General features: G+C 33.4%; 8 protein-coding genes and 1 long non-coding RNA gene across 17 annotated transcripts; 4 read left to right on the forward strand and 5 right to left on the reverse strand.

Annotated features, from left to right (window-relative positions):
* The first annotated feature begins 3,528 nt into the window (after positions 1-3,528).
* LOC106054844 (dolichyl-diphosphooligosaccharide--protein glycosyltransferase subunit STT3B-like) lies at positions 3,529-22,019 on the forward strand. Its single transcript, XM_013210909.2, has 18 exons — positions 3,529-3,735; positions 5,281-5,389; positions 5,638-5,747; positions 5,931-6,019; positions 6,749-6,837; positions 8,016-8,081; positions 8,196-8,295; positions 8,587-8,685; positions 10,736-10,882; positions 14,022-14,225; positions 14,313-14,515; positions 15,490-15,674; positions 15,823-15,994; positions 16,954-17,127; positions 17,826-17,939; positions 18,099-18,198; positions 18,349-18,452; positions 19,016-22,019. The coding sequence occupies exons 1-18, from the start codon at positions 3,560-3,562 to the stop codon at positions 19,127-19,129; spliced, it is 2,355 nt and encodes a 784-aa protein (XP_013066363.2). The 5' UTR covers positions 3,529-3,559; the 3' UTR covers positions 19,130-22,019.
* Positions 22,020-24,747: 2,728 nt separating this feature from the next.
* Positions 24,748-30,627, reverse strand: LOC106054837 (V-type proton ATPase subunit F-like). Its single transcript, XM_056004721.1, has 5 exons — positions 30,471-30,627; positions 28,061-28,142; positions 27,303-27,385; positions 26,284-26,406; positions 24,748-25,269 (listed from the first exon to the last, which is right to left on the reverse strand). Exons 1-5 carry the CDS (start codon positions 30,519-30,521, stop codon positions 25,240-25,242), a joined length of 369 nt encoding a protein of 122 aa, XP_055860696.1. The 5' UTR covers positions 30,522-30,627; the 3' UTR covers positions 24,748-25,239.
* Positions 30,628-31,076: 449 nt separating this feature from the next.
* LOC106070659 (uncharacterized) lies at positions 31,077-42,240 on the forward strand. The gene is made up of 5 exons (XM_056004720.1): positions 31,077-31,224; positions 32,700-32,798; positions 35,409-36,398; positions 36,989-37,255; positions 38,007-42,240. The coding sequence occupies exons 3-5, from the start codon at positions 35,488-35,490 to the stop codon at positions 38,170-38,172; spliced, it is 1,344 nt and encodes a 447-aa protein (XP_055860695.1). The 5' UTR covers positions 31,077-31,224; positions 32,700-32,798; positions 35,409-35,487; the 3' UTR covers positions 38,173-42,240.
* An 86-nt stretch (positions 42,241-42,326) lies between these two features.
* Positions 42,327-52,587, reverse strand: LOC106054855 (RING finger protein 32-like). The gene is made up of 8 exons (XM_013210923.2): positions 52,448-52,587; positions 50,680-50,851; positions 50,128-50,205; positions 49,809-49,984; positions 46,208-46,332; positions 45,406-45,514; positions 44,830-44,994; positions 42,327-44,624 (listed from the first exon to the last, which is right to left on the reverse strand). Exons 1-8 carry the CDS (start codon positions 52,475-52,477, stop codon positions 44,151-44,153), a joined length of 1,329 nt encoding a protein of 442 aa, XP_013066377.2. The 5' UTR covers positions 52,478-52,587; the 3' UTR covers positions 42,327-44,150.
* A 5,243-nt stretch (positions 52,588-57,830) lies between these two features.
* Positions 57,831-80,835, reverse strand: LOC106054842 (uncharacterized). Of its 3 annotated transcripts, none has more exons than XM_013210907.2 (4): positions 80,472-80,835; positions 62,354-62,484; positions 59,942-60,393; positions 57,831-58,738 (listed from the first exon to the last, which is right to left on the reverse strand). In XM_013210907.2, exons 1-4 carry the CDS (start codon positions 80,483-80,485, stop codon positions 58,409-58,411), a joined length of 927 nt encoding a protein of 308 aa, XP_013066361.2. In that variant the 5' UTR covers positions 80,486-80,835; the 3' UTR covers positions 57,831-58,408. The 3 variants fall into 3 exon arrangements, with proteins under 3 accessions (XP_013066361.2, XP_013066360.2, XP_013066362.2); XM_013210906.2 differs by having other exon boundaries at positions 62,348-62,484; positions 80,472-80,833; XM_013210908.2 differs by lacking the exon at positions 62,354-62,484 and having other exon boundaries at positions 80,472-80,834.
* On the reverse strand, positions 69,888-74,189 carry LOC129921668 (uncharacterized). Of its 3 annotated transcripts, none has more exons than XR_008773622.1 (4): positions 73,707-74,189; positions 72,081-72,206; positions 71,668-71,736; positions 69,888-71,307 (listed from the first exon to the last, which is right to left on the reverse strand). It is a non-coding gene; the product is annotated as an uncharacterized LOC129921668 (long non-coding RNA). The 3 variants fall into 3 exon arrangements; XR_008773623.1 differs by lacking the exon at positions 73,707-74,189 and adding an exon at positions 73,360-73,657; XR_008773621.1 differs by lacking the exon at positions 73,707-74,189 and having other exon boundaries at positions 72,081-73,350.
* Positions 79,969-93,434, forward strand: LOC106054841 (uncharacterized). 4 transcript variants are annotated; one of them, XM_013210904.2, is made up of 5 exons: positions 84,941-85,057; positions 87,066-87,140; positions 87,904-88,040; positions 89,882-90,333; positions 91,201-93,434. In XM_013210904.2, exons 2-5 carry the CDS (start codon positions 87,130-87,132, stop codon positions 91,540-91,542), a joined length of 942 nt encoding a protein of 313 aa, XP_013066358.1. In that variant the 5' UTR covers positions 84,941-85,057; positions 87,066-87,129; the 3' UTR covers positions 91,543-93,434. The 4 variants fall into 4 exon arrangements, with proteins under 4 accessions (XP_055859902.1, XP_013066358.1, XP_055859901.1 ...); XM_013210903.2 differs by having other exon boundaries at positions 85,001-85,080; XM_056003927.1 differs by lacking the exons at positions 84,941-85,057; positions 87,066-87,140 and adding an exon at positions 79,969-80,110.
* A 7,496-nt stretch (positions 93,435-100,930) lies between these two features.
* Positions 100,931-106,561, forward strand: LOC106054853 (ficolin-2-like). Its single transcript, XM_056004440.1, has 2 exons — positions 100,931-100,977; positions 105,177-106,561. The coding sequence occupies exon 2, from the start codon at positions 105,177-105,179 to the stop codon at positions 106,299-106,301; it is 1,125 nt and encodes a 374-aa protein (XP_055860415.1). The 5' UTR covers positions 100,931-100,977; the 3' UTR covers positions 106,302-106,561.
* Positions 106,562-107,177: 616 nt separating this feature from the next.
* Positions 107,178-120,216, reverse strand: LOC106054852 (uncharacterized). 2 transcript variants are annotated; one of them, XM_056045725.1, is made up of 8 exons: positions 120,029-120,216; positions 116,284-116,441; positions 112,630-112,765; positions 112,023-112,076; positions 111,764-111,894; positions 110,251-110,404; positions 108,587-108,658; positions 107,178-107,300 (listed from the first exon to the last, which is right to left on the reverse strand). In XM_056045725.1, the coding sequence occupies exons 1-8, from the start codon at positions 120,177-120,179 to the stop codon at positions 107,278-107,280; spliced, it is 879 nt and encodes a 292-aa protein (XP_055901700.1). In that variant the 5' UTR covers positions 120,180-120,216; the 3' UTR covers positions 107,178-107,277. The 2 variants fall into 2 exon arrangements, with proteins under 2 accessions (XP_055901700.1, XP_055901701.1); XM_056045726.1 differs by lacking the exon at positions 110,251-110,404 and having other exon boundaries at positions 107,188-107,300.
* Positions 120,217-121,896: the final 1,680 nt, after the last annotated feature.

Genomic DNA, 121,896 nt, shown 5'->3' on the forward strand with positions numbered 1-121,896 from the left:
AGCTGTTACCTTTGGCGACTGGTTAAATGAGTTTCAAGTGAGCTTTATATGCCTATATGTTATGCAGAGTAGACAAAATCCGAAAAATAAATATATTGCGCACGGGCTGATTTGAAGTCAAAATCGGCATTTGCCTAAGCATTTGATCCTGCCCACAAATGGATTGCCATATGATGAACATCTATTCTAGCCTGTCCTCATGAAATGTATCGTTTCCTAATACATTAAACAAGCAAAATAAAAAAAAATACTTTGAAAAAACAACAACAAAGCTTTATATTAATGTGTATCAATCAGTTTGGATCAGCCATGTTATTAAATTTGTAATACATCTAGTAACAATAAAAAATCTGTGTGATTAGAAATATTTTTTTTTATCAATTGTTTTTGTTTAGCGCAATTTCATGCTTTTAGCTTTCTGAATGCGCTATGATCCTATCACTTGTTTGGACCAGTTGGAAAGGGGAAAAGGACGGGGTATCAGGGTGATCGCTTTTTAAATGTTTTTTTTTTATTTTTTTAAGAGAACGACCTCAATTCGAACTTGTGGGCTAAAGCCTTCTCGTGTTTCTCAAGCCAACGTGGTAACCACTCGGCGAAGCCAATGAACAGGGAAAATTGTGTAGTTATCTACTGTTTCTATTTCATGTTGGTGTCCACTAAGCCTCAGACGGCTGCCTAATGTAAAGGAGACTAATTCAGCTTATACCACCATTTCAGTCAAGTACTATTTCTTTGCCTCGTTTGAGATACCAAATAAAGTAATGGCTGCCTGGTCGTGCGGTTTGCGCGCTAGACTGTCGTTTGCATTTATCAATGGTCCCGGGTTCAAACCCTGCCCGCTCCCATCCCCCGTCATCCTGCGGGAGGTTTGGACTAGGAAGCAAACTGTCTTCCACTCTGAAGGAACATCTGAAACATGTAAAACATTTTACAAACAAAACATTTTACAAACATTTGTTTCCAATAGTTAATTAACTAATTGGTTATAATTTTTTAAATTGATTTTGTGTTGTCAGGTAAAAGAAATAATTGTGCATAATTTCAGCTTGATCCCAGATTGTGTGTCAAGAAATAACGTGTACAAACTTTTGGTCAGACAGACACACAGACAGACAGAGTGAGTTAATATAAGTTTTGAAAAAAATAAAAAGAAAGAAAAACATAAAAAATACTTTTTAAAGAAGAAAAACATTAAAAATATATTTTTAAAAAGACAATACCTCCATTATACAAAATAAAATAAAATATATTACATATAGATTAAAAACATGATCTCAAACCGGTTATCGAATTCATGATTTTAACTCCGTGTTTATCTTCTTTTTACACACAAATACATACATTTACGTGTCTATACATAATCAATCTTCATTTTATTCTGATCCTTCATTATTTCTTACGTTTTTTTGTACCCTACTGGAGTTAGTTGAAAGAGGGTTGACACCCCGCCTTTGCCAGCTAGGGGATCTTGGGGAGTGTTGTGAGATCCCACAGCGTCAAACAATATTTCCGGTACTTAAAAATACATATACAGTGCATTATCATGCTACTTTTCTATTTAAAAAATTGTAGGTCAAAAAACAAATCTGCAGTACAGTGCACTTGATTAATTGAGTGCAGCATACTCTCATGAAATTTTATTATTGTAGCTCTGATTTTTCTAGGCTACGTTCGTGGAATTTGGTAACTTTGCATTAATTTTTTTACGGAAAGGGGAGTTTTATCGTCAACAACTAATGGGTTAGAGTTTACACATACGGATCCTCTCAAAAAAAAAAAAAAAAAAAACGGAGGACCTGGCATATTACTAAAAGGCCCAATGAGGAAAAAAAATGAAAGTCAATTGCAACTGGCGATCTCTCAGATAACCATAAAGCAGAAATGCTATCACTGGAACTAGCAGCTACCACACTAATAATTTAATAAACTACCTATGCACACCAAACAGCTTACTTAACGATTCCAAAACAGTCCTTCAAAGCATGAAAAACGCTAATACTTCCTATATAAAGCAGGGCAGTGCTTGTAAACTTTAATATCAACCGCAAGGAAACTGTCCTTCAATAGATTCCAGCACACATTGAATTAGAAGGCAGTGAAAAAGCAGACATAGGCCTACTGGCCAAAGATGGAAGAATGAACAAACAAATGAGAATTCCTCTCTACCCAGAAGAAATAAAGGAAATGATAGGGAGTAGAATAAATGAGAATTGGACCAGATCACACCACAATTAGGCTTACAAGAAAAAGAACGCCTTTATAAGCTATCCCGACACGACTAAGTACAATAATAATTTTTGGACTCAGAACTGGACACAACAGAATGAGATAACATGAGTGCTGGAAGCTAAAAGTCGGGAGTAGCGAAACCTACTCCAGTGGAGCCTCACCAGAAAGTGCTGCCCTCAAAGCTGAATACTTTATCAAGATTAAGACTCTGGACCCGAAACCCTCCTAGAAGATAAACTATATGGAGAACTTTCTAATCTGGAAACCACAGCGCGTTTTTTTTACTGATCTGAACCCTCCAACATGAAAGTGCACTAGATTGGAAACGAATGTTGACATTAGAACAAATACGAGTTCAGCCTAGTCGAGGAATTATAAGGAAGATGTGCTAAAGACAGACTGTTACGATCTATATGTTTGTGATATCCTGTAAATAAAGATCTGTCCTAGTTGAGTTGTATTCCTAAAATTTATAATAATAGAAAGCCTGGATTTTTTCGCGAATTGCGTCGTTCAAGCAGCGAATTTACCAAAAAATGCGTTTTAGCAAGGAAGGCCGCCGCGAGGGTTGTGGTCGCCTGCGTGCTTTAACAAAAATTGACGCAATACAATTACTAATCTTAACAATTTAAAGATGATTTCTACATTTTAAATGCACACTAGTTAGCGGCGCCCCTGTTAGTAGGCCTAGGCTAAGCTTTGTGCCAAATTGAATGCGAATCCGTACGGTAGTTGTCGAGATTTGTTGATATATAAATCTGTCAGTGGTATTTTGCGCTTATAAACTTATAATACAGATCTTATAATTTTTAAAGCCAAAGATCCATTGATGTTTCAACATTAAAATTGTTAGCCTTGTCTTGTTGTATATGTTTTGGTCTGGTAACCCTATTCCTAGATCTATAAGATTCTTTGTAAAGAGAGATAAGAATAAAAAATCTAAACCTAAATACTAGAGTCTATTACTTTTTAAATTAAAGGTCGTGTTGTTTTCTTTTATCTAACATTCCAAGATTGTGTATTTTAATGTTTACATATATTGCCTTTAAAAAAATCTCTTGTTTTTAAATATTTCGGAATTCAGAATTGGATAACATATCCATATTTTAATATTGTTTTTATTTTGTAATGTACTAGACCTTGTCTTTAGATGTCTAGACACATTGTCACATAGAGATCAGAGAAGAGCACTAACTAGGCTCTGTGAGTCTGTATGTATCTAGTCATTAGTACTAGTCTATATATCCGTTTGATGAGTTAACACTTGCTATCGTTTGATTGGTTACATGAACGTGCGTGGCGTTGAAGCGGAAGCATACACATCAACATGGCGGACGCCGACTTGGTAGTCCGAAACGACATTCGTTCGGCAATGTGGAATCCCGGAGGATGGAAAAGTTTGCTATCATTTTTTATTCTAGCCTTAGCATGGCTTGCAGGTTTCAGTGCTCGACTCTTTGCAGTCATTCGATTCGAGAGCATAATTCATGAATTTGACCCATGGTAAGCTAGAGTCTAGCTACTGCTAGGCTAGACATTCACATTGGTCCATGATTGGATTGATTTTGATGATTCAAATTTCAATTGAATATTTGATTGACATGATATGATTAGATATTGATAGTTACTCATGATAGTATCATAGTGATAGTGACATAGTTGCATAGTGATAGTGATATATAATCATACAGACTAGTAAACACTAATATATAATACTAGCCTAGAGACCGAGCAGAATGAATGAGAGTCAGTACCATAACCTCATAATTGAGAGTAACCAATCAAAATAAAAACAAACATAAAAGTCAAATAAAGCCCATGCAAAGTCACAAGTGCAGCTGATTGATAGATCTAGTAACTAGTTGAATAGTTCTGTTCTAGACTCTAGACACTATTCAATGTAAATGAATGTTGACTTGTAGACTGTAGTAGCATTAAAATTGATTTGATACATAGATCTAGTCGACTTACTAGTTACTTGACATAGAATCATAGAATAAGATTGAATCTGATTGATAGATTTATCAATTTAGGATTTAGTATCCTCAAAACTTGCTTTTTTAAATGATTTAATGAAAAAATTAATGTCAATAATCAATAGAACTAGAAGTAATGGTATTAATTATTATTATATATAGATCTAGACAGACTAGCTAGTAGAATCTAGACTCTACTTAACTCTGCTATTTTAGATTAATTACTACTTTTAATAGTTTTAAGATCATCCTGTCACCTGTGTCTGTGTAGTACACACAACACACAGTAACATGCAAACACAATTTTAGGACCTACATCTAGTCTATAATTAATGATGCAATTTAGATTTAGATTTATATTCACACACACTTGTATACAAATATGTATTAATAGTGTATATTATATGCTTTTAAAATATATATATATATATCTAAATCTAATTATTATTTTAGTGTTATTATTATTTTGATGCCCCATATATCCCACTCACAGTGGCACTATTACAGCCCTGGCCTGTTTCAACACATCTTTCCATTCAGAATTCAGATCTATCATGTGCTTTTCATGGCTATGCTTAGCTGTTGTAGATCTGCCTCTGCATCATCAAGTCATCATATTCATGGTCTGCCCCTTGAGGCACCTGCCTTTTGATTTTTGTCAGTATACAATCTTTGCTTCTCTGTTATCTGACATTCACTAATCTGATAAATTGTTTATTTTCATCACTATGGATGTTTCTTTATATAGCTGGTATATATATCTCTTGGTTAATGCACATCTTCCATCCAGTTCCATCTTGTATGGCACCATAAATTTTAATGTCTTGGTCGTATCTTAAGTATAGTAAAGTTGACCCTTTTTTTTTTTTGCTTGTTTTCTTAATCATATATATTTGTATTTTAATAACTTTGTTGACATTTTTTTATGACAGGTAACAATAGAATTAGAAATCATTTTGTATTGCTCGCTACATATTATACAATTACATTTTGAATGTTTACAATTATCTGCCATTCTTTTCATTCTATATATTCTGCATTTGTGATATTCTTATTTTTCTATTCTGTTTAGGTTCAATTACAGAGCCACACACTACATGGTTGAAAATGGATTCTATAACTTCTTAAACTGGTTTGATGACAGAGCATGGTATCCACTAGGAAGAATTGTTGGAGGCACAGTATGTAATGATGTTTTTTATTATTTTTTTTTTTTTGTCTTTGTCTATATGAAAGAGCCAGATTAAAGATCATGGCTGTGGTTAAGGGTAAAGGTTGAAAGAAAGAAAAAAGTAGTATCAAAAATTGAATAGTCTTAATGTTATGCTTAAGGCAGTATTTATTTAATAATACTAGTTTTCTAAACATGTCTTCAAGTACTTGTAGTAAATTTCTTGATAATTATATTTAATTTTTTTTTTTTCTTAAGGTTTACCCTGGCCTGATGGTGACATCTGGATCAATTCACTGGATACTAAATCTACTGCACATACCTATTCACATAAGAGATATATGTGTATTTTTAGCACCTATTTTTAGGTATTTTAAACCACTTTTTGCATAGCAACATTAGAACAATGAAGATAACTTTGATTTTTAAGTCTTTTAAAATGTGTATATATATATATATATATATATATATATATATATATATATATAATAATAATAAATGTGGAAGTTTATATGAAAATAGAATTGAATGTGTCTGGGTATTTATTTCAGTGGTATGACAGCTACATCTGTGTATCTTTTTACTAAAGAAATATGGTCTCCTGGAGCAGGACTGTTTGCAGCTTGTTTTATAGCAATAGGTAAATATTTGTCACATTTATTGCTGTTTTAACTTAAATATAAATAAGTAATTATTGTTAAAGTATTGGTGAAAGAAATGTCTATTGGACACATAACCTATGTTAATTTTTTGACTGGAATTTAAAACTTTGTTCAGACAAAATCATTTTCTGTAAAGTAAGTAAAGTTCCCCTTTCAGACCTTGCAATCTATAGGCCATCTGTTTCTGTGGCCCATGGTTAACGATGGTGTCATGTGGCCAGCACAACCGCCTTTACTTTTTCCCAACTAATGTCAGGTACCCATTACAGCTTTGTCGACTCAGAGATGACTAAAGATCCCGAAATTAAAAATCCCAGTCTTCACCAGGATTAGAACCTGGGACCTCCGGTTCGGAAGCCAAGTGCTTTACAGCTCGGCCACAGCGCCTTTTATTTTCTGTAAAGTCAGACTAAATTACTTGAACTGGTATCCTAATGTTAAAAAGGTGTGAAACTGGACAGGTGAAGGGGGATTTAAAACAGCAGAGGTCTTGGAGCACAGACCACAGCCATCCTTACTTATATGAAGAATTTATTTAAAGCTGAGTGGATTTTGATCCAAACCTCCAGTTTCATTTCAGATCCATTTAGGCTTAAGACCAGAATGAGATCATTACTTTACAAGCTGTTATGTATCACAGCCTTGCCATTTATTTGATTTTTTTTTACTTTGATAAATCCATCTTAGTGTTATGATTTCTCCCACAGTGCCTGGCTACATCAGTCGTTCTGTTGCTGGAAGCTATGATAATGAGGGCATTGCTATATTTGCACTCATGTTTACTTATTACTTGTGGGTGAGTAATTCTCATAAGGAAACAGTTTGCATCAAAATTGTATTTATACAGAAATTTTACTGCAAATACTGATTATATCAGCAAAAAAAGGGCAGCAAAGATTACGATTACTAGAAAAAAGTCATCATTTAATGTTAGTGAAAAGGCCTTGGCTATGTTTTATCACGCTCACATCTGCAATATTTTAAGTTTCAATATCATTGCCTGGTATGGCAATCTGAGCATTAAAAATAAAAATAAACTTAATAGAATCCTAAATGCTGCTGGTAAAATCATTTGCAAAAAAACAAACCCCATTTGGGCAGCTTTTTGAGACAAACATCTATAAAAAAAAGCTAACAAGATCCTCGAAATAAAGAATCACCCTTTGTGTCAGGATTTTGTGATTTTACCATCACAAAAGAGATACAAGACACAGCAAAGAAAAACAGACACAAACACTTTTGTTCCCCTGGTAATCAAATCATTAAATAGGAACAATCTGATATAAACTTTATCATGTAAATTATGAGTGGGTCTGGAGCGAATGTACATTTAGGTTTCTTACAGTTATAATGTTTTTTGTTTGGTGTAATGCACAAATTGTAAGACAAATTTCCATACAGATAATAAAGATTATTATTATTATTTATAGGTTGGCTCTTTAAAGTAAGTTAGAAACAAAAAAACACATATGTAAACAATCTTCTATAGTCATAAGCACCTCACTAGCAAAGTGGTTAGTTTGTCAGATTGAGCCATGAGTTCGAATTCAGGCCTTTTCCCCCACCCCTCTTTTCTTCTTTCATTTTTGTAAATGCTTTTAAAAACCAATTACGTTAAAATCCACCCAGATATCCTCTTTCCCCCCTCTAGTCCAGATAAAGGATAGTATGAAATATGGTGCTAAACAAAAAAACTATTGGTAAAAATATTTCTAGTCGCACTGATTTATTGTTGTTATATGACTGACCCAAACTAATTGATACATGTACACTTCATATATATTTTTTTTGTAAAAAAAAAAGTATTGAATGTTTTTCTTGTTTGTTTCATTTGAAACCTTTTGAAATGACTAAGGACAAACCCACACAGGCACACACAAATGATTTTATTATTATTATATAAAATTAAAAACTCATTTAGAAAAATTTTGTAATAAATAAAACATTTAAGGTTTTTGATTTTTTTTTTTTCAGATAAAAGCAGTTAAAACAGGTCAAGTGTTTTGGTCCATTTGTGCTGCACTGTCCTACTTTTACATGGTAGTGTCTAGATTACATGAACTTGAGATTTAGGATACACTAATTTTACATTCACAAAGAATTTTACATATTCTATTTCCAAAACAAACATTCTTGTTGTTTATATTTGTGTAGGTTTCTGCATGGGGAGGTTATGTATTCATCATCAACTTAATTCCATTACATGTCTTTGTGTTGCTTATAATGGGCAGATATTCTCAACGTATTTATACAGGTAATGCTTTTAAAAATGAAAATCTCATGAATTTATGATTTTTTAAACAAATGTTTCACTTGGTAATTTGTGCTGCGTACTTAAATGAAAATGAATAAATTAAAAAAAAATAAAATTTAAATAAATATTGTTGTTTTTTTTTTAAGTTGAGATATATGAAACACATATATGTTAAAGAATTGACTTTAGAAACTCTTATTTGAATATCATTTAAGCAGTCTCAATGGTTTGTCACTATACAGGGTTTAGTTCTTTTTAGAAATTATCTTTTTTTTTTGTTATAATCCTCAGCATATTCATGTTTTTATATTGTTGGGTTGATACTGTCCATGCAAATTCCCTTTGTTGGGTTCCAGCCAATTAGAACAAGTGAACATATGGCTGCTGCGGGTGAGAAGTTAGATATTTTAGCATTAAATTAAGCCAGATATTTATACTATTAATTACAAGTGTCTTTCTTATCTTATTTTTACTATATAAAAAAAAATATGTTGATAGATTAAAAGGATCTTAATTTTGTTTTACAATTAAAAGTTTTTGTGTCTATTTTCCACACCTTATAATAAACTTAAGCTAACCACTTTCAAGTGAAAGCAAATTTAGGTTATAAATTTACTTGTCAAACTTTTTAAATATCATAATGCTATGAGAATAATTTGAGCAAATTTGTGATTTCTTAAGTCACCTTGTACTTTTTTTTTAACTGTAAAGGAAATATCTACATAAATTAATTTGACCCATCTCAGTTCATAGCTTAACTCTTTGGCTCCGCACCAACGCACAGGGCGTTGATTTTAAAAAAGGGGTAAAAAGTCGGACCAACGCTGGGGGCATCGGCTATTTCAAATTTATTTTTTTCGTTTCCATTTCTCCAATTCTTGTTTTTTATTGCTTAATTGTTTATCTAGAATAGTTTCCCTTTGCTAAACATCCGGAATTTCCTTCATTTAACGTGTTTTTATTTTGTACGAAGTTTGTAAAGAGATGACATTTATTTTTTCTGTGTGCGTGTTTTTTTAAGATGGAGCTTCAACCAAGGCCATATAAACTTTGTAGATCTAAATATTTCTTTGATAAAGAAGTATAAGAATTCAGATGACAGTGGTTTTGTTTTATCTGATGGTGATATTGATAAATCTAATTATATAGATCTAGATCTAGTAAATTAATTTATAGGTCTAGACCTAGGCCTAGTAATGATGAAGTTTATCAGCTGATGAAGCAGCTCCACCCCCAGCTAATGTTCAATGTAGATCTAGAACTAGTTTAGCTGTCTCTACATTATCCAGATCTAAATCTAATCAGATAGATGTAGATCTCTAGATCTATCATCTAGGCACTGAAACAGAACAATTTCAGATTTATTCCACCAAGAAATTGGGTTGTCAACCTAGACTTAGTCAGCACTGCATCTATTGAGATGGAATGTTTTTTTTCATTGACAATCACATTGTTGATAGTCTTGTTAGCAAAATAAATAGCTATGCTGACCATAGGATTAAATGGAACACCCCTGCTAGAATAAGATCCATTTTCAGAGAATGGAGACCTATAACTATAAAGAAAGACAGAGTATGTAAACACTTTGGGTAAGGGAGAACGGTTTATGTTTGCGCTGGATGGGAGTTGAACCCACACATTCATATTGACTGCTTCCATGAATATCACAACTAGAAGGAATATTTATACACTAAGTACATGAAGAACTTTAGAAGAAAATACTATAAATATATATATGCTGTACAGTTGGACTAGTTTTAGGGTAAAAGTGTTTTGTTCCAAGAGTGTTGCTTTTTTTATGGGCTTTTTCGTTAAAGTAGTGACATTGGATTATTAGTTCCAGTTTATTATTTTTTGCATCTATTGCTGTTTCTTCTGTGTTGTTCTGTAAACAAATGGATAAAAATGAGAAAAAAAGCTATTTCAATTCAATTTGAACAATAAATTTCTTTAAACATGCACTTGGATGGATATTTTCAATGTCAGTTGGTGAGTTTTTAAATTTTTATATTCAAAACCCAAAATTACAAAAACAACATAATTTGCAAACTAGAAAACATAGAAATTATAGATGTAGATCTCTAGATCTATCATCTAGGCACTGAAACAGAACAATTTCAGATTTATTCCACCAAGAAATTGGGTTGTCAACCTAGACTTAGTCAGCACTGCATCTATTGAGATGGATATAACATAATTAATTCTATATCAAGTTTATTATTTTCCAATAATAAATAAAAAAGTTATACAAGTTATATCGAAGCAAAGTAGCGCACTCTGAAATGGCGGAAAAATTAATTCCGTCCAAAAGTGGCAAATAATTCCGAATTAATTCCGGAGCCAAAGAGTTAAAAATAATCATAACATGGGGAAAAATTTGTTGTGATTGAAAATGTTTTGTTTAATGTAGCATTCAACCATTACTATATCTTTATTTCAGGTGTTTTTGCACTGATCAATGCCTATGCCTTTCTTAAGTACATTCAGAATTTTCTCACAAAGTCAGAGTTCAGATATTTTTTCTTTGCTGCTGTCACTATAGCAGCAGCAGTAGTGTTTATTGCAGTTGTTGGATTAACATGGGCTGGTAAGAAAATTGTTAAAAAATGTGATCCCACTGTCTGTCTAATTCATTTACTGTTTTGTTTTTTTTTGTTTGTTTTTTTCCAAATTTTTGTGTATTTTATAATTTCTTTTAATGCATCTCCAACTAAGTTGGTAGTTTGTTGGTAAAATGTTGCAACTAAGCAGAAGAAAGGCATGTAGCCAAGGGATCTTTGACCACTTACAATCTTTAGTCAAAGAAATTTTAAGAATTTTACAAAAACAAGTGATATTGTTTTGTTAGTTTTGAATGTTGAATGTGTACTTTTAAAGTCATTGATGGCAAAAGTTCCATTCTTGATATAAACCTCAGTAAATGATGTTTTTGGTTCACATAAGTTACCTGGAATTTGTTCAAACCTTGAGTGTGGCAACACTGTTATATAAGCAGTGGTGTAGCTGAGGCGGGGAGCCCCCAAATGAGTGTCCGAAATAATATTGTTTTTAGATAAATTAAATATTACGTCACTGTCATGTAATATAGTTTTTCACGTTGTTAAATAAGTTAGTGCCCCTGTTGTATGTATTCCACACAGATTATTAACTCTTTCCATGCGGGTTCACTCTCAATTTGAAGGAGTAACTCCCATAGCGCTGACTAGTGCTGTATTACTATCAGGAAGTTACTTGGTATATAGGGTAGTTTATTTCACCATCCTTATTATTGAAGTTGAAGAAGAAACCTGATAAGAGCACTAAAAAAAAAAGGAAACCATGAACGTGTCGAACGAAAGTATCACTATTCAGATGATTCATACAAAGATACAGTAGTCGACGAAGTGAAAATGTCTCTTGATGAGAGAAGTACTGCTGAAGAGACTCCAGGGGAATACCTTTTACCACAGTCAGAGAAAACATCTTAAGTAAGTGATGAAGAGTGAAGTGATGGTCTTCCAAAATCACTGTCTTCAGAAGTGGAAGAAGCTGTACTTAAGTACAAAGACTTCGCATAGATCCAGTCTGAAATTTTATCTGAGGTACTGCGAGCAAAGATTGCGTTAAAGGGTAGCTTCCAACTGGAGAAATTTGCTATCGACCTTGACTCCTCTTCTCTCCACACTTGGATGTCTATTTTGTTTTGCATGTGTACTGTTTTCTGAGGTATCAGAAAAGACACCTAGTGCCGCTATTTTGCATAGCCGGTCTCAACCTATGCGGCCGCAGTGGGCCCCCACTTTCAAAGGATCCGCACTTTCATAGGACCTGCGCTGATTCAAGGTGTATAAATTATTAAAATAAACAATTTTTTAACTTAAAACAGTTTTCCTGCGCCCTCATGTCGATTTACCAGGAGGTCAACAATTCTCAAAGATAGATTGAAACATTAGGTAATTCTTGCTACTGAGCGTGATCTATGTAGGAAACAGAATTATTATGATATACTGTATGACTTTCTTATACGCAAGGCTCATAAAGTAATTCTTTACATAGTAAAGAAGGAATGAAATGCAAAGACGAATTTATTTTCTAATACAAACTCTTAAATTTAACTTATTGTCCGCTTCCCTACCCAAACTTGTCCCCGCGAAATCCATTTCGAATAGGGCCTCACAATGCCTTGCTATTTAGTGTTTGTAAAATGCTTTACATGTTTTGGATGTTCCTTCAGAGTTAAAGATAGTTTACTTTTTAGTCCAAACCTCCTGCAAGACGAAGGGGGACGGGAGCGGGCAGGGTTTGACTGTCCATCGCGCAGCCATCCGTAGCGTGGTGTGAATACCCACGTGTTCTTTCCCCCCCCAACTCTTGTTATTTCGTGGGGTGACTCCGCAGAAATAAAAGAGTGATCTTCATTTTAATTCTTCTCGTCAAACTCTTGAGGGAAGAAGAGAATTATATATATAGATAAGATTGAGTTCTGATGTAGGACTGTCAATAGAACTGAAATACAGCCTGTTGCGACAGAAGTGCTAGACATACTTCATATGGAGATGAAGGACAGATTCCAAAGGCTGGAAAACCACATAGACACCTTTGGGTTTCTTCTTGAACCAAGACACCTCTTGGGAGTCTATGGATAATGACATGCTGATGAAAAACTGTTACTTTTTCCTGTTTGATACAGGCATATCGCTTGTTCAATGGTGTCATTGATGCACTAGCACTTTTCATCAACAAAGCAATTCCACAATCACCAGTTGACATATTGAGGACGCTGGCTTTATATGCTAATGATGTGTGCTAAAATTTTGCAACCTCCACCCCACTTCCATTGCGTCATGTGAGAGATCATTCTCAAAGCTCAAGTTCATCCAAAAGTATCTCAGGAGCACAATGACACAAGAAAGGCTTAGCAGCATAGACCTGGAGTCACAGATAAGATAAGATAATTTTGTTATTGATCCAATCAAATGGAAATTCAGTTTGACAACAATTGACAACCTCAGTGTAACTACTGTAACAATAACATTATAGATGCATTATATACGAACAACATTCACACACGAAACACACACACTCACAACCAGCGCTTTATGAATTAGACTTCTATGAACTAAATACTAGACAATATTGATGTAGATGATGTTATATATGCCTTTGCACAGAAAGCATGTGAATTGAGATTTGTAACTTGTGCATTATTTCACCAATAAACAATGGTATTATAACACTTCCACCGTATCATTATTTCACCAATAAACAATGGTATTATAACACTTCCACCGTATCATTAAAAGATTCTTAATGATTATTTCTTGTTAATTTTACTGAAATACTGTACCAATTTGAATGTAGGCTTATAAATATTTAAGTACATTATCTTATGTCTTGATGTCGAATGTAAAAATGTAAGGGGCCCCCAAAGATGTCTATCCCCCTGGGCCCCAAATCCATAGCTACGCCCCTGTATATTAATGACTGAGTGTATGTGTGTGTTTTATTTGCACTTCTCTAAAAATGATTTAAGATCTTATAAAATAAGTTCAATTTAAGGAACATGCAATCTAGGCATCTGTTAACATAAATATTTGGATTATGCATAGGTGTGTATTTTTTGCTATTGTTTTAATTTAAGTAATCATTTTAGTTCTTAAAAAGGGCTATTGTGTAGTGATTTATAGTCAAACTATACTTTTTTTTTTCCCTTTCCTTAATTTATCTGTTTATAAACTTATTCACAGGCTACATAGCACCTTGGAGTGGACGCTTCTACTCATTGTGGGACACAGGATATGCTAAGATTCATATTCCCATCATTGCTTCAGTTTCTGAGCACCAACCTACCACATGGGTATCATTCTTTTTTGACCTTCATATACTGGTCTGTGCATTTCCTGTTGGAGCATGGTATTGCATTAAGAATGTCAATGATGAACGTGTCTTTGGTAAGTAGATCTAGCCTTAACATTCTATTAATGTTACCTTCAATGGTAGGTTGAGTCAACTGGTGATTATTTTCCATGTTCTTCCAGTTGTTCTCTACGCCATATTTGCCAGCTACTTTGCTGGTGTGATGGTGCGGTTGATGTTGACTCTGACTCCTGTTGTCTGTGTTCTGGCTGCCATAGCATTCTCCAAAACATTTGAATCCTATTTGAAGGATGATTCTCCTAAGCAGAACCAGAAAAATGCAGATGAGAAAGGAGACAATAAAAATGACAGATTATATGATAAGGTTGGTAAGCTACATTAAAAAAAAAACTTTGTTTTTATCTCCCCCTCCATCATTTAGTAAGTGTAAGACTTTAAGAATCAATATCTCAAAGAAGAAAACATTTTGTCCTTAGCCTTATTCTGTTTTTTATTAAAATATAACAAAACTAAAGCTGCTTAGTCTACTAAATTGTTCCTAAAATTTAATATGACATGATGATAACTCAAAATAACAGACATTGATTTACTAATAATTTACTTAAATAAATCAAAATTACATACCCTTGGCTTCAAAGTAAAGAAAAGTAAATACACAATTACATAATTATATCAAACCATGGAGCTTAATAGGTTGCCATTTTCTCCCCAAGAAAGTGTTCTGCCATGAGAACAGACTTTTAATTTTTTTCCTTCTGCATTTTCTAAACAGATTTAGATCTAAATGGATCTAGATCATTATATGTAGGGCCCAGTATGGATTAGATTTACATACATTACTCTTCTACATGATGATGACTTTTATTGAAAATGTCTGAGCCCTAGATTAAGCTAGATTCTAAATAGATCTTTCTATTCTAGTAGTATGTAGAATCAAGGATTGAAGAATGATATAGGCTGGCCTAGATTTACAGATGTAGATCTAGAAATAATGATAGGGGGATGATCTAGGTTCCCCTAGATTTGGAGATCTAGATTAGACCATCAGAATTGACAGTTAGATACAAGCCTTCAAGCTAGTGGTACCAGATTTGCATAACAAATATTAGGTCTAAAGATTTACTGGTCCATTTCCATTAGTGAAATTAGTTTTAATAATGTCTCTAAAGTAGGAAGTTTCTTTTCAGGGTGTACTAAAAAAAAAAAGTGGCACCCCTGAACATAACTAACTTCAAATGAAAAGTAGCCTATATTACCTGAAAATGGTGCTTTTATAAAATTTTAGAGCTTTCTGTGTGATGGTAATACTATTTTTCTAAAAAAAATTTGTTTTTCCAGGTTGGCAATAAGAAAGTTAGAGATGAAAAACCTAAAGATGAAGAAGGTCTTGGTATCAATGTAAAAAGTATCATTGTTGTGGCTCTGCTGATGATGCTGATGTTGTTTGCTGTTCACTGTACCTGGGTGACAAGCAGTGCCTACTCTAGTCCTAGTATTGTCTTAGCTTCTTATGGACAAGGAGGGTTAGTTGATTTTGGACTATTCATGTTAGTTTGATATATATACTTCAAAGTAATACATTTTCTACTCTCATCTGTTGTTTAATTGAATATACTCAAATTAAGTTGGATGATAAAAATGATGTCACACTGACTTTTTATTCATTCCTAGGAGCCGTACTATCCTTGATGATTTTCGCGAGGCATACTACTGGCTGCGTCAAAATACAGATGATAAGGCTCGAGTAATGTCTTGGTGGGATTACGGGTATCAGATAGCTGGCATGGGAAATCGAACTACTCTAGTCGACAACAATACTTGGAATAACAGCCATATTGCCTTGGTATTGAAATATTTTTTAAATATATTTGAGATTTTGTTTTTATATGTTTTAGTAAGTATTATAGTGTTATTTCATAAAAGTTGTAACAAAGTATTGTTATCTGACTCCTGTTTGGTATCAAACAGCATGTTTTGTCAGGTTAGCACTATTGGTACACTCTGCCGCACTAACTTTTGTACACAAGTGCTGACACCTTTTCTTCATTACACTTTCAAATGAGATGCATACATAAACAATGAAAAATACAAATAGAACTAGTTGATGAAAGCAATGGTTATTTATGCACTTTTAGACTTAAATTTTGTTTACTTGAATTTCCCAAACTGTGATATTCATTTAGACTGGTTTTCCTCTCAAATCAATATCTCCTTAGAACTTAATATGTGCAACACTCCATTGATATAGTCCACCAAAAAGGAATATGTAACCTACACAGTAGCACAATTTTAAAAGATGTTTAAAAGTCAGATGTCCTGCAAAATACTAGCTTATTAGGAATAGATCAGCTACTGGAATTAATAAGCCTCTTTTGTCTGCTCCCTTAAAAGTTTCTAAATAAAATTTGGGAAGTAAAGATCATTTGCCATACATGGAATTTGTTGCACTAAAAATATATTTTATTTGTTGGTGCTGCTTTTGATGATTTTGTCAATTGCAACCGAATCATTAGTTTACTATTGATTGCATCAATTTATTAAAAACTATTGAAGAACAGATAACCGTTAAGCTCAGAAACAACAAAAAAAAGTACTTGTTTACTATTTAATTTTTAAAAACTCATATCGTGTTTAGAAAAACATCGAACAAAAGAAATTCCAAAGAAATTAAAAACATTTTGTCACACAAACAAATATCTCTCAAAGCTACTCAACAAACTGAGAATTATTAGTTTTTTTATTTGACTCCTATGTTTTGATGATTATCTCCCATTTGTAAGTCTTAGGCTTTGTATTTCTCAGGTTGGTAAAGCTATGTCATCCAATGAGTCTGCTGCCTATGAAATCATGAGAGCACTGGATGTGAACTATGTTCTAGTCATATTTGGAGGTGTAATAGGATACTCTGGAGATGATATTAACAAGTTCTTGTGGATGGTTCGCATAGCAGAAGGTGAACATCCACGGGACATTAGGGTACGTTCTTTTGGGGACAGCATGGAATGCATCATTGCCTGTCTAGTTTTCTTTTTAGGTCTAAAATTCTAGACACACAAAAAAAAATTGTGTTAACTCTTTATCTCCTAATTGGTGATGCCAATGTCGATTTGAACCCATTAAACTTAAACTAAATGGATTTTTGGATTTTTAAACTGATGTGTCCTTTAATCGATACCAAATATAAAATTTTCTGATAACAAACAAAAAGGTTATTGAAGTTTAATCAGAACAGGATAGTGAAATAAAAATGAGCAACATGAATAATAATATTGGAGCGAGGAGCAATAATTACGGAGATAATGAGTTAAGGCAAATGAGCATAATTTAGCAACATCATTAAACGTTTTTATAATAGTATTTAACTTATAATTTTAATTATATGGGGCATGCTTATACTGAATCAAAGTACAAAACATAAGAATATAGAAGGTATTTTTGTTTTTCTGTTATAAATTTCTTTATCATAATGATAGTGAAAACTGCACACAGTAATACTTTATAAAGCATATCTTATTTTTCATCAATTAGAGTGCTCTAAATCAGCAATCTACATCAGGGCTTAGGTAAAGGGTAAACATAACTGTACAAATTTAACAATAGTTACTATGCTAATATTGTAGTGTTTTGAGTTTTTTTGCTTTTTAAAAAAAATCATTTGCATTATACTTATTCAGGAAGTGGATTATTTCACCCCTCAAGGAGAGTTCCGTGTAGATGCCGCTGGCTCTAAAATTTTGCTCAATTGTCTGATGTATAAACTATCATATTACAGATTTGGTCAGATGCAGGTATGTTGTTTTTTGTCTTTTTTTCCTTAATAATATAACACAGCAGATTCTTTGGTAAGAAGAATCAGACCACTTATTAAATGTATTGTAGTAATATAACACAGCAGATTCTTTTGAATGAAGAATCAGACCACTTATTAAATGTATTGTTCTCTACAGCTTGATTTTCGTAGTCCTGCTGGATTTGATAGAACCAGGGGTGTGGAAATAGGCAACAAAAACTTTGAGCTAACTCATGTGGAAGAAGCCTATACTACAGGTACATGAAAACTTAAATATCATCTGTTAGTATTAACTTGTTGAGATAGATTAATTTAGTTCTTTTGTCATCATCAAGATAATTCTTTTGTCATCATCAAAATTTATTTAGTTCTTTTGTCACATCCTCTTGTCTGTTTATTTTCATTAGAACACTGGTTAGTAAGAATATACAAAGTGAAAGATTTGGAAAACAGAAGTGAAATTAAAAAACCACATAAACCTGTCAAGAAGTCAAAAAGAAAGCCAAAAAGGGTAAGTTAGTAGTCACCATTAAATTTGTATGATTTCCACCAAGGCATATATTTATAAAGGAGGCGCAGTGGCTTAGTGGTAAAGTGCTTGGCTTCTGAACAAGGGGGTCCCAGGTTCGAATCCAAGCGCCTCTAATGGGTACCTGACATTAGTTGGGGAAAAGTAAAGGTGGCCAAACTTCAAAAGTGCTGCTGTGGACTGTGCGTGTGCAGTTCTGGCCAGTAATTCAGTCTGGTTCCTTTTCATTTGATAGTTCCAAGATATGTGAAGCTTTTGACACTTATTAGTTTTTCTCATCCATCCAGATGTCCATGGTAAAGTCCTGCTCATTGTTGGTCATTATGTTTTGGAGGTTGTTTTTTTTTACATTTATTTGTACGAAATATTCTGTGAAAATCTTGTCTATGTGCATCATTAGTAGACATACAGCCTATCTAAAAATGTTATTAGCATTAAATAGATACTTTTTTCATTGCGTAGAAAATATTGAAAGATAGTATTATGTATGTACGGTTGAAAATGTATGCTTTTTATTTACAAATCTACTTCAAATGTATTTACAGCAAACTGTTAGAAAGCCTGGTGTGATAAAGCACAGTCCAAAAGTTGTTAAAGGCAAAAAAGTGAAATCTCCAAAAACCACTAAAACACCCCCAAAGACAGGTGGAAAGAAATAAATATAGACATTCTGAAGCACGAGAGTCCGGGAGTGTGGTTGGTTGATTGAGTAGTGGTAGAAAAACTGTGAAAAACTACATTCTGTGGAGCTGATTGAATTGGTGTGTTCATCTGTTCCATTCATATTGACTATGTTGATGCATTTTTAATGTTTCAAATTTAGAGTAAATATAGCATATTTGTATGTATTTCAAGGATGATTTTATTTATTCTATTAAGAAATGACATTCATAATACAGTAGCTGAGGACAGGCTTGTATGGTCAGATGTACTGTCCACCATGGACTCCCCAAAAGTCTTTTATTAGGTATCTTAAATGCTTCAAGTATTTGTATTTCTTTGTCACTAAGATGCCTTACAGTTCAGAATAGTTATTTGAGCTGTTTCAAATGGGTGCTAAAATGTCTCCCATTTTTGTAATTTAAAAATACAAAACTAATCTTTGCTACTACAACCAAATTATAAAGGTACGTCCAATAGTACAGCTAGTTGAAACTGATGACTTGAATAGAACCTTGACACAAGCAGTTTATAAACTAAAGAACCTTAATTATTTATTTAAACAACTTCTGAAGCTGTTGGTTTCAGAGCAAAATATTGAAAAAGACAGATCTGTGTAATTTGTTGAATTATCTGTTAGGCATTGTATATTAAACCTATAACTAGAGTTTTGTGGTGTCTTCATTCTTTTATTCAGCTAACTCCTCAGAAATATCAATACTTTCCTATATGTTAGTTCTTTGCAAAATACATGAAAAGTCATCGCAGCATCAGCAAGCTTCTTGCAAATGTACAATCTCACATTAAAAATGCAAATCAAACTTCGTCTTTGTTCAATTAATGTAATGCAGTATTTCAAGTAACTGTTTTTAACTTATATGTATAGATATGTATATTTTTTTTTATACTTTAAAAAAAATATTCACTTTTTAACATTTGCTTTAAAAACAATACAGAATCAATTAAAACATTATTGACAAAAATAAGATTTCTTTCTTATTGGTATTTATACTGTTAAAAGAAATATTTGCTTTTTGTCACTGTAAGTTATTGATCTCAAGAATTGATAACTGATTATTCTTGATTGAAAAAAAGTATGATTGTTATCTATTTTAGCTCATGTTTCAATATAATCTATGGCTTAGGCACTCGTGTGCTCTAGGATATCAAACTTGATGTTTTCCATTTGTTCTTTTTAATCAGAATGCATATAATTGTATATTGAGGTATTTTGATTTGATCTGTTCTGTGTTGATTTTGTTTTGAACCAATTCACTACAAATGTGCTGTAATTTATTTTTCTTGTAATTTAAGCACTCAATGTTCACCACAAAGTTATATATAATTAAAAACGTCCTTTTAAAATACAAGACTATCTCTTTTTTTTTAAACTGAATTGCACATTAGCTACAGTGTATTGAAAATAAAAACAGCAGCTGATACATTCAGCTTCTTACAAATTGTGATATTTAATATAATCAATGAAAGAAGACAAGCCTGTTTAAACCACAGTTGTCTTTTTTGTTTACAGAGAAAAGTGTTACATTGGAAGATGTTATGCCATTGTGAAATGTTAATTTCATCATGCCAATGTGCAACAGCTGTGTATGGTTTATAGTTAGGCATCAGAAGTAATAGCCAAGTACTAGTATAGAGTCATTTGAACTTTACTATGCTTTTTAGGTAAATATAATTACACAAAAAATTTACTAGTTAATTGCTTTTAACTATTTTTTTAAATATTTCGTTGTTGATAAAATAAAAACTTTCATTGTTGATAAAATATAAACTAAAAAAAAAATGTGTGCATGTTAGATAATTTCCTATTTCTGGATTGAGGCTTGGGCATTTAATATTGGCTTTTTGCTTCTAAGGGTGGGCCACATTTGATCTTGTTATTTTTTTTTTTATACTTTGGGGCTCCATGAACTTTGTTCTTCTGATGCATTTTGTTTTCATTGATCAAACACTTTGTTGTTTTCTTAGATTGTTTGCTATGCTCATGTTCAACTCAGTGTGTATGTCTGCACTTTATGTTGTGCTTTTAAAAAAAAAAAAAAAAAAAAAAGAACAATAGTTGTAAATGGAAAAATGTCTGTTGGTAAACTTTGATTTGAATAACTTGCCAGATAGTAATAATAGGTCATATAGTGATACTATTTTGTGATAATAAACTACAGTAAATTCCATTTTTTTCCCCATTGTAATTTTTTAAATATCTATTTTGTTTACATTTTGTGTTACAGTGAACTATAGAATTGTTAAATCATGAAGTAAACACACATTTTAAAGTAACCAATGACAGAATTCTACAGGATGACTTGCACAGTGAAACACAAGACCCAATACTTGATTTCTTCATATTTTGAGAAGCATCCTATCTTTAATTCATATTGAAAAGTTTTTAAGAATCTTAATAATTAGGTTATTGGGGAAATAAAAATTATCTAAGTAAGGTACATCCATTTTACTGTAGTTGTGTTAATGATTTTTAAAAAATCGCCAAGTATGTCCCTAAATTTAAGATATGAGAAATATTTAACTAGTGAAGATGCTGGCTCTGGGTGGCTCAGTTGATCAATTTTGAATACATAACTTTCAACATATCATTCTGTTGCCAAAACTTTGATTGAAATGTCCCTATTACAGATGCCTGGAAAATTTTAAAATATGTTAATGTGATTTATTAGAGTGTTTTGTGTACCAACACCTAGATGTATGTGTTGAATACAGTGTCACAGATCTCTATGCATTTATTTTATTCTTGTGAAAGTGTTCTATACAAAACCATGAAGTGTTAATGTAGCCATGGGCTCCAATTCTTGTGTATTTCTGTGTGGCTGAGAGTAACAGTTGAACATGTCATCAAATAAACAATTTATAAATGTTTTTGTCAATGTAGATTTTGTAGGTAATATAACACTCTTAGCTATAAAACAAGTTGTGTGCGATATGTAAATAAAGAAAACCTAGTTGAGGGCTAGTTAGTAAAGTGATTTACCATTATTTAAATCTCAATACCGTAAAACAGTTGCATCTTTAAACAACTGACTTTTCTGTTTAGCATCGTTATGCTCATTATACATCTAAACCGATCATATTTAGCTTAAGACAAATTGGTAATACTTATATTATAAAATATAGACGTTACTTCAAAAAAGAAGATGATTACATCCTACGCGTGTCCCTAGGTCAATCTAGTCATGCATGTTAATCAAATACTCGAATTCTGCCAAGTCCTTAGTTTTCCTGGCTGACTCAGGCACCCATTCCATGCTCTAATAGCACTAGGTAATAAGGAGCCTTTGTACAAGTTTGTCCTACTTGATAGCATACTAAGCATGATTATCATGTTATGTGAGTTAAAAAATCAAGTTTCTAATACTGGTTTCACAAACTTAGGCGCTATGTTATTTACACAAAAATTTAATAACTTGCTAAAAAGCTTTTTTATATCTTCTGTTACAAAACAATTTAGAAATGGGTTCAGGCTAAGGTTCTCAAACTAGTGAACTTGTTAACATCTAACAATGTTTGATGTAGTAACACAATTAGTGACCTTAAAACCATGCACAATTTATTTTTTCATACATATTACATAGTCTAGTCTATTTTTTTAAAATATAACTTCTGAATCTAGACTATGCTCTTAAAAATAGCCAACCTAATAAATTTTGACCCTTGTTCTTAGTGATCAATATGCGTCACACAGCAATGAATGTGACAGCACACAATTATCATTTCAGATTATATCTAAATTTATAAGTTGCAATGGATGTTGAGATTGGCCATATTTCCCCTGAAATCGAAGAACAAGGTTACAAAGACAGCTTGTGTGGAAACACAAACTCTAAATCGGCCCCCAAAGTGGTCCTCTCAGGCAGGTTTCAATATTTTCAGAAAGAATATACAAAATTATGAACTACAAACTATCAATAACTACGACCCTATTTCCATCAATACAAAAAAAGAGGTGTTGAAAGTGTTGACCATACTGTTGTATTGTTAATTCGACTAATGACTTGATACCGCAGGATTCGTAGGTTTATTAATGTTACTTATATTACATTTTTTAAATTGTTATTCATATGTATTCAATAAAACTGACTAGGTTATGAAGATATAGTTAAATCCTTGGTACCACTTACAAATGAAGAGATCAGAAACAGGATTAATACAACGAATGGACCCCACAATGACCTGCTAACTATTGTCAAAAAACGTTAACTAAAACTCTATGGCCACATCACAAGGTCATCAGGGCTTGCAAAGACATTCCTTCAGGTAACATTACCAGGAAGAAGATAAAGACAGAGAAAGCCATGGGAAGACAACATCAAACAGTGGACAGGGAGAATGGTGATTGACAGATCTTGTGTGGTGCCCCAAAGGATAGGTGAAGTTAAATTTGAACCTGGCCTAACTGATGATATTGAATGATAATCTATTTGATCTAATTGTTTTGTAGAGGACCAGCCTCAACAAATAAAATTTTTCACTTAAAAAAATAATATTTTCCTTTAGTTTAATGTGTTGTATGATTTTGTATTGCAGTTCACATGTATAATTTGAAACACTACTTATTGTTTTAAATTATATTCCACTTAAATGCATACTAAATAGATTTTTTCTGTTAAAAAAAAAAGGTAAATATTTTTTGTAAATGTAAAATGTAGGTAGTTGGTATGAAAGAAAGTACTTCATTTAGTAAAACAATTATAAAAAAAAAATTTTGACAAAAATTCTAAAACTGCATAAATGTATTATAAATATTGTTAATGGTCATCCCCCTTACTAAATAGTCTCCCGGATTTTTTACTATTAATAATGAATAGTTGTAAAAATGATTTTTTATTATTATTTTAAAAAATAAATTTTTCACTTTGAGAAAAGAAAAAAGTAGCTGTTGCATCAGAACTTTGAAAGTTCTAAAATATGTTGAAGTTTCAATCTTTTAAATTACAAAATCTAAACAGGATGGTCAGACATATCACAGCTGCTATTCTCCTTTAGGGAGCCGTTAAAAATGAATTTCTCCTCACAAGTTGAGTGAAGAGTGAATTCACAGACTACTTAATGACCATCAGTGTTTCTGTTATCAATTGAGCATAATTAAATGATCAAATATAAACCATCTTGATGGACAGTCTATACATTTCTACAACAAATATCTTTAATAAACAAAAGTGAATTAAAGCGATAGAAAATACTAAAGAAATCCAGATGTAATAATGTGGTCACAAAGCTTAGAAAAACTGCCTCTAATAGATCTTTAATACATTTAAAAGCTTCAGTGGTGGTAGTAATTATAATTTATTTTTGTTTTTGTAATGTTTGAGCACTTTATCTAAGCTTCTGACCAGAGCTATTAAAGATCTAGGTTTTTAGTTTTTGGCAAATCTGAATTATTCTGTTATGTTATATAATTTTTTTTATTAGGAGATTCATCTTTAAAATAATAGCTGCTAATCTGCCTTTTAAAGTGGTGGGTCCACTTAGCAAGTTGATAAAATTATAATTATCCTTCAACTTAGAACTTGACAACAAGCCTCAAATTTCATCATATTTTTTTGTTTAAATACAATTTTTTTAAATCCAATTAAATTAAGAAGCCTACTTTAGTACTGGTAGCTGTTTATTCAAGAAGAAATCAATTTTATTAAAAAAAAAAACAACAACAAAAAGTACACTCATCAATGCTGACATAAGATCTAATAAATATAAACAGCCCAAATTCACTCTGATGCCAATCAAAAGCTCTCACAAAACCTGACATCCAAAAACTTCGTTTCAATACTTACAATTACATCTTATCACAGCATTTAAAGTTCCACAAAAATACAGTTACAATATGTCTACACATTGACACTACTGCTACACTAAGAACAAGATTTGTACATCTTTGTGCTGTCATTTCTTTCTAGCACAGCTCAAGTTGACCCTTTACAGATGTTTAAATTGTTAAAGTTAAATATTTGATCAATAGGTGTGAAAAAAAATCATCCGAGTATACAGAATGCTAGGTTATGATGACACATCACTAGTACATGGCCCCAAATAAAAGAGATTGTGGAATTGATTATAGAATTTCAGTCTCCATCTCTCTAATTTATCTGAAGTCTTCAGCAGCAAACATACCCTGAAACAAGAAAAACATAAAAACAGAATTAACTTTCTGTGTGCTTAGAAATATTTTTACCAATAATTTTTTTTAGCGTTTAGCTTTCTCAATTTGCTATGATCCTATCACTTGTCCAGATCTGTTGTGAAAGGGGAATCTTTGTGAATGTTTACATGACTGTTTTTTAAATGCATTAAAAATGTTCATTCAGGGCTCTTATAAAATATAGATGTTACTTATACCACCACATCTGTCAAGAATGATTTCTTTCCCTTGTTCAAGATACCAAACAAAATAATTAATTACCTGGTACCAATAGTAAATAAACTTTTTTTTGTATATTGATTCTTGTGTTGCCAGCTAAAGGAAATAATTGTGCAAAAATTAAACTTAATCCTAGACTGGGTGTGGGAGAAATATGTACAAGCTTTTTACTATACTGACAGAGTTGATAAAAGCTTTGTGGAAAATTCTGGAACAGTGCATATATATAAGAGGAGAAAAAGAAAGGGCAGCCAATCAATTGTGTTTCTTTTAAAGCAGACACACTTCTTTTAACAAGTTCTGTGTATGTACTGAATTTTGTATGCTTTATTTTCTACATTAAATTCTACTTTACGTTCAAGTTAGTTTATTGACTGTCTTCATTGTCAAATCTGCATCACAACCAAGTGGCAACAACTACATGTTCAGTGTGGCAATCAAGATAAGTAAGACTTTGAATCAATCAATTCATCAATTAAAAAAAACAAAAAAAAAAAAGCATAATCACATATTTTGTGCATTATAAGATTTTGAATAACAGTTAGTTGTTTTTTTATATAGATCTAAACTAGGCAGTGAAAATAATAGCTAAGATTTTTTGTATAGATCTAAACAAGACAGAATTAGAACAACAGCATCTTTTCTTTAGGAAGAATGCTAAATAGAAATCAAAAGGAAACTACAAACGTGAGAAAAAGATTTTATCTGGACTAAATTATGTGTGCAAATTTAATGGCTACCCTATTGAAATATTTTTTGTTACCATACCTTGGCTCTCCTAAGTATAGAATCTTTAGATGGATCATATGGAGAATCTTTGCTGGGAATTTCTAAAACTGATGGAATGGGAAGATCATGGCTGTCTATTACATGGCGAATCATTTCAGCTACCTGCAAAAGACAGTATTGTTATGAATAATGTGTCTTTTTTTTTTTTCTTCATTATTTTTTTTTAGCTGTTTCTAACTATACAACAAAATGGACTAAAATGTGCCAAATAATCAGAATCACGTATAGGAAATGATGTAAAAGATAATTGTTTTGAGGATCAGAAAAGGCCATGCTGAATTTTGTGTTTTGTTTAAAATTACACAGAATGTTATTGTTTAAAAATTTGATTGAAACAAAATTGGAGGGAACCGCAAAATATAAATTTACTGTAAAATAATACAGTGCTAAGGGCCAATGGAAACTACATTAACAGAATGTACATGGTATGCATTTTTTGGTTTACATTACAGATGTTACTTCAAAAGAGAAGATAATTATGTCCTACAGGCATCCATGTAGTAGTGCATGATAACCAGAGACTTAAACTCTGCTAAGTCATTGGTTTTCCTGGATGATTCAGGCAACCCATTCCATACTCTAATGGTACTAGGGAAGAAGGAGCACTTGCACAAATTTATCCTAGCATCTGGAATGAAGGGTCCCAAACAGAAGATCCTTATAGCCAAACCAAGATACAATTTTTTTAATTTTAGATGTTTTGTTTTTGTTAGTTTATCTCAATGGGGAGTAATTATAATAGCACTGAGTTTAAAGTTTGACAAATCTTTACAATGGGAATCTTGGAGTTTTTTCACTTACCATGTGAGCCTCTAGGCAATTTGAACAATTCGTTTACCATTAACATTTACAACAAAATAAGGAAAGATATATTTAATATATACATTTTAGCAGGGGGGAAGATGAAGGTGACATTACTTTTTAAAAGTTAAATATAATGCAAATTTATTTTCATTCCTTAATTTTGGTGTTAATTTAAAACTAAAACAGCTACATACATTTTGGTTGATAAGAATTATAGCAATGTCATCTCTTTTCAAATAGTTTTTGAATGTTTCTTCTATTTCTCCAATGCTTGTATCTGAAAATAAAGACAGATTCTCCAAAATCAAGCTGATAATATTATGTGTGCAAATAAATAACTAATGAAACCAAAGGGCAAAATATTGTTTCATGGGTTCCAGAGATGTAGCACAAAAAAACAGATAATTAAACATTTCAGTAATAATTGTATTTATTGCCTAGAACCCTGATTAATAAAAAAAAAGGACAAAAAAATTATATAAAAATCTTTTTTTTAAAAAACAAAGCTTATCTAATAAAGAACTATGCACTTACAACTATATCTCAATAATGTAGACCTTATTTCCCTTATTCAAAAAAAAATAAAAAATTAATTGACTAATTGGTTATTTTTTTAAATTGATTCATGTTTTGTTAGGTGCAATAAATAACTGTTTAAAGTTTCAACTTGATTCTCTTCATGGGTGTGGGAGAAATAACTCCCAATTATCTAAGGGGACAAAACCCTACATATTTAGCTGCATCAAATAATCCTTCTTCCCTTACAGTATTATTGGAGAATGGAATGGGTTGTCTGCATCGTCCAGGAAAGCCAGTGACTTTGCAGAGTTTAAATCATTGATTAACATGCATGACTAGATTGATGCAAATAAGCCAAGAGTAATGGGGAAGATCTAACCTCCCTAATACCAGTTTACCTACTTCAATATCTAAATACTATATATAAACTTACTTTTGTCAACAACCATGAAGTTACTAGTTCTGTTCTTATTCATTTCACCAAGCCCACCAAGAACGAAGCCGACACAAGTGTCCTTGGAATAAAAAGCAATCAATAATTGTTTCAAAAAACCTTTTTTTAAAAACTGTTATTTAGAGCAAAACTTAAAGAATGAGAACAAGCCATACACATTTTTAAAACCTACATGAGTTTAAAAAAGCATTACAAAAGTGTCAGTCAGAATGACTGGTCACAATTGCTAAGCTCTCATTTGCAGTTGTTTTTTTTTTAAATAGTAAATTTTTCTGTCTTGAAAGACAGAATTTTTGGGTGCTGTTGGAGATCTTTTAATTATTTAGTCACAGATTGTGATCACTTTGGCAGTAAGTTTTTACTTTTAGATTTTTTTACTCCATAATGGTTAGGATTAGGGAAAAAAAAATTAATTTCTCGGGCACTCCCCATCCTATTGCTGATAAAATAGATATAGTGGTTTGGTTTTGCAAATATCATTTAAATTTAATATCAAGGTCAACTATTGAGAGAGTTTGTCAAATTTAGTGATCTTGATTTTTGTGAGATCAACTAAAGCAAGCGCTGGTAAACCCAAGTAAGCAAAGCATAGCTAATATATATATATTTTTTTATATTTATTATATAATCCTAGAATTTCTTCCTTTAAAGTGACTTTTTTTTATACAAGCTTAAGACAGTCAAGTATTCACTCTTTCAATGACATATATCTTCATTCTCTGCTACTAACTGATAGAGAGGATAGTAAAATATGTCGACATAAGAGATGGACAAATTGATAACAAATTGCAGCGACAGTAGATCAGGAACAACTATACAATGCATTTTTTTTTTTAAATATATTTTTCAAACTCCTTTTCAGATGAACACATGTAACTATTGCACAGAAGAACACATATATATATATTTTGTATTACATTATTATTATGAAAGTATTTACCAGTACATAATTTGTTTTTTAAATAACAAAAAATGTTTATTTCCCCTTCTTGACTGTGTTGAGGTATTTCTCTTTCATGACTAGCATGACAACGTGGGATACTTGTGCAAATTTTGAGAAACATGTACCCCCCCAGTTTATATATTTGTGAAATTATATAAGTGTATCCCAGTCTAAAAAGTCTTCTGGATTTTGTATGGCTGATGCATCTTGGGGGCTTAAAATCTGATTACGCCTGGACCTATCTACTTCTTCCCAAAGAAAAAAGAAATTTATACCAGTGAACTTTGACCGCAGGTAACAATGTTGTCTTTACAATGTAAACTTTAGCCACTTTAGGAAGTTACATACAAAGTCATGAAAAAAAAAATGCTTCATGCACAGTGCCTAGTCTATTTCTAGATCTATATTATATTTATATATGTAAGTTTGGTAGTAAGCATTCAAATAAAGATGATTTGATTTAATAATATTAATTAATTTTATGATATTAATTGGTTGTTGTGATGTTTAATGAGATTAACGAAACATCATTGTCCAAGAATCTATCATAAACATGCTTTACTCTAGATCATGAATCTGTATATATCCATGAATCTAGATATTATATTAGAAGAATTCTCTGAGAGGCTAGTGACACTGTCATCAGTGTAGTCAAGATAAATTAGATCTAGTATAGTAACAGTTAGATTATAGAACCTTGAATGAAACACTAACATTTTGATACACAGATCTAGATTCTAGATCAGAATTAGAGTTATTAGTAAGTATTAGAATAGAATGTCACTAGAATGACTAGATTTAAGAGGGAGCAGGAAGTCAGAGGAAGAAAATAAATCTTGTCCTCCAAAGAAAAGCTGGCTGGATTAACACAATAATTTAAAAATTTAATACAAGAATGGACAGGCCTCTCTGAGTCTCTCGTGAATTACTGAATAGTCACAGCACATGTGGAATCAGTGAATTGGAATAAAAATAGCTAGACTCTAGTAGTAGTAGCTAGATCTAGAATCTAGTTTTAGAGTCTACTTGTCTTGATCTACTAGCCACTACTCATCTACTGCCACTAGGACACACAAAAAAGTCAAGACTCAGTCAAGGCATGGACGTGACAATGTCAATGTGACATGTCACTATCTAGATCTAGAATATATCTAGACTAGTGACTAGATGTAGAGACGAGAGTGTCACAAGAGACATTGACAAATGGTGACATGATTCAAAATTGGTCATTTGAAGAGTGATGATTCGATTGATTCAGTCACGACAGGTCACAGATGATCATCATCAATCATCATCATCATGAAATGTCATGATTTGATGATGATCATCATGAATGAAACCTTTTTATTTTAATACAAAATATCGCACGATTCAAGTAAAAAAAAACAACATGCAAGAGTAAAAAAAAGATGGTACGCAAATTTACAAACACTATTCACAAACTACCTCATCTCCAATAACTGCAATTAACTTTCCCCTTGCTGCTGCTAATGCCATTTTAAGATTTTATGATTTTCTTTCTTGGTTGTTACAAATACAAGTCATATGATTGTTTTGTTTTTTTATTCCGGAAGTTCCAGGAAATTCATGTCCTGTCTTTTTCAACTCAAACTAGAATAAAATATGGAGATCGATATATAAATACACATAGACTAGATAGAAATGTCGTCTTAATATGTACGACTAGTTAAAATTTGATCTAAAAGAAATTGTATTCGTATATATTTTATGATACAGAGTTTGCATTTAATTTTATTTTAATGTTATATGAAACTAGTGAATAAAACGAGTTTTGCGTTTGGGCCGTTAAACCTTCTATTAGCTACTTACGGGTAAAAGTGAATTATTTTTTTTTAAGGGATTGCGTTTAAAAAAATCAAAAAGAAAAATATTTGACCTAATACAATATCTAAGTTATCAACTTATATTTCGCTTTCTTAGGAAATTAATTTGTGAATCTAGATCTAGATTGCATATTATAGAACAATGTGTTTTTGTTTTTTTTTTTCCAGCTTGGCAAAGGACAGAGAGACGACTTCAGGGCAAGTTACTCTATTATTTTTTTTACTTTAGTATTTATCTTGTCTAAAAATCAAAACTCTAAATAAAAATAAATCTAGATTCTAGTAAAGTGTAAAAGTGCCAACATCACAAAATGAGGTCAAACATTGTTGGTTGGAAGATCTAGAAAAAGTGCTATGTAATTGTATTCTTCATTAATATAGAATAGACATCTAGATCTAATATTGTCGCGTATTGCAAAATAACTAAAAAACTCACAACTTTCATCATGATGCAAATGAGCCAAATGAAATTACTGAAACATCTGCTGGTCAATCTGGAATTCTAGATGATAGATCTACTCTGTCGTCTCTGTCTCTGTCATTCATAACTAACTCAAACAAAGTCTTACTCATTATGAATCTATATTATTCTCATACATTATTATCTAGATGTAGAATATATATATTAGTGAGACATAGACACAATCACATAGACATACTCACATAGTTATAGCTCAGAGACTTTTTAAGTCTAGAATAGATTAGATTACCATAATAATTATTTTATAGTTAAACTAATAGTTATACTAAAAGTAGTAAAAGTGATTATAATTTTATCTATTATTCTATATATTATAGATAACTAATAATCTATATATACTATATGTATATAGTATATATACAGTGCTTTTTTTGTGACGGTAGGCACCAATACTGCCCGGCACCTTTTTCAATGTGGGGAAAAAATTATATTTAATAACTTTTCTTGTATTTTAACGTTTATCATTAATTTATTAGTATTTAAAAGTTATGTAATCCATCTTTAATACCGGCACCTATTATTTTACAAAAAAAAGCACTGTCTATATATATATATATATATATATATATATATATATATATATATATATATATATGTAGATTTTAAATTCTAAATTCTAAATAAATCTATTTTATATACTATTCTATTCTAGACAATCTAGATCTATTCTAGATATAAAATTATTAATCTATATATATCTATTGAATAGTATTGAAATTTTAGTGTTATACAATTATACATCTAGTAACTAAATAATATCTAGTAAAATACTACCAACTCATTGACTAGATCTAGAATCTAGAGCTAGATTAGATGAAAGTAGATCTGTGTCTCTAGTGTTAAAATTTAATAGTAATGATAAATAATACACAGGGGGGTGCGATGGGTGAGTGGTTAAGCGCTCGGCTTCCGAACCTGGGTTCAAATCTCGGTGAAGACTGGGATTTTGAATTTTGGGATTTTAAGGGTGCCCCTGAGTCTACCCAACTCTAATGGGTACCTGACTTTAGTTGGGGAAAGTAAAGGCGGTTGTGCTGGCCACATAACACCCTGCTTGTTAACCATTGGCCATAGAAAATGATGACCTTAACATCATCTGCCCCATAGATCGCATTGTCTGATAGGGAAACTTACTTAATAATACACAGATCTAAGATCTAAATCTTCTATGATATTCTATCTGAATCTGATCACTAACTCAGTCACTGATTAATAAGATATATAACATACAAATCTAGTCAAGATCTAAAAGAAGTACTAAAATTATTGATTTAGTCACATTTCTTTCTTTCCTTATTAGACATTATTTGTTAATTGGTTTTAATGTTCTAAATGCCATTTCATCACCAGAAATTTCAAAACAAACAAGCAGAAGATGGAAGATTGATTTAATCTTTATATTATGCTTGTTACTGTTGCATTGAAGAAATTTATATATGGCTTGAAAAGGTAAATAGTCTACTAGACCATATATATAATATAATATAATAATATATATATTATTATATATATATATATATATATTAGCCTTAGTAACTAAAGATAAAGTTATATAAAATGTTTATCTATTATAATTTTATTGATCAGTTTTTATTGATGGTAGAGACTTTGTATAGCAAAAGTGATTGAATGGCAAATCTTCACTGCTTGCACTTGATCTAAGTATTGAAAAAAAAAGATATGTGCAATAATGTTTGTTTCCAAATTGTAATGCCATGGATGGAAGCGTTTGTTTCCACCATATATACACCTTCACTATATACACCTTTTCTCCATATCTCATTTCAGAGGACTAAGCTATTACAGACCATAGCATGAGTGGTCATAGTCCATTAGTTCTTATATTGCAGTGTAGAGAATAGTTATTGTCTAATTTTTTTTTTCAGAATGTAAAAATTACCCCCAAATTAAATGTAAGTAGCTTCCAGCTTCAAGTGGGTTTATATACAAGGAAAAAAGTTTTAAACTCTACTTGTCACAAAAAAAACAACTGAACATATGTCACATCAGAATTATAAAAAACTACTGCTTCTTAAAACTTATTAAATGGAAAGCTATGTATTTCATAATCATAATGTCTTTTTCTGGTGTTTTTTTTTTATAACTCACACTGCAGATATTCCTCTTCTTCTATGGTCATACATTAAGTCTAAGAAAATGGAAACAACAGGCGTAGCGCCATTAAAAGATGAACATAACATAATACATAATGATAATGAAACTAAAGCAAACATTCTAAACAAATACTTTGCATCAGCATTCTCAGCCCCAGGAGACAAAGACATATTACTGAATTTGAACCAAGTAGACAACATAGAAGATATAGTAGTACAAGAAAATGGAATTCAAAAAATATTTGCCAACACCAAACCAAATAAAGCTTCTGGACCTGATGGTATTCCAGCTAGATTACTCAAAGAACTAAGTAATGAGCTAGCCCCAGTGTTCAAAATACTCTTTCAGGCTTCACTTAACCAGGGCAGAGTACCTAAGGACTGGAAAGAAGCTAATGTCACCCCCCTATTTAAAAAAGGAGAAAAATCTGACCCAGGAAACTACAGACCAGTATCACTTACCAGCATCACATGTAAAATCCTAGAACACATAATATGTAGCAGCATCATAAACCACTTAGACAAACATAATGTCCTCACACCATACCAACATGGCTTTAGGAAATATAGATCATGTGAAACACAACTAATAGGACTAATTGATGATTTTTCAAAAGGTTTAGATAATAGTGAACAAATAGATGCTATCTTACTAGATTTTTCTAAGGCTTTTGACAAAGTTCACCACCATAGTTTGCTTAAAAAATTAAAATATTTCGGCATTAATGGTCCACTGCATCAGTGGATTAAAGACTTTCTGATAGGGAGAGAACAAACTGTAATAATAAATGGTTCTAAATCAACACCGATAACAGTAAACTCAGGTGTACCTCAAGGAACAGTCTTGGGTCCACTACTATTTTTAATTTACATAAATGATTTACCAAATTGCATTAGTTCAGGAACAAAAGTCAGATTATTTGCAGACGATTGCATAATATATAGAACAATAAAAACAACACAAGACACAGATATTTTACAAAGAGAATTAGATGAATTACAGAAATGGGAATCAAATTGGAGCATGTCTTTCCACCCAGAAAAATGTCAGTTGTTAAGAGTAACAAAAAAACTAAAACAAATTAATTCCACTTATCTTATTCATGGCAAACCAGTAACACAGACTAAAAACGCAAAATACCTAGGTGTTATAATAAATGAAAAACTGTCATGGAATCCACATATTGATGAAACTACAAAAAAATCAAACAAAGCATTAGGATTTATTAAAAGAAATTTCTATAAATCAAATAAGAACATAAAACTAAAATGTTATTTAACCTTGGTTAGGCCAATAATAGAATATGCATCCTCTGTTTGGGACCCCTCAACTCAAGAAAACATTAAGAAACTAGAACAGACACAAAATAGAGCAGTGCAATTCATAACAAACGAATATTCACATTTGACTAGAGTAACACCTTTAGTAAAATCACTAAATTTAGAAAGCCTTCAGGACAGAAGGCTCAAAAGTAAAGTAGCAATAATACATAAAACACTGAACCATAATCTTCAAATACAAAAACAAAATTTAATAAAATACTCTGAAAGACACAAAGATAAAGGCACATTCCTCGTCCCATATGCTAGGACAAATTTGTACAAATACTCCTTCTTCCCTAGTGCTATTAGAGCATGGAATGGGTTGCCTGAGCTAGCCAGGAAAACCAGTGACTTGGCAGAATTTAAGTCATTGGTTAATATGCATGACTAAATGCATGACGCGTAGGACGTCATCATCTTCTTTTTTGAAGTAACGTCTGTATTATATAAGATAAGATAAAGAGATGTTGGATCTGAAATAACATTTTTAAATTTGAGATAAAACTAAAATATTATGTACTTTCTATAAAAGCTGTTCTCATGTGTGTAAAACATTAATGATGATAATAATACATTTATTTTATCTTTTGAACATGATGTATGTTATTATTTTCTAATATAGAATTCTGTGACGTGGAGGCATTAAACATTGTGGTAACTGATCAGCTGCATTACAAAGGTACTAACATTGAAACTACAAAATGTCTTTAATAGAAGGCATTGGAGATGAAGTTATACTCATTTTGGGCATATTTACACTTGGCATAATATTAATGCTTGCATGGCTGTCAACTCACACTGCAGATATTCCTCTTCTAAGAGATGTAGGAGTAATAGTTGTGGAGCTTAGTCAAAGGAGGGTGAGGCCTCAAAATCAAGATCCTACTGCCAGTGCAACAGACTTAACAGATGGATCTGTAGGTGCAAATGTTAGTTTAAATGAAAGTCGTGGAATACCAGCCCCAGAAAATTTAGTGACTTCTAGCTCAGAAGGGGAAAATACTACAGATGGTCAAAGGCCGGTGGGAGCTCAAGCGCCTGATTCTCTTTGTAATGATTGCAATGAAGCAATGTCAAGTGAGGCATCAATTAGTGTCCTTCAGCCTCATCAGTCGAATTTAACAGAGACTGTGAATCCAGTTAATATCAATCCTCAAGAAACAGAATCCATCCTCCCTAGGGCTTCTGTGGTTGTGGAAGAAACGTCAGAGGGCTTTCATACAACATCTGATGAACATCCCACCGATGAAGAAATCAGGCGAAGGCGAGTGCAATATTTTAATACAGCACACTTGACATCACAACTTGACTCGCTACCATCGAATGAAGCCTCAAATGAAAACGAGTTAAGGAATCTAGCAGCATCAACTTCTCAAATAACTGAATCCAAACACTCAACAAATAATAAAGAGGAACCTTCCAATTCAAATGATAGTAATAGAGACTCAGTAAACATTTCGCAGTATAGTGGCCAAGATGATTCCTTGCCACCAACTCTGCCGGAACCTGAAGGGTCAACGGATTCAAGAATTCGTGTAAAACTTAAATATATGAATGAAACTCATAGATTGGTTTATGCTAGTCCATTGGACACCATTGGTGATTTTCGGCGGTAAGTTAATGTTTTATTAAGAACAGGCATATTGTCTGTTTCCAATTTATTTTAACTTGTATTTTCTCTTAAGCTGGTTTCAATAAACATTTACTTATTGGAGTTTTCATAAAATGCAGTCCAATACATAAACAGCAAGCTTTTTTTTTTGTGAATCCAGTATACAGTATATGGAATTATTATAAACTATTTTAAACCAAATCATAATTTCAGTGCACTTTTAGCACTGTAGAATCAAATTCATAACCATAATAAACAGAGAGCCAATTATTGTGAATAACATTTAGTGTAAAAATTGCTAGTATAAAAGCTTTTTTGGCAGCTTCCAAAAGGGGAAAAGCAGCTATTAGTTTTGTGTGGTCAGTCTGTCTGCCCTGTTTAGATTGCAAAAGCTATAAAAGATATTGAAAATCATGATATTTTAGATTTTGCAACTTTTTTTTACAATGATTTTATCAACTCACTCTGCCTACTGTACATATATTGTAATCTGAAAAGAAAAAAAAACTTTCTAAAGGAAATAGTTTAGTGTATACACGTCTTGAAAGCTTCTTGTTTTTTTTAATTTAATTCATTGATAATTTTTCTAGGAACAATTTTCAGTCAGAGCTTGAGGATAACAAATGGGTTCGCTTCATCTACAATGGCCAGGATCTACGAGATGATGGACGTACATTGCAGGCCTGTAACATTAGTGACAATTGCACAATGCATTGTTTGATTACCTCTCAGACCAGGGCTACCACAGCCAGCAGTGCTAGTCATGACACTGATGAGGATTCCTTCATGGGTGCCTTGATGTATCCACTGTTCACCTTTGTTCTGTTGATAGTTTGGTACTTCAGGTTAATGTACAGGTTGGTGGTAGTTATATTTTTTTTCTTCTATTGTTGTTTTCATTATATGTTACATATATTATATACTGTGATTGTAGTGTCATGTATAGCTGATCAAGTGTGAGTTTTAAAATAATAACCAAAGCAGCAACAGCTTTGAAACTACTGATATAATGTTTGATTATCATATAACGTCAATAGCTTTCAAACAACTGATATACCGGTATATAAATAAATGATTATCATAACTCATAAACTAGAGAAATTCATGTCTTTCTTTATTAATTTTTTTAACAGTTCAAAATATAATTAGACTTTCCAAATGTGATTAATATATTATATATGCTAGTTTTTCACATAAGGATACTTAAGTCTACTTAATGTCATATAAAGTTATTTATATTAGTTTAATCTTGGAGTGGTTTAAAAAATAATATTTTCTAAAATAATAAAACAAATTTTAGAAAATTCAGTAATTATGCAAAAAGACCATATGATACAATCACTCTTAGCAGTAATTTCCTATAAAAAATTCATGCAGTTATATCTTAGCTTAATTGTTTAAAGAAACATGTTTAAAGTTATTTGTAACCATTTTTTTAGTTTTCTTCTAAATAAATTTCTTGAGCAAAAGAATTCAACAATATAATTCAATCAAAATGTAAACACCACTTTAGGAGACTTAATTTTCTTCTACCTTTTTTTTTTAATACTAATAGAAACATGGTTTTCAAATGTATGTGAATGTCATCTATGTTTATCTATCTTGCAGGCAATACTTCAGTGCTATGAGTACAGTATGTTTGATAGGAATAACATTTTTGCTTATACTTAGTTACATATCAAGTTTACGTTCAGGCGGTGAGCAGCGACCTCCACAACAGGCAGTACAGGAAGCTAGAAATGCTGAGGCTCAGAACCACCAACATGTAGATTAATTTGACCAGACACTTGAACTCTCCTATAAAAAGATACATTGTAAAACCTTTAGTAGTGTGAATATCTTAGTAACTGTAAAATTGTATAAACTCAACACTGAAGAGGTCAGTATACAGTAATGGACTATTCAAATCCTTAACAATATTATGATGGAGCTTGTTTATTAATTTATTTAAACCATAATTGCATTTTAATTTTGTAAAATATGTTACACACCTCGGCCGCCCATGGTCTGTCTATTTCTATCAATGTTTGATCAGTAGAAATTGAAATTGTTTATAAGAAAGAATGAATATTGAATAGGGTATATTAAAGATCAATGCTTCATTGTTGATGTGCTTAAAAATTTTTTTGAAGAATTTGAATGCAACAAACCTGATGATTGAAATAATTTTTTTTTTTCAAAACATTTGTTGTGATTAATTAGTCTTTATTTTATTCGTGACACAATTAATTTAAATTATTTATTTAATGATTGATATCAAATTAATTAAATGGAAAAAAACATGCTGTTGTATTGTCTCACACTTTGATTGTGTACATTAAGTATTGATAAAATGAAGAAATTCTCAGCAGTTGTTGACTTTGACATAGCATAGATCTACAGTGGGACAATAAAAGTTATAGTAATAAGTTCATCCCTATCAAACCTTTGAAAAAATTTCTTATTCAGAAAACAGAATTTTGTAATATTGGTACTTAAAATTACCCAGTTACCTTTTTTTTTTAAGTCCTTAACAATTTTTAGGCTAAAAACGTTTTATGGATTATATTTTAAGTTTTTCTTTTTTTAATTTTATATTGCACTTCAGTTTTCTGTTTTTTTTGTTATCAAAATCCTTGATAAGCTCCTTGGACCTCATTTATGGGCTTCTGTCACCTCTTCTTTGGGCTCAGACTTGCTTTTTTTTTCCATTTTGCAGTTGATGTAGTCTTATCTTATAATATTTGAATGAGATTTATAACATTGCAAGACGTAAAATAGGATATACATCAAACTTGTATTGAGAACTTTTGTTTTCACGTTGCAATATATTTTCAGCAGCAGTAAAAAAAAAAGCGTTAACTCTTCAATGTTTAAAATCTGATCTTAACATTTTTAGTAACATTAATTTATTGTTTAATCGTCTCTGTTATCATCTCTTTGTTATGAACCTGATGATTGTGATATTTTAATACATTATTGCATCTAACCAAATAACAAGATTTTTTTTCTGACCATTTTCTTTTTTATGTAAGACCTCATAATGGAATGGGCTTTCGACTGCATTGCTTAATGTCCTGGATTTTTACATTCATAGCTTGTAGAGAAATGGAATTTAAAGACCTTAATGTAAATCTTAAGGCAGTATAAACTGTATTAGGAAAAGTTATTCAGTTTGTAGTTTTCTTAATATTTTCTTTTTTGTTCTGAGTAAAATTGTGTGCTTCAATTTTTCTGTGGCATATTAATATTAAAGCATAATGAAAATGTTTAAATAAAAATTCTGGATATATTTTTCTAAATGTTATAAAAAAAAAAAAATTAATAAATATTTGAAAAAAAAAATTATAGCAGATTGTAATTGATTTGAGATTTATGTATGGTCATGTGGTACTGTTTCTAACCCTGATGGCAACCATCCCCCACCATTCCGTAGAAAGTTTGGGCTAGGGTATAATAATCTTCAATTCTGAAGGAACACCCAAAACATGTAAAATAAAATAAACAAATAATCAACATGACAGATTAAATTAAATTGATGGGCATAAGATTTAATTGTTATTATTTTTTTTTACATTTGTATTATTAAAGATACTTTTGTGGAAGTCAACCAAAAAATAATAATTTTGAATATTACATAGCAGATTGCCATATTTTATTTCATATTCCTATTTGTTTCTAAAAAAATCTTTTTTTTTTGTTGGTGTTAGTTTTTAATTGCTGTTGTCTTTTGCAATATGGCAATATTACTACTTTAAGTTGTATTATTTGGCTGTGCCTGTAATTAAAGAAAATCATAACATGGTTATTTGAACCAAGTTTCTATTTAACTACAATCATTATATTCTTGCATAGATATTTTTTTTCCAGTGTTAAATGGTTATTGGAATTATATTTTTATTTTCACTTTTCTTTATCTTTAAACAAGCAGAAAGGTTGCAGCAGGTATCTGAGTGGCATGTGGCCAGATAAACAGAGACTTATTGGTTAAAAGAAAAATTCATTGTTAAAAAAGTAAAGGAATTGTAGAAGTACCATTAAAGTAATTTAATAAAGATTGTTTACTTTTATTATAATATTTGAACTAAATAGTTTTACTATACTTAATCAAGCTATAAACATGTTTGGATGGCTGCTTGGTTGTGTGGTATATGCACTGGACTGTTGTCTGGATGGTTCCAGGTTCAAACTCTCTCAATCCATCCTAAGTAATCCTGCAGGAGGTTTGGCCTAGAATGTAATAATCTTCAGTTCTGAAGGAACATCCAAGACAGAGGGAAAAAAAAACAACTTTTGCTTGCTTATCAGTTGCCTTTGTAAAATAAACAAAATGTATTATCACTTAAGTGTTGTTGTATTATTCATGTTTGTGTGTATCACAGTGTTCAATAACATTTGTGTCTTTATGCAGATGTTTTTTCTGGTATAAAGAATCAAATTTAACTGGCTCTTACAATAGAGAATGTACATGTAAATTAATAATGGAAAATTCATAAAACAACTCAATTTTAAGATCTGAAAATAATATAAAGAGTATATTTGGTTTTTTTAAAATGTTTGGAACTTCAGACTTTATCATGACCTAATGACATCAGTAGCTTAAGTTATGTACAATCATAACTTGAAATTGCAGCTTTTAGAGTGGTTTTGTGTAGAAAGAGATAATTTGCTTTGCACCTTTTTTATTACCCCAATTTGTGTTTTTAAAGAGAAAGAAATATTGACAGTGGTGTAAGTTGACATAAATGCCATATGTGACTTCTAAGCTTACCAATCAAACATGTAACCTAAGAAATAGGCTTTAAAATTCATTATTATTACTCTATTTGTATGACATGGGTACAGTAGTTTTTTTAAATCTCACTTTGAACTGGACATTTATATGATGTAGTTTTATATACAAGACTCTTTGTTCTACTTTTAAGTAGTCATAAGGTGGTAGTTTTTTTTTTTTGTCAAACTGATTGTTTGAATTTGCAGAATGCTTTTTCATGCCTTATCAATATTAAATATAATGCTCCTCATTTTATTTTTCTATTTACAAGTATAAAGTAAGTAAAGTTCCCCTTTCAGACCCTTTAGGGCAGATGATGTAAAGGTCATCTGCTTCTGTATCCCTCTTGTTAAGGAGGACGCCATGTGGCCAGCACAAGGAACAACGACTTTTACTTTTCCCCAAATAATATCAGGCACCCCTTAGAGCTGGGTAGACTCAGAGGTGCCCTAAAGATCCTAAAATTAAAAAATCCCAGGATTTGAACCCAAGATCCCCAGTTTGGAAGTCAAGCGCTTTACCACTCAATGACCGTGAAGCTCTGAAAATATGAAAATTTGTTTTATACAAATTAGAAAAACAACTGTCTTTCTCTTGATATGGATTGATGTGATACCTAAATAATGATCTTGGTGTCACAAGTAGGCTTTGATACCAGAGTTTTGTTTTTCACGGTCAACTAAATATTACAGTATTATTGTTTATTTCACTAAATAATAGCCAAGTCTCAAACCTGTTGAGTTTATAAACTAAATAAATGCAATGATTCACATTTGTAGTTGTGTCTTTGTGTTAATTAATATTTTTTTTTTATTGAAAAATATCAACTTTGATCCAGGTTTATGAATTTTGCATGGACCACATTCAAAACAGAGTTTGAGTTTAAGACATGTTTATGCAATAAGCTTAATGACCATTTGTCCTTATTGATATAATTAAAAGATGGCAGAGGGAAATAATATAAAATTGCTAGCTGATTGTGCTTTTTTTAAATTTTGTTTCATGACTTGTAATACAAATGTTCTTTTTGTTCTGAAGTTTTGTTGGTTAGGATAAAAATTCTTAATAAAATTAGTCCTTGGAACCTTTTTACATTGTTTTGTTTTTATTGCGCTGTTCTGTTTTTGTGTCAATTTGTAGTGTCTGTATCTGGCTCCGTTTTATCTCCTTGTTCTTTGACAATAAAAAGAAATATATTTGCACTACACTTGATTGCATCTCTTTATTAATTATGTCATGCTATGAGTGACTAGTGCAGTGACTAACCACCCCTACTCTTGTGGATGGCTGCCTGGTCGTGCGGTATGTGCGCTGGACTGTCGTTCAGACTTATCTATTGTCCCGGGTTCATACCCTTCCTGCTGGAGGCTTGGACTAGGAAGTAAATTATCTTCAACTCTGAAGGAACATCCGAAACATAAAACATTTTACAAATATTTCTACAAACATGTGTGCACTACTGAGAATTCTCCAAACCTGAGTACAAAGTTCACCAATCTTAAGTAATCTCAGTTTATCAATTTACAGCTTCTAAATGTATAAGATCATGTGGAGACATGTTTATTTTTACTTTAAAATATAAAAGATATTATATTTATTAAATAATAATAATCTTTATTACCCTAAGGAAATTTCTTTTAAAATTTGTGAATTACACCAAACAAGAAAAATTATGACTATAGAAAACTAAAGATACATTCACACCAGATTCACTCAAAAGTTAACTAATGAACATCCAAAATACATCCATCAACAATATTAGAATTCAAATTGAAAGCACAAATTGCACGTTGCCACCGTGCAGCGCAAACTTGACCAAAAAAATTACAGTTAACAAAACAACAGTCTTGAATAATGTTTACAACCATAATGCTTTTTTTTTTTTCAATAATAAAAATCTAAAAATAAAACAAGGTTACAAAGACAGTTTGTGTGGAAACACAAACTCGAAATCGGACCCCAAAGTGGTCCGCTCAGGTAGATAAAAAGGCAGGTTTCAATATTTTCAAAAAGAATATCAGAAACTATGAAATACAAACTATCAATTACCTGACAGTGAATGAAATTCTATCAAAAGCAAAAGACAGAGGAATGGAGAAAGAAGATAGACAGATCTTGTGAAGGTGAAGTTAAATGTTAACCTGGCCTAACTGATGTTATTGAAATATATTCTAATTGATCTAACTGTTTTGTAAAGGGCCAATCTCTCATTCAAAGCCTCAACAAATATAACACTTCTCTTAAAAAAACAAAAAACTTTTCCCTTTAGGTGTTCTAGATATATGGTGTTGCATCATAGTTCACGTTTATAATATGAAACACTGCTTATTAATTGTTGTTTTAAATTAAATTTCACTAGTATGCATACTAAATATATTTTTTTCTCTTTAAAAAAAGAAAGTAAATTTTTTTTGTAAATTTAGTAATTTGTATCACTAAGATTACTAAACTTAGTAATACAATTTAAAAAAATAAATATTTTTTACACAACATTTTAAACCGTTTGAATGAATGTGTTAAAAATATGGTAGATAGTAATCTCCCTTACTAATAGTCTCAGTTGTAAAAATGGTGTATTTTTAAGAAAAAAATGCTTGCATAGTTAATTTTAAAAATTACATTTTTCCCTTTCAGAAAAGAAAAAAGTAGCTGTTGCCTCAGAACTTTGAATAGTCTAAAATAACACGATGTTGGATTTTTAATATCTTTTCTAGTTTACAAGATCTAAACAGGATGGACGGACAGACAGACCACACAAAACTAATAGTGTCTATTCCCCTTTTGATGGTCGCTAATAAATACACTTGCTTTATTATTGTACATCAAATGCAATTAGATTCAGATTTTTTTTAATAGCAAAAAATGTTTCATACTCAATTCACTGTTATCTTCTATGTTGAATTGGATTTTTTAAATATATGTTATTTAAGTGTTTATTAGGCAAGAATTTTATTTTCATCAAATTATTATTATTTAAACTAAAGCAAACTAGACATTTATTAAAACACCAAGATTTTCTTTTGATAATGAGCCCTGCACACTGGGCAAGTATTGATGTTAAGCATTGCTATCTCCTCTAAAGTTTTTAAGCAAGTGCTGTGAAATACATGGGAACAAGACAGTAGCACTGTGCTCCTTGTTGGCCGTGCGTTTACAGCACCTCTCTCACCGCCTGCCACATTTACATTAGACTTTTTCACTTTGAGCTCACTTTCTTTCCCAGAGTCTCTCAAGAATGCCAGATCTGTCCCAGCAGGAATGGCCCTCTTGCTTAGCTCTTTCAACAGTTCTCTGTCTTGTTGTTTTTTATTGTGGGACAAAGGCTGGTGCTTAGATGAGTTCATAGTGGTGTTAGCATTATTGTGCATGAGATCAGAATTTGCATTAGTGGTCTCCCCTTGATCAGAACAGTCCATACTCAACTGAAGTTCTGTCAGACATATTGGGCAGTCTGTTTCACCTCTCTCTACAGCCTGCTCAGAACATAGAAAGTCAATATTATTATTAGTCAATGAGTATTTAATCATTCAGCAAGTCCCAACTTTCACAATTTTTAAATGTTTATTAAAGAATATTTCTCAACGTTATTGATGACTTAAGCTAAATGTGGAATAATGCTTTATGTGTTTGGCTTATTTATAAGTTAATCATGTAACAGCGAAAGCCAGTTGTTAGCACCTTTAGTTGTATTACATCCCACTGTTCGGAAGTGATGTCCACATGGGCAGCATCCCACATGCTGAAAGCAGCTTTGCTTTGTTGAACACTGCTATCAATCTCTTGTAAAAACTCTGACATGTTGACATCTATAGAATTTATCATTCTGTCTACTATGGCAGTAAGCTGATAACAGAAGAACATTATTTCATATTAATAATATTGAGTATTTCACAATCTTTAAACAAATACACAAATGAACCTTTTAATTTTATAATATATATATATATGTATTTTATTAGTTTTCAATTTAAAATTATTTATTTCTGAATCATCTTGATTTTGAGCAAATATTAAATATAGTCATACCAGTGGGGGATTCTGGGGTTGGGTGAGTGGTAAAGTGCTTAGCTTCTGAATAAAACTGCCATTCAACATTTTTAAATATAAAACAAATTACTACTGATTTGATAGCATCTGATAGCAAAAAAAAAGCATCAAATACAAAACTTTATGAAGAAGCTCTAGTAAGCAATTGATTTTAATCAAAATTGAAAAGCTTCCAGTATCATTGATTTCAAGTTTAGATGAGAGTACCTTTTCTTCATAGAATTTCTTTCTGAGCATTGGATCTTTTGGTGGGACAGTTTCACGAAGCTTTTTATACCATGATCTGACAACATAACCTCGCCACAAAGATTGGATCCTAGTAAAACCAAGAAATATGTAAACAAGAGATTAATAGCAAATAAGATGTATTAATAGGCTATACATAAATAAACATTGGTTTCTCATTTCTTCTGTTTGATTAATCATAGCCTGAGAAAGGTAGCCACCATGAAGATCTGTCTATTTGGGGCAATTTTTAGGAGCCCCATAGCATGTGACTTATTAAAGGCGGTCATATGTATAGCATTATTGAAGTAAGTATTCTGTGTCTGTAATTTCAGGATCTTCTGGCGCCTCTGAGTCCACCCAGCTCTAATGGGTACCAGACATTAGTTGGAGAAAAGTAAAGGCATAGGTCGTTGTGCTGGCCACTTGACACCTATTTTAACCATAGGCCTCAGAAACAGATGACCTTTACAACATTTGCCCTATAGATCATAAGGTCTGAAAGGGGAACATTACTAATACATTATCACATTTGCAATGTGTCAAAACAAAGCACTACATGTTGGCTTTTAGTGTGTGATTCTTCGATAAAAAATATAATTGTTTAATTTCTTCTATATGGACCCTTACTCCGATCTTTTATTAGGTTATAAATTGTATCATTATGAGCATTTTCATAAATATTTTTATCAATATATTTTCTTAGAATTATAAAATATTTTTTACATGAAAAATATTTAATTAAAGATTTTCAGTTGCTTTAAACCTATGTAGATTTACTAACTTGGTAGCACTCTTGTGTTTGTGAAGTCTTGATCCTTCATGGATTACTCTGGTTTGATATTGTTCATGACGACACATTGGGCAAGTTTTCTTCCCAGTGAATCTTTCAAAAGCTTGTAAACAAGCCTATTTGGTTCATTATTAAACAACAAAGAATGTAATTAAAGTATTGCTCAGTGTGACATAATGGTGAAATAACTATTTTTGAGGGTGACGGGTCATTTCATCCTTAATTAAATATTTTATATATAAATATGATTATGTAGAATGCCTTTTGACATTTTATGACATGTTACTAATGCGTTTATAGTGTTTCCTCTTCCACTTTGTATTCTTAATGAGAAATATTATATTGTAAATATGGGTATGTACTTAGATATAGCGCTTTTATTGGATGTGGGGGATGTAATATTAAAATATTATCCTAATCAAAGGCCAAGGTTTGGTGGAAGTAGTGAAAATCATTAGAGTGATAGAAGTGCGATTAGAATAATTATGATCATGCCGCTGATAACTTATCATCAAAGGCCAAGGTGTGGAGAAGTACGACCATGTTTCACTTTATTTTATTTTTCAATCGCTCTTTCTTGAAAATGGGCGCGTCATTTTTAGCTTTGAAAAAAGGTTTTATTTTTTTCTAATAAAGGCAGAGTTCACCCATCCACAGGATATCATGTCGCCTGTATAAGTTTTGCTTTAATTCATTTTAAACATTAACACGTTACAATTTTGTCATTTAAATAAAAAATGAATACATTAAATATTGCTCATTTCATGATTTTTAAAATTACAATTTGTTAGATAAAAATGATCATATGATGAAAATATTGGGGGATGAAAAGGCCGGGAATGAAGTGACCAGGGGATGAAATGACCAGGGATGAAGTGACCGGGGATGAAATGACCGGGAACCATTTTTGAGTAATTGTAAAGTTAGGAGTGATTCCCCTTAGGAAGTTTATATAAGGGCGTGTTTAGTTGCCACTTGCTCCTGAGTTACCAGCTTGACCACTGGACCTGTGTTGTGAACTGTGTTGTGAACTGTATATATTTTTTGTTAGTTATTGGTCGTGTGTCTTAGGGTTGTGACATAATGGGGAACTAACTATTTTTGATTACTTGTAAAGTTAGGAGTGATTCCCCTTATGTAGTTTATAAAAGGCCTTGCAAACTGTGCTTATTATAGTTGCCACTTGCTCCTGAGTTACCAGCTTGACCACTTGACCTGTGTTGTGTATAGTATTTTTTCTGTTAGTGGTTGTGTGTCATGGGGTACTCGGAGAAGTGTGCCCTGCTCTGGAGATCTTTGGGCTAAGTATGTCTTTAGTATTATTGTATTTTATATAATGTATTTATTAATAGATATAGCCCCAAATGATTTCCAGGCAGTATACTTTTACCCTGATGTTCTGCATCCTGGGGTACTCCCAAACTTGACATATTTTTGTAACCTTTTTCTGAGGGATTCAACCTGTATTGAATCATCAGATGGACTTTACATATCTTTATAGCCTTGTCTCTGAGGGATTCAACCTGTATTGAATCATCAGATGGGCTTTACCAAACGGATGTCTATAGGTGGGATTCTATGAAGCTTGTAAGCTCATAGCAGGTTTCCCTGAAGCCTATAGTTCATCATGACCATTTTTTTTTTTTAAACATATATACAAGGTTTATTTACATGATTAAAATAAATGTGTAAATACATGGCCATTAACTCACAGGCCGACACAACAAAAAGTAAACAAAAGATACTCAAAAATAGTATGGCACACAGCCCTAGTCATATGTTACATTATCGTCACATTCTGGAGAATACACATTTACAAGAGTAAAATAAAGGTCACAGGTAAACACATGACCACTTTTGACAACTGGGTTACAAACTTCCTGCTTACACAGCCAACTGAAGGTCACATGCCTCAGGTCGAAACACGACCACTTATGGCTACTCTAAGGTTACAAATTTCCTGCTTACACAGCCAACTGAAGGTCACAGGCCTCAGGTCGAAACACGACCACTTTTGGCTACTCTAAGGTTACAAACTTCAGGCTTACACAGCCAACTAAAGGTCACATGCCTCATGTCGAAACACGACCACTTTTGGCTACTCTAGGGTTACAAACTTCAGGCTTACACAGCCAACTAAAGGTCACATGCCTCAGGTCAAAACACGACCACTTTTGGCTACTCTAGGGTTACAGGCTTCAGGCTTACACTAGCCACTTTTAGCCAAAAAAACAACAAAATGGTCATGATGAACTATAGGCTTCAGGGAAACCTATGAGCCTACAAGCTTCATAGAATCCCACCTATAGACATCCGTTTGGTTCATCTGATTATTCAATACAGTTTGAATCCCTCAGAGACAAGGCTATAAAAATATGTAAAGTCCATCTGATGATTCAATACAGGTTGAATCCCTCAGAAAAAGGTTACAAAAATATGTCACGTTTGGGAGTACCCCGGGATGCAGAACATCAGGGTAAATTTATACTGCCTGGAAATCATTTGGGGCTATATCTATTAATAAATACATTATATAAAATACAATAATACTAAAGACATACTTAGCCCAAAGATCTCCAGAGCAGGACACACCCCATAACAGAAAAAATACTATACACAACACAGGTCAAGTGGTCAAGCTGGTAACTCAGGAGCAAGTGGCAACTAAGCACAGTTTGCAAGGCCTTTTATAAACTACATAAGGGGAATCACTCCTAACTTTACAAGTAATCAAAAATAGTTAGTTCCCCATTATGTCACAGGGTACTCTGGAGATCTTTGGGCTAAGTATATATATATATGTTTACCTGTGACTTTGTTAAGTCTTGTGTTGCATACATTAGTTTAATTGTATACCTAGAGGTTATACTTAATAACCTAGGAAATACAAGTAGGGGCCAATATGCCACTGAACGAACATGCCAGCACACCTTTAACACTGATCTGTTGACCTAAAATACCTAAATCTAGCTACACAAGTCTCATGGGAGCTCATTATTAACAATAAAGTCACACGGGGACTGTTATTGACGATACATCTCATAGACTACCTTTAGCTACACCCGCTACTAGGTAATGTTAACTGATCATGCATGTTTATGAGTCATCTTTATCATTTTCATTATGTAACACTCAGTTCAATAAAACACTTTTCTATTTCTGTCTTCTTTCCGATCGCCATACAAAATATTATGGATTGCTCAATTAGGTTATGAAAACAAATGAATTATAATAAAATATTATATCTATGACAAATTTTAAAATTAAGCTATAGTTGTATAGATCACATAGATCCAGTGCTTTTTTTGTGACAGTACACTGGTACGTCGTACTGGCATCTTTTTCAATGTGGGGAAAAAATATTTATTTTCTTGTATTTTAACGTTTATTATTAATATAATAATTAAAAGTTAGGTAATACATCACTGAGTACCTTCACCTATTTTTTTAACCAAAAAAGCACTGCATAGATCTATTAATTAATTTTCTTTAACATAGAAATAAAAGATAAGATAAAAAGATTTTAAAAATCCATTTATCTTCTTTAAGTAAAAAAAAAAAAGAATATTTCATAATGCTGAGAATGATTTACTTTATGAAATACATGAGTGCAAGACAAAAGAACTTGTTCCTGTAGACCAAAGTCTTCTTTACAAATAACACAAGGTTCATTAGAGTCATCACGACCATTAGACTTGGCTTTAATTGTCTTCCATTCTTGCTCTGACAGCAGCTGCTTTGGTGCATTGACAAGTCCATATTTCTGTGCTGAAAAAAAATACCTCACCTTATCTAAATGTTTTGTTTTTTCAATAAATAACTGGCAATACAAACTATAAATGAGTATATTAGCAGATCATATTTTTGATTAATTTTGTTACATTTTAAAATAGCTGCGTATTTTGATTTACCCAGAGTTAGAGGAGGAGGCTTCTCATCCAAAACATATTCTTTTTCTTCATTGGTTTCTTTTTTGCTTACTTTCTTGGCTAAAGAAAAGAGAATAAAAGTAATACAAGGTGATAGGTCTTGTTTTTTTTAGTGCAAATTAGCATAAGAAAACAATTTGCACAAAACTAGCTGACAGCCAAGGAAGTCTGTCAAAAATGAAAAGAAAGTCTTAGCAGTGAATTTTGAGAAAAGTTTGAATGAAAATTCTACCTGGTTAAATGTAGTTTAAACCCTTTTACATTTTTTTTTTTCATAAATATATAAATGGTTAGCTAACTTCCTACCACTTCTGGCTATATATTTTTATTGTTTAACTTTAATAATCCAATCCCCCCCCCCCCATTTTTTTTTCTCTCTTGTAAAAGTACATTAGCAATATAATATATCAATTTAAAATCAGTATTAAAAAAGGTAGCTTTTAATTAATTAAATTAATTGATGACAATACCTTCATGTTTATTTCATTTTATTAATGTAAAAAACAAAGTATTATTAATTTAAAAAATACACACTTTTATGTAGTCCTGTATCCACAATAGCTTTGATTTCAACTTTCTGCTTTGCACGAGCTGCAGGACCTGAACCAATTTTTTTACGCCCATTATGTAAACCCAATGCTAAAGTACGTGACCAATGATCTTGAAGTGCTACTGCTGTAAGTGTCACACTAGATGAATCTGTGGACTACATTATTTTTTTTTTCATTAAGTAGCTGGTCTATGAGCCATTTAAATTTGGAAGAATATTTTGCAAAATTATAATCAGTTGAGCTCTTTGTTTGAATGCCATTTCTGATAATTATTATAAACAATGTTATACATTTGCAGTTAGTTTTTGGTACAGATCAATTAAAATATGGACAATACATGCAAGCTAAAAGAGTTAATAATCATTACTTTTACCAAGAATACTAAAGACCCAGATGTTACCCATGTCCCCATTTGAAAGCCAGTTTCATAAGGTCAGCTACAGCAATAATAAATATACTTTAGCAGATGATAGTTAAGCATATTAGGCTTTGGGATCTATGTCTAGATTAGAATTCTGAGTCCAAGAAAAGTATATAGCACCGGTATAGATTTAGTTTTATAATAGTAGTAAGCCTTTTAAAGTATTTGTTAATAGCGTCTAGACATTGAGTAAATATTAAGCTGTTTGCCTGCAACATGACTCTAGACTCGTTTGGTGGTCCCGGGTGCAAATACTGCTAACCCTATCATCCTGATAAGTTTGAATGAACATCCAAAACATGTAAAACATTTTACATAATATTTTAGAATTTTTTAAAATTTAGGCCAATATAGAATCCTATGAGTTTATATTTAGATCTCTAGTTGATCAAACTTACTGGGCAGACTTAGATGTTAATTTAATGCACAAGATGTGAAAAATATGCATTTCGCTATTGGGTTTGCATTGTCAAAGCCATGTGAAACACTGTACTTATCCTTAATCTTTGAAACTGAGGACATGTCACATTGCCATCAGTATAATTATTATATATATATTATTTATATAAAAATAATAATAAAATTATTAAAATCTAGATGCATCTTTATTTGAGATTTTCGATAATCTTTTTACAAGAATTCAAGTCAATCAATTCAGTCATGTGTTAGATCTAGATACTGATAGTCACTTTTTATATTATATATAAAATGTAAAATAAAGAATAGATTATAATGATTATTAGATCTATATTATAATGATTAATTATATATTAATTTAATATAGTATATACACTCATTATATACACAGTAACACTAGTAACAGTTACAGTACTATGTCTAGTGATAATAGTCTATAGATTATTATAGATCTACTTAGAGACTTAGATTCTACCAGAACTAGATTACTACTAGTACTACTACTACTAGATCTATCATCTATACTTAGTATAGTATAGAGTATAGATAGTGATAATAGTCTATAGTTAGAGTTAGACTTAGTAGATCTACTTAGTAGAGTCAGACTCAAGTCTAAGTAAGTAAGTAATTATTAGTAAGATAAGTAAGTCTTAGTCAGTCCAACTCTAGAAGTGAGTCTAGGCCTCAGAGTAGTCTAGCAGGACTAGCGAGTCTAGCTAGCCCTCTACTCTAGAGGAGGACTAGATCTAGCAATCTAGATCTATCTCTCTCAGTATCAGTGAATTTGACTAGTATGAATAGTAATATGTCTATAATAGAGTCTATACCATTTAGTATGATTTAGTCCATTTATTTAATTTATAGATCTTATTTTTTATAAATGAAATACCAGATCTAAATGTATTTTACTCACATTTTTGTCAAAAACTTTTTTAGACATCATTTTAAAAAATGATATCTAGATCTGGATGTCAATATAACGTATGATAATACCGTGGATAAATATCTACCAAAGTTTCTTTAATTGCTTTCAATAGCGTCTACAACAACGGAAGAAGTTTTTCTTACCTCGTTTACAAAAGAGTACAAAAGAGGCAGTAATTACTTTATTTGGTCTTTAAGATTATTATTACTTTTGTAGGGGTAATGTTAGTGTGTATATAAAAAAAACGAGTTTGCATAGGCTGTCGCCTCTTTTGGTTTATCTATTAACTTCGAAAAAACAGAAGTCATGTTCCAGAAGTCGCATCAATAAACCTTTTCAACTCCAAAGATAGCCGTAAATGGACACTCCCTCGTGGTAGACCACTTCCATAGACTATATATTACATATAGTCTATGACTACTTCACATATCTAGGAAGCTAAATCTTGTAACTGATTCTAGTATTACCATTACCAGAAGGCGCGGACTGTGTGTCAATATCGGCCCTGGCATTTCTGTAGGCCTTCAATTCAACCCATAAATTGTATCTCATATGATAGGCATCTAATTATAAGTTTGATTATCTATCGATAACTGTACGCATGCATACAGGGAAACATAAGCGTTATATGAAAGGGGAATTTATATTAACACCAATTTTGTATTATGATTTTATTAGGACTGCTTCTCGTTTTAATTTTTTAAAACTTCCTGACTTAGATTTAAGTGCTTAAAGTATGTCAATTTAGTGCGTGTTGGCTGAGTGGAAGCGCTTGGCTTCAAGACCAAGAGGTCTCAGGTTTAAATCCTGTCGAGGACTGGGGTTCTGAATGTCGGGATGTTTAGGACTCCCCTGAGTCCATCCAGCTCTAAAGGGTACCTGAAATTATGAAAAAGTAAATACGGTTGCCACATGACACCCTCGTTAACATGGGCCACAGAAACAGATGACATTTACATCACCTGCCCCATAGATTGCAAGGTCTGACAGCGATACTCTATTACTAGAGATATAATTAAAAGCAGAATTCTTTCAATGGATTAAAACTAGGATTTCAAAAGAGTTGGTACTTGTCATACAAACTTTATTTACTTATTGAAAAAATGAAAGCGTTGAAGATTAGTCCATATATAATATTATGGGCTAATGAATTTTTGACCCAGAGACCTCAGAGGGTAAGGGTAAACAATGTAATATCAAATGAACGCATAGTTAATACAGGGGCGCCCCAGGAGGCTGTGATATTCGCTGATGATGCGGCTCTTCTTGCCCTGCTCTCAGAGAGCTCAAACGTAAATGAGTATTTCAGAGAAATAGAACACATTTTGAAAAATACTGTAAAGATAATTTTTTATTATTAAATGTAAAAAAAAAAAAAAAAAAAAAACACCAAAGAAATGCTAATTGATTTTCGTAGGGAAAAGAAGGAAAATAATATTGTTTCTGTCGCTGGAGAGACCATTGAAATAGTGCAAACTTTTAAATACCTTGGTACTATCTTAGACGACAAATTAAATTTTACTGCTAATACTGATTATATCAGCAAAAAAGGGCAGCAAAGATAACGATTGCTTAGGAAAATGTCTTCGTTTAATGTCAGCGAAAAGGCCTTGGCTATGTTTTATCACGCTCACATCTGCAATATTTTAAGTTTTAATATCACTTCTTGGTATGACAATCTGAACATTAAAAATAAAAATAAACTTCATATAATCCTAAATGCTGCTGGTAAAATCATTGGCAAAAAACAAACCCCATTTGGGCAGTTGTTTGAAACAAACATTCATAAAAAAGCTAAAAAGATTCTAGAAATAAAAAAAAATCGCCCTTTGGGTCAGGATTTCGTGATTTTACCATCACAAAAGAGATACAAAACACCGATAGCAAAGACAAACAGACACAAAAACTCTTTTGTTCCCCTGGCAATCAAATCATTAAATAGAAACTATCTGATATAAACTTTTCGCATGTAAATTATAAGTGAGTCTGGTGTGAAAGTATATTTTAGTTTTCTATAGTTATACTGTTTTGATTGGTGTTATGCACAAATTGTAAGACACATTTCCTTATGGATAACAAATATTATTATTATTATTACCAGTCGACATGAAGAAAACAAAAAGAGGAGCTCTACTCTTAAACTGGGTACATGGGATGTGCGTACTTTACAAATTTAATGAAAACTTATCAGACATATAAGATGCCAGAATATCCGCAATAATAAATGATGAAATGTCCAGGCTCAAAGTAGACATTGCTGCCCTCCAGGAAACTCGTTTAGCTGACTCTGGTTCAATCAAAGAAAAAGACTACGCCCTCTTCAGGCAAGGCAAAGCCGAAAGTAAAGTAAGGGAACACGGCTCGGTTTCTCAGTTAAGAACACACTGCTGAACACAGTAGAGCTCAAGTGCAAAGATTCAGAAAGACTCCTATCACTACGCCTTAACACATCTATTGGACACGTAGCTTTGATATGCGCCTACGCTCCTACTTTGAGTTCCACACCAGAGGCCAAAGACATGTTCTACGACAACCTTTCGTCTGTTGTCAGCAAGATCCCAAATACTGAACAGGCTATCATCCTCGGAGACCTCAATGCACGCTTTGGATCTGACAACTCTGCATGGGACAGTTGTATTGGGCGTTTAGTCTTGAAATAGGTATAAGTGACACAGAGGGAGTGTAGAGAGCAAACCTCGAGGAGCTTCAGTTCATTTTCATTTACTTTTCCGAAATGAAAATGGACAGAAGCTCCGCGAGGTTTGCACACTACGCTACCTCTGTGTTATTAATACCTATTTCACGACTAAACCACATCACAGAGTATCTTGGCGGCATCCTCGCTCCAAACACTGGCACCAACTAGACCTAATCGTGGTAAGACAAAAGTACTTAAATTTTGTCAAACTTACCAGGTCCTATCACAATGTAGAGTAGACTGTGACACATATCACTCCTTAGTTGTTGTAAGATCAATCTTCTCCCTTAAAAAATCCAACTTACCAAGTAGATTGAAAGACCCTAATTAGATGTAAGCAAGATGTGCCACCTTGAACTCCAGATACAGTTTGGGGAATCTTTTGAACGCGACTACAAAAAAGTGACTCAGGAAATATAGCAACAGAAAAATGGGAACATCTCAAGTCCACCATACAAAAGACTTCCCTGGCCATCTTTGGAAGAAAATTTACAAAGCGAAACGATTGGTTCGACTCTAAATCAACTATACTAGCACCTGTCATCAGAGCCACTGTGCAGAGGACAGCACGGATCTGTGCCAATGAATACTGGATAGAGCTAAGTGAGAATATTCAGCTCGCTGCTTAAGCTGGCAACATTAGAGGGATGTATAAAGGAATCAAAAAGGCTCTCGGACCTGCCCAAAACAAGTCAGCACCTTTCAAATCAACCACTGGGGAAATTATCACAGACAAGAGCGAACAAATGCACAGATGTGTCGAACATTACTCCGAACCTCAGCCCTTAACGCTATCAACCAATTACCCACAATGAATGAACTAGACGAAGTACCCACCCTATTAGAACTCAACAAAGCCATAGACAACATGGCTGCCGGCAAAGTCCCTGGATGTGACGGTATCCTTCCAGATCTTCTGAAACAATGCAAAACTACACTAAACCAACCTCTACATAAACTGCTCTGCAAATGTTGGAAAAAGGTGCTGTGCCACATGATCAGCGGGATGCTAAGACCATCACCCTGTACAAGAACAAAGTTGACAGAAGCGACTGCAACAACTACAGGGGAATCTCTCTCCTAAGCATTGGAGGCAAAGTCTTTGCTCGAGTGATATTTCCCAGGCAACAAAAACTTGGTGTTCGAGTCTATCCAGAATCACAATGCGGCATTCGCTCAGGGAGATCCACAACTGACATGATTTTTTCCATCTGTCAACTTCAGGAAAAGTGCAGAGAGCAAAAGATACATTTGTATATTGCATTCAACGACCTGACAAAGGCATTTGATCTAGTCAACAGAGAAGGCCAATTAAAATCTAACAGATAATAGGCTGTCCACTCAAGTTGTTAAATATTATTGTCTCTTTCCACCAAAATATGATGGGTACAGTGCAGTTCAACGGCGCCTGCTTCGAAAGATTTAGTATAAACAACGGAGTCAAACAAGGATGTGTCCTGGCCCCCAACCCTCTTTGGAATACTCTTTTTAATGCTAATTAACCACGCGTTTGACAAAGCCAACGAAGGCATCTATCTTCATTCCAGATTTGATGGCAAACTTCTAAATATTGCCAGACTGAGGGCCAAAACTAAAATCAGAACCACCATCGTAAGAGATATGCTATTCGCGGACGACGCGGCGATAGTGGCACACTCACAAGAGGAGCTTCAGTCACTGATTTCCCGCTTCTCTAAGGCTTGAAAAGAGTATGGCCTAACCACTAGCACAAAGAAAACTAATGTTATGGGAGCACCACCCTCCATCCTAATTGACGATAACAAGCTAAGTGCCGTAAATGAATTCTGCTACCTTGGATCTATAATTCAAGATGACCTGTCTCTAGAAGAGGAGATTTAAAAAAAAACGCATAAGGAAGGCCGCATCAACCTTTGCTAGACTCCGACCAAGAGTTTGGGAAAACCAGAAGCTCACCACAGCGTCAAAATGGAGGTCTACAAGGCATGCGTTCTTAGCACGCTTCTATACGGCAGCGAGGCGTGGACAACCTATACAAAACAAGAGAGAAAACTAAACTCACTCCACTTGCGCTGTCTTCGAAAGATCTTGAAAATTTCATGAAAAGAGAGAGTGTGTAATACTGAGATCCTCGCAAGAACGGGCCTTCCCAGCATCTGTACAGTCCTCAGGCAACGCCACCTGCGCTGGCTCGGACATGTTCGCCGAAAATCATTATGTACGGGCAACTTGCGTCTGGCTCAAGAAAAAAACTGATCACCCCCACCTCCGTTACGTGGATGTGATAAAACGTGACTTTAAAATCAGTCAACATTGATACTGACAATTGGGAAGATATAGCCTTAGACCGCACTAGTTGGAGAGAGATGGTGACCAAGAAAGGTATGGACAGTGAGAAAACATAAGTCTCATTAAACGACAATAAGAGGAACACCTCGTTATGTGAGCTAAGCTGGAATGTTTTGGCACACATTGAGTTGCTGGCCAATGAAAGAAAACTAAAATTGAAGACAAAGTTTGACAAGCAAATGAGACTGCTTCTGACATAGCAGTAGCGGAACTATAAATTCTGGCGGATCTATAAGTGGAGGCCCTTGACAGGATTTTAGCGAAGGTTCTTACCATTTTCAAGTTTAAAAATAGAAATCCCTTAAAAAAATAAATCTAAATTACTTCAAATATTTGTGAAAACAAAAAAAAAAAAAAAAAAGAAATGAAGTACTTTTTAATTTAATCTAATTTCTTTTACTTCCTATTAATAAGCATCTTCTGTAAACCATTTTACATTATTACAATTTGGAGGCCCCATTTGGAATAGGGTCTGTGTGACTGTACAGTCTGACACTGTCGTAGGCCTAAATCCTTGGATATAAAAATGGAAAACCTGATGACATCCCCTCCACGATGTAGATCAAGGGTCGAATGACCATAAATATGATTGTGATAAAATTCAACTATCTGATATAAACATTTCACATGTAATTTTTGAGTAAATCTGGTGTGAATGTATATTATGTTTTCTATAGTCATAATGTTTGGTTTAGTGTAATGTAAGACAAATTTCATTATGTATAATAAAAATTATTATTATCAATATTAAAAAATCCAAATTATTTAATTGCACCCTTCACTTTGTAGGCCTACTCCTATTTAGAAAGGTGTAAGACTAAAACACAAACTAAAAAGTCTTGTGAAATAGTTTTGTTTGCCTCTATTAGCTTAAAAAGATGACATACATAGATAATGCCTTTAAAAAAGTATTTAGTCCGTATTTAGTCAAAATATTCCAACTGCAGTTGACACACTTGTAGATTTTCCCGCTCCACAGAAGCAAAAAATGTATTTTTCTGGCTCTCTTCTTGCCACACGTAGACGTTGAGGTTCTGGTTCTCCAAACTCTCGCTGATGTAACGGATTTGAAGGTCTTTCACACCCCGAGAGAGAGCAGCTCTGGTTACTCCAGGGAGAAAGGCGCTTGAGGAAGAACCCTGAGCAGGCTCAAGCTCCTGTTTTGACAGCGAAGAGTAAATAGCGTTCAGCACCCAATTGACGTAAGATGAAAAGTTGGTATGACGGAAGCCGTCAGTGTCAAGCCATTGCACCTGAAAACACGCAACACTCATATTTAGGCAAGCACTTAGACATAACCTTTACACACATATCTATACATAATTTATTGAGTTTTCAGGAGATCATGACTAAATTAAAGAGTTTTATATTTATAATTTTGCAACATATAAAATCGTCTTAATTTATTCCGTCCGTCTCTTACTTTGAGATATCAAAAAACTGGACACGCTATTGAAAAAACCAGGGTCATATTTTTTAGCTTGCTAAGGTGCAACATCTTGGGCCTACACAGTGGCGTCACTAGGGTGGGTAGGGCCTCTTACCGTTTGTTTTATGAAAAGTTTTAATTTTTTAGATGAAACACATACGCGTTTTTTTTCCTTATAAAAATACAACATTTGAAAAACAATACTTAAAAGCAATTGATAGTACTTACTATTAGTAGATATCACAGTGATCACTTTATAAGGAAAGAGAGCTAATATGATTTTTTTTATTTTTGTGGTAACAAGTATATTTTTGCATTCGTCAATATAAGGTTATATATATATATTATATAGATTATATATAGATTATTTTTTTTTGTCCAAACAAATGGAAATTCAGTTACATTTTATCCACCTCAGCATAAAGGGGCCTACTACTATACTACTATAATAATAACAAATATAGATTCAAACACGAACAACATTCACTCAGGAAACATACACACACACAACCGGCTCTTGATGAAATGGGATTTTATGTACTTCTTAGTGATAAGCAATGGCATTAGAACAACCTGACAGAAAGTATAATAAATTAAGTATTAAATGATTTCATTCTAGTGTTAATGGGGAGGAGCCAACCACTCTGTCCAGATCTGATGTAACTGTAGTTTAATAGATGCAGATTGTCTTTAGTATTCTATACATTCTGGAAAGTTCTTCAAAGAGACGGTAACTATGCTTAAGTGACATACTAGCTTTTGTGTTTTCTAGTCTAAGAGCTGCTAATATTATGCCGAAAACTATTTTGTTTTGGTTAAAACAAGATTACAAAGACAGTTTGTGTAAATGTAAACGAATATTAATTGTCATTGGTCTGGAAAGCAATGCCAGTAAATGTTGACAGGTTTCAATATTTTTTTTAACAGAAATTATGAACTAAAAACTTTCACAACCACAATCTTTCCATTAGAGAACAAGAACTGTAGTTTCAAAACATCAATTCAAATACATTCACAACTGACTTACTGTTATGGGATAACTGTATGTGTTTAAAGGTCTTTGAATCGGCATCACTGCTAGACCTTTGTCCATACCACCTTTTCCTTTATACTTGTCTTGGAACCAATCGGGCAGTGCCGACGGCTGTCTGGTATCGTTATTAACACTCACTAATTGGCAACGTTGGGTCCATAACGGTTCAGACGTTATTTCCGGGGAGTAAAAAGAGATTTGGTCTGTCAAGCTGGAGTTACCTACATTGGACAGAGAGTAATGCCCATTGATCGGCCACTTGGGTATATCTGGGTTGTAGAGCAGCTTGGACATCCTGAAATGCGTTGATACCATAAACAAAAGTCTGTCTTTTAGAATAACGTTAAAATCCAAAAATCTCTTTCCTGAATCGTCGAGAGGTTGGTCGAAAAAATAGACTCTGGAAATGCCCGAAATTTTCATAATACTTTCAATATTTGGGTTGCCTGGAACATAAATAATAAATGAAAATTTATTAGTGTAAAACACAAATGTTAAACTAATATATTTATAGCCTTAGCGCACAAAATGTTAACTCATTGAATTGCATTTATGTCTATGATTGCATCATTACTGAAATTACTTTTCATTTATATTTAAGTTTCCAACTTTGCAATGGACACTGCACGTAGGTAATATTGGGCCTTAGTGATAAACAATAGATTAACGCTTCTAACAGATTAGTCTATATCTTATATGTATATATTTAAAAGGGCTCTCATTTGCCCATCCATAACTCTCCAACTTGCCGTAAACGAAAATATACGAAAATTTGACTTTGGTCCTCTTTGGTCCTTAATTGAATCGAAATCCAATACATTGCCATTAATATTGATAATTTTATATACATGAAAGTTGAAACGGCATTTTTAACCTTGATCCTAAGATGATTTTTAACACTTGATTAAAAAATTGATGGTGTTTGAAAGCATCAGAGAGCCTTTCAAATATTTAGATAGCAGAAAAGCCGAAAAAATACTCATATATTGTATGTAGGAATCTTTTCTAAGAAATAGAGTGTGTGTGTGGGGTGGGGGAGGGGGAATAAGGGTTAAAGGTCATCGAATTCACGGGCAAAAAACTACGCGTATTAAAGCGGGCCGTGCCAATTAAATGGAATAGTTACTAAAATTCAAGTGTTTTAAGGGGGGGGGGGGGGGGAGTAGTAGCGGCCTTAGGTGGCAAGTGGGACAACCGTTCCAGGCCCCGCGTCTGAGAGGGGCCCCGCGATTGGAGATTACTTCTTACCGTTTGCTTCGAAAACCAGATCAGTTCTCATAAACTAGGATTTGTTAAACTTGGTCAAAGTTTTATTTCAAGACTTAGGGTTCTCCTTTGTAACTAATAGTTGCTTTACGACTCCAGTAGGTTTGGGAAGAAATTATTAGTATCTAGTTTGTTGGCTTCTTTTCACACAATAGTTTCTGAATTATTTGTAACGTTCAATAACTTTAAAGGCATATCGTTCAGAGCAATTACAATACAGTATGTGTCAAATGACCAATTGTACAGTACTTACTGTAAAAAAAAAATAAGCCTAAGATCGGACGAGCCCGTTAGCGTGATGCGGTATTTGAATAGAAGCTAACGTTAAATGTGTTGTTTTTTCAATTGCATACTGAATGCATAGGCTAGTAATTAAGTTCCATAATCCATATCGCGTAAAGCAGATGGAAATGTTTGATCAACACAATGTCTACTCGCCTTTAGATTCATTTAAAATATAATCAAATATAAACCATTCACCATTAATAGCTATAAAAACACAGGAGTTGGTATATTAAACTGATAAAGAATAGGATTTTTCTGTATTTACACACACATATATATATATATATATATATATATATATATATATATATATATATATATATATATATTTAATAAATTTATACAAACCGTTATTACCAAATTAAGCACCGCAAGTTGGAAAAGCTACTTACATTTTTAATACAAAGTTTACTTTTGTTGTGAGAGAAAAAGAATGCATTTAGTGTGTATATAAGTCGAATATAATTTAAAACAACTAATAAGCAAAGTTTCATTCCATACAAGTGGAGTGCAATTCAAATGCACAGAGCACTAATAATAGTCAGCTAGGAAGCCAGTGACTTGGCAAAGTATAAGTCATTGATGAACATGCATGACTAGATTGATCTAGGGGCATGCGTAGGACGTAATCATCTTTTTTTTTTTGAAGTAAAGTCTGTATTTTATAAGATAAGATAAAATAAGATAATAGAGTTAAACATATAGCCAAAAGGAAAAGTTTCTTCCTGAGACCTTGAAATGAGAGATTGACCCTTTACAAAACCATCAATTAGATAATCATTCAAATAACATCAATTAGGCCAGGTTCACATTGATTTGTATCCCTCCCAGTTAAAATAAGAGTATTACCATCACCGTCAAAGCAATCAGTTGATAATCCAGGAATGGTAAATCGAAGACAACATTGAGGTGTGTCTGTCACAGATATGTTGGTCACGGCCCAGTGCTGGAGGTAAAGTCGTTTCCATAATGCCCATAAATGAGTCCTGTGGAAATGTTTCAATACGAAAGTATTTACAAGCCTATTAAATGGGACCTAAGTGTGCAGCATGAATACAGTGGATACGCACTAGAAATGTAAATAAATGCTGGTCATGAAGAAAAATAAAGAAACTTTATTTATAATTATGACCAGAAACATGTTTTACAGAAAGAAAACAAGATTACAAAGAGAGTTTGTGTTACACAAACTCAGAGGCGGCCCCCGTCGAAGTCGGATCCCTGTCGGATCTGCATATTCGCAAATAATATTCAAGAGGTGATTTAATTTTGATGTAAAATGTTTTACACGTTTCGGATGTTCCTTCAGAGTTGAAGATAATTACTTCCTAGTCCAAACCTCCCGCAGGACGACGGGGGATGGGAGCGGGCAGGGTTTGAACCCTGGGCCATCCATAAATCTGAACGACAGTCCAGCGCGCAAACCGCACGACCAGGCAGCCATCCGATGGTCAAAAGTAATAATGTTTCAAAGATTCATTTGCCGTAAATTTAAATTTAATAAAAAAATAGTAGATTAGTTTTAGTATATTAAAACATTACAATATTGATCAAAACGTTTGGAAATGAAAATCTACACTTTTTTTTACACTTTAAGTTTAGAAATTGAAATTCTACATCTTAATCTAGTCTATTTTAGTCTAAACTAGATCTACAAATTCTAGATCTAGACTCTAAAATAATTTTAATTAGAATATAAATCCAGATCTAGATATACTGTAATAAAAATCTAGATCTAGTTTAAAAAATCTAGATTAGATCTAAATCAAGATATCATTCCTTTTTTAAACGCGAGTCACATAACGAGGCTTAATAAACATTACTATACCGAGTTCTTTTTTCATTTCATTTGAAGAATTAATTCCATATAACGTCAGAGGGAAAAAAAAACACTACGTCACACGGCCTAGCTAGACTAAAAATCGCCTTCATCTATAAGAGCCATTTATCGAGTGTTCATAGACTTTGGTGCACCGAGTGCGTTCTTTAAGCATTTCATTTAAAGAATTCATTCCATATGACGTCAAAGGAAAAAAAAAACACTACGTCACACGGCCTAGCTAGAATAAAAATCGCCTTCATCATTACGAGCCTTTTATCGAGTGTTCATAGACATTGGTGCGCCGAGTGCGTTCTTTTAGCATTTCATTTAAAGAATTCATTCCATATGACGTCAAAGGAAAAAAAAACACTACGTCACAAGGCCTAGCTAGACTAAAAATCACCTTTATCAACACGAGCCATTTCTCGAGTGTTCATAGACATTGGTGCACCGAGTGCGTTCTTTTAGCATTTCATTTAAAGAATTCATTCCATGTGACGTCAAAGGAAAAAAAAAACACTACGTCACACGGCTTAGTTAGACTAAAATATGTTTTCATTAATACAAGCAATTTTTTCGAGGGTTAATAGACATTGGTGCACCGAGTGCGTTCTTTTAACATTACATTTAAAGAGTCCATTCATATGACGTCAAAGAAAAAAAAATTCCAATACCTCACAATAGGCTAGTACCGGTACCATAAAAAAAATGTCTTTATTTACACGAGATATTTAACGAGGGTTCATAGACATTGGTGCACTGAGTTCTAATAGATATTATTTAAAAAGGATCAAAGCCACATTGTTTTTGCGTTTTGTCTGTCAGTCGGTCTGTCCGTTATCTTGATATAAAAAAAACAACTAAAAGTTATTAAAAATTAATTAACCTTTATTTTACGTTTCAAAACATCGCAATAATTTTTAGGTATGAACACAATTGAAAAGTTTATATAATAGATTGTTCCGGATGTTTGTATAAATAGTAAAAGAAAAAGAGAATTTCAGATAAATGTAATACCGTTAATTAAATTTTTTGGATGGTCTCGTATAAAAATTAGATGTACTACAGCCACGTGGAGAGATTTTCATACCTTACTTTGGTGTTTGGATTCTGTTTTCCTTAAAAATCGGAACATAATATTAACGATAATTAGATTTTTTAATGTTTTAGGTAGAAAGTTAAATGTACTGTAAGAGAGTAGTGAGTTAAAATATTTTTCATAAAAATCCGTAAAAATATTATTTCGTAAATGAGAAGATTATTTGTTTATTAATTAGAAGAGGGAGTTCAAACAATTATTTGGCGTTAGTAGATTTTTAAATAAATTCGGAAATTTCTGGCGACGATTTGTAAGAAACAAAATCCGGAACTTTCTTTATCGATTACAAAACTTCTATGTTATGTTTTACAAGAAAATTAAATGTCTAAAAAGTAATTTTCAGTAATCAATTCTAGTAAATTACTTTTTTTAAAAGCCTTATGCGATTTCAAACAATCATTAGGCATAATTCATGTTTTATAAAACAATATCCGGAACATTTTTACAATTAATGAAATATAAAACAGTATAGAGATTATGATTTAGCATTAATATGCTATTTACATAAAAAACGGAACAACATATTATTGATAATGTGTTTTTGCAACGCTTAAGCATGGAAATGGAATGTGATATAAGTTAGAAGAGCAAACAAACATTTGTTGGCGTTGATTAGTTTTGCACAAAAAAATCCGGAACAATCAATTTTAGATACTTAAAACTATTGAGATGTTATGGGAGGAACATTAAAGGGTAAATCAGATTTTCAATAGCTTTTAGAGTTCTAGTTTTTTAAATCTAATCGTGACGGACAGACCGACCAACAGACAAAACGCACAAAAATAAGCTTCTTTTATTCGGATGGGGGCACTAAACAAAAAATAAATAAAATCTGATTTTTAAAAAAAGTTTAAGGAATTGGTTTAGCACCTGATCATGTTGCGACGTTACGCTACTGCACGAAAATCGCTGCATAAAAAGTCCATTTAAAAAAATGTGCGTGATATTTACATACAAAGTGCATTATTAGCCTTTATAAACAAACAGAAATGTTTTCTTTTAAGTTTAGCAGCTAGTTGACCAGAAAAAACGTCTTTAACTATTATTTGTATTTGTTGTAAACATTTCCTGTACATTTTAAAAATATATTTGACTTAGTGATACTGAAAATACACAAAAATTGTCCATCTTTGTTAGCATATTGTAACATTGCCTCCCTTACATTTACGTAATTGTTTTAGAATTGGTGTATTTTTATGAAAAAATCGCTTGCATAATTAATTTTATAAATTAAACGGTTTGCTTTTAGAAAACCAAAAGTAGCCGTTGCACCTAAACTTTTCAAGCCGGATTTAATGATGAAATAATATTTTTCGTATCTCTTCTAGTTTTCGAGATCTGAGTGTGACAGACGGACAGACGGACAGACGGACATTTTGCACAAACCTAATAGCGGCTTTTTCCCCTTACGGGGGCCGCTAATAAACGGTTTGCTTTTAGAAAACCAAAAGTAGCCGTTGCACCTAAACTTTTCAAGCCGGATTTAATGATGAAATAATATTTTTCGTATCTCTTCTAGTTTTCGAGATCTGAGTGTGACAGACGGACAGACGGACAGACGGACATTTTGCACAAACCTAATAGCGGCTTTTTCCCCTTACGGGGGCCGCTAAAAAATTACTGTTTCACCATAAAACATAGAGAACGTACAGTTTCTAACAATGAAAATAGGCCTACGTCATGCATTGCATATATTTATATTAGGACTACAATTTTTATAACAGTAGCAAAAGCATAGGTACTTAATTTAGCCCTAATGCCGAACATAATTTTACGTTAGGACGTCATCAGGGGCGGACTGGCTAAATGGGCAAATGGGCAAATGCCCGGTGGGCCGGTACCAAATGGGCCGGTCTGATCACGACCAAAGAATATTTATTTCAATGCAGACAACTTTAAAAAAAAGTGACAGCAGCAAGACACAGATGCCCAAACACGTTTGAAATTCAACAAGAATATAAACAAGATTACAAAGAGAGTTTGTGTTACACAAACTCAGAGGCGGCCCCTGTCGAAGTCGGATCCCTGTCGGATCTGCATATTCGCAAATAATATTCAAGAGGTGATTTAATTTTGATGTAAAATGTTTTACACGTTTCGGATGTTCCTTCAGAGTTGAAGATAATTACTTCCTAGTCCAAACCTCCCGCAGGACGACGGGGGATGGGAGCGGGCAGGGTTTGAACCCTGGGCCATCCATAAATCTGAACGACAGTCCAGCGCGCAAACCGCACGACCAGGCAGCCATCCGATGGTCAAAAGTAATAATGTTTCAAAAATTCATTTGCCGTAAATTTAAATTTAAATTTAATAAAAAAAATAGTAGATTAGTTTTAGTATATTAAAACATTACAATATTGATCAAAACGTTTGGAAATGAAAATCTACACTTTTTTTTTACACTTTAAGTTTAGAAATTGAAATTCTACATCTTAATCTAGTCTATTTTAGTCTAAACTAGATCTAGAAATTCTAGATCTAGACTCTAAAATAATTTTAATTAGAATATAAATCCAGATCTAGATATACTGTAATAAAACTCTAGATCTAGTTTAAAAAATCTAGATTAGATCTAAATCAAGATATCATTCCTTTTTTAAACGCGAGTCACATAACGAGGCTTAATAAACATTACTATACCGAGTTCTTTTTTCATTTCATTTGAAGAATTAATTCCATATAACCATGGAACTATACTAATGGAACACCAGCTTCGAGTTTTTTACAAAGCCAAAGAGAGTCGAAGTGCCGTCGCGCATCATTTTTGCGCATGGTGCAATGTGGAGAAATCCATGATGATGCCAAAGAAGATATTTACTCCGTCAGTCCCTTGCAATGGGTGTAAAACTTTCGTACGCTCTATTTGATTAGATGTGTAAAAACTTCATCCATTTTCTGACTATCTGATATAATAGATAAAATTTCCCTGAATAAGAGATCGTCACAAAAGTTATTTTTTTCGACCACCCTATAAAATGCCACATTTTTTCAAAAAAATAGAATCTAAATTCCGAAAATACAATCTTTCAGTGTTTCTGTGTTTGGTTTATTTACACTAAATCTGGATGAAGACCTGTCTACCGTTCCTCTAAATGCGTATTTGTTATGATATACTAAATTGCACGAAATAAAAATAAAAATAGGAGGCCTAATACAGTTTTGACACTCCAAGCTACGCATTTCTAATCGTTTTTTTTTTTATTATTATTATCGAAAGGACTAGGCTATAGGCATACACGTCTCGTGGGAAACAAAGAAAAAGTTCATCTCGGTAATATTGTAGCCTAAATAAAATGACAAAAAAAAAAACAAAAACAACTATAGCCTAATCTAAAATGAAATAGATCTAGAGCTAGATTTTCTTGGACGAATGATACAAAATAAGTATAAATAATAAGTCATAGTCATATGAATCTGATAGATCTAAAACAAATACTGATAGTCATTCATTAATTAATTATTAGAATTACTGGACTACCAACTGGGTATTTTTATTGCCAAAATACAATGTATTTTATGTGCATTTATTAAAAACAACAACCAAAAATTAAGCGTTCGACGCAACTAGATCTAATATTAATAATATAGATTCTGGTTCTAGATCCAGAAAGCTACTTCTCTAATTCAGTTTTCTAGTTTAATTCTAGTTAGATCTAGATGTCTAGACCAGTAGATCTAAATCTAGCTAGGGTTTTTGTCATGGAATAGATCTATAAACCTGCAGCCGCCTACTGATCACGATATGACAGATACTATTGATGAGATATTCTCTCTACTTCTTAGACTTCTATATTGAATAATATAATATATATAGATCTACATCTAGATCTAGTAGATCACAGTAAAACTCAATGTGTACTTCAAGCTCAACAAGTCTACTCCAAAGTATACTAGTAAAGTCACAAAGTGTAAAGGATCATTATATATTCAAATAAAAAATTTATAGGCCTAAATGAATCGAATAATCAGTCACTGATTTGACTAATCTAAATTGTTATTTTTTAAATGGCAAGTGTTATTGATGACTTCTGACTTGTAAACGAGTTGCAGAGATTCTAGCTTTTATTTTTATGACATGTTACGATATATCAATGATATTTAGATAAATGCAAGTACCTAGAGGAACAGAGAGAAGGACCATTTAATATAAGGCAAAGAAGTAAGATGTTTATAATCCATCAAACTCACAGAGGACTTGTGTCGGCATTTCATGCATTTACAGAAGCTACAAACTATGCTACAAAAATGATAGGCTTGTCTTTGATTCCTAAGACTTATGAGGAATGCTGTTTCCAGAGGCTACTCAGCCCCAGCTGTGACCTACATATTATGCCACACTGAGCACAGGCATAACCATTGTCCACCTGTGGTAGAATCAGTTGTTTTTTTTTTGCCATCTACCCTCGGCAATTAATTTTCATTGGTGTATACCACACCTTTGTAAGTGACCTCCTGCTGTCTCGTTCTGAAGCTGTATGCAACCAGGTGCTCTCTTATTCTATGTCAGTTAAAGTAAGTTGGCGCCTAAGCATTTCTGTGGTACCTCTTTACGTGCATATGACATGTTAGGCAAATGGTTTAGCCTATCGGAATGCCATTTCGGAAAGTATAGGTGCTTAAAATGAAACTCCAAATATCTGGACTTCCAGTTACCAAGAAAATAAGCTTAGGTTTCAAAGAGACGACACTGGCATTTCAGCTAAGACGATCAGTGAAATTAATAGCAACTTTAATTGAAGTCCACCAAACAAGATAAAAAAAAAACAAGTGTGGCTTCAATAGCATTGATGATATTAAATTTACTTTTATCTCATTTACTAGTATTACTATTTCATTGACTATGGTTTTTTATTGTCAAATAGGCATAAGTACATGTAGTAGTTCCTGCAATTTGATGAAAAATAATAATTAAATTGTGTATAGTCTATATACAAATGTTTATAAGAGATCACAGCTTAGCTTAATTTACGTAATATTTTAAAACTATGATTTTGTGTTCTGACTCTACTCTAAATAAATTATATTTTATTTTAAGAATGCAAAATTGGAAATTCTGTTCTGATGAAAAAAAATTATTAAACTAAAGTAGATGTTTATGGTTCTTTTGTATTTATTTTTAAATTATTTATTCATTAAAAATTAATTGCTCATTAACATTTACTTGAAGTAAAGATCAAAAACACAAATTCAATACATGATCCGCTCCCAATTCAAGCAGATCACAGCCCATCACTTAAATGTATTTACTGTCAATTCTACAGACTATTCATTTCAAAATGTTGCTTTAAATTGTTATATGACACAATCAAAGTACTGGTACCTCACATTGATGTAGGACTAAAGCAGCTGAAATAATGACAAATTTTCATTCACTAACTTGTACTGTCATTTATTATCAGACGTGTTAAAACTAATGACCTGTATATATAATTGATTAAGCAGGAGCATCAACAAATCTTGAACAATAATTGTCTACAGAAAAACTTTATTCTTATCCATACAGTATACATTTACAATGTATTTAAACAAGTTAATTTATACAAATCTGTATGGCCTAAAGATTATGGTGTATTTTGAGCATTGTGTGAATACCAAGTTAATTATTACATGAAAATAGTGTACTCATTTTTTAAATATTCTGGGTAATAAAAATTAACAACTAATATGATACAATAAAATTGAAGCATTAGTCAAATAAAAAAAAAAATTCACTCAAGATCTATGTGAACTCTATGCTTGAAAAAAATCATTTTGAAATTAATTTAAAAAAAAATAAATTATGGTTCTTTAGTCAATGGAATGATAGCAGCAATTATTTTACAATTTCATGATTATCCATTAATCTCAATATACTTATAACGGAAAAATAATTCATAAGGTTTAGATACAACCATTGGAAATAATAATTATAATTTTTTTCTTAATTTGCTTAATTCAAATCTAATATAAACAAGATTTCCTCTGTCAAGAAAATTATGAGGGAACAACATGCATGTTCTTCTCAGTAAGTTTTGCAAAGGGAATTAAGAATATATGATGTTGCTTTTTTAGCCAACATTTTAAACCTTCGCACCAGGTTTTAGTTTTAAGGAGAATGCACCATATTTTATGTTTACTTTTGATAGATTCTTATTTTAATTTTAAAAAAGTAAAATTTCCCTTACATATCTTGCAATCTATATAAAGTTTATCAGTTTCTGTGCCCCATGGTTAGCGAGGGTGTCATGTACCCAGCACAACAACCAACCACCTTTTGAAAAAAAATCCCATTTCAGACGTCACAATCTATAGGGCAGATGATGTTAAGGTCATTTGATTCTTTGACCAGTGCATCATGTGGCCAGCACAACAACCAACCATCTTTACTTTCCAAAACAAAAGTCAGCTACCCATTAGAGTTAGGTGGACTCAGGGGCACCCAAAAATCTAAAAAAATTTTAACCCGAGTCTTCACAGAGATTCAAACCCATGACTTAACCATTCAGCCATGGATCCCCAAACTGCCTTTACTTATTCCTTACTATTGCCATGTATCCCTAGCCTTTTGAATTCTGAAATTGAAAACCCCAGTCTTAATTGAACCCAGGAACCCTCAGTTCAGAAGCCAAGTGCTTTACCACTCATTCACTGCACTCCCAATTGTTTTAATGGGGCTCAGATTAATAGTTTTCAAGTACAATATCAAACAGATTTAAAGAAATACTAAATCCAAACCTGTTGGCTGAATGACAGGATATACATAAATATGTATAGAGCTTACAGTATAATATATATATCTTAATTAAAATTGGTCCAAGACTTTTATTTTGCAACATGATGGGATTTTCCTTTCTGGTGGTGCTATGCAGGAGTCCAAGAATCTCATCTTTTCTCATAACAGAAAGTTATCTAGTTATAAAAATAAATAAAAGGATTTTAAAAAAATAAAAATATGTGTGACATATGTGTTGACCATGCTAAATGTATATATGTTATTAAGTATAATTATATAATTTTGCTATTCTAAAAATAGTCTGTACCTAAAAGGAGCTACTGTGTTAATGTGTAGACATGGCCCTGACCTTAATAGTTATGAATTATTACTAAAGGTGAAGGCAGATATTCAGTTAATTTGATGGACATTGCACTCATCTAAAAGCAATTATAACATATATTATGATTTACATTTTCATGGAGAACTAGTTTTTCAAAAATACAAGTACTTCAGCTTATGAGAAAAGTGCATAGGGAAAAATTGCAGTACCTTACCTTTAAGAGGTGCAACCAATCATTGACTTGTCAGGAATGCATGCCTTTTTCTTGCATTTCCAAACATAACTGTAATTATACAATTAGGCATAATGGCTAATTTCTTTTGAAAACATTAAAATTAAAAAATAATATTATTAAATTGAATACATTGTTGTATCAAACATACAAATTATCAGACATAATTTTGCCTAATTTCATCTAACAGTTTATTGTAAAGGAATGGCCTGCACAACAGCCAAGTGTATTAGGCATTCATGAAAGATGAATTTGCTTAAGAGTGTTATAAAAAAAAAACTAGAGAAAAATGTTAAATTCCATCCCCGATATTTGGATGTTGCTTGACCATGAAAATCACACTTCATAAAACATCTTTTAGATAACTAAAATAAAAATTGTATAGTAGTACTTACAATAAATATTGAATGGATGCCAATATTATTAATGTCTGCCCAGAGAGTAGAAATAGTATAAGTATGATCCTTGAGCCATTCTGGTACATCATCAGAACTGGTTGGCATGGTTCTACTTGTTAATAACTGAAACATTACAAACATTTTTTTAAATTTATAATTTATCACAGACTAGAATAGAAATGTTGCCAGGAAAAATACCAATGGTTAGAATGCACCTGATGATACTTTTGTATCCTTAAAATGCACCAAAACTTCATTCATTAAATCTGATAAGAAACATATATGTATCACACAAGTCCAAGTTGATCAGAGTGTCATAGCAAATAATTAACTAGATATGAGAGTTTTATATTAAAGTGCTGAATTTCAGGGGATAGATCCAACTTGACACCACATCATTTATTATTTCATGAACTCATGGGTCTGGGCATGGCATGGAATGGGAACTATTATTTAATGTATGGGGTGTAGGCGAGGCATGGATTGTATAGATTAGATTGGGTAAAACTTCCCATCGAAGGTAACTTTTACTGATAGATCTGGATCAATTATAAATTTATGGGATCTAGGCCTGCATAAATTTTATCTTTTATTTATATATTTTATGTACATAAATAACTAGTCTAGATTCTATAATTATATCTTAATAATAATTTTTGTAGATGTCATATAATATCTAAAATATTAAGTATAGATCAGTAGATTTAGAATTTTAGCTAGTAAATATTTTTATATTCCAAATCTAAACTGGATCTATATATTGTATATCTATCTAGAATTTAGATCAGTAGATTTAGTATTTTAGCTAGTAAAATACTTTTATATTCTAAATCTAAACTGGATCTAGATCTAATTATTCTAGAAGCTTAGATCTAGAAGACTAGTTGTCAAGATTTGACTACACTATGGCTAAGGCTAATGCACTAGCTAAGATAGGCCTACTAGATAGATCAAGAGACAGAGTACTAATAGTAATAGACTCTTGCCTCGTTGGGCCTCTCAAATCAGCTACAGAGGAGACAATTTAGAAGGTGAATTTCGATCCAATTCCAAGATCTACAAACTACAGGTTAGAGTCTAGCTAGAGATGCTAGATTATCTAGTCTAGAAGGCTGATCAATTAAAAATAAAATCAATCATTTCTAAAGTTTGTAAAATTATATTTTATAGATCTAATCTATCTATTTATAATATAGAAATCTATGTCTACTATTTTAATATTTAAAATGATATATGGCTGATGATATTAATTATTTTAATAGAGACATTGACATACTAGTCTAGATTATTATTCGAGATGACCTGAGATGATGATAATCAACTGGTAGAGCTATAAGTCAGTATAAACTATAATATAATCACTGCATTCGTTTCATTCACTGTCTGTATCAATAATCATGTGATGTGAAAGTGAAGTCTAGATTTAGATCTAGATTAGATAGAATTGATAGATTATAAATCTACTTTCTACTATTAAAAAGTATTATTATTATAGATCTACATCTACTAATATTAGTACAGGTACTAAATCTACAGGCAATACACTATTGATTATAGTGACTATAATTACCGTCACTATACACTAATATAATACTAGTAAAACAGTTACAGTATAATACATACACTATACAGTCTATAGACTATATAGATAGTCTATAGTCAACTATAGTCATGATCGATAGATCTAGAGTTCTAGACGTAGACTAGATCTATAAACATTCATATTGACCTCATGTATGGTCTAGATCTAGAGAAAATAGAGTGGAAATCATGACTTTATTAGATCTGTTGAGTTATTTTTTAAAAAATATCGGTAATAGATATAAGAGATCTATAGATAAGTTCGGTTTTTTAAAAATGCGCATTCGAAATTTAAAATACCCAGATTTAAGTATTAATATACCCATATTGGTAGGGCCGCGTTAATCATTTATTAGATCTATTAAAGCATGTCTATATAAAAGATATTATTATTAAAAAAATATATTATTATATAAAAGATATAGTTGTGAATATTTACTAAAAAAATTAAAATAATGAATTTTTTACTTTTGCCAATTAACACTCTGGCTGGCAAAAAGGATGACTCCTCAATACTGTGAAAAGACGATATATAACTGCATGAGTTGGTTTGGAATAGTATTTTGTAAGACTAACTTTAAAAAAAAATATCCTTTAAGAGAATAAACGAAAAAAGGTTTGTCAGAAGAAAAGCTGGCTGGACTACGCAAATAATGGACCAGCCTCTCTCTCTTGTTAAGAACATTGGTGACCTGGAAAAGTGGAGGATTTAGTTACGCGGGACAGTTGATAATGATTTAATGTACATAAAATAAAATCCAGATTTTGTGTAAAATACCCAAATGTGAAAGTACTGAAAATAGCTATTTTAATGGGGTGGCCTTCAAAAAATAACTTTTGTGACGATCCCTTATTCAGGAAAATTTTATAAATCACAAAACATTGTGAGAAAATGGATGAAGTTTTTAGAGATCTAATAAAATAAAGCGTAGGAAAGTTTTACTCTCATTGAAGGTCAGTCCAAGTGACTGGAGGAGTAAATTTCTTCTTTTGCATCCTCATGAATTTCTCCATATTGCACCATGCGTGAAAATGATGCGCGACGGCACTCCCCTAGTAAAAACTAGGAGCTGTTGTTCCATTAGTATAGTTCCATGATATAACGTCAGAGGGAAAAAAAAACACTACGTCACACGGCCTAGCTAGACTAAAAATCGCCTTCATCTATAAGAGCCATTTATCGAGTGTTCATAGACATTGGTGCACCGAGTGCGTTCTTTTAGCATTTCATTTAAAGAATTCATTCCATATGACGTCAAAGGAAAAAAAACACTACGTCACAAGGCCTAGCTAGACTAAAAATCACCTTTATCAACACGAGCCATTTCTCGAGTGTTCATAGACATTGGTGCACCGAGTGCGTTCTTTTAGCATTTCATTTAAAGAATTCATTCCATGTGACGTCAAAGGAAAAAAAAACACTACGTCACACGGCTTAGTTAGACTAAAATATGTTTTCAATATCAGGTGACCGAGCCTCGCTCGGATGAATAATTTGTTAAGGAAGGATATATACCCGAAGTCATTTTGAGAATATTTTTGTACCAGGTGGCCGAACCTCGCTCTGTTAAATAATTTCGGAAGGTTATATACCCGAAGTCATTTTGGGAATATTCTTGTAATTACGAAAATGAACGATCGGATAAAGACTACTAATCTGAAGAGTTGTTTTAGTGTTCTGTTAGTTCTAATTGTAGGCCTAATTGTACATGTCGATTAAATTTAAAGTCTTTTAAGTCCTCCTACAGTCTAGACAAACTACAGCTCACGTCCGTCTTATAGTTTTACAATCTATCTTTTGCGTAAAACTATTGTAGGCTTACTATTATTGGCTTGGAAGAAAGTCTTTGCAATGTAACTTCTCTACGTTATAGGGTAAAACATGCACTTAGTGACAAAGTAAAATGGCGCATTTTTTCTTATTAGACTTAAATCATGGCATTAGTTTTCTAAAGAAACGTTTCCGTGGGGCACCTCTGTTACGCCAAACAATATGCTCGTTACCCATACGGGATACGTGCCCTGCCCAGCCTGACAGTCGGACTATAGGAAGTTCATACCGGCTTTTGCCATCCATCCATCCTTGTGGTACTATGGCCTGCTTTTACACATCCATCCATTCAGATCTCTCCTGGCCCTAACTCCAAGCTTTTTACCGAGGTTTATAGTTAAATCAAAAGAGGCTGCAGTGTACTCAAACTCGTTGACCGCTAGATGGATATCATGTTTAGTGTGAGCAAGTAAGGCGTAGAGAAGCTGTGTTATGACCAGTTCCTTTGTTTTGGTACAGGAGAGGTAGACACTGAAGCATGAACACATGGTAATAATTCACCAGCAAAATAATAATAATAATAAGGCTTGTCTTAGAGTCCGAAAATTAATGAGGATTGCAGCTGTGACCTACATATCTTGCCACATCCAGGGCAAGCATAACCATTGTCCGCGATGCTCGATTAAGATTTTCTTTTAGCGTCTGCGTCTGTCCTCGGCAGCAAATTTTCTTTTGGTCTCAAATGTGTATCCGCGGCCTTTGTATAGAGGGAATTCTTTAAGTCCGACAGTTACGCTGGACAGAGCAGTATCCTATATGGGAGACGAATCTTAGACGAACGCATGCCAAAGGCAGTGTTTTTTTTGGTGAGCTAAAAAGTGGTCGACGTAACACCGAAACCCTTAAAAGACCAGCTTATGGCGCAAACTTGACTTAGCTGACATAGGTCACCAGCAAAATAAACAACAAAGTAAAAGGTATCTACACCGCTCTACACAATTAAAGTGTAAACAACTTATTAAGCACTTAAAACACAATAACTAATCATATATCGGCACATTTAATTTCATTACTTTTCTTTCATAGTTCTATAATAAATCAATCTACATTAAGATGGTGCGCAAATGTTTCATTAGGTCTATTGATTCTTTAGAACTCGTTATTGTTTGCAAAGAAATATTTTAGTGTACTGCGGTAAGCCTAGTGACGTAAGCAGCGTTTTTCCCGTTTACGTCATGGAAAATTTTCATTCATAAAACATTCTAGCCAAAACTAATTTTTCGATAATGAGGCATTTTCAAACCGATATAACGGTCGACCTCGAGTTTTCCCGATGTGGCCAATGAGTTGAGAATTTTTTTCTCACTATTATGCACATACCATGAACTTTTAAAGAAAATCGTTAGAGCCGTTTTCGAAATAAAATTTATATATATATATAAATATAAATATATATACATACATACATACAAGAATTGCTCGCTTAAGAGTATAGGATTAATACAAGCAATTTTTTCGAGGGTTAATAGACATTGGTGCACCGAGTGCGTTCTTTTAACATTACATTTAAAGAGTCCATTCATATGACGTCAAAGAAAAAAAATTCCATTACCTCACAATAGGCTAGTACCGGTACCATAAAAAAAAATGTCTTTATTTACACGAGATATTTAACGAGGGTTCATAGACATTGGTGCACTGAGTTCTAATAGATATTATTTAAAAAGGATCAAAGCCACATTGTTTTTGCGTTTTGTCTGTCAGTCGGTCTGTCCGTTATCTTGATATAAAAAAAACAACTAAAAGTTATTAAAAATTGATTAACCTTTATTTTACGTTTCAAAACATCGCAATAATTTTTAGGTATGAACACAATTGAAAAGTTTATATAATAGATTGTTCCGGATGTTTGTATAAATAGTAAAAGAAAAAGAGAATTTCAGATAAATGTAATACCGTTAATTAAATTTTTTGGATGGTCTCGTATAAAAATTAGATGTACTACAGCCACGTGGAGAGATTTTCATACCTTACTTTGGTGTTTGAATTCTGTTTTCCTTAAAAATCGGAACATAATATTAACGATAATTAGATTTTTTAATGTTTTAGTTAGAAAGTTAAATGTACTGTAAGAGAGTAGTGAGTTAAAATATTTTTCATAAAAATCCGTAAAAACATTATTTCGTAAATGAGAAGATTATTTGTTTATTAATTAGAAGAGGGAGTTCAAACAATTATTTGGCGTTAGTAGATTTTTAAATAAATTCGGAAATTTCTGGCGACGATTTGTAAGAAACAAAATCCGGAACTTTCTTTATCGATTACAAAACTTCTATGTTATGTTTTACAAGAAAATTAAATGTCTAAAAAGTAATTTTCAGTAATCAATTCTAGTAAATTACTTTTTTTAAAAGCCTTATGCGATTTCAAACAATCATTAGGCATAATTCATGTTTTATAAAACAATATCCGGAACATTTTTACACTTAATGAAATATAAGTCAGTATAGAGATTATGATTTAGCATTAATATGCTATTTACATAAAAAACGGAACAACATATTATTGATAATGTGTTTTTGCAACGTTTAAGCATGGAAATTGAATGTAATATAAGTTAGAAGAGCAAACAAACATTTGTTGGCGTTGATTAGTTTTGCACAAAAAAATCCGGAACAATCAATTTTAGATACTTAAAACTATTGAGATGTTATGGGAGGAACATTAAAGGGTAAATCAGATTTTCAATAGCTTTTAGAGTTCTAGTTTTTTAAATCTAATCGTGACGGACAGACCGACCAACAGACAAAACGCACAAAAATAAGCTTCTTTTATTCGGATGGGGGCACTAAACAAAAAATAAATAAAATCTGATTTTTTAAAAAAAGTTTAAGGAATTGGTTTAGCACCTGATCATGTTGCGACGTTACGCTACTGCACGAAAATCGCTGCATAAAAAGTCCATTTAAAAAAATGTGCGTGATATTTACATACAAAGTGCATTATTAGCCTTTATAAACAAACAGAAATGTTTTCTTTTAATTTTAGCAGCTAGTTGACCAGAAAAAACGTCTTTAACTATTATTTGTATTTGTTGTAAACATTTCCTGTACATTTTAAAAATATATTTGACTTAGTGATACTGAAAATACACAAAAATTGTCCATCTTTGTTAGCATATTGTAACATTGCCTCCCTTACATTTACGTAATTGTTTTAGAATTGGTGTATTTTTATGAAAAAATCGCTTGCATAATTAATTTTATAAATTAAACGGTTTGCTTTTAGAAAACCAAAAGTAGCCGTTGCACCTAAACTTTTCAAGCCGGATTTAATGATGAAATAATATTTTTCATATCTCTTCTAGTTTTCGAGATCTGAGTGTGACAGACGGACAGACGGACAGACGGACAGACGGACATTTTGCACAAACCTAATAGCGGCTTTTTCCCCTTACGGGGGCCGCTAAAAAAACAACAAAGAGAGATTGTGTTATCACACAAACTCAGAGGCGGCCCCCGTCGGAGTCGGATCCCTGTCGGATCCGCCTATTCTAAGGAATATTCAAGACGTTATTTAATTTTGATTGTCAAAAGTAATAATGTTTCAAAGATTCATTTACCTCTGTAAAAAATGTTGTTGTTTTTTCTGTTTTACATGTTTCGGATGTTCGGATTTAAAAAATAATTAACTTCTCGCTGGACGACGGAGGATGGCGGCGATATATATATATATAAATGGTGCCTCAGCGGTCCAGCAGACCAAAGGATAGGTGAAAGTGAATGTGAAGTTAGATGTGAGCCTGGCCTAACCGATGTTTTATAGTGTTTTATCTAATTGTTTTGTAAAGGGTCAGTCCTCAAGAAAAAAACATTTCCGTAAAAAAAAATTCCTTTAGTTAAGTGTTTTATAGCCTCGATGGTACTCTGCAGTTCACACGATAATATGAAAAACTACTTATTAATTGTTGTTTTAAATTATGTCCACCTTATATGCATACTAAATAGATTTTGAGATTTTTTCTCTTAAAAAAAATAAACATTTGTGTGTGTGTGTGTGTGTGTGTGTGTAAATGTAGTAGTTAGTATAACAGAACTTACATAACTTAGCAATACAAATGTTAAACAAAAAATATTTTACAAAAAATCTAAAACCGTTTGCATAAATGTGTTAAAAGTATGGTGAATTACTATCCCCCCTACTAAAGAGCCTCTCGTGTTATTGTTACTATTAATAATGAATAGTTGTAAAAGTGGTGTATTTTTATGAAACAAAATGCTTGCATATGTGATTTTAAAAATTAGATTTTTCGCTTTCAGGAAAGCCGTTGCATCAGGACTTTGAATGGTCTAAAATATTATTATGTCGGATTTTCACTATCTTTTCTAGTGTACGAGATCTAAACAGGACGGACGGACAGACATTTCACATAAAACTAATAGCGTCTTTTCCCCTTTCGAGGGCCGCTAAAAATCACACAAGGAACTGTGAACTTTCCCGCTTTGCCGTCTCAACCTGCAAGGGATGAGATAGAATGGAGGTCAATATAGGTCATATTATTCGGAATCTTAAAACTTTACATTTGTTTTGGTATGGCTTGGATATTTAGGCTAAAAATAGAGTATATTGTGATAATGTAGAGAAACAAATCATCGGGCGTAACTGGTGGGCAAGGGTAAGCACTATAGTTAATGCAGCTTATATTTTTAAAATTAATTAAAACACTTTCAATAATGAATAATTTAAAGTTCAATAAGAGATTTTATATTTGAAACATTTCTCAAAGTTGTCGTAGTTGTATAAAATCACTGGCATAGATTAGGCTTAAATTTTAAAAGATCGTTTTATGTATTTTAAAAAAAAACTAAGTAAACAAGCATTGACCTCGTAAACACACTATTACTATCACTATCTAAGTACAAATTTAAGCATCTGCAAAGATAGTATATACAGATATCTGGAATTGGATATTTATTTCAAGATCATTAAGAGTAGGCTACTATAATAATCGTAATTTAAAATGCAAAGGAAATTACCTTCCAGTAGACATGTTAAGATTTCCCTAAATATCACAAATAAATCAAATAGATCTTGATCTAGATCTAAACATACAATGTATTTTTTGTTGCTGTAATGAAATCCATTACAGAGAGTGAACTTTTAAAACAAGGGCAAGGTACGCAGACCAAAACCTCTATCACTGGCGGAATAAAATTGAAAACCTAACCCGAACTACAGTAAACCTTCCCGCACGCCCATGGATCATTCAGTGGCCTAGATCTTACGCACTGTTAGATAGATCGTATCTATAATACTGTCAACATAATCTCTATCATCCATAAAATAAACAACACAGAAAATGAACTAGATGTAGACGACATGTGAAATGTTGAGCAGCAAATCACGTGACTTCGCTGACTTAGTTATGACCTACTTATTTTACGCAAACCATTGTGTAGCCTATTTGGGGTTGAATTAAATTATCTTCTGTGAACGTTTGGATATTACATAACGCCAAAAAAGAACAAATCACCTTTTTTTTTTACCACCTCCCTCTTTATTAACAATCGTAACAACACTCAATACCCCCCCCACACACACACACACGGGTAGAGTGGTAAAGTAAAAGTTTCCCTTTCAGACCTTGCGACGTATAGGGTAGATGATGTAAAGGCCATCTGTTTTTCGAATTCGAATTCTACAAAATATTCGAATTTTACAAAAGACTTCTTTATTAGTTATCATTTTCCCATAGCATATTTTTTTATCATGGTTTCTATAGAAATGATGGGGAAAATATCGACTTCTTTCGGCTTTTCGATGACGTATTCAGTTTTTTTTATTTTATTCCAATACTGTATACACAAATCGGGCCTCTTCCGAGAAACCCGAGGTGTTAAAAAAATCTCGGAGTATTTTTCCCTTAATATTTTTGTTGAAAACCCAAAGTTTAGCCATTTCACAAAAGTCGGACCCGGGAATGTCCTGTGACCAATTAGGCCTACTTCTTCTTATCTTATCTTATATAATGCAGACGTTACTTCAAAAAAGAAGATGATTACGTCCTACGCGTCATGCATTTAGTCATGCATATTAACCAATAACTTAAATTCTGCCAAGTCACTGGTTTTCCTGGCCAGCTCAGGCAACCGATTCCATGCTCTAATAGCACTAGGGAAGAAGGAGTATTTGTACAAATTTGTCCTAGCATATGGGACGAGGAATGTGCCTTTATCTTTGTGTCTTTCAGAGTATTTTATTAAATTTTGTTTTTGTATTTGAAGATTATGGTTCAGTGTTTTATGTGTGATTGCTACTTTACTTTTGAGCCTTCTGTCCTGAAGGCTTTCTAAATTTAGTGATTTTACTAAAGGTGTTACTCTAGTCAAATGTGAATATTCGTTTGTTATGAATCTCACTGCTCTATTTTGTGTCTGTTCCAGTTTCTTAATGTTTCTTGAGTTGAGGGGTCCCAAACGGAGGATGCATATTCTATTATTGGCCTAACCAAGGTTAAATAACATTTTAGTTTTATGTTCTTATTTGATTTATAGAAATTTCTTTTAATAAATCCTAATGCTTTGTTTGATTTTTTTGTAGTTTCATCAATATGTGGATTCCATGACAGTTTTTCATTTATTATAACACCTAGGTATTTTGCGTTTTTAGTCTGTGTTACTGGTTTGCCATGAATAAGATAAGTGGAATTAATTTGTTTTAGTTTTTTTGTTACTCCTAACAACTGACATTTTTCTGGGTGGAAAGACATGCTCCAATTTGATTCCCATTTTTGTAATTCATCTAATTCTCTTTGTAAAATATCTGTGTCTTGTGTGGTTTTTATTGTTCTATATATTATGCAATCGTCTGCAAATAATCTGACTTTTGTTCCTGAAGTAATGCAATTCGGTAAATCATTTATGTAAATTAAAAATAGTAGTGGACCCAAGACTGTTCCTTGAGGTACACCTGAGTTTATTGTTATCGGTGTTGATTTAGAGCCATTTATTATTACAGTTTGTTCTCTCCCTATCAGAAAATCTTTAATCCACTGATGCAGTGGACCATTAATGCAGAAATATTTTATTTTTTTAAGCAAACTATGGTGGTGAACTTTGTTAAAAGCCTTAGAAAAATCTAGTAAGATAGCATCTATTTGTTCACTATTATCTAAACCTTTTGAAAAATCATCAATTGGTTCTATTAGTTGTGTTTCACATGATCTATATTTCCTAAAGCCATGTTGGTATGGTGTGAGGACAATATGTTTGTCTAAGTGGTTTATGATGTTGCTACATATTATGTGTTCTAGGATTTTACACGTGATGCTGGTAAGTGATACTGGTCTGTAGTTTCCTTGGTCAGATTTTTATCCTTTTTTAAATAGGGGGGGGGTGACATTAGCTTCTTTCCAGTCCTTTGGTACTCTGCCCTGGTTAAGTGAAGCCTGAAAGAGTATTTTGAACACTGGGGCTAGCTCATTGCTTAGTTATTTGAGTAATCTGAATAGTTTTGTTTTGTTACGCGACAAATATTACGACCTCTCTCATTTTGTAAGAAAGTGTATACCCCCAGCTCCTCCTTAATAACCATTACGTAATATCCGAACGTTTCGGGTTGACTGGTAAGCGCTTAGGACTGTCCCGAGTTTGAGCCCTGCCAGCTTCAATCCTCTGCCATCCTGCAGGAGGTTTTGAACGAAGAGGTACTTTTTACCTTCACCTATCCCTTAGTCTGCTGGACAGTTGGGGCACCACGCAAGATTCGTTGACCGTCCTTCTCCATTCCTCTCTGTCCTTTGCCTTAGTTAGAACCTCATTCAATGGCATGCCTGCCCATTCATTTATGTTGTCCTCCCATCGTTTTCTCTGTTCCATGAAGGAAGGTCTTAGCGAGCCCCGAAGATTTTCTGATATGGCTATAGATTTTTAGCTTGCGTTTATTACGATAGTTAGCAGGTCATCATCGCTGCAGTAACCCTGTCTCTTATCTCTTGGTTTGTGATGCGGTCTTTGAATGTTATACCTAGGATCCTTCTGTAGCATCTCAATTCCATTGCTAGGACCCTCCTCTCTAGCTCTGCAGTCAGCGTCCAAGACTCACAAGCATATAAAAATGTGGCCATGACCAGGGAGCGCATCAGTCTGATTCTGGTGCCGAGGGCTAAGCCTTTGTCTTATCCAAATTCCAGATATTTATATATACTATCTTAGCAGATGCTTACATTTGCAGACCCGCTCTTCAAAGGACTTCATTATCTGGTATTTTGTCTTGCCATTTGACATTCAGTATTTTTCTTAGACATGTCATGTGGAAGTGATTCAGTTTCTTTGCGTGTTTTCTGTACACTGTCTACGTTTCTGAGGCATAGAGCAATGTTGGGAGGATGACAGCTCGATAGATCCCTAGCTTTGTATTTGTGGTGATACCACGTCGGTTCCAGACGTTTTTATATAGTCTGCCTTAGGATACACTGGCATTGGCGATACGTAGGTCGATTTCATTATCTGTCTTTTCGTTTCTGGAGAGTGTGCTACCAAGATATGTAAACCTGTCCACTGCGTTTGTATCAAAGATACAAAATGAACCAAGCTCTAAATTATTTTTGTATATTTTTTTTTACTAATTTATCTACGTATCATATAAATATAAATTCAGAAGGTACATTAGTTGCAAAATGATTGTGGTTTCTAGTTCAATTGCTGGAAATCCTTGGCGATTCCTTGTCACGAGCACGCTGCTAGCGAACACTTCTTAACCCTTAAGACGCGATTGATAGTCTAGCATCTTAACATTCGAATTTCAATTTTTTATGCACACTTTGTAAAAAAGCTCAGCATATATTAAGGATTAACCACAACAGTGTTTCCAATTGTAACATTTAGAATATTCTTAGTAAAAATGCAAAAAAAAAAAATGTTTGAACAAATTTAAAAAAAAAAAGTAAAAGTTGCTGACCCGTCATCATTATCATCAAACTCCATTTGAGTGAGGGATTGGGGCTTAAAACCTCTCTTGCAAAAGCTGACCAGTAGACATTTGGATATTTTATAAATAGTAGATACATCGGAGCAGTAGCCCAGCCTGCCCTTAATTCCTCTCTCCTCCAAAGTTCTATTAAATCCGCCTCTACTCACCCCCCCCCCTTTTCCCCCACCCGCCACACTTGTTAAAGCGGACTGTGTAGATCTGCAGAACACAAAAGAATATGGGTACTTCTTTTTTTAAAACAAAATTTCGGTTTATTTTATAATTTATTGTTTGTCTTATACACCGTACAACGTCTAACTCACCCCCCCCCACACACACACACACAAAATAAAAAAAATAGGACTCAACATCCCCCAACGTATTTTTTTTAAATAGGTCAATGAGTCTATATAGGTATTTTAAAAGCTAAATATCTGGTAATATATGGTTCAACGAAGCCTATTAGTTTAAACGGTTTAGAATTATATAAGCCTCACAGACCTATATAAATCCATATTTTCAATGGTCATCACACTAATCACTTAGATCTAGTGATCATATTAGATCTATGATCTAGATCTAGAATCTAGTCTGAAGACTCTAGTCTATATAACTTAGTGTTATTCTAGATCTACTCTAATCTAGATCAAATGTATACTCAGCACAATTAATATTCTATATAACCTTGCCTTAATATTGTCTAACGATTATAAATCTTTTTTTTTTGTTTTTAATTTTTAATCCGAAGTCGCGGCGAAGTCAAAACGCCGGTCAAGTGTGAAGTCAGAAGTGACTCTCACGAATTTTTAATTAGATCTATCTACATCTAGATCTATGTCTCTATCTAGATCTAGAGTTAATCTAGACTAATCTAGATCTAGATTGCTAGAAATACTAGAATAGATCAGTAGATTACTATAGACTCTAGTTATAGATCTACAATCTACTAGTACTAGAGATTAAGATTAGTACTAGAGGTCTAGATCCTAGAATCTAGAAACTAGATTCTAGATTAACTAGATCTAGATAATTATAATTTTTTTAATATACTAATAAATTACTATACTATACTGTAACTATACTATATAGATCTAGTCACTATAGATCTAGATTACAGTGGTTCCCAAACTTTTTTGTCTCGTAGACCCCTTGCCATGTTTTCTGGTTTTCGGTAGACCCCCTGCTTAACTTGTATTGCAATTTTTGCAGATTCATAAACTCATTTTTAAAACTAATTTATAACTGTATTGAGTCGAAGAGTGAAAAAGTAATTTAAAGCTACACAAAAAGTTACGGAGATCTATCTTTTTTGACTGATAAAATTTAAACAAAAAAAAAAAAAAAAAATATGTATTGCTGGAATCACCAAACACACTAGAAATGTTTTGTTTTTTTTGCATGTTCATCATTTGTTATTACGGTTATTATGTTTCATATAGAAATTTTTTGTTCTATGAAGTAGTCCTTCAAACATTAAATATTAATTAATTAATCAATTTGCCTTAAATATCATTTTGAAAGTTTTCAAAAAGAGCAGTTTCTATTATGATTTTTCACATCTGGCTCAAATATTGGGCCCGTGGAGCTGTTTTCACTTACATGAGAAGGGTCAAAGATGAGTTACTGGTGCCTAAATCAGTAAGCTTTGGCAGGAGGGACTCATTAGCCTTGGCTTGCAGCCCACCAAGCCAAAGGAAAACTGAATTCAATAATCTGCTGCTTTGCAAGCTATACACAAACATGGGAAAGGTTTCGTGGGTCAGCCCTGGGGATAAATATGGAGCAGAAGACCATTAGGCAGTTTGCAGCTTTAATGCTCATCCCACCGATGTGCCCTTGAACTATATATATAAGTGTTTCTTAAAGAAATTTGTTGCATAATAACAGATTTACGTTTATGTAAAACAGTTTTTAAAACTACTTAAATGGCTGGTAAAATCAATGTTTTATCTATAGTGTTTTCCATATTTGGCTATAGGTAAAGAGATCTTATAAGACACTCACAAATCACCATCTTTTCTATATGATGTTGAAGAAAGATTGTGTGGGTTTATTCTGAACTTCATTTTTGAGATTTTGAAATTTTTTATCGCCTTTATTTTTTTACGAGGGTAGCATCGTCTCAAATAATCCTCCAGTGTAATTGGTTTCATATGGTCATAAAAGGCACTTAGACATCCGCTTATTTAACCAAGGAAATAAATAATCTATGATGTAAAATCTAGATTTCTTTTTGTTAAACATTTGTTACATGTAGACAAAAGTAACTATTTACATAAGTATTGAAAATAAATACAACAATTTTACATTTCAATAGCAGGACAAATATTTATAACTAAATTACACATATTTATACGTGCTTGAAATAGTTACATTAACGGAGTGTGAAAATTATAACTTTCTTTAATTGAAATCCACCACTGTAGACCCCCATGGACATCTCATAGACCCCCAATTTACTTTTTCACTTTCATGGACCCCCTGGAGGTCTTCGTAGACCCCTGGGGGTCTATATAGACCACTTTGGGAATCACTTTTATCTAGAATCTAGATTATCATTATCTACTTATAAAGTAGGCCTACTAGAATCTAGATCTACTAGTATTATTATTTATATAATTATTTTCTAGATCTATTACCAAATATTTCTCAATCATCAGGCCAATCCCAAACTTTATATTAAAAAAATTAACACAGATACAAGTTTATTGAAGTTAACTCAAAATGTCATCAAGGTAAATTTGGGAAGGCCTGTACTATATTATAATCTTATATTACGAATTACAGATCTATGTTACTTCAAACTTTAGATAAGATGATTAAACACCATACACAGATCCTTGTCACTGTGTCAATCTATATAGATCTTTATAGTATTTGTAATATAAATAGAGATTATGGTCAATGTTTTAAACTCTGCCAGTGGCAGTTACATAAACTCTGTCTTTCTGATATAAAGGTCATCTGTTTCTGTCACCCTTGGTTAACTAAAGGCCAGCACAATGACCAACTGCCTTTTACTTTTCCCCAACTAATGTCAGGTACCCTTTAGAGCTGGATGGACTCAAATGTGCCCTAAAGATGACAAAATTAAAAATTCCATTCTTCACCTGGAATCAAAACCTGTGACCCCCTCAGTTCAGAAGCCAAGCGCTTTACTGCTTAGTCATAGCGCCTCTTACACCTCCATTAAGAAAAGCAAATAATTTTGTACACAGATTGTGTGATTTCTGTGGCGGGGAATTAGTGGGATGTTAGTCAAGTGGGGGGGGGGGGGGGCGGAGGGCAATAACTGTCTTTGGTAGCTACCAATATAAATAGATTTCTTTTTGTTATATTTATGAGGCATATATTTATGATGAGCTCTTACTGTTTCAGTTCAAGTCTCTTTAAAAAAAAAAAATTTAACTTACTTTTCTAATAATTGGCCTTGATGGTCACCAGCATTGCTTGGAGTAACCAGCACCTTAAAATAATTTTTTGTATTGTTACTTTCAGATCAAAGGCAACTACATTCTTTAGAACAACATTTTTAAACCATTGGAATGTGACCAATATCTCATTAACAGATACACCATACTATAGAGCTAAGTTTACATTTCCTGGATTGTCTCATGAAAGTTTTGACAGAGATGGTATGTAGAAATGATATTTATTTATATAAATTTTATTCATGAAACATATGCTGACCATTGTATTAGGCAATATATATGTGGTCTCCAAATTGACTAATCAATTTAAAAATAAATTCTCATATAAGGTACCATGGTTGTTGGGCCAGTAATTAATGAATTCATGAAAGAATTTGTAATTGAATCAGCCTAGATTTATGTGTGTGTAAATAGTCTTATTCAATCTTGCAGTTAGTCTGTGAAGATATGTGGATAATTCTAGTGAGTCTGTTTGTAAATATGCATCAGTTATGTTCAGCAAAGTTGTCAACAGTACATGGGCCCTGGAGGAGTGTTATATGTGGGGCCCAGCATATTTTTTTAATGAGTTGATTGTGACAAAAGAATCTTTCTAATGCCTGACATTAATATTTTTTTCAGGGGCCCCTACTATAAGAAGTGTAAAATTGTCTTTCTTCTTCTATCTTTTTATCTTAACTTAAAGTATTATCATAAATGATTACCACAGATTCTGTTTTAGACAAATTTTTAGAGAACAATATGTGAATCCTATTTGGTTATTTGATCTGAATTTTTTTTATCCACAACCCATTCTAATAATCTGTTCCCAAAACCATTGGTTCTCATATGGTCTAAGCAGTATGATTCCAGAAATCTTTGAAACAGGAAAAACTTAAAAAATATTCTTTCTCTATTTAGGCACATTTATGATAATACTTTACATTAAGATAAAGAGGTAGAAGAAAGACAATTTAACAATTCTTATTGAAAATATAAATGTCAGCCATCTCTTTAAGTAGCTCACAAAACACACTGAATATATACTTGATGAACATGCTTATCCCATTGTAAAAGGTTCTAATGTGCGTTGACGTAGTATTATAATATTACACATGAGGCTGGTTACTATTAGAGTGTCGTGAATGCATAGACTGCTGGGTTCGTGCTTCTTGGAGTCACAATTGACACGTGACAGACACAGACATTACAGATTGACTCAAGTTCTTTTTGGCAGACAAATATAATGTTTATTTAATGATGATAATAACAATACTGCACCTTATTGGCAGTTACATGAAGACTTCCGATGTGAAACATAATTACATCCGCATAACAGCGGTATTGAATATCCAAGACGATTAGTTACAGAATAAATCACAAGTAACGTCCGCAACACAGCGGGTAACAATAATACTTCACAGTTACTACTTTACTCTCTAAATCCAGAGAAAAACTATCAAAATACTTAAGTCCATACTGGACAAAAAGATATTACTTTACTCAAAGTTACAACTCGACTAACAAAGTCGCTACTACTAGGATAATACATAACTACCTTGTTCAGAGGATTCTTTCTGACTGAACTGAATGAACTAACTCAAAGTCAATTTTATTCATTCTACTTCCTGTTTTCTACATCAGGAATTCATGAGTCTTTTCAACGTTTTAACATGAGGTGAACATTAAATCAAGCAATGTCATCTGAGACTGTGACACCCATGTTGTCCAGTTAATGTACCATAATGGTGTTAAGCTATGTTGGAACAGAAACTTAGTTTGTGATTTTTTATTTTTTTTATTTTTTTTTTATGATTAGTTTAAAGAAACTCTAGTCTTTCAATGATTTCTTGCAAGTTGTACTTGTGCTTAGACTACTAAAAAAGTGTTTGAACATTAAACATTTAAATTGTTGACTTCACAACGACAGCTTGTTGCCATACATATTTGTTTTTCACAACTGAGAAAAAAATAGAGACATCTAATCTCTTTTGGTGATTTAAGATTTCAATACTTACATCAATAGCTGTTATATCATAATCTTTTATTTTTTGTCATTGCTACAGGAAATCCAAAGATTACAAGCCTCATGATGACTTCTGTCTTTGCTAGAGGATTTATCTTAAACAAACCACTCACTGACTCTGGAGACACATTCTTGGACTGGAAGATCATTACAGAAGACAGGTTCACTTTTGTCTCCTCGACGCATTTCAAAATGTCCAAGCAGTTATACAATGCAGATATACCCAAATGGCCCTTAGATGTGGATGTCTCACTGGCATATGTGGGCAACTCTTCTATGGCCAGCATAACATCTTTCTACAATTCTGGTGACACGTCCGAGCCATTGTGGTCACAAGTCAACCAGGTGGTCTGTGTGGACAAGGTGTCTAGGAAGCCAATACCCTTCCCAGATTGGTATAAGGACAAATATAAAGAAAAATGTTGCATGGATAAAGGACTTATAATCAAACCATTTCAAAGGCCTACTAAAACTTACTGCATGCCAGTGGTTGTAAGTGCTATTAATCTTGTTTTATTTTATTTGCTTATACTTTGTGTCTTAAGTTTGGAAAACAAGTATATGAATTCATGGACTACATCGAAGTACTTAAAGTAATATTTAAAAAAAAAGAGAATTATATAGTAATGATCTAGCTTAAGTTAGTATTTCCCAAACTGTGTTAAGTGGAACCCTAGTGTTCCACGAAGCCTGAATAGGTGTTTCACAAACTACTGGAATAATTAATTAGAAAACCACCATGCTAAATACTCAGAATGTGCTGATTGTTTGTTAAGGAAAACATTTGGGAAACACTTGCCTAAGTAATACTTGATGCTCATCATTTCTGCTGATGTCTTAGTACAGTTCTTGTTCCCAGGTGTTGTTTTTTTCGGCATAACCTCTTTGACTCTAAATGGATGCCTAGAAAAGCTAGCTGATGACCTGCAGAAAATGGATGCTATCCAGTGCCACATTCTCTTTCTGATTTTTTTATTTAAATGAACTTTGGTCAAGTCCTTAACAGTAGAAAGACATTGCCAATGATGCTCTTCCCAAGATGGTTGATCTGAAGACTTCTCCAGAGCAAGCTGTAGATAAATGTTTTTTGATGTTTTTTTGTCACCATTCCATACATACAGTAAAACTGCACTGACATTGTATTCTCTCCCCTGCCTGCTTATCTCCAGTCCTTCCATTGAATATATTTCACCACAATCTCCAAAAACAGAATTCAATGAATTCAGCCATGTTCTTTCTGTCATACATCTCACAAATTGTCTCTAGAAAGTATTTTTGTAAAATGTTGAAGCCCATTGATCATTTTTTAAAATTCCTACAAGGTTTCTAACATTTAGAAGATGTGTTTCTCTTTGCCAGGTGAGATGGTCTGATACTGATGGCTATAATCACACAAATTTCGCCTCTTACGTTCACTGGGTTGTCAATGCTATCCATGCTTCATTGTCAGAGCAGTCAGCTGAGGTTGCTAAAGATGAATCATCTAGTTCGGCAATGCCATTGATCAGTAAAGAGATAATCACCAATGGTCTGAAGGATATTCAAATCTGTTACCTTAGCGAGAGCCTGGAGAACCAATCACTTGATGTCCACATATGGCAGCAAGATCAGGAGAATCATAAAGTTTATGCAGCTATTGAAAGGGGAAAAGATGATATATGTCAAATGCAATTAGAGTATTTTGACACAGCTGCTGAATAAAATATAAAGATGCCAGTAGAATGTTTTTGATATTGAAATTATATGTTGCATCAATTTACTGCTCTTATGTATAACTTAAGACACTATTTTGATGTAAGAAAACTAAAGAGAACTCAGCATTTCATCGGTACATAGAATTTTACATAATTCATTATATTACGGAACTCTTAGTAGCTTGTTATTGTTAGTTAATTGCATAAATATGTTTACACTTTAACTCTTTCTCTCCTAATTGACGATGCCAATGTTGATTTGACCCCCATTAAACTAAAAGGATTTTTGGATTTATAAACTTTAATTTGTGTTGTGTAAAAAGATCCTGCCTTCCCCTACAATTCGATACCAAATATAACATTTTCTGATAACAAACACAAAAATTATTGAACTTAATCATAACAGGATAGTGAAATACAAATGAGCAAAATGAATTATTACGGAGAGAAAGAGTTAAGAATCAGAACTCATCTTTTTCAAAATGTAAAATATTTGGGAGTCTTGTGTAGTTTATATTCTATTATTGTGCACAAGTAATATTCTAGTCCCATTAGTTATATGTATATCTGTGATACTTGTTATTGTTGTGGCATTATAATTTATATGTCTCAGTGTTGTTTTTTCTTTATCTCCTATATTTATTGAAATAGAAAAACTGTTATTTATGTACTTGACAACTTCAAATAGCACAAGATTTTAACATGCAGCCAATATAAAACAAAGAACAGTATTTTATGTAAAGGCCATTAAAAGATACCTGATTTTCTCCATATTGATTTGAAATTCTAAATAAGCTAAAATAAGTTTTTGATCAATGACTTTTTGAGGGGGAGGGGGGAGAGGAGGAAATTGTCTTTTGTAACTTCATTGGTAGCTAGAGTTTCAAGGAAGCTAAGCAATTTCTGCATTCTGATTTACAGAAATAATTTCTCCTGGCGTCTTCCTTGCACACTACATTGTGATAATACAATACAGGTAGAACTAAAAATGTGGGACATATTGTCCCTAAAGATGTCACTGGCTGATTCTATAGATATTTAAAGCATATGTAACTAACATTATTTTATTTGAGATAGAAAAAAAAGCACACATGTAGCACTTATATTTAGAATGGTGTTGATTCACTGGCTGTCTTCAGTGGCTATGGCTCATCTCTTAAAGCATTTCTTGTTGTCACTATAAAGCCATACTTTCAAAAGGTGTTTTCAGACTTTGCCATCTATAAGGCAGATTGCCTGGCAGATGATGTAAAGGTAATCTGTTTCTGTGGTCCACAGTTAATGAGGGTGTCATGTGGTCAGCACAATGACCAGCTGCCTTTACTTTTCCCCAACTAAGGTCAGGTACCCATTAGAGCTGGGTGTACCATGAGGCGCCCAAAGATCCCGAGATAAAAAATTGCAGTTTTCACCAAGATTTGAACTTGGGACCCTTCTTCTTCTAGCCAGCTTTTTGCTGCTGAGCTGTGAGCTCTTTTGCAGAACCTGGGACCCCTTGTTCAGCAAGCACTTTACCACTCAACCACCACACATCCTAGGTGTTAACTAATTTTTTTTAAAGAATACATTCTTTTTTATGTAACCAGTAAGAAGAAAAATATAGTCAGAAATGTTTGGTGTCTATATGCTCGTGTGCCATTCAGACTGTGGTATTTAATGGTGTACATTTTATATTGTACATTCAACCATCTGGCATATTTTTTAAATTCTTTGTGTCCTAGGTTTAAGTCCATTCACAGCTAGATTTTCCTGTGGTTGTGTGGTTGTTAGTTCAGAATGTTTGTGTCTTCAATGAATTAGAGAGAGAAATGTACAAAAGCTTGCTAGATGATTGTTTTTTTTTACATTCCTCTATCCAGTTTCACTGATGTTACAATAAACAAAAGAATCAAAAGGGAATGCGACACATCTTTGTAACATTATATTTCTAATTTAGAAATCAGTTATTATTTTATTGTGAAGTGTATAGATCTATAATAATGTAAATTTGCATAATAATATTAAAACAACAAAACAAAAAATGTATGTTAACACATCTCATTCAGTTCAGTTTTTTTGGCTAGATTAATGGACATTTCTTATTAATTTTACAAACTGTTACATTAATATTGACTTCTGTGTTAATTATGATCAATAATCTTTTTTAATTAATGAAAAAAAAGAGGTTTAAAATTTGATTCTTAGGGACCTTGCTAGCGCACCTTTAATTAGGCAAAAGTACTTTAATGAGAATAACTTTGGACATCATGCTAAACAATATGGAACTACTATTTTTAATTTACATAAATGATTTACCAAATTGCATTAGTTCAGGAACAAAAGTCAGATTATTTGCAGACGATTGCATAATATATAGAACAATAAAAACAACACAAGACACAGATATTTTACAAAGAGAATTAGATGAATTACAGAAATGGGAATCAAATTGGAGCATGTCTTTCCACCCAGAAAAATGTCAGTTGTTAAGAGTAACAAAAAAACTAAAACAAATTAATTCCACTTATCTTATTCATGGCAAACCAGTAACACAGACTAAAAACGCAAAATACCTAGGTGTTATAATAAATGAAAAACTATCATGGAATCCACATATTGATGAAACTACAAAAAAAATCAAACAAAGCATTAGGATTTATTAAAAGAAATTTCTATAAATCAAATAAGAACATAAAATTAAAATGTTATTTAACCTTGGTTAGGCCAATAATAGAATATGCATCCTCCGTTTGGGACCCCTCAACTCAAGAAAACATTAAGAAACTGGAACAGACACAAAATAGAGCAGTGAGATTCATAACAAACGAATATTCACATTTGACTAGAGTAACACCTTTAGTAAAATCACTAAATTTAGAAAGTCTTCAGGACAGAAGGCTCAAAAGTAAAGTAGCAATCATACATAAAACACTGAACCATAATCTTCAAATACAAAAACAAAATTTAATAAAATACTCTGAAAGACACAAAGATAAAGGCACATTCCTCGTCCCATATGCTAGGACAAATTTGTACAAATACTCCTTCTTCCCTAGTGCTATTAGAGCATGGAATGAGTTGCCTGAGCTAGCCAGGAAAACCAGTGACTTGGCAGAATTTAAGTCATTGGTTAATATGCATGACTAAATGCATCACGCGTAGGACGTAATCATCTTCTTTTTTGAAGTAACGTCTGTATTATATAAGATAAGAAGATAAGAACTAAATTGTTTTTATGGGTACCTAAATACATTTACACAGGGTTACTACCGTACACAGATTTCATGTCTTCATAACTCAAATTGACGATATTTTGTAACTTTCAAAGCTACTAACTTATTTCTTGGCTTCGTTGAACTTGTGTTTTTAAATGACTCTAGACCTGGCTATTCAAATGTTTCGTTTGCTTCATGAATGAACGTATTTCTGTTGAACTGAATATGTTGTCATGCAATCTACCATTAGAAACATTCTTGTATTAGAATGATATTTGATACCTTGGGTTTTTGGCACATCGGCACTATTTAGGCAATGTCGTGCCCTTAAACGCTGAATGGTTACTTCCCCATTATAGCTGAATGTTGTACAGCTAAGTTATTATGTTTGTTTTTGTTGTTTTACATAATTCGGATGTTCCTTCAGAGTTGAAGATAGTTTACTTCCTAGTCCTAACCTCCCGCAGGACGACGGGGGATGGGAGCGGGCAGGGTTTGAACCCTCGACCGTCGATAAATCCGAACGACAGTCCAGTGCGCAAACCGCACGACCAGGCAGTCATCCCGACCAGGCAGCCATTATAAGGTTAATTCATAGCTCAAATGGTAAACATTTATATAATATAATAAAAATCGGTTGAAAATGTATATTTACAATGACTTTGCCCTATCTCAAATCAAATTTTCGTAGTCAACCCCACCTCCCGGACAAAGCCGAGTATTTTCTCAGAGTCGACATAACCAAATAGTGTTTTGAAGTTGTGTACTCCGATATTTTTCCCTCTAATATCCTGGTATCTGGGGCAATCAAGGAGGGTGTGTTTCATGGTGAGATTAAGAGTCACAGTTTTATTGGAATGACACAACAAAATAAAGAAATAAAGTAACATTTGTAGAGTTAGGCTTGTACACGTTTTTATTCTTATAAGTAAAATACAATTTCTTTTTTAAACCAAATTTCCAAAGCGAGATTTTTTGAAAAAAAAAAATTGCCCTTAAACACGCAGGAAATGTTATTGAACAGGCTCATTAGGAGCTAACAACAAGAATAGATTAAGCGTGTATAAAATATGTATAAATCGTTTAATAAATAAAATAGATTGGAATAGTGGGTTTTACGAAGGGTGTGATATAACATCAATATTAAATGAGTTCATCCTATATTGCGTGTTACTGAATGGAGAAGTGTCAATGCTGTAAATCTAGAAGAGTTAGAGACTGCAGGTCTAGTAGCTGCATATCAGAAACCAATACTGCAGATCTAGAATAGAGACGGCTGGTCTGGTAGTAATAGAAGTTGCAGTCTGGTAGTAGTCACTACTGTAGAGTTAGAGACTGCAAGTTACAGCCAGGCTGAGAAGAAATACAATTAGAAACTCCCACCCCCTCGTGGGAATGTATTATTTCTAAGCTTTGAAAACTTAAAATCTTAAGTTTTCTAAAACAGAAAAGCGATTTCCAGTCTAGATATATATTATATAGGTCTGTGGACTCAATATTAATTAGCAAGATCCCACAAGTGAACCCGCGGCATGTTTAAACGTGGGTATAAAATATATGAATTATAGTGTTGTTTTGTTTTACATACCGGGTGTTTCGGATGTTCCTTCCGACTTGAATATATTCTACATCTTAGCCCAAACCTCCTTCATGACGACGGGTGGGGGGGCAGGGTACACACCATCGAGACGAGCAAGCAGCCAACCTTTTCTTTACTCAATACACGACATATACAATATACACTGGCGGATCCAGGGGGGGGGGGGGGGCGGTAGGGGCGATCGCCCCCCCCCCCCCCCACTCGGCCGACCCCCCCCCCCTTCGGGGGGGGGGGCGGACGAATTATAGTATAGAATTCACACAATTTGTATGCGAATTTATTACTTATGTTAATAATATATACTAATTATTTATATTTCAACCTATTTTTAGATTATTTCGCCCCCCTTCTAGTATTTTGGCCGATTTGGTAGGGTCGGGAGGGGGCGATGGCATCAATCCGCCCCTTCCCACCATACACTTTCGAGTGGGGGGCGATCCTATTTATTTGTAGAAATCACAGCTTGCTAACAGAATCAATTAAATATCTATATGATTAAAACTTGTTATTGGTATTTTAACCGGTCTTTATATAATTTCGTTCACCTGTTGGCCGATTGGAAGGGAAAGAGCGAATACCTCCACCACCCTTCCCATCTAAACCCTTTGAGTGAGGGGGGCGGTCCTACTTTTATGGAGAAATCATAGTATGTGAACAAAATTAGTCGAATATCTATATAATATAAACAGGTGGAAGTGCGATACATGCAATCCCCTTCCCCCAATCGGACAAATCAATACTTTTTCTTTTTGTATTATAGTAAGAAATTACAAAATTACAAAAATCTGTCACTAATATAATTTATATATGCTATAAAGTAAATTCTTATATCGAGTCGCCCAACCCCTATTCTTTAATGCAAAATGCAATCAATAGCAGAAATTATAAAAAAGAGCGAGAATTAATCGTTTTCATTTTACCGCCCTTCCCCTTTCCAGACAGAGTTTGTGTAATTTCACATGAATTTATCATAACTATTTTAAGAAAGACTTTGCTTTGGAAAAGTTATAATTCAAACGAAATTTTTCAATATAACAGTCACGGTTGAGATTAGTTCAAAAGCCAGATAATCTTTTCCTAGTCGACTTTTTCCAACCTTTACTCTATCTCATATTTTTCTAGTTAAATAAATTTAGGACTATAACTCACAATTTATGCTAGAATTTTATTGAATATTATTAATCGAATTTTTTTTTCCGGCGGCGATCTTCAAAACCTTAATCTAAATATGTGGGGTATCTAATCTTTTCAAAGAACAAATCGGTTTTATTTGCAATGTATTTAAGGGACTATAAATTCATATTAGAATATTTTTCTCATTATTCAAAAGGCACTTTATAATAGAATGAATAATGAGCTATAGGTCAGGAGAATGCGTTACTGCAGTGAAGAATGCCAGAAAACGCTTTTAGCGTCGAGGTTTCGCCCCGAACCTCACTGATGAATAATAAGCTGTAGATGTCAGGAGAATGCGTTTCTGCAGTGAGAAATGCAAGAAAACGCTTTTGGCGTGTGGGGCTTTGCCCCGAACACCACTAATAAGTAATAAGCTGTAGACGCACGTATATATATATATATATATATATATATATATATATATATATATATATATATATATATATATATATATATATATATATATATATATATATATATATATATACATGCTGTACGCACGTTTATGTATAGGGTTAGGGTTTACTGGGCGTTAGGGTTAGGGTTTGGAAAAAAATCGCCCCCCCCCCCCACTCCAAAGTTCTGGATCCGCCAGTGACAATATACCAATATACACTATGGTCTAGAACGGTATGTGTTCAGTTTTCAACGTAGACCATATAGACGTAGTCATGATTAACCACAAGTAGTCTGTAGAAGAGTTTGGGAATGGTGAAATTTGAACGTATTATAACGCAACTCACGCACACAATATTTTCAATGAAATCCCCCCCCCCCCCCCCAGCAACACAATATCTTCCAATGTCAAGGTTTGCCCATGAATTCCTAAAACGTATTTCTGGTTAGTGTGACCTGAATCTTTTATTATTCAGTGGACCAGCCAACATTACAGAGACATCGGATAATTTGTTTTTGGCATCCTTAAATAGAAAGCCATTATTACCAACAATGAACTTTTACCCACACACCCTTTTTATAGGCCTATCCCTCAATTCGCAATTTAGTCCACTCTTTACCCGTGACTTTTTTATTTTGTTATTTATAAATCTAAACCTTATAGCAAGCGGTTCTCTACAGTCGGGAGGGATTTCATCTAAAATATTGTCTGTGCGTGAGTAGCGTTATAATTCGTCAGCGCAACGATTAGTACATTCAAACTTCACCATTCCCAAACTCTTCTAAAGACTACTTGTTCACCGACAAATCGTTCACTGACAATTCGTTTACCGACAAAGTGTTCACAGTCATTCACAAACGAATCGTTCACTAGATATTGTTGGATAATATTGTTAATATCATATATTCTCGTCGCGTGTTTATTTATTTTTTTTTAAGTTAAAACTTTTGTAGCTATTATTTCCCAAAGAAATTTTTATTTTTTTTTAAGTTAAAACTTTTGTAGCTATTATTTCCCAAAGAAATTTTTATTTTTTTTTAAGTTAAAACTTTTGTAGCTATTATTTCCCAAAGAAAGAAAAAATCCGGATTTCTTTAATAATTCTTTTTTGTAAATTCTTTTTTGTTAATTCTTTGTTCACTGTTTACTTTATAGTGAAAATGTCCAATAGGCACGTCAAGTTAGGTACAAAAAAAATGTAAAAAAAAAAAACAAACAAATATAAATTAATTAAAAAAATATGTTTAAAATACTCAAAGATAATTTAAAAACAAACTTTCCCCAATGTTTTGCCAACGTGTAGATGAATGTAACAAAACAACGACTGGTCAATGAATTATTTCTCTTTGTATGGGTGACGGTTCCCTGTCCGATAAAGTTGTAGTGCTTCTAGAGCCGCCATTCTGTCTAGCACTCATCTATGTGTTAAGTATCCAGCTGAATGGGTAGATAAAAAAAAAGAGGGGGGGGGGTATAGAAGAGGCGAGGGAGGCCCTAAAGAGTGTTGATCATGACGGCATGATGGCACAGGTATGACAATTACAATTTGGACCGCTATTAAAAAGATAAATAAATGTGGGGGTAACAAAACTACATGACGGACATGAGTGTAAAAGAAGGCCTACATGATGAATGTAAAAATGTTGCCTATAGTTAATTGACGGCCCATTTACATTTTTCAGCTAGCTTGTTGTCAGATCGCATTTTTTTTAAAAGTATAATTTCTATCACATACTGTCCTCATTAACGAAAAATTAAAAAAAAAAATAACATAGAAATGGAGATTAAGCCCGGTCTCTAGCAATCAAAAGTTTTGTGGGTTTTTTTTAAATAGCTACAAAAGTTTTAATATAAACACATTTAACACGCGATGAGAATATATAATATTAACAATATCTTACGATCTAGAGAATGATTTGTCGGTGAACGAATTGTCAGTGAACGATTTGTCGTGTGAACTATTTGTCGTGAACCAACTGTTGGTGAACAAAATGTCGGTGAGCGATATGTTGGGTGAATGATAGTCATGTGAACGAATTGTCGGGTGAACGAATTGTCGTGGAACCCTATTTTCGGCTGGAGGCCGATGTGGACAATATAGAAGAGCTAATTGCCATTCGACATCTGCGTTGGGTAGGACGCTTATCCCGCTTGGGAGACAACCATGCTATTAAAATCAACTCAGGCGCCATTTCGCCCTCACCAGCATAGGGCAAAGTATCTGGCAGCAGAAGGCCACCGAAAGAGCTCTCACAAGGCTGCGGGACACACAAAGGAAAGCCATTATTTAAGACAGGCACAGAAGAAGGAAAGAAAACTTAAATAGGTGGACAACGGCTTTGTCAGCATGAAATGCGGAAAATAAACAGGTCGCAACTCAACTGGGTTTGCGGAGTCAACAACGCTATCATTCTTAATCTTCGGAATCGAAACCATTGCCATTAATTTTAGGCCTATTATAATTAGATCTACAGTATCAATAATAAATCTGTGTGATTAACAACATTTTGACCCATTGGTTTTTTTTTGTTGTTGTTGTTTAGCGCGATTTCATGCTTTTAGATTTCTGAATGCGCTATGATCTTATCACTTATATGGACCACTTGGGAAAAGAGGGAGGGTAAGAAAGAAAGAAGGGGGGGGGGTATCTGAGTGAAAGTTACCGTGGTCGCTTTTGAAATGCATTTTATAAAAAGGTTTTACGACTTGAATTCGAACTCGAGGGCTGAAACCTATATGCTAACCACTGTGCCATTGAAGTGCTTATGAAAATGGAAGGTTTTATAGTTATCTATTGTTAGTTTCAAACTTTTAAGTGACGATCTAATTCTCTACGCAAAGTATAAAGAGGTCTAATTCAACATTAGACCACCACATCAGTCAAGTACCAGTTCTTTCCCTTGTTCGATACCAAACACAGTAATTAATTACAATAAATAATTAACTAATTGTTTGTTTCTTTGTTTTTTGTATTGATTTATGTGTTGCCTAATTGTGCAAAATTTCAACTTTATCCGGGGATGGGAAGATGAAAAAAATTGCGTGTACGAAACTTGTAGGCCTACTTCAGATCGAGTGAGTTGACATAGGTTTTGTAAAAATTAACCGCTAACCTAGCTAATGGACCATGTTCAGTACAGTTGATATTCAAGATCCAATTTGTTCTTGATCCTTTTCAAATTATGAAAACTTATTTCATCTGAAAATATTATATACTCCTTGCTTAATACTTCATAATATAATCCTCCACAAGTGGACCGTTTCTTCATTGTATTAACAAGCGATTATTTTTAGCTGGTAAATGCATGAAAATACGTTGGAAAAAAAAAAGAGACAATATCATTTTTCTCAGTCGATGGGGAGGGTCCATTGTCGCATTAATGCACAAAAAGTGTAGATACGGGACACACACACATATGCACACAAATCAATGACGTCATCGTTAATATCAATTTTCACGAAAGCTCTCGCCATTGTTTATCCTTTTAATGACTAGCACTAGAGAGTTGCCTTCCCTTGTGATTCAACCAACACCGGCCACTCATGTTCGTAAACTTTGGTCATTGTGGTCTTACCCTCGCCGTGTCGTTCTTCGCAACCAAGACAATCTTAATTTTACTTCTCAGAAGGCAAAACCTTTTTTTTTCCAAATGTGAAAATTACAGTAAGTATCCTTTTTTAAAAAATATTTTAAGTGCTAAAATGTAGACTAAATTAATGACGTCTTAAATTGTCTATTCTTTTAAGTTAAATTTTTAACCGTTCAGGGTAACGCTAAGTAGCACTTTTAAAAAGACTTAAATGTTTCTCTTCTCGGTAACATAATTATTGCTATTGTAACACTTTACATTATTTTTTCCCCTCTTAAAGTTTTTTTCTTTATTTTTTATAAGTGTCAGAAATGGGTTCTTCATTGCCCCCCCCCCCCAGTAGGTTAGTCTATTACAGTGTTTTCCAAACTGTGTTTCGTGGAACACCTTAATAAGTGTTCCACTAACTACTGGAATAAGTAACTAGTTGGCCACCACGTAATCTATGTAAAATATAAGCAACGTGTTTCGCTAAATATTCAGAATCTGCCAAGTGTTCCGTTAAAGAAAAAGTTTGGCAAACGCTGGCCTATTACTTTGATAATTGATGTCTAGTATTTGTTTGTTCTACATGTTTCGAATGACCGTTTGGAAGATAATAACACCCTAGCCCAAACTTCCTGGAGAACGAAGGGATGGCGGCGGGCTGTGTTTAAACTCGGGGCTATTGAAATGACAGTTTAGAGCGCATGACCCTTGAGGTTTGCGAAGAATATGGAATTAAAAAAAATATCACCAGCATGCAATAGGTTGCTTTTTTTTAAAGAATTCTATAGGAATTTTTTTATTTCCTTGTTTTCACTTTAAGCGAGGCCTATCTAAGGGATCAATTAAACATATTGAACAGTGAACTTTTTCGATGTACACAGAAGTTTCCATGAACTAAATAGAAACGTCTCTATGAATGATGTCAAGGGGCGTTATTTACGTCCCTGTTCAATTTAGAGAGCGTAGATGTAGCGTGCATGTAAGCGTGCTTGAGTTCTTTTACCTGTTCTGATGCCAATGCACATATAACCAACAAACCACGTTTAAGACACACAGTCAAAGTCCAGTCTTAGCAGATTTGTTTAATTATATAATATAATTAAAGAAGGATATTTATATAAAATGATACAGGATAAAATAGAGTAATACAAGGGTTATATAAAATACATCACATAATAAATCAATATCCAAGGAAATCCACAATACAGTCCCCTAAATACATATCCCTCATAAGAAAATATTTACCCCCAAAAAAGTATACACTCTAATAATAATAATAATAAGGCTTGTCTTCGAGTCCGAAGATTAGTGAGGAATGCAGTATTTCCCGTGGGTGCGCAGATCCAGCTGTGACCTACATATTTTGCCACATCCAGTGCAAGCATAACCATTGTCCGCAGGTGGTCGATTTAGATTTTCTTTTCGCCGTCTGCGTTTGTCCTCTAATAAGATTCCAGGAACAACTAATTTATGTTTCCCATCATGCCCTCTCTTAATCACCCTGTTTCACGTGGTAGTCTCATTTTCTATGTTCTTCTTACTAGTAATCATGTAGTTAATCATTTGCTTTAATTTGCTGTCTATCTGACCAAGATATAACCATCTCTTCAGTGACCTTCTCTGTCAAGTAGGCTAAGGACTAGCTGGTGCAAATACTTTTAGCTTCAATTGTGTTCTGATCATAACATAAACAGCCGTCTACCACATAGTGTCTCTACAGAGAGTGAATATTTCAGTACCTTACACTGAACCATAGATTTGTCAAGTCACAAATTGTGTTCTGATTTGACTTGGAAATTCTAGCGCCTGATCTCTCTTCAAGGCATAAAGTCTTAAGATAGAGGACAGCCATCAGCATAGAACAAAGAGAAAAACAAGTATTATATAAAAAAAAAACTTTTAAAAAAGGCTATCAAAAGGGAAAGAATTCCGCCTTTAAAAATACATCTATCAATAATGTACAAGCTATTTCCCTTATTCGATATCAAATGAAAATAATTAATTACCAATAATTAATTGACTAATTGAGTATTTTTGTTTATTGATTCACATTTTGTTAGGTGCAATAAATAATTGTTTAAAGTATCAACTTGATAGGAGAATGTGTGAGGGAAAAATAATGTTAATAGTTGTTTAACGGGACAAAACCCAACACATTTTTTTTAGTTATATTTGTGAATATTGAAGTATTGTTTCTCTTGTTGGTATCGAACAAAATAATGAATTACCAGTAATTAATTTTCTAATTGGTTGCTTTTTTATTTTTGATTCACCTCTTGTCTATGTCAATGAATAATTGTGCAAAGATTCAACTTGATTCAAGAATGGGTGTGGAAGAAAAAAATAGTTTTTTTTTTTCTACCAGACAGACATACAGATAAAAAAAAAAAGACAGAGTGATTTGATATACGCTTTGTAAAAAAACAAAGAGAAAAAGCAACAGACCTAACCTGTCCATGTCTTGTGTGTGGTCAGCTTTTCAAAGCGAAAAGTGGACTTCACAGTCACATTGAAATGAGTTTGTGCTTATCGACAATGAATAATTGTGCAAAGTGTTAACTTGATCCCAGTATGGGAAGTGGAAGAAATAGCCTGTACAAGATTCCATCCAGATAGACCTTTTTAAAGTCCTCCCCCCACCCACCCAAAAAGGGAAGAAAACGGTAAGCTTCAACTATATCTATGAGACTGTACGCTATAAAATACATGTCTAACCTTTTATTTGGATTTATTATTTTTCTCAACATTCATAAACTACTAAATCATTAAGTAAAACCAAATTTTTACTATTACATCTACTGTAGGCCTAATTTAGGTCAGACAAAAAAAAAATCAATCCCTGCTTCATGTTACAATAATATAGTAAACTCAACATTAATATTGTATTAGTATTTGAAATACGAAACATAATTTGCAATATTATCTTATCTTATCTTATATAATACAGACGTTACTTCAAAAAAGAAGATGATTACGTCCTACGCGTCATGCATTTAGTCATGCATATTAACCAATGACTTAAATTCTGCCAAGTCACTGGTTTTCCTGGCTAGCTCAGGCAACCCATTCCATGCTCTAATAGCACTAGGGAAGAAGGAGTATTTGTACAAATTTGTCCTAGCATATGGGACGAGGAATGTGCCTTTATCTTTGTGTCTTTCAGAGTATTTTATTAAATTTTGTTTTTGTATTTGAAGATTATGGTTCAGTGTTTTATGTATGATTGCTACTTTACTTTTGAGCCTTCTGTCCTGAAGGCTTTCTAAATTTAGTGATTTTACTAAAGGTGTTACTCTAGTCAAATGTGAATATTCGTTTGTTATGAATCGCACTGCTCTATTTTGTGTCTGTTGAGATCAAACCCGCGACGCTCTATCAACTTAGCTAACCCGCCACACTACAATATGCAAAATTTTAGCTTGAAATAAATAATTTTTTTTTGTTTTTATTTTATTTCGACCAACTTCCATCTTTTGACTATTGAATAGGTGAGAAGATAGTAAGCTAGAGAGAAAAAAGAGTGTGAACGAAAGAGAGAGAGAGAGAGAGAGAGAGAGAGAGAGCGAAAGTGATAGGCCAATAGTTAAGACCAATATTTTTATGAAGTCATGCCTCTGAGTAGTATGTTTTCCTTAGAGATTTCTTTAATAAAATGACATTTAGTTTTTTTTTGTTTTTGTTTTTATATTCAAACAGATGAAGGGAGCTAACAAAATCGAAACATTGACACTTGTTGGAAAGATTTGCAGAACTGAGGCGACACTATTGCTAGCTCTGTCTCTGTTGTTTACCTTTAACTTTGACGTGTGTAGGACAACTATGCTGTCAGTTAGAAATTACACCAAAGTTGTCGGATGCTACGCCTCTTCAGATGAAAGCTTGGTAGTCAGCAAATGTTTAGAGAGAAAGATGGCGATAAGTTTTCTGCACTGCATCTCTCAGTGTAGCTCTTCCACATCGTGCAAGGGAGTTGTGAAAGACAGATTAGGTGGCTGCTACTTTTATGCTGAGTGCGAATATATATACTTGGGGAACTGCAAACTGGAAGACCCCGTCACTATAGCAGTTTACCTGGACATTGTCAATTTTACACATGCAAGCGAAGGTGGAGAAACTACCAGCGCTACCAACAGCGGAACCCGCTGCATTCCAGTAAGTTCTGGCACGAGCTGCGAAAGTGGTCCAAAGCTTTGCAACGACTCCAATTCCACTGGCTTATTTTGGATCGAAGCGAGGCTCGCCAACTTGACTCAAGTCCTATGCGAGGTGACCTCCTCAGGGGAAGTCAAAGTCTACGCCTTCAAAAATGACGGAACAGCTGACCACAACAAGAGCTGGTCACTCTACTCCCAGGGATACTACATCAACGACAACAACTTTTGGCTGGGTCTGGAGAACATGAGATCTGTGATCAGCAGCAACTTTACCAACATGAAACTGGAACTGGTATTTAACAGCAACGCATATAATTTCAATTGGGATTACAGCGGAGTGGCCATTTCAAACTCCTCCACACATTACACACTCACCTATGCCAATTCGAAAGTCAACAGCAACTTCTGGAATCTTCTGCTAAAGAACTGTCTAGTGTCGGGTAAGTCGTTTTCGACTATCGATAGCGACAATGATGATGACAGTGACGACCTTGCCGCCCAAGGAAACTCTGGATGGTGGTTTGAAGACACGGGCATTTACAATATTTTAATATGCAACCCAATGGGAAGACTGACGTCGACTTCCGGAAAGATGACATTTTTTGGAATAGACGTGGAGAAATATGCCAATATGTTTACTTACGTAGGCATGTACTTTTATAAGTAACTAATAACGCAAAATACAATAATCAAAGGGAGATAAATAGTGTATAATTTCAATACTGGTATTAATTTTTATTCTTTAATTTTTATTCTTTTATAATTTTTTAAAATCAACTATTGTTCAAATGTTTATAGAATTGATTCTGACCAGTAAATAAACATTTTAAATCATATTTCATGTTTTGTTATAGCGTTTCTTTAGAGATGTATATTTATTTGAAAGCGCACAGTCTAGCAATAAATGAACGTCTCATGGAAGTATAAATTGGGTTGTGTCACTGAAGATCTGATAAATGTACAAACTGTAAACGCTTAGTTTTCTAAGGTATAATAGGACAAGCTAGCACTTACATCACCATGTAATATATGTATATTAGCATTGCCATTTTCCCCTTAAAAATGTAATTTAACTTGTGAGTTATTAAACATTGAAATTTACGCTATTAACATGTTACAAGTATTGGTATTGTAAATATCTCTGTCTGTGTCTCTCTCTCTATCCTAATTATCCTCACACCCCCTCTCTCTATTATTCACTTTTTATTTCTCTCTAAAGCTTTTTCTTGTATCTCACATTCCATGTCATTAGCTCTCTCTTTCTCTCTCTCTCTCTTTCGCCATCTGTCTCTATTTTTCTCTTACCTTCTCTTTCTCACTCTCTTTGTCTCACACTCTCTTTTATTTTCACTCACTATTTTCCTCACATTCTCTAACCTTATTTTCTTCTTCACTCTTACCCCTCTCTCTCTTACACCCTTTCCAACTTTCTCTCTCTTTTCTCTGTGTCATTTACTTTCTTTCAAAACACAGTCACCGTATAACGGAAGGGAAATAAGAAACACAAATCCAATTTGAAACATATTCAAGCAAAAAAACTGGCCACAATTATAAGATAAAAAAAAAATAAGATTATATTTGATCATATTTTACTTGACATAAAGTGAAGACTGTCTTACATTTTGCGCTGACTTGACATTGTATCACAATAAGTGAATGTCGCGCTCTGGAAAACATAAACAATATATGCATTTGAAAACAATCTTTAATCGGATAGATATATAGACCCTTGAATGACCCTTCTTTGTAAAAATTATAGCTTTTATATAGCGCCACTTTGAAGCTTATAGCATTTGTGGACCTGTGGGGGAAGTGAGGTATCTGGAAGAAGGTTTTCCATGCTGCCTTTAGTAAACACAACTCTGCTCTAGTCGGGTGTCCAAACTCTAGCCTTTTCATAGGTAGCCAACCAAGCGTACTTGGCCTCTCGAATATGACCCCACTTCTAATTTCCTATAAACTCGAAGATGGCTATGGAGTCGAATACTTGCTCTAAAAAGCCGGCCAAATAATGACATGGGTAGGTTGTGTCTGCTGCTTGCCTGCCTCTCTTCTCGCGTTTTTTTTTAAAAGATCTACGTTCTTTCATGATTGACAGTGATATTTTAGCAGAGTGGTTTTTCAGAGCAATGGGGTGATGAATACTAAACTCTGATTTCAATGACGGCTGGGATTACTAATGGGTATGCTCGGATGTGCTTGAGTTAGTCCTCAAGTGTGATATTTTTGTGATAATCTTTTGCTTTCCATATAAAAATTCAAAAGACATTCGGATAAATTATTTTCCCTTAGTATAAGTGAAATTTAAATTATTTTTTGTAAAGTATTAATTTTAAACTCTTTACACTAATCTATCAATCAAAACTTTTTTTTAAATACAAATTTTGGGCGTTTCTTCAAAAGTGCCCGAAGAGTGCTTCACTCGACAATGCAGTCATAGAAGTGTTAAATCTTTAAAAAAATCAATAATACACAAATATAGGCTGTTGGGTAGCAGGGTAACTATACAATTTCCAGAATTCCTCTGGCAATATGGTAGTACCACTGAGTTTCTAGCTGTATTTAAGCATGAATACAATAGTTAAATCTTAGAAATGGTACTCCATTACAGCTCTATGGTTCAATTAGTTTCTAATTTACTCATTGAAACTTTAAACTTGTTTTAAAAAAAAGCCTCCCACAGCTCCCCCCAACCAGACCAATTTAAAAGATTTAGGTATGGATTAATTATGTTAAATTAATTAATTAATTAATTAAATTCAGAAATTATTTCTTCGTCTTGTCTGGCAATTCTTTTTTGCGTGTTCTCGTACTTTCTTATGCCTTTCTCCAGTCAACGCCCCTGCTGCTAATTGATGTAGAGGAATCCGATATAAATACAGAGCATTAATCAATCAAAGCGCTCCCAGGGCGCTGCAATACTTAGTGTCGGGCGCCTTAAGACGTACTCACCATTGACATTGGGGTGCATCCACACGTGGTCGTATTCTGGTCTCTTGTAGTCTGGCACAGTTTGAAACAGACCTGAGGCAATTGCAAAGTTTGTAGGCTACATGTATTAAAGAAGCCTACACAATCAAACATTAATGTTATTATATAGGCCTTATAAGACAGGCGTAAGTCTTACAAATAATAATAAATAAATATATCTTAAGATTATTGTGCTATTCAACTTATTGTACAGTGACAGTTCAACCCAGCACGCTACAATAGAGGCGGGCAAAATCGGCGCTAGCATATTTATGTAATCTTGTCTACATATTGTATGATCATCCAATTGTAATTTTGATCTCAAAATCAATATGTTCAGTTTGATCATTTATCATGCATACGTGCGTGGCATGACGTAACGTTTTGCAGGCCTATTTGTACCAGTTGGTAAGCAGATTGACCATATGAATACTTTACTACATGATTTTAAAACTATACGAATATTAATTAAAAATGAAAACATAACACTGGAAAAGGAATTATAGTTATCGTGGAGAATTCTCGATAACGTATTTGTAACATACATCAGATTTCATCAGCCAGGAAAACCAACGACTTAGCAGAGTTTAAATCTCTAATTAACATGCGTGACTAGAAAGACACATGGATGCACGAGGGACGTAATTATCTTGTGTTAAGAAGGGACGTCTGTAATTTATAAGATAAGGAGCAAGACGATCCCTAAAATTAACGAACTACTCGCTTCCACAGTGAGTATGATTATACACATTTTATAAGAGAATATTAAACAAATCTAATCAATAGCCGTCCTGCCATTCATGCTTTCCATTCTACGGCAATCCCGCTGACACATTTGAGTACCAGCCCACAGGACATTGGCCAAAGTCCCCACATGGCTAGTCCGCCCCTGCTCTACAATATCTTGTGCATGTGACCTCTATTAGAAGTAGTCCTTGATAACCTTGTCTTGTTTTGATTACATTTATATTGACAAAGAATGCACCCATATTGATTGACTCACATCAATCACGAAATGTACAATGTATACAAGCATTTGTACTCACGCGGTCTTAGTGGAAGACCTGTACCATTTGTTGGATTAGGTCGTGTTCGCTGAAGTTTCAGGTCTGACAAGCAGGATTAGGGGACCGGGTGTACGACGTGCAGATCTAAAGACATTGTTCAAAGTGACTTTATATAAAGAAGTGCTCCCTCCCTCCCTTCCACTATAGAGACAAACAGACGTGCTTGAGTGAGTGAATAAATGTGCCGTTGTGTTAGCCACATTATACCATCGTTAACTTTTGGGCAAGTATTCTTTTGTGAAATTAATTTTCTGTACACGTTATTTTGTGCTACAAATGGAAGTGCTTAGAAAATATTGATTCTGTAGTGCTAAAAAGTGCATACAAATGATCCTATACCTTTTAAAAAACAAAGCTTAACACTTCCATTAGTTTGTACACCGGATACACCACAAAGCGAGCTATTTATAGTTCTCTGACTTGTATGGAAATCTCCGATAATATAACGTTTAGTATGGTATAGGATTGTCTTTAAAAGTTGTTTTGCAAGTTGCGTTGATAAAATAGTTTATGTTATTACGTTCTCACTATATCAGATTAAATCAATAAAAGCAAAATAATGTCTCTTAATATTCGTACCGGTCCTGTAAACAGAGAAATGGTAGGGGGAGCCACTGCCACAAGTCTCCATGTTGGCCGGGTCACTCTCGCTACATAGCGCCTGGCACATCTTCTTGTTCACTTGGTTTGCTGGCTGGTCCAGTGTACTAGTGCAGCAACACCTGGTTACACGCTGGAAACTACCCCATTCAGCATTAAGTCCTCGTGAACACACTTTGTATTTACTATTGTTTCAATTATTGTAGATTAAATTGTTAACATTACACTGTTTTAATGTGGCTGTCTGGTCGTGTGATAAGTGCTTCGGATTATCAGCCAGTGGGTCCCATGCCAGACCATTCGTTATAGGTCTCAATAAGACTCAACACTGAAATGCAACGTCACTATCTTTGAGCAGTGTTTTACTGGTTTAAACTGCCCACAGGTTGTGACATTGCAGGTCAGTGATCAGGCCTTCTATAACAATTGGTCTCGTCCCATGCTCAACTCTGCCGTCCTGCACTAGGTTTTGGTCATTAAACAGGACATAATCTTCATTTGAAAAGGACCGCCCGAAACTTGAAAAAGAGACATTGACCTACTTTGAGTTTTATAAGGTTTGTGTAAGAGGACGTTATAGATTAGGGCTTATGATGAACTACTCTTCCCATTTCTGTGGTCAATGCTCTTAAAGTGTTTTCTGGCAAGCACAAAGTACAAGATAAGACAAGAAGTATTTGACACCCTCGTGAACCATTAACTTAGCTCTGATGACTCACACTACTAACCTTTACTTTTACCCACTAGAACTGGAGTTTAATGGTTCATTATCTATTGAACAATAGCAACAAAAGCTCCAATATTAAATATTATCTTAAATAGTCTATAAAACATATAGTAAAAATATTTTAATTAACTACGCGGATTCAATAATAAACTGGACGCCAATATATAATGCAAATAGTTAAACTGTTAATACTAAAAGTCTACTTTATGAAATACTAAAATCGCTACATTTCTTTTTAAATAAAAACTAATGACGAGCTTTTTTTGTGATTTGGTGTCCAACTTGTTGACGGCACTAGAATGTTGGGTCTTTACTCTATATAGACATTACCAGTATGCAGACTTGGCCCTTGGGGGAAATTTCAAAATAAGTAGACAAAATAAACAATGTCAAGGACTCTCCATTGAAAGACACATGTTGCCAACTAAACAATACAAACTACTTTGTGCTACAACCGAAAGAGTTTAAAATATTACTCTACATTGCTGAATAGTACACACAATATGTAAGGTTGAATAAATTACTTTGATTATCAATACTTCCATATTCTGAACATCGGATACATCTATAAGCTTGATATTTATAGATTTATCTCAGTCTCGAATACGCCTTAGTTATATATTTTAACAAAAGCTCTGTCCTTTATGTTTTTAAAAACCTTGAGGTCCGAATTGGTTTAGATAATACACGAATGAAATATAAAACCCAAGATTCCAAAACTAAAGTCAGTTCACCAAAGAGGAATGATGCTGCCACCCTACTTACAGTTATGGCGGCATAAAGGTAAGCATTCTCTTCACAAACATCCATACACATTGCTGCTCTAAGACGCTGAGTGGTGAAAGAAAAGGGGCAGAGAGTATTCTCATCACTTGTATAGTAGCAGCCGACAAAATCTGGTAGAAATGTCAAGCAGACGGCATACATAGATGGCATTGATATCATCGAATAAGACATTATTACAAGAAAGAAAAACAAAGATAGAAGATGGTAAGAAATATCATTGCATTTTTACATATCTTACGTTTCTTCCCAAATACTAGTGAAAACTTGGTGAACTGAGGCTCTTCTATGTAACCTGTAAGAAAAAGGGTGTATATTTATATATATCATCTTATAAAACACAGACGTTACTTCAAAAAAGATGATTCCGTCCTATATTGAACTCCAGTCAATGACTTCAGACGCACAGAAAATGTCTGGTTAGTATCTAATAGACCAAACATGAAGCTAAATAGAAAAACACTTGGAAGATTATCTAAGGGAAAAGACTCCACATTTACAACTACATTTCTCAGTAATGTATAATTTATTTCCTTCTTTCGATATGGAACAAAATAATAAACTATCAATATCTAATTGGTTAGTTGTTTTTGTGTGTGTGTGTGGATGGATTCGTGTTGTGTTTGTTAAAATAAATAATTATGTAAAGTTTCAACTTGATCCGAGAATGAATGTGGGAAAAATATGTTTAAAATTTGTATAAATCTTGCCAACCACTTCTTATTTCCAATCAAGTTGAAACTTGGCACAATTATTCATTGCCCAAACAATAAAAAAATTAGATAATTAAAATTGTTTTAGGCAGAAAAGGTGCTTTTTTTTGGTAGAGTTAAGGTAATTCTGAATACCTGTATAGTAGATGCTGAAGTGGGCAGGTGCGCCACAAGCTTGTTTTTTGTCCCCTAGACATGGGCTAGTGCAGGCGGAGTTCTCTTTGACAGACACGGCTCTCAACGTCACTGCACAGCAACAGGTTTGACCTTCCTTGTTGAGCAAAGATAGTGGATACCATTGATAGGCGCCTGTATTATGTCTACTACATATATGTATCTACCCAAATACAATTGAAGTAAAACTTTACTCTTTATGTATGGCTTCGTCAATTTATACAAAGCTTATATCAACTCTGTCTGTCTGGTAAAAAGTTTGTACACGTTATTTTTCCCACACGCATTCTCGGATTAAGTTGAAACGTTGCATTATTATTCATTGGCATATACAGGACATGAATCACTAAAAATCACCAATAAGTCTAATAATGGATGGTAATTAATTATTTTGTTTGATACCAACAAGGCAAATTAATCCTTCAGTATTCACAGATATGACTTATTATGTAGGATTTGGTCCCCTTAGATAATTGTACACGTTAGTTTTCCTAGTCCCATTCTCGGATCGAGTTGAAACCTAGAACAATTATGGATCTTCCTTCATAAAACATGAACCAAATTAAAAATTAAACAATAGTGAATTAATTATTGGTAATGATTATTTGATTTGATATTGATAAATGGAATAACTTGTACATTATTGAGAGATATAGTTGTAATTGTGGAGTTCTCCTCCCTTAGATAACCTTTGTTTTCTTTTTAAAGGATTTAAAAAAAAATGTTTTGCTTGTTAACTTTTATTGATAGATATTGACATCTTTCAAAGTCAATTAACATATGAACTACCGAGATGTTAGACGATTAAAACTATATTTCAACTCAACCCAAAACTAAAATCAAAACACATCGTTCTGTCTTTCATCTTTCGTCAGCCATTCACCCATTTTTACAAAGCTCACTCTGTCTGTCTGTATGTCTGGGTGGAGTGTTTTTAAGTTTTTTTTTCTCCCACTTCTCATTCTCGGATCAAGTTTAAATTTTGCACAATTATTCACTCTCGAAGACAACATATGTATCAATTTTTAAAAAAATCACTTCACTAATTAGTTGTAATTAATTAATTTTATTTTATATAGAAAAATAGGAAATACATCTTGCAGAATTGAGAGCTATCGCAGTGATTGTGTTGTGCTTTCCCTTTTTTAAAGCTGTGATTTTTTTTATAAAGCATTTTTATATTTTGCTTGTTATAAGCTCATCTGCAACAATCGCAACTTAAAAGCTACATCATTATCTATCTGCCAATACAAACACATAGGCCTACATACACCCAGTAACACATGCCTGTAGACTTTGTATTTTTAGCGATAAATAACATGGGCGTAGCCAGGGGGGGGTTCTTGGGGTTCAAACCCCCCCCCCCGAAACGAAATGCCCCCGGGGAACGGAATTAAGTGACTGAATTTTGCTTTCATTTTGTTTATTTTAGGTGAGATTTTAATACTAAATCATCACTTACCACAGCACAGCCGAGGCAGTTTTGAGTTAAAAACCCTCTACCAGGGGGTTTTGAGTTTAAATCCCCCTACCAGGGGGTTTTGAGATTTAAAAAACCCCTATCAGGGGGTTTTGAGATACAAATCCCTCTACCAGGGGGCTTTGAGTTTAAAACCCCCTACAGGGTGTTTTGAATTTTAAACCCCCTACCAGAGGTTTTTGCAGTTAAATTCCCCTCTTCTATAAAACAAAACAAAAAAAAATGCAAACAACAATCCCCAAATTCCAACAGCACAGTTGAGGAAGATTATGATTTTAAAACCCCCTCCAAAATTTACGATAAACCCCATCTTCAATATTAAAAAAGCAAATTACACAATCAAAATTCTATGAGCGTAGCCAAAAGGGTTTTGAGTTTAACCCCCCCCCCCTCCAGTAGGGGTTTGAAGCTAAAAAGTACCTCTTCAATATAAAAAAAAGCAAATTACACACTATAAAATCTATGAGCGTAGCCAAAGGGGTTTTGAGTTTAAATCCCCCTCCTCCAGATGGCTTTTTCTTTAAAGTTTAAAACCCCTCCAGGTGGTTTTGAGTTTAAAATTCCCCTACAGAGCGTTTAGAGTTGAAAACCTCTCTCTTCAATATTATTTTAAAGCAAACTACAGTCACCAAATTCTAAGATCGTAGCTAAATGGGGTTTTGAATTAAAAACAAAACAAAAAAACTCGGAATCCCCCCACCCCCAAAACCCTCCCCGAAAAAAAATCCTGGCTACGCCCATGATAAATAATGATAATACTTTTAGTCTTCAGCGATTAATGAACTTGTTATTTGTTTTACATGTTTCGGATGTTCCTTCGGAATTGAAAATGATGACATTCAAACCCAAGCCTCCAACAGGATGGCGAATTTGTTGTAGCCCAGAGCGTATACCAGACGACCAGGCTTCCATCGTATTGTTGGCTGCGGGATCTGAGCTCTTGTCAAGAAGTTTGAGTGAAATAGTTTCCCTAAGATTTTGAAATCTAGTTTACCGGGCGAGTTAAATTGACTATGTAATCTACTTTGACATGACCCGTTAACAACAAGATAAAGTGCATGCTTTTGATATCAATCAAAATAACAACAACAACTTCTCTTATACAATTCTAGGAAAACTGTCCTGTTCCCTAAATCCTAGCTTATAGTGATACATCAAATGTTAATTCGTTCTTTTTCATTTCACTCTCTAATTTTAATCAGACTACATTTCAACGAGTCTATCACACGAACACCGATATCGACCTTTTGCTATAAAGTAATTAGAGCGTATTGTTTGCCATTGATTACATTCGAGGGCCATTTATTCAAAGCTTTACAAGGGAAATACTCAACCGTTTCGAAAACCTTTTTTGAAGGTAAATATATTTTTTTAACCACTCGGGTAATACTTTATAAATTTGAATCCATTGGAACATTGGCACGGAATTGTGATATTAATACTTGAAAAATGTATTCAGTATATGAAAAACAGTAACGGAGTTAGAAACTTTAGTGCTGAAACAAAAAATATTAAAATAAGACATGTTACAAATTATAACTGCACTAAGCTACAAAAAAATATTTAATGAAAGAGTTGAAGAAAATAACATAAAAGATATTCAAGATAGTCAAGTTACACTTTCGGTTCGGAGGTCCGTGGCTCGAGTCCTTCTTAGTCCTTGAAGCTTATCTTTGTTTCATCTTATTTTCTTCACCTTTTCCTCTCAATAGCCTCTTTACATTTAATTTATCATTACTACCATTATAAGTTACATGTCATGTTTATTCAATGAAGATAATATTATAAGCGAATAATAAGTTAAAGTGATGCCACCCTTTATTTTAGATTGAAAGGCTTTTCCCTTCGCTTTTTTTCTCCAGCATATTACAGGATGTCACCATCCTCACGCTGTTTCTCAATGGGCCGTTCTATGGCACACACCCGCACGACTAAAGTAGACGGAATATGTGAGAGTTTCCTCGGTGTGCTCGGCCTTCGGCCTCGCCTTCAACCCTTGCCATCGGTTATAAGGATGTAACAAATTTATATCTGCTTGGATTGACAGAACAGTTGTCCAGGCAGGCCAATGGAGAGAAGTTTTCCTAGAGTCTTACGACAGATACAAAGAGTTTGCAGACAGTTGACCTACTTACCTTGAGTAATGCAAAACGCTGACGCCGTGCCCAACATTCTTCGAGACATTTTTGGACGTTAGCAACGATCGTGTGTGGGACATGAGTCACAAAGTCATCCCGCCATTCGTGTGTCATCTGGAAACAGCCAATGTATGCCGAGTGGCCAGGCAGCTTAGCTGCGGATAGAAACAAAAGGATGTTTTTATAAAGCTTATATCAACTCACTATATCTGTCTGTCAGTCAGTCTGTCTGTCTGGTAAAAAGTTTGTACACGTTATTTCTCCTACATCCTAAATAAATATTTATTGGTATAGACAAGACATGAATCAATAAAAAATCAACTAATTAGTCAATTAACAACTACTTAATTACTTTTTTTTATACCGATTTGCCATAATGGGGAGTTAATTATTTCTGAGCTATTGTAAAGACTAGAGTGATTCCCCTTATGAAGTTTATATAAGGGCATGTAGACCGTGTTGAGTTGCCACTTGCTCCTGAGTTACCAGCTTGACCACTGGACCTGTGTTGTAAATTGTATTTTTTCTGTTGGTGGTCGTGTGTCTTGGATAGTCGGGAGAAGTGTGCCATGCTCTGGAGATCTTTGGGCTAAGTATATCTTTAGTCATTATTGTATTTTATATAATGTATTAATTAGTAGATATAGTCTCAAATGATTTCCAGGCAGTATGTTTTACCCTGATGTTCTGCATCCTGGGGTACTCCCAAATGCTCGGCCGGTCCTACAGGTTGCGGGGCCCTATGCGAAACGGATTGCGCGGGGCCTAATTTGCGTTGTAATAAGGATAATAAGTGAAAATTAAGATTTTATATTAGAAAAAAAAATCGTCTTTGCGTTTTATTTATAGTTTACTAAGTACAAAATCACTGTTAAATTAACTTTACAGTAGATTTCCAACAAAACGCCGATAAACATTCAGATCTGCCTTTCAGATTTACTATCGACTAGCAAAATATTGTTTTTTTTTCCGAAGAGGTCGAGATAGAATTAGATCTATATTTGTATGCCAGTGACAATTAAAGTAAACTAAGTATTTGAACTTCTTATTTTGATTAAACTTCAGCTTATTATTACATTTGTATTCAATGAAAGCTGACAAAGCTGTTTCGTTATGTTTGTTTTTTTTTAATCGCGAGTAGGATTGGCGTTTTTCCATATTGAATGACACCCCAAAATGACAATTTTGTCTGTTTTAAGGAGATTTGCATCAGTTTTCACAAGATTTTAATAATTTCATCAGATTTTTATGACTTTTTCTTATATTTTATAATTTCAGGAGAATTACAGGAGCCCTTTAATAAGTTAAAATGGTTTAATTTAATAATTTACACCTAGAATTCGCATCGCGCGGGGCCTATGAAAGTGCGGGGCCCACTGCGGCCGCATAGGCTGCAGTGGCCTAAGACCGGCCCTGCCCAAGTGTGACATATTTTTGGCCTTGTCTCTGAGGGATTCAACCTGTATTGAATCATCAGATAGGCTTTAGCGAACGGATGTCTATAGGTGGGATTCTATGAAGCTTGTAGGCTCATAGGTTTCCCTGAAGCTTATAGTACATCATGACCCTTTTGTTTATTTGGCTTAAAGTGGCTGTGTCGGCTTGAAGCCTGTAACCCCAGAATGGTCAAAAGTGGTCGTGTTTCGACCTGAGGCCTGTGACCTTTATTTTTCTACACTGATGTGTGAGTTCCAGAATGTGACGATAGTGTATATATTATATGATCAGGGTGGTGTGCCATACAATTTTTGAGTGTCTCTTTTGTTTATTTTGTATTGAGAAGGCCAGTGAGTTGATGGCTATTTATTTACATAGTTGTAACATATGACTAGAGCGGAGTACCATACTATTTTGTATGTGTATCTTTTGTTTATTTTGTGTTGAGAAGACCTGTTCGTTGATGGTCATTTATTTACATAGCTGTAACATATGACTAGGGCGGTGTACCATACTATTTTGAGTCTATCTTTTGGTTTTGTGTGGAGACGGCATGTGAGTTGATGGCCATTTATTTGACTTTTTTTTTTTGTAAATAAACTTTGTATATATGCTTACCTGCGACTTTGTTAAGTCTTGTGTTGCATACATTAGTTTAATTGTATACCTAGAGGTTATACCTAATAACCTAGGCAGTACAAGTAGGGACCAATGTACCTCTGGACGAAGGTCCCAGCACACCTTTAACACTGATCTGTTGATCTAAAATACCTTAACCTAGCTATCAGTCTTATGGGAGCTCGTTATTAACAATAAAGTCGCACGGGGTCTGTTATTGACGATACATCTCATAGACTACCTTTAGCTATACCCGCCAATAGGTAATGTGGATGGCTGCCTGGTCGTGCGGTTTGCGCGCTAGACTGTCGTTCGGATTTATCGACGGTCGAGGGTTCAAACCCTGCCCGCTCCCATCCCCCGTCGTCCTGCGGGAGGTTTGGACTAGGAAGTAAACTATCTTCAACTCTGAAGGAACATCCGAAATATGTAAAACATTTTAATGTGAACTGATAATATTGGTTCTTGAATCCTCTTTAGGTCACAACCGACAAGGAAAATTAATTTGTCAGAATTCTCAGATGTGGCTAAATATGTAGAGTTTGGTCCCTTTAGATAATGGTTCACATTATTTCTCCCAAAGCATTCTCAGATCAATTCGAAATCTTAAATAATTATTTGTTGTACCTAACAAAGAACGAATCAATTAAAAAAAAAACAATAAGTCAATTAATTATTGGTAATTAATAATTCTATTTGATATAAAATATGGGAAATAGCATCTACATTATTGGGAAATAAAGTTGTGAGTGCGGAGTTCTTACCCTTAGATAATTTTTTAAAAGGATTTTTGTTATATTTGCTTGCTCTAAAATTGAAAAATAATTTCGCACTTCGGGGTTGGGGGGGGGTAAGACATAAAAATGCAAAGAGAAAGAGAGAGAGAGAGAGAAAGTGAGAGAGAGAGAGAGAGAGGGAGAGAAAGTGAGAGAAGATACTTGAAAGGTATAAGGCTGAAAGCTGAAAAAAAATACAAGCAACGTCCCAGGTCTTAAGTCTGAGAGTTGTATTTTCTAACAAGCTTAAATAATGCAAGCCAATATCATATTCACATAGAATACTGTACTATTTCATATGATGGCTGCATGTTCGTGCATTATTCGATCCAAACTGTCGTCACGATAGCCCCGAGTTCGAACTCTGCACACTACTATGCCTTGCCGTCCTTGTGATTGTCAAAAGAGTTGAGCTGAAGGCTCTTCAAACTCTAGGCGTGTAAGCTTGCTTGAACAAACCATTCTGTCTGGAAGAGATCCAAGTCAATGTCAATGTAAAGCATTGCTATTTCCGATATATCCGGCACTCCGGGCGCATGGACTGATGGACTAGAATGCATAGCAGAAGGCCGAACAAACCAATGCAATGGGAAAGCTCTCGCATTCCCCTAGACACTCCCCCAGGAGTTTTGTTTTGCTATTCATTTAGCCTAAACACTTCCTCTAGCGATCGTTTCCACCCGAGTGCTACGTTGAGGCAGAAAAAAGTATTCGGGTCCGTAGCTGTCCTGCAGAAGATCTGGGCTAGAATGTATTAATCCTTAAGTAATGAAGAACCCTCCGTAGAATACACAAAACAAATAATGATTTAATTTTTTTAAGGTAGATAATCATATCTGTATTTAAGCTTAGGTCTAACATGTATTATCTCCCTTAACCAAGTAAAATGCCTTAAAAAATGTTCGTCCTACCTTTCTTTATAATAAGTTCATAGCTGAATACAAAGCTGTTCTTAGCTGTTAAAGTTTTACCGAGATCTTTCTCAGACACTGGCGATGTTGTTAAGATTGTTTGAGGAATCATCAAGAAAATTAAAATATCTACAAGTGTTTTACAAGACATTCTGTTCTATCAGACCATAAGCTTCCGTTTCACAAAGACAAATTCAACATTTTGACGTCATCACTTTTTGATAACTGAAGCACTGTTTACTGTCTGAATCTAAACCAGTGGCTCCCAAACTTTTTTGTCTCGTAAACCCCTTGCCATGGTTTCTGATTTTTCGTAGACCCCCTGCTTAACTTGTGTTGCATTATTGCAAATCAATCAACATTTTTTAAAACTAATGTCTAACTGTATTGAGTTTAAGAGTGAAAAGTCAATTTAAAGCTGCATTTGAAGTTCTACAGATTGATACAATTTAAATTTAAACCAATTAAAATAACAAAATATATATTTCTGGAATCAAACACACTGGAAATGTTGGGTTTTTTGTAGGCTCATCATCCATTGCTACGGATATTATGTTTCATATAGGAATTTGCTGTTCTATGAAACATTAAATATTAATTCAGTAATTTGCTTTAGGGATTCTTGTAAACGTTTTCACAAAGAGCAGTTTCTCTTGTATTTCTGGATCTTTCATGTGTGGCTTAAATATTGAGTCCGCAGAATTGTTTTCACTAACAGGAGAAGCGGCGAAGATGAGTAACTAGTGCCAAAACCAGTAAGCTTTGGAAAGGCGGGCGCTTTCTACCCACCTAGCAGAAGAACTGAATTCAAACTTTTGCTGCCTTGCAGCTATACTCAAACATGGGAAAGGTTTTGTGAGTCAACCCTGAGGAAAAATGAGGAGCCAGCAACCCTTAGCCAGTTTGCAGCAAACAGCGCTACATCCTGTCAGGCCCTGCTAGACCGCTGATCCCAAACTGTTTATGTCGTTTGCAAAGAATTACATAAGAAGCTTTTAATGTTATACCACCGATATGCCCTTAAACTGTATTGTTGCTTTAAAAAATTTCATAATATCAGATGTAGGTTTGTGTAATACAAGTTTTTAAAACTACTTCAAGGGCAGGTAAAATCAATGTTTTACCTTTAGTGTTTTCCGAGACATTGTAAGACGCTCACAAACGCATCATCTTCTCTATATGATGTCGAAGAGAGATTTTGTGGGTGTATTCTGAACTTTATCTTTATTTTTCATTTGAATAGCAGTATAAATATTTAAAGGATTAAAGGTACATTTACATATTAGTGTAGGAAATAATTGCATTAATGGGAGTGAAAATTAAAGTCACAAATGAAATGAAATTCATTATCGTAGACCCCCATAGACATCTCATAGACCCCCAATTTATTTTGTCACTTTCGTAGACCCCTTGGAAGTCTTCGTAGACCCCTGGGGGTCTATATAGACCACTTTGGGAATCACTGATCTAAACTTTCTTTTTGAACTGCGAATTTCCACTTCAAAGTTTTCCATGACCGTATCTTACATACTTAGACTTAGGACCACCAGCGCCGAGCACCGTTCAGCGCATAGGGTGGCAAGCTCTACACTACACATACTTTTTCCAGCAGATGCCACGGAATTTAGTTCTCCTAGGAAGGTGTGACTCCATGTTAGACGGTCTAACTTAGACCTGAATTGCCCTGATTTAGCTTTTCCCTTTTTCGGTTTCCATGTTATGATGACTTCTGTAACGTGATTTGTCTAAGGACGTGCTTGTAGAATCTCACACGACGTTAGGTCACCATTTCACTTAGGGGGCGAGTGACTATATATATTTCTTTTCAATCTTTTAGGCGTTTTCCCACTACAGTCTCACTATAAAGC

Source organism: Biomphalaria glabrata, chromosome 11 (assembly GCF_947242115.1).
Source record: "Biomphalaria glabrata chromosome 11, xgBioGlab47.1, whole genome shotgun sequence".
Classification (NCBI taxonomy): Eukaryota; Metazoa; Mollusca; class Gastropoda; family Planorbidae; genus Biomphalaria; species Biomphalaria glabrata.

Coding starts and splice junctions, on each gene's coding strand:
- LOC106070659 (XM_056004720.1), top strand. CDS start 35,488: ATGTCTTTAATAGAAGGCATTGGAGATGAAGTTATACTCATTTTGGGC. Junction 36,399..36,988: donor ACCATTGGTGATTTTCGGCG/GTAAGTTAATGT, acceptor TAATTTTTCTAG/GAACAATTTTCAGTCAGAGC. Junction 37,256..38,006: donor TACTTCAGGTTAATGTACAG/GTTGGTGGTAGT, acceptor TCTATCTTGCAG/GCAATACTTCAGTGCTATGA.
- LOC106054852 (XM_056045725.1), bottom strand. CDS start 120,179: ATGTCTTGTAAAACACTTGTAGATATTTTAATTTTCTTGATGATTCCT. Junction 116,442..120,028: donor TGAACTTATTATAAAGAAAG/GTAGGACGAACA, acceptor TTCTATCCGCAG/CTAAGCTGCCTGGCCACTCG. Junction 112,766..116,283: donor AGCGTTTTGCATTACTCAAG/GTAAGTAGGTCA, acceptor TTGCTCAACAAG/GAAGGTCAAACCTGTTGCTG.
- LOC106054837 (XM_056004721.1), bottom strand. CDS start 30,521: ATGGCATTAGCAGCAGCAAGGGGAAAGTTAATTGCAGTTATTGGAGAT. Junction 28,143..30,470: donor TTGCAGTTATTGGAGATGAG/GTAGTTTGTGAA, acceptor TTTTATTCCAAG/GACACTTGTGTCGGCTTCGT. Junction 27,386..28,060: donor CTTCATGGTTGTTGACAAAA/GTAAGTTTATAT, acceptor CTTTATTTTCAG/ATACAAGCATTGGAGAAATA.
- LOC106054842 (XM_013210906.2), bottom strand. Junction 60,394..62,347: donor TGATTGCTTTGACGGTGATG/GTAATACTCTTA, acceptor TTTATGTTCCAG/GCAACCCAAATATTGAAAGT. Junction 58,739..59,941: donor CATACAGTTATCCCATAACA/GTAAGTCAGTTG, acceptor GCGTGTTTTCAG/GTGCAATGGCTTGACACTGA.
- LOC106054841 (XM_013210904.2), top strand. Junction 88,041..89,881: donor TGAAAGTTTTGACAGAGATG/GTATGTAGAAAT, acceptor TCATTGCTACAG/GAAATCCAAAGATTACAAGC. Junction 90,334..91,200: donor CTTACTGCATGCCAGTGGTT/GTAAGTGCTATT, acceptor TCTCTTTGCCAG/GTGAGATGGTCTGATACTGA.
- LOC106054844 (XM_013210909.2), top strand. CDS start 3,560: ATGGCGGACGCCGACTTGGTAGTCCGAAACGACATTCGTTCGGCAATG. Junction 5,390..5,637: donor GAAGAATTGTTGGAGGCACA/GTATGTAATGAT, acceptor TTTTTTCTTAAG/GTTTACCCTGGCCTGATGGT. Junction 8,686..10,735: donor TGAACATATGGCTGCTGCGG/GTGAGAAGTTAG, acceptor TCTTTATTTCAG/GTGTTTTTGCACTGATCAAT.
- LOC106054853 (XM_056004440.1), top strand. CDS start 105,177: ATGAAGGGAGCTAACAAAATCGAAACATTGACACTTGTTGGAAAGATT.
- LOC106054855 (XM_013210923.2), bottom strand. CDS start 52,477: ATGATGTCTAAAAAAGTTTTTGACAAAAAT. Junction 50,852..52,447: donor AAAAAGTTTTTGACAAAAAT/GTGAGTAAAATA, acceptor AAAATAATGTAG/TCCACAGATTCATCTAGTGT. Junction 46,333..49,808: donor GCACTCATGTATTTCATAAA/GTAAATCATTCT, acceptor TGAACCAAATAG/GCTTGTTTACAAGCTTTTGA.